Below are 144,179 nucleotides of genomic sequence, written 5' to 3'. Positions count from 1 at the left end.
GGGGATCGTTCAGACCGTCACACCGGTCATTATGTCATGTCCGTTCGAAAGCATTCAGGATTTCACACAACGCATATTGCTCGTTTACTGTTAAATCCACTTAATCGAAGCACTCACACATCAAGAAATTCTGCAATTTCCTCTTGAAAGCATTAATATATTAAGTTTTTCGAATGTCTCGTGGAATATTATTTTTTATGTTAGGTTAGGTTTGAATTTTATCCACCTACGGATAAAACCTAACCTAACCTAACCTGAATAATAGTATTGGGGTTACATCAGAAATTAGTGGTGGGGCAATAACAAGAAAGTAACGATTATTGTAATACAGTATTCCTTATCCCTGAACACGTGTTTTCTCTAAGGGGAGATATAATCCTTACAACCTAAACGTGTGTGTATAATTACCCTCGTGCGTTCGATTTTCCATGAAGAGGAAAAACAATTAAGAACAGTGAGGATATCAGGCATGCTCAATTGAAGCGTTTACCCGCTCAGACTAATAAAGAAACACGTTGGCGATCAACTTCACACTCGTTCTGCTTTTATTTGAAGCGTTCGGCTTAGTGGCAAACTTTTGTGCGAGCTCTTGTTTGTACCTTTGATTCTGCCATTCATTAGTGACCTTTGAACCTTAACCCTTTTACCCCCAGACTATTTGGAACTTTCCAACCCTTAACCCCCAGGGGGTTATTTTTTTCAAGCACATTTTTCTGTATATATTTTTTTAAATTGCTCTAACAGCCTTAATTTTCATCTTAGAGAGGTCAGGTTGGTCTCATTCTCTTGGAAAAGGCCTGAAGTTTCTCAAAAAATTATCAAAATTATGAAAAAAAAATGTAAATAGCAGTTTTTTGCAAGGACGTACCGCTACGTCCATGGGGGTAAAGGGATGAGTTTTGTGAAACGTACCAGTACGTCCTTTGGGGGTAAAAGGGTTAAACTTGAGCTTGATTCATTGGGCTGGATGATCTCTTTCTGTTTGATAATAATAATCAACTTTGCAGTGCTCTCCGTAATTACTGTTTTCCGTTCCAGGAGAAGAACAAGATCCTGAATGATTCTAGACTGGAGAAAGACCTACGCGGCAACCTGAAAGCCGACGTCTTGCGGCAGCTGAACCGGGAAACCGTCGTCATCCTCGATGCCGGAAATTACATTAAAGGCTTTAGGTAAGTCGCTTGGAAGTGTTCCTTAGTCTTAAAGCTGTTCATGTAAATACCATCGATTTTGTTATGAAAATTAATTGAAAACATTGGTCATGTGCAGACTATAGTCCATTTCTTTTATCGAGGCAGATTTGCACCGACTCGCAGCGGTGCCCTTTAGCTCAGAAAAGTATCGTGATCGCTGATTGGTTGGAATTATCTCGTCCAACCAATCAGCGATCAGGAAACTTTTCCGAGCTAAAAGGGCACCGCCGCGAGTCGGTGCAAATATGACTCGCTGAAAGAAATGGATTATAGTTATTTATGTTTGAAGTGAAAGACTGGGTAGGTCAAACTGAAGATATATTTCAAAATTGAGGTTTTGATAAATGTGGGAGAGTTGTTTTTTTTTATGAAATTTAAGAAATTAATGTACAGTATATTAAACTGTCATGATGGAAATAACACTAAGAGACAGAAAAAGAGCAACATGGATACGGAACCAAACTTAATTAGAGGATATTCTAACATGTAAAAAAAAAAAGAAAATGTCATAGGTGGGGCCTATGAGAATGACAGACAATAGATGAACATTAAGAATAACAGAATGAGTCCCTAGAAATTTCGAAAGAAGCAGGGGGAAGGAAGAGAAGACGATGGAATGACAAACTTCGAAAGTTTGTGGGAAAACAGTAGACTAGCTTAGAAGGACCATAAAGAGACAGGGGTGGAAGAACATACCTGAGGCATTTGTCCCGCAGTGGACAAGCAACGGCTGATGATGACAGTATTTTATTGTTGAGACTGAGCAGTCAGTGACTGTTATTGTTTTATTAGCTTGCTAATTTGATGTTCTTATTGTTTGTTTTATATTAGAAATTTATTTGGGTAAACCATCGTTTCCTTTGGCTAGTACAGTGGGAACGTGTTCGCCCAGCATTCACTTAGCAGCAGATTGATCCCATCCCGGGACTGTGAGTTTAAGCTGTTTACTGGAGAGGCCACTGCTGTGGTTGGGCACCACAGTGTGGGGTGTTGGGCTTGCCCAGCTGACGTTCTGGTGAGCATCCAGTTTGATGAAACTGGAATTGAAACCCGGGTCATCTTTGATAGTACCGTAGCATTAAAATAAAACGCCAAGATTTCAAGTTGTCAAGATGGTATAAGCACAGTATACAGGATGGGATTTTGAGTCCAGACTCTGAGAATATGGCTAATAGAAATGAAGTGAGGTCAGTTGGCAGTAATGGTGGCAACTACACTTTATGCTTTATGACTAATTTAAGACCACCAATTAGACGCCGAAAGGTGTTCTTGTTCAGAGCACGTCGCTATTCCATCACGGCGTTGGTTTTCCTTCTGTTAATGTGTTTGACAGCCAAATCTTATGTGCTGTAGTTTTTCGATTGTGTCAGTTTTCGTGAAGCCGAGACCTTACTTGTAGCTCAGATTTTCTTAGTGTTTGTTGTTGGGACATCGCCGTTAATTTTTTGTACGGCAATGGTATGCACGTCGTCTTTAGGTCCTATCGAAGAACCACCTTGAGTTGCCATGGTTGTGTCAGCCCGAGAAAACCATCCATACTCACGCTACAACTATCGCTTTTCTCGGCCTTAAAGTCCATGAATATGAAAGCAAAAGCAATATCAGTTTTATAGATCACTCCTGGTTAGACCGCTAGTCTGGGCCACTCTCATATTTTGCAGTATCTCAGAATCTGGCAGATTCTAAGACACGAAAACACAAGCAAGCAGTCTAGGAGGTTAATGACTTTTTTCCAGGATGCTACAGCAACCATTTTCCTGGTACGGAAGCTTTCCAGGGGCTGGAGACCTGTCATCGACCTGTCCCATCTGAATGACTTTGTTCTGCAGATGAAATTCAAGATGGAGACCCCGTGCACGGTCCTAAAAGACGCATACTTCCAACAGAATTTCAGGAATTCTCTTCAATTTGTTTTGGAAACAAGGAATTTTCAGTTTCCGGTTCTCTGCCTTGGACTTTTCACAGCACCTCACTCAGATGGTCACGTTCGCATTGGTCTTCAACTCACATGATGGGGGATAAGTCTTCACAGATACCACGACGGTTGCCTGTTGTTGACGGAGTTGAAGTCTCGGCTTCTTCTCCACAGTGACCTCCTCAAGTTTTGTCGGGATATGGGATCCAGATAAATCTTGCGAAGTCTTTCCTCATCCCAAGTCAGAACCACCCATCTGGGAATGTGACCAAGGCCCTTCTATCCCTCCAAAAGACTCTTGATGAACTCCTAAAAAGATCTGCTGACAGGGATCTCACTCTTAGCTTTAGCTTCAACCAGAAGAGTGGGAGAGCTGTATTCCTTACGGTGGAGACCGATTTCGTTCCCATTTGTTCTCAAATTTGTGGCAAAACACAAGACTCATTTGTTCCGTAACCGAAATACAAACCACGCTATTTACATAGGGTTTACTTTCGGCGTAGCTGAAAGGACGAGCCATTAGAATTTAACGAGGGTGTATTACCTCCGCGCTAGATAGCAGGGGGTAGGGGAGTGGTAGCTAGCTACCCCTCCCCCCTCACACACCGGTGAACTGCTTCACTTCACTTTTGGCTTGGACAATGAACAGACGTCTCTGTCCCGTCCTCGCATGGCAGCCATTATTGCTTTGTCTTACTAATTACTTACTTTTCTTATACTTAATATATATGTAAACATTCTTATGTTTATGTATATTTTTGAGTATAGAAATACAGTAAGTTTCCTTTTCAGTGTTTGTGCTGTGTGTGTGTGTAGGTAGGAAGTCCACTCATTGTACGACAACTTCTCCGTGTGGTCTCAGGCCACTACGGTGACTTTTCATGGGTCGCGATCTCTCCCTTGGTCCTTCGGTCTCCCTTCGGCGGGCGCCGTGGGGAATCGTCATCGCTGGACTTTACTTACTAATATGTTTCTCCACTGTTCCTCCTTCCCTACGGGGAACTGGTCTATCAGCGTGGGGAACTTGGGAGTTTTGTTTGACTATGGTCTCTCTCTCTCTCCTTGAGTTCGTTCACCCTTTTATTACTACTACGTATTACGGTAGCTTCCTTCCCGTTGCGGGTTGAGTTGCTTCTCCGTTTATTTTGTCTCAGTTATTTTGTATTTAAATTTAATTGTATTTGTTAACTTTTCAGCCTCTGTGTAGAATGCTTCCCTTCGGGGTTCATTTGTTCTTACTATTAGTAACATTCTTAGTTGAATTACATATTTATAATTCTGTTTTGTTACAGTTCTCCGCCTTCCCCCCCCCTTCCCGTGAGTGTCAGTGGGGGAGGAGGGCGCATTCCTGTGTGTAATTCTTATGTTCTTTTCCCTCAAAGGTTCCTCTTCGGAGTTCCCCCGGGGGAATTAATGTTAACTAATTGTTTTATTTTCACTGTTAACTATCTGGTTTTTCGTTTGCCTAATGTGCCTACGAAGCAGAGCTGTCCTGTTGGGGCCTGGGGAGTCTGCCGTTGCCACCTCCTCTACGACTTTGTCATGGGCGTGTCCCTTCTCCTAGAAGTTCTCCCGCGACAACTGTCAGCTCCCTAGTTCATATAGAATGCTCAGGAGGTTCGCCTCCTTGGGTGGGTGGTTCCCTTCCCAGGTATGAGTTTTTTCCCCTTCAGGGGGGTGTTCTTCTCTTACCTTAATTTTTTTCTGGTCCTCAGGCAGTTATGCTCTTGGTGCTGAGCGACCGCTTTTGTAACCGTGCTCTAGGGGCTGAGCGGTTGCAAGGCCGGACCATGGAGTTCGTGCGATTATGCTCTTGGTGCTGAGCGGTTGCACTTGCAGCTACGCTCAAGGGGCTGAGCGGTTGCAAGGCCGGACCATGAAGTTCGTGCGATTATGCTCTTGGTGCTGAGCGGTCGCACTTGCAGCTACGCTCAAGGGGCTGAGCAACTGCAGGAGTTCCTCTTCGGAGGGTTGCTCTTTATGGTCAGCTTGCTGATCCAACGGCCCTAACCGCCTTCATCAGTTCTTCCTGTCTCTTCTACGAAGTGTTCATCTCTCTCGTTCGCGAGAGAGGACACTCATAGACTCCTCTTCGGAGGACTCCCCTGCTGTTGTTGCTGAAGGCTCAGTTCCCCCCTCCAAACATCTTCGAGGGGGCAGCTGAGTCCAACGGTCTCTCCTGCGAGTGTCTCTCCCCCTCGGGGGAGTTCACTAACAGAGACTCCTCTTCGGAGGACTGATGGTGGTGCTCCTGTCCGTGTCATCTACATCTTCAGCCGCAGAGGATCTTCCTCGACGAGAACAGACAGTTGCAGCTGCTTCTTTAGACCTGTCAGCAGTTCATTTGCAATCTTCGACACCTGCCAGATCTTCTTGTCTTCCTTCTCCGTTCATGGACGCAGTAGCGCTGTGGGCGCCTCCACCCCGTTTTCCAAACGGGCACCGGTCCCTTCGGGGCTAAGGGCTTATCTCACATGTGAGTAAGCCCTTTGGTGCCAGGTTTTTTTTACCTGTGCAACCTCGTTCTACTGGTTCGCAAATGATCTCCTGCTACGCCCACGATCGCCTGCTCGCCGGCGCACATCTGATCACCCTTTCCTGATATGCGCAATGCGCGCCAACGTTCGCCCTTGCGCCCATGATCTCCGGATCTGGGCGCAAGCAGGGAGGTTTTTCTTCACTGAACTCCACGTGCACCTGCTTGCCAGCGCGCATCTGCGCCCCCTTCCTGATGTGCGCATACGCGCCATCGTTCGCCCACGCGCCATCGTTCGCCCACGCGCCCATGATCTTCGGATCTGGGCGCAGGCAACGAGTTATTCCTCGTCGCGCAGTTCAAGAAGTTCCTACGCTAGCGCACAGGCGCTCACAGGTTCTTCTGGACTCGCAGCGCCTCCACTTCACTGCGCCGCCCAGGAGATACCTAAGTTAGCGCACAGGCGCTCACAGGCACCCCTGGGCTCTTCTTACGCGCCAGCGATCTCCTACGCGCCCGCGCGATTCGTCGCCTGCGCGCAAGCGTTTTAAACGCCAACGCTTCAATCGTCGTAGGTTTCCTACGCGCCCACGCGTTAACTCTCCTGTACGCGAGCGGTCGCTATGCGCCAACGTGCCATCGCTTACCCCGCGCCATCGCTTGCCCCCGCTCCATCGCTTGCCAACGCACCTTCGCCCGCCTACGAGCCATCGCTCGCTTACGCGCCATCGGTCTCCCGGCCGCCTGCACTTGCCCTTACGTCCACGCGCGAACCAGCAATTTTCCATCGAGCGAGCGCCAGCGCGATTCCCGCCAGCGAGCCATCGCTCGCCAACGCGCCATCCCTCGTCCTTTCAACCGCGCTCGCCGTCACCTGCGCGCCCACGCGCACTTTCGCCTGCGTGCCTGCGCACGAACCAACGATTTGCCATCGCGCGAGCGCCAGGGTGATTTCGACCGCTACAGTGAACCCTCGTTTATCGCGGTAGATAGGTTCCAGACGCGGCCGCGATAGGTGAAAATCCGCGAAGTAGTGACACCATATTTACCTATTTATTCAACATGTATATTCAGACTTTCAAAACCTTCCCTTGTACGTAGTACTGTTAACAAACTACCCTTTAATGTACAGAACACTTAATGCATGTACTACAGTACCCTAAACTAAAACAGGCACAAATATTAAAGGTGATTTTATATCATGCATTTCCTAAACATGCTAAAAAGCACGATAAAAAATGGCAACCAATGTTTTGTTTACGTTTATCTCTGATCATAATGAAGAAACAAACTGGAGGTAGAGCTTTGCTTATTACCCAGACATATTTCCCATACTTTTCCCTTAGAACTACATCACATCTTCCTACTTTAGATATATATATATATATATATATATATATATATATATATATATATATATATATATATATATATATATATATATATATGTATATATATATATATATGTATATATATATATATATATATATATATATATATATATATATATATATATATATATATATATATATGTGTGTGTGTGTGTGTGTATATATATATATATATATATATATATATATATATATATATATATATATATATATATATATTTATATGTATACACATATACATACCTACATATATACATAAATACATGCATACATATATATATATATATATATATATATATATATATATATATATATATATATATGTATATATATATATATTTTTCAATATTTAACTTAGCCGGTGATTATATAAGCTGCAGCTCTGCTGCTCGTCAGAAAACTCTACGTTAAAAATCCGCCAGCGATCGCTATGCAGGTAGGGGGTGTACTTCAACAGCGCCATCTGTCGTGCAGGTACTCAGTACTCAATGTAAACAAAGAACTCAATTTTCTCTCTGTCGTGCCACCGGCAAGACCTACTAATTCGCTGTTGCTAACTGGATTGGTTTTCACAACTATTTGGTGAAGTACACGTTTCTAGTTTTGAGCTTTCGCTTTGCAGGCTTTCTCTTCAATAAATCCTTGCATTCTTTTTTTGATATCGGATTATTTGTTGATGACTTTGGATAGTTTTTGAATTCCCCTTTGACCAATTCAAAATGGCTGACCTTTCTCAAGTCCCTAAATTCAGGAAGTGTAATGCTAGGGACTGTTCAAGGCGTCTTCCGAAGGCCTCTATCGATCCTCACACCGTTTGTTCCAATTGTCTGGATAAAACCTGTCAATTGGAAGATCGATGTGAGGAATGCGTTGGGCTTTCGGAATTCGATTTTATCGAATTCCAGAAATATACACGTAGGCTAGAGAGAGATAGAGTCAGAAGTTCATCTCGCTCCGTTGATTTTTCCTCTCCTCATGCCCCACAACCTATTCCTTCCCCTGTAGTGGTTGCTCCTAATCCCCCTTCTGGCACTCAAGAACCTTCGATGGCAGATATGATACATGCCATCCAAGCTCTGGGTGAGAGAGTCGAGTCCTTGGCTAGTGACCGTACTCATGGCGGATGTCAAGGAGCTGAAGTGTAAGAGTGCAGTGGGTAGTGATAAAGTGAGTGATAGTGTTGTGGATAGTGTTGCGCTTGAGGGTTCGTCTGTTCGTGCCTGTCGTCCTCCTAGTCCGGGACCTCTTGCAAGCTCCCAAGTCCAGGGGAGAAGCAATGTCGTACGACGCATGGGTTCGAGTGGCTTTAATCAGCGAACAGAACGTTCCCTCCGTGGTTTCGGGCGTATCTACCCAAGATCGCCCCACCCACACAGAGACGAGAGAGCCCATTTATTCCTCGTCTGCGGAAGAGGTTTCTCGTAAGAAACCATGGACCAAGGTCTCGCGACCTCCTAAGCGCAAGTCGGTCCCTTCCGCGCAAGTCCAACGGCCCAGTTGTAGCCACTGGGTCAGTTCGGACTCGCTGCAGTCTTCCGACGACTGCTCACCTCCTAAGAGAGGCAAAGCGGTACCGCCTCAGGCAGTCACACCGTCTGTCGCCGCACCTGCTCCTGTAGACCCTAAGTGGTCTTTGCTGCAGACCATGCAGTATCAGTTAACGTCTCTGATGCAGGACTTTCGTGCGGAGAAGGTTGATGCTGCACCAACCTCTTGCCTACAACCAACCACGGTTGTGCGTCCTGTGGACGCTGAGGCGACCTTCTTCCGCACTCCAGCTGAGAGAGTCCCGCCACCCATGCGTTCCAGTGTACCCTGCCAGCCGCATGTTGACGTTCAGCGACGCACGGAACCTTCCGTTGACGTTCGCGAGGTACAACAACCGTCAAAGTTGTTTTGTTTTGACGCGGTGCGTCAACCTCCGCAACCCAGTGTGGTTGCCTCTGCTCGCCCACATCAGACTAGACAGTCTGGAGTAGACGCTGTGCGTCCCCGCGCTGCTATGGTTGTTGCCAGCTCACAGACTGGGCAACAGTTCCATGACGTTGCGTCCGGTTCAGTCACGCGTGCACCCGTGCGACCGGACTCAGCTGACCAGCCGATTCCTACTCCTTTGCCGCTTCCTCCTCAATTCTCGGATGATGGACTCTCTGATGATGACGATGCGGCACACGTTGATGAACCACATTCGGACCTTGACGAACCCAAGACCACGCAACCCTCTTTGGACTTTAGAAAAGTTCTTGCTCTGTTCAAAGAGATGTATCCGGACCAGTTTGTGTCTGTGGCTCCACGCTCTCCTCCGTCAGAGTTTGCTTTAGGTACGCAGTCATCCTCACCTGCCTTTACGAAACTCGTCCTCGCACGCTCGTCCAAGAGAGCTTTACGAGTTTTAGGAGATTGGATGCAGTCCAAAAAGAGTCTAGGGAAGACAGCCTTTACGTTTCCCCCTGCTAAATTCTCTTCCAGATCGAGCGTCTGGTATGCCACGGGAGAAGTTCTCGGCTTGGGAGTTCCTGCCTCTGCCCAGGGCGACTTCTCAAGTCTTGTAGACTCTCCCCGCAGGCTAGCCATGAGACGCTCTAAGATATGCTGGTCACCTTCGGACCTAGACCATCTGTTGAAAGGAGTGTTTAGAGCCTTCGAGGTCTTCAACTTTTTGGACTGGTGTCTGGGAGCTTTGAGCAGGAAGATCTCCCCTTCTGACAAGGAATCTTCCTTGCTCATAATGTCCTGCATGGACAAGGCCATACGTGACGGATCTAGTGAGCTTGCTGCTTCGTTCGTATCCGGGGTCCTCAAGAAACGTGAGAATCTTTGCTCTTTCCTGTCAGCTGGAGTGACACCGTGTCAAAGATCAGAACTTCTGTTTGCTCCTCTCTCAAAGTGCCTTTTTCCAGAGGACTTGATTAAGGAGATTGCTGCTTCTTTGATTCAGAAGGACACCCATGACCTGGTTGCATCCTCTGCCCGCAAAGCCACCCTTTTGCCTACCTTGTCAAGACCCAGGATGGACACTCCAGCGTCCAGATTTATTCCGCCCTTTCGTGGCAGAGCCTCCAGCAGAGGAGGTGCTCGTGCCGAAGGGAGACGTGGGAAGAAGAAAGGAACCAAGTCCTTTAAAGGCAGAGTCTGACTGCCACCTTCTTCAGACAGCAGTGGGAGCCAGACTCAAGAACTTCTGGCAGACCTGGGAGAAGAGAGGCGCAGATGCACAATCTGTGAAGTTGCTCAGAGAGGGGTACAAGATCCCGTTTGTACGAAAACCCCCTCTAGCAACGTCTCCCATCGATCTCTCTCCCAGGTACAGAGAGGAAGACAAGAGACGAGCATTGAAGCAGGAGGTGTCTCTCTTGCTAGAAAAGGGAGCGGTAGTCAAAGTCCTGGACCATCAATCCCCGGGCTTCTACAACCGTCTCTTCTTGGTGGTAAAGAAGACAGGAGGGTGGAGGCCGGTGCTAGACGTCAGTGCGCTGAATGTCTTTGTCACAAAGCAGACGTTCACCATGGAGACCACAAAGTCCGTTCTAGCAGCGGTCAGAAAGGAAGACTGGATGGTCTCTTTAGACCTAAGGGACGCATACTTTCACGTCCCCATCCACCCAGACTCCCAACCTTTTCTGAGATTCGTTTACGAAAAGGTTGTCTACCAGTTTCAAGCCCTGTGCTTTGGCCTAAGCACAGCTCCTCTTGTGTTTACGAGGCTGATGAGGAATATAGCCAAATTCCTTCATTTAGCGGACATCAGAGCCTCCCTCTATTTGGACGACTGGCTTCTAAGAGCTTCTTCCAGTCGTCGCTGTCTGAAGGATCTAAAGTGGACTCTAGATCTGACCAAGGAATTGGGTCTCCTGGTCAATATGGAAAAGTCTCAAGTGGTCCCATCCCAAACTATTGTGTATTTAGGGATGGAGATTCACAGTCAAGCTTTTCGGGCTTTTCCGTCGGCCCCCAGAACAAGTCAAGCCCAGTTATGCATCCAGAACATGCTGAAGAAGGAACGATGTTCAGTCAGGCAGTGGATGAGTCTGATAGGGACACTATCATCCCTGGAACAGTTCGTTTCGTTAGGAAGACTACACCTACGTCCCCTTCAATATCACCTAGCTGTTTACTGGAAAAAGGACAAGACGCTAGAAGCGGTCTCGATCCCCATTTCCGAGAAGATGAAGTCTTCCCTGACTTGGTGGAAGGACAGTATCAGCCTCAGAGAGGGTCTGCCCCTGGCTGTTCAGACTCCCAACCACGTTCTCTTCTCGGACGCATCGGACACGGGCTGGGGCGCGACATTAGACGGTCGGGAATGCTCGGGAACTTGGAACTCGAGTCAAAGAACGTTGCATATCAACTGCAAGGAGCTACTGGCAGTTCATCTGGCCTTGAAAAGCTTCAAGTCTCTCCTTCAAGGCAAAGTGGTGGAGGTGAACTCGGACAACACCACGGCTTTGGCGTACATCTCCAAGCAAGGAGGGACCCACTCTATGACGTTGTACGAGATCGCAAGGGACCTCCTCACCTGGTCAAAAGATCTAAACATTTCTCTTGTAACGAGGTTCATCCAAGGCAACTTAAATGTCATGGCAGATTGCCTCAGTCGGAAGGGACAAATCATTCCAACAGAATGGACCCTACACAAGGATGTATGCAAGAGACTGTGGGCCACATGGGGCCAACCTACCATAGATCTCTTCGCAACCTCGATGACCAAGAGGCTCCCAATATATTGCTCACCAATCCCGGACCCAGCAGCAGTTCATATAGATGCCTTTCTACTGGATTGGTCACATCTAGACCTATATGCATTCCCCCCGTTCAAGATTGTCAACAAGGTACTGCAGAAGTTCGCCTCTCACGAAGGGACAAGGTTGACGTTAGTTGCTCCCCTCTGGCCCGCGAGAGAATGGTTCACCGAGGTACTTCAATGGCTAGTGGACGTTCCCAGAACTCTTCCTCTAAGGGTGGACCTTCTACGTCAGCCACACGTAAAGAAGGTACACCAAGGCCTCCACGCTCTTCGTCTGACTGCCTTCAGACTATCGAAAGACTCTCGAGAGCTAGAGGCTTTTCGAAGGAGGCAGCCAGGGCGATTGCTAGAGCAAGGAGGACATCCACTCTTAGAGTCTACCAGTCGAAGTGGGAAGTCTTCCGAAACTGGTGCAAGTCAGTATCAGTATCCTCGACCAGTACCTCTGTAACTCAAATAGCTGACTTCCTTTTATACCTGAGGAAAGAAAGATCTCTTTCAGCTCCCACTATCAAGGGTTACAGAAGCATGTTGGCATCAGTCTTCCGTCACAGAGGCTTAGATCTTTCCAACAACAAAGATCTACAGGACCTCCTTAAGTCTTTTGAGACCACGAAGGAGCGTCGTTTGGCTACACCTGGTTGGAATTTAGACGTGGTACTAAGATTCCTTATGTCAGAAAGGTTCGAGCCACTACAATCAGCCTCCTTTAAAGATCTCACTTTAAAGACTCTCTTCCTGGTTTGCTTAGCCACAGCTAAAAGAGTCAGTGAGATTCACGCCTTCAGCAGGAACATCGGATTTTCATCTGAAACGGCTACATGTTCTTTACAGCTTGGTTTTCTAGCCAAAAACGAGCTACCTTCTCGTCCTTGGCCGAAATCGTTCGATATTCCAAGCCTATCAAATATGGTTGGAAATGAACTAGAAAGAGTCTTATGCCCTGTTAGAGCTCTTAAGTTCTATTTAAGACGAACTAAACCTTTACGAGGACAGTCAGAAGCTTTATGGTGTTCTGTTAAGAAACCACCTTTGCCTATGTCAAAGAATGCCTTATCCTATTTTATCAGACTGTTAATACGAGAAGCTCATTCCCATCTGAGTGAGGAAGACCAAGCTTTGCTGAAGGTAAGGACACATGAAGTTAGAGCTGTCGCAACTTCAGTGGCCTTTAAACAAAATAGATCTCTGCGAAGTATAATGGACGCAACCTATTGGAGAAGCAAGTCAGTGTTCGCGTCTTTTTATCTTAAAGATGTCCAGTCTCTTTACGAGAACTGCTACACCCTGGGACCATTCGTAGCAGCGAGTGCAGTAGTGGGTGAGGGCTCAACCACTACATTCCCCTAATTCCATAACCTTTTTAATCTTTCTCTTGAAATGTTTTTATTGTTGTTTTTGGGTTGTCCGGAAGGCTAAGAAGCCTTTCGCATCCTGGTTGATTTGGCGGGTGGTCAAATTCTTTTCTTGAGAAGCGCCTAGATTAGAGGTTTTGATGAGGTCCTGTAGTATGGGTTGCAACCCTTGATACTTCAGCTCCTAGGGGTCGCTCAGCATCCTAAGAGGATCGCGAGGCTCCGTAAGGAAGACGTACTTAAAAAGGCAGAGTAATTGTTCAAGTCGACTTCCTTACCAGGTACTTATTTATTTTATGTTTGTTATTTTGATAACTGCTAAAATGAAATAAAAAATCCTGGGTGTGAATCAGCTTATATAATCACCGGCTAAGTTAAATATTGAAAAATGTTATTTTTATAATAAAATAAATTTTTGAATATACTTACCCGGTGATTATATATTAAAGGACCCTCCCTTCCTCCCCAATAGAGACGCATTGGACCGAGGAGAAAATTGAGTTCTTTGTTTACATTGAGTACTGAGTACCTGCACGACAGATGGCGCTGTTGAAGTACACCCCCTACCTGCATAGCGATCGCTGGCGGATTTTTAACGTAGAGTTTTCTGTCGAGCAGCAGAGCTGCAGCTTATATAATCACCGGGTAAGTATATTCAAAAATTTATTTTATTATAAAAATAACATATTACTGTATATATATGGGTTATGGAAAAAATCCGCGAAGTGGTGAATCCGCGATGGTCGAACCGCGAAGTAGCGAGGGTTCACTGTATTCCCGTCTGCTTATCGCAATACGGGCAACCTGGCGAGTCTTCTGGGGCGCGTACTTCCAGTTCACGATCTTCTCCCCGTAAACGCAGAGCATGGCACATACAAGAGCAGGAAGAATCTTCAGAGAGGTCTGGGCAACATTCTTCTCCTTCCTTTCAGACAGGCCCCATCATCTCTACTCCTCAGGATCGTTCGATTCCCTTTCCCCTAGCGGGAGTCGCTGACACTGCGTCTGTCAGCCGTCAGCAGAGGAGGTACTTCGAGATCATGGGGGAACCTGGTTTTAGCCCTTCCTCTCCACCATTCCATGGAAGGGTGTCCCTAGGGAGTTCTTCTCTCGAGAAGTTCTCCGCCCGGCAGGTGACATTCGCATCTTCGGAGGTCTTAAGCCAGAAGAAAACTGCAGTGTGTGCCATGCGGGCCACTTCGGGGCTGTTTGTCTGGCTTGGATCTCTGGGCATCCTGTTGCGATCCGAGAATTTGTCCAAGGAAAGCTCCAGGAAGGTCATGGAAACTTTCCTCCTCTCGGGCACGAGCACCTCGTTTCCTGGCTCACCAAGTTTCGAACTTGTGGGCAAACTCGATGTTGAAGCATTGAGATGCAGTGACCGAGAGGTTCCTCTCAGAAGTCCCAACCATGGATGTCGGCACGATCACCGTGATCAGCCAAGGATATCGCGTCCCGTTCTTTACATCTCTACCTCCGCTGATAGCAAATCCAGTGTCGCCGAGCTCTTATGCCATGGGATCGGCAAAGGGGCTAGCCCTCCGGTCAGGAATCGAGACCATGCTCTAGAGGAGGCTCTCCAAAAGGTCATCGATGGCTCCCCCCCATGGCTTCTTCAGTCAACTCTTTCTTGTAAGAAAGCGTCTGAAGTCTGGAGACCTGTCTCGACCTCTCAGCCTTGATCAAGTTTGTCGAACAAACTTCGTTCAGCGTGGAACAGCAGAGCCAATCAGGCTGGAGCTGAAGGACAGATACTTCCAGATCCCAATCCATCCGTTTTCCAGGAAGTACTTGAAATTCAGCCTAGACAACAGATATACCAGTTCAAGGTACGGTGTTTCGATCTCCCCATAGCACCGCAGGTGTCCTCCAGAATGTTCACCCTGTTATCTTCATGGCCACAGAGGAGCGGCATCCGTCTCCTTCGCTTTCTGGATGACTGGCTATCCCAGGCAGTCTCAGAATCGACCCTTCCTCAACACCGAAACAAGCTTCTGGGACTTTGCCAAGATCTAGGGATCATGGTAATTCTCGGGAAGTCTTCTCTGCTCCCATCTCAACGACTGAGATATCTAGGCATGATATTAGACTCCAATCTCCAAGCCTTCCCATCAGATGGCAGGATAGCAAGGCTGAGGAGAATCGCAGAACCTTTCTTCAGACGAGGAGAGCTTCCACCCCAATCTTGGTTACGCCTCCTAGGGCACCTTTCCTCCTTGGCCAATCTAGTTCCAACGGCCGCCTCAGGATGAGATCCCTGCGTCGGCGGCCCAAGTCCCGGTGGAAATAAGACAATGATTCCCCGGACATTTTGGTCCCTTTGGGACCTGCGGAACGAATGGACCTGCAGTGATAGTTGACCTATGGAAACCTTTGCAGGGGAATGGCTCTTCTTGCCCTTTCCCCTCATTTGATGCTGTTCTCGGACTCGTCAAAACAAGGGGGGGGGGGGGTGTGTCCACGTTCTGAATCAGGCCTATGGTCAGAACCAGAAGGGTAACTCCACATCAATCTGCTAGGAATGAAGGCCGTAGTCTGGCCCCTCAACACTTCCAACAGACCCTGGCGAGTCATTCCGTGGACGACAACTCCACGGTAGTGCCTTTTGTTTCAGCAAGCAGGGAGGTACCTTTTCATATCAACTTTCTCATCTTACAGGGGAGATACTGAGATGATCCGAAGTCCACTCATACCCTATCGGCTCATTTCATTCCGGACAAGGAATGTGCTCTCCGACAGTGTGAGCAGGACTTCACAGATAGTGAGTACCGATTGTTCTTTGGCCCCCCCTTGGTAGCCAATAGGTCCTGACGTTGTGGACCTGTTTGCGACAGCCTTGAATTTCAAGCTGCCGCTGTACTACTCCCAGTTCCAGATCCCAAGGCACTCTGGCAAGATGCCTTTCTACAGGGTGGGACAACATCGACGTCTACATCTTCCCACTGTTCTGTCTGTTGAGAAGGGGGCTCAACAATACCAGACTATCGGTCAACCTGTCGATGACTCTGATAGCTCTGCTGCGGCATCATGCAGAGTGGTTCCCGGAACTTCTGCATCTCCTGACGGAACTCCTGAGAGAGCTTTCCCCACGACACGAGCTACTCAAACAACCACAGTGCGACATCTACCACAAGCCGTAGCATCGCTTCGGCTTCACGCCTGGAGACCATCCAGCATCCCCTCACAGAGAGAGGCGTTCCGCAACAAGTTGCGGAGTGGATGCCTCGACACCTGCGAAAGTCATCCGCAGGGGTCTACCAGGCGAAGTGGAGAATCTTCTGTGGTTGGTGTTGTGGGAGAGGTACCTCTCCCCTTGATGCCACTATTCCAGCAATAGCGGAGTCATTGTCTATCAGCGGGAGGAGATGCTCCTTTCGCTCTCGGCGGTGGAAGCCTATCGCTCAGCCTTTAGCCTGGCCTTCAGGCTGAAAGGAATAGACATTTCCTCCTCGCTGGATCTTTCTTCGCTCATACGTAACTACAAACTTACCTGCCCCAGTCGGAAGTGAGACCTTCTCCTGGAACATAGTTCGGGCTCTTAAGAGATCTCCTTGCGAACCATTACGCCAGGCTTCTGATCGTCACCGGTCTTGGAAGACGGTGCTCCTGCTCACTCTGGCCTCGGCCAAGCGTGTCAGCGAACTTCATGGTCTCTCGTACGGCATCGCCCACTTAAGAGGATAGGTAGAGGTAACGTTGAGGTTCGTCCCTGTGTTGGTTACTAGACTTAAAATCTGGGATTCCCGGACTTTCGGTCGACTCCTTCAGGATTTCGAGTCTCCGTTCTATAACAGATGACCCAGACCTTCTCCTACTAGGCCCAGTAAGGAGTCGGAAGGGTTATCTTAAAGAACAGCTGCAGTTTGTCCTCGCGTGCAAGCCCTGTTTGGGAGCACAGGGAGGACGGAGAGGAAGGTCATCAAGAATGCCTTTTCAGCCTGGACTCAAAGGGTCATCCATCATGCCCTGAATCCAGATCCTCCTCCGTCACGTCGCCTTAGGGCACACGATATCAGAGACATCGCAACGTCCCTGGCCTTCAAGAGAAACTACTCTGTAACGCAGGTGCTACAAGCTGGAGTCTGGAAGCGTCTAACGACCTTCACAGCCCACTACCTGCAGGACGTGACCCACTGGAGCCTCGATACGTCTATCGGCCCTGTGGTGGCTACACAACAGGTGGTCTAACCTCAGGCTCCTTATTGGACAGTTAGCAGAAGGTTGAGGGCGTTGTTATCCGGTTTTAGACTGCATGAATGAAAGAAGTATGTCTGGCCCTTACTTCTTTCTTCATCCTCCCCTCTCTTGGGGAAAGCAGCATCCTGGGTTCTCTGCATAGCTGACCTCAAACCTCTGCAGGTAAACCATGCTTCCTTTTGTTCCTAGTATTGAGTTATACTGTTGCGTCCCCCATACCTTGACGAGGTGGTATGGGGACGTCCTAGCCTGGAATTCCATATTAAGGACTTCAGGTTGACTTCCTAGGACAAGTCACACTTCTTCCCTCCACACACAAGCTTATGTAGCCCTCTCGTTTCTTGAGTAGCAATAAACTTGTGAGGTGCAGGGACTCTTTTTCTCGAGTGCTGCTCACTCGGATTCTGAGTCCCCGGGTAAGCCAAAGCCAGTAAGGCTGGGGACTTTCCACCGTGCCTAAGGGGTAAGTCACCCCATGTAAATAGCGAGATTTGTATTTCGATTACGGAACAAATGACAAATTCGAAGATAATTTGTATTTTTCCTAACCATACAAACCTTAGCTATTTACACATATTTGCCCGCCAGCCCTGTCCCCCAAGACAAGTCGTACCTCTAAGTGAAGTGAGGCAGCTCACCGGTGTGTGGAGGGGGGAGGGGTAGCTAGCTACCCCTCCCCTACCCCCGTGCTAACTAGCGGGGGGGTAGTTTAACCCTCGTTAAATTCTAATGGCTCGTCCTTTCAGCTACGCCAAAAGTAAACCCTTATGTAAATAGCTAAGGTTTGTATGGTCAGGAAAAATACAAATTATCTCCGAATTTGTCATCTTTGTATAGCTAGGCAAAAATACAAATTACTTTTAAAATTGGTGATTTTAAGAGAATTTTCAAACCCTTGTTATATTATAATGGCTTTTGTCTTTTCCATCAAGGCTTGCTATGTATGGGGTGTTATGTAAATGTGAATAGATTATCTTTGCATTTGTAAATTGGAATATTAAGTTTGTATCTGAAATATAATAGAGAAAAAAAATAGGTATTGTATAATTTTTTTGTTCTTATTTCTTACAAGGATTTAATTTGTTTTCAACAATGGTAGTGATTCGTAGATTATGAAACATTGAGGAGACATATGCACGTCTTTGTGCTAATTAAAATATATATGTAAGAGCTTTACGTACACTACTTATATCCCTTAATAAGATGAAAGCGTTTGTGTATCGCCATGATCAACAAAGTTGTATTAGTGCCACTCATACTATGTGGGTTTGCTCTGAGTGATCAGGCCACAGTCTCCCAACATCACCAATCCCCCAGTGGCCAACGTTGTGATGGAAACTGGCCAAAACCCAGACATGTCTGAGGCCTTCATCCTGGAGTGGACTAGAAAGAACCTCATTTATTGTTGTATATATATACAGTATCTAATTCAAGATTTTTGCCACGAATTTGTCGTGACATTTTGTGGCACGAACTGGAAGATCAAATAAAAAACAAAAATGACCTCAGAATCACAGCTGACCTGTCTGCATTGACATGAACTGGCACGACGAGTTCACGCATAGTTTGCGCACTTCCCGCATCGTCCCGACGAGTTCAAGAACAGTTCGCGCAATGTTCACGACCCGGTCACAAAATTTTGTCGTGAACAAAATTTTGAAAATTTCAAAATTCTCGTCACGACATGCCACGATGTCACGATGGGTTTACGAACACTTCACGCCAGTTCACAACGAGTTCACGACTCGAGTCGTGACAATGCGTGCCACAAATTCGTGCAAGTGTCAGCCTGGCTTTATTACGGTGTCGCAGCGGTTTCTCTCTATGTGATCGAGACAATTAATAAAATACGGAACCGTTGCTGTAGCTGTGTCCTTCGATGCATTGTTCTCTGTATTTCAATTTATATCACTCCAATAGCCACTGGCTCATATAGAACAGAGATTTGGAAACAGGAGGCATTGAATCTATTCAAGTATAAATTTTAATAATACAGTAATTCGTTCAAGTAATTTATAGTAACAGCGATAATATTCGTCTTTTTTTTTCCAGGTACGAATTGTATTGTGCGTCCAAACAGATAAAGACGCCGCACTGCATCCTTCACACGCTATCTCCCATCGACCAGGCTTGGGTGTGGAACCAAGAAAGGCCGGAAGATGAGCGGTACGCGAAAGAGGTGTTCGATGGCCTGGTCATGAGGTACGAGGCTCCGAACAGTAGTAACAGGTAAGCCGCAATTAGCAGGTCACTGTATCCTACACGCTTCTTTTTAGTTGGTAGGCATGTATGTAAGCCGTTCAGCCGTAGAAAAACAGTTCCACCGTGAATTTAAAGTTAAAAGAAATCAAACTGCAAGATGGATGAAAGGAAGTTAACCCTTTTACCCCCAGGCTCTTTGGAAATTTCCAACCCTTAACCCCCAAGGGGTTATTTTTTCCCCAGCACATTTTGCAGTGTATATTTTTTAAATTGCTCTAACAGCCTTAATTTTTGTCATAGAAAGGTCAGGTTGGTCTCATTCTCTTGGAAAATGCCTGAATTTTCTCAAAAAATTATTAAAAATATGAAGAAAAAAAAAATTTTATAGCATTTTTTTGCAAGGACGTACCGGTACGTCCATGGGGATAAAGGGGTGAGTTTTGTGAAACGTACCAGTACGTCCTTTGGGGGTAAAGGGATGAGTTTTGTGAAACGTACCAGTACGTCCTTTGGGGGTAAAGGGATGAGTTTTGTGAAACGTACCAGTACGTCCTTTGGGGGTAAAGGGATGAGTTTTGTGAAACGTACCAGTACATCCTTTGGGGGTAAAGGGATGAGTTTTGTGAAACGCACCAGTACGTCCTTTGGGGGTAAAAGGGTTAAAAATTAGAGTAAAGTAGATGATTGAAAAAGGAATTAAGCTAGGAGACAAATAGCTGTCTGCAGTCCACCACGTGAGACGTTATAGCGATCGGTTGTCTGACGCTCCATCACCAATACCTTCTATCAAAGGCATCCTCTTCCACGAAACCTCTTCTCTCCATATCATCCTTCACCTTATTTCACCATCTAATTCTCTGTTGCCCGCTCAATCCTAACCCCCCCCCCATTGGTTTTGATGATCTTCGTTCTCGAGTTCGTGGCAAAGACACGTAACCCAGCAATCTGTGACCTGAGGTATAGCTTTTCAGCTGGTTGTGTTCAGTCCTATAGTCCATTTCTTTTATCGAGGCAGATTTACTTACTTACTTACTTGGTATACTTGGTCGAATTTAGAGGGTCTTCCTCACAGCTGTGGTGGTCCACCGCTGACGCCAGTCCGTGAGTCCTTCTTCATGAGGGTGATCTGGTCTGGCACAGAGTTTGAGGCTGCCCTGCAGCACGCTGTGTAGCCTGGCACAGGAGGCTCATCTGGCAGCGTCTGCAGGAAGGTGTCAAGTGCTTTCTTGAATTTGGCGACCGAGCAGCCTGTGGTGTCTCTGACATTTCTCGGCAGTGTATTGAACAGTCTGGGGCCGTTGTGGGTGAGGCTGGAGGCAAGGAGGGTTTTTATCCTCCCTGGTGTCCTGGAGGAGAGGCTTTGTCTTACACATGAGCGCCCAGAACGCTCACTTTCACGTGCCCTCAGTAAGTCAGGGGTAGGGTTAGGCACCTGCCTCTCCAAGATTTTCCAGGTGTATATTATTCTATATCTCTCTCTTCTTCTCTGTTGAGAGTAGAGTCCCAGCTTTTGCAGGCGCTGCCAATAGTTGAGCTCCCTCATTCCTTTAATTGATCTTGTGAAACTCCTCTGGACTGACTCTAGCTCCTGTATGTCCCCCTGTTTATGGGGAGACCACAGCTGGCTGCAGTAGTCAAGGATTGGCTGTATGAGGGTCTTCCACAGTGTCAGCATGACCTCTAGCTCCCTTGAATGGAAGGTACGCAGAACCCAGCCAACCATGCGCCTGGCCCTAGTGGCGGTGTCCTTGATGTGCTGCTGGAAGGTGGCATCATTGTCCATGAGGACGCCAAGGCACTTGACTGCATTGCTTGGTGGGATTGGCTGCTGTGTTTTTGTAAGTAACTCGGTGGAGTGGATGAGTTCAGTATTGGGCCCCAGTCTCATTATTTCAAATTTATCCTCATTGAATTGCATGTTGTTTGTGTCAGCCCAAACAACGCGATGCAGATTTGCACAGACTCGCGGCGGTGCCCTTTTAGCTCGGAAAAGTTTCCCGATCGCTGATTGGTTAGAATTATCTCGTCCAACCAATCAGCGATCAGGAAACTTTTCCGAGCTAAAAGGGCACCGCTGCGAGTCGGTGCAAATCTGCATCGCTAAAAGAAATTGACTATAGTTCTCTTACGGGACAAGAATATTGGCCGTGAAGATTGTCTGGCCCTTTTTCCTTTCTTCTAGCAGTCACTCCATTATGGTGCTTAGTCGCATGAGCGATGCAGGCAAGCTAGTCAATAGGGCAGCTTCTCTATGCACTAGTTTGTATAAAAGTGTCCCCCTTCCTTCCTTACAAGGGGAAGAATGGATAAAATATAATGCCACTACATTCAGACACTTGATCCTATACGATTTAGAATTTAAAACTATTCACTACTTCCCTAGTGGAGGCCTATCCTACACCTACAGCATCTCTAAGCCAAGGTAGTGATGACTTTCACTCCTTTTGTGGGTACGTTGACTTTCCTCGCGTCGGTTAAACCAGCTTGATTGGTCGTACGGGGACTTCCACACCTTAGGATAAGTCTGCTATAAAGGTCAAAGGTTTTTATCAGTGTAGGAACAACTCTCAAGTTTTTTTTAATCAATGTGTAATATTCCTAACCTTACTAACCCAAGACCTGCAAGTTACACGGCCTACCTCAACCACCTTGCCAGTCCCAGGTCAAAGGACAGAGTGAAGGCAAGCATTACTCGTCGAGTGGGCGGAACTAACTTTGTTAAAAATTTATAATGTTTGCATATGTATGTATTTGTATAAATATATGCTCATGTATAATTACCTATATGAATATTTTATAAATACATACATATATATACCAAGGCACTTCCCCCAATTTTGGGGGCTAGCCAACATCAAACAAATGAAACAAAAAGGGGACGTCTCCTCTCTATGTTCCTCTCAGCCTGACAAGGGATTCAGCCGAGTTCAGCTGGTACTGCTAGGATGGCACAGCCCACACTCCCACATTATCCACCACAGATGAAGCTTCATAATGCTGAATCCCTTACTGCTGCTACTTCCGTCGTCATCCAAGGCACCGGAGGAAGCAGCAGGGCCTACCGGAACTGCGTCACAATCGCTCGCCATTCATTCCTATTTCTAGCACGCTCTCTTGCCTCTCTCCCATCTATCCTCCTATCACCCAGAGCTTCCTTCACTACATCCATCCACCCAAACCTTGGCCTTCCTCTTGCACTTCTCCCATCAACTCTTTCATTCATCACCTTCTTTACCAGACAGCCATTTTCCATTCTCTCAACATGGCCAAACCACCTCAACACTTTCATATCCACTCTAGCTGCTAACTCATTTCTTACACCCGTTCTCACCCTCACTACTTCGTTCCTAACCCTATCTACTCGAGATACACCAGCCATACTCCTTAGACACTTCATCTCAAACACATCCAATTTCTGTCTCTCCGTCACTTTTATTCCCCACAACTCTGATCCATACATCACGGTTGGTACAATCACTTTCTCATACAGAACTCTCTTTACATTCATGCCCAACCCTCTATTTTTTACTACTCTCTTAACTGCCCCCAACACTTTGCAACCTTCATTCACTCTCTGACGTACATCTGCTTCCACTCCACCATTTGCTGCAACAACAGACCCCAAGTACTTAAACTGATCCACCTCCTCAAGTAACTCTCCGTTCAACATGACATTCAACCTCGCACCACCTTCCCTTCTCGTACATCTCATAACCTTACTCTTACCCACATTAACTCTCAACTTCCTTCTCTCACACACCCTTCCAATTTCTGTCACTAATCAACCAAGCTTCTCTTCTGTGTCTGCAACCAGTACAGTATCATCCGCAAACAACAACTGATTTACCTCCCATCCGTAGTCATTCTCGTCTACCAGTTTCAATCCTCGTCCAAGCACTCGAGCATTCACCTCTCACCGCTCCATCAACATACAAGATAAACAACCACGGTGACATCACACATCCCTGTCTCAGTCCCACTTTCACCGGAAACCAATCACTCACTTCATTTCCTATTTATTTATATTTTATAATTATGCATCCCTTTGGTTTATTTATTTATACACACTTGAAAACGGCTCAGTAGGATTTTAGTGCCATCAGTGTATGTCTGGTCTAATAGCTTTCCCTTCATACTGCAAACATGGGGTATTTCCCCTGGTTGCATATGGGCCCTGAATGGCCCCCTGGCCCTGATGCCATCACTGTATCTTTCAATCCTAACCAGGTCTTGTACAGTAATGTGAAAAAAATCAGGCAATATAACTCCTATAGCTAGACTACCTTCGTTTCTGGCGAGACTGGAACCAGTTTGTGGGGATTTCTCGCCTGGGTCCAGTGTTCCTTCAGGTTCCACTGCACCGCTCGAAATTTGAGTCTCCCTTGTGGCACTAACTTTTCCAAGGACACTACAGTAGGTGGCCCAGCAACCTCTGCCAATCCTTGGCCCTCCTGTGTTGGTCCAACAGAAAGGGTTGCAGAACTCGCACTAGGTTCTCCAATCTCTCCAACGAGGGGAAGGCTCTCACTAGTCGGGTGTCCAGGACCATCCCCAAGTAGGTCATCCTGGTGGAGGGGATCAGTTGGGACTTCTCTATGTTGACCGTGATGCCCAACTCCTCGCAGAGACGAAGTAACTTCTCGCCCTGTTCCTTCAATTCTTTCCTTTGAGGCTGAAAGAAGCAACCAATCGTCCAGGTACCGGATCAGACGGATGCCCTGCTCGTGTGCCCAGCCTCAACTTGGTGCTGGTCCCAAGCCCGGGTAAATGGCTGCGGGAAAGGCATCCGGCCATGAAAAATTAGCCAAAACCAGTACGGCCAGTGAAAGTGGTGAAAATAAAATTAATGCTAGGGCGTTCCCCTTAGGCGACGCGTTGGGACCTCGCCTGATCCCTTCGAAAAATCAGTAAGGGCCACCCAGTCATGGGCAAGGTGGGTTAAAGAGGCAAGCTCAGAGGAAAATATGGAGTGTGGGACAGAGGTAGATGGAGAACGCTGGCCAGAAACATCGACCCTATATAAAGGTGGGAGAAGATGCAGACAAAGAAGAAGAGTTTTCTACCATACAGTAACTCTCCATTTAATTAATGCTGAAAAGCAACCTTCCCTTCCTGCTCCCAAGTTGAGTATTATATATATATATATATATATATATATATATATATATATATATATATATATATATATATATATATATATATATATATATGATTTATTTCTTTCCTCGATGAGCCTTGGGGCTTGTAGCATCCTGCTAATATTATAAATAATTGATTAAGCAAAGAGTCTTTTTCAAAAGTGAAACATGAAAATTGCTCATGAAGTTTTAAGTAATCATAGAAGTGCTGAATGTTATTGAATGTCTTCTTCTTATCAGCAAAATAAGGTACTTAACGCTAAACATCTTAAACTTATAAAAACTTTACTTTTATTGATTCTTAAGCCTTTACTTTGCAACTACTTTCCGTTAGTCCTCTTTTGCGGGTAAATTTCCAGTAGTCGAGTCGATTGTGGTAGCTCAGTAGTTTCTTCTAGTGTCTGCAACCTCACCACCATCCTTGTGAGCTAAGGGTTTAGTGAGATCTATAAATCTACCTGCTGAATCATCAGCAGCCATTGTCTGGCCCTCCCTGGTCTTAGCTTGGATGAGGAGGGAGGGGGCCTTGGGTGCTGATTATATGTATATATGATCAGTCTTTAGGGCATTGTCACTGTCCCTTACTTCTGCCATTCATGAGAAACCTTTAAACCTTAGAATATAACTGGTCCTTACCACACTGAAGACATTAACCCTTTTACCCCCAAAGGACGTACTGGTACGTTTCACAAAACTCATTCCTTTACCCCCGTGGACGTACCGGTACGTCCTTGCAAAAAAATGCTATTTACATTTTTTTTTTGCATATTTTTGATAATTTTTTGAGAAAATTCAGGCATTTTCCAAGAGAATGAGACCAACCTGACCTCTCTATGACGAAAATTAAGTCTGTTAGAGCAATTTAAAAAATATATTCTGCAAAATGTGTTTGAAAAAAAAAAACCCCTGGGTGTTAAGGGTTGGAAATTTCCAAATAGCCTGGGGGTAAAAGGGTTAATATATAAATTTACACAGGATTTACTTCTCATTATTAGTCCTAAACAGTTCATGAGTAGCAATTAGAGTGATTTTCATCTCTTAGGTATATATTGAATAAACTGAAAAATTAATTTTATATTTTTCCAGATGGGATTCGCCCATGTTTACGTTATTACCTGGAGACTCGCTGCCCTCGGACCCCATTTACGAAGCGCTGTTCCTGCGTAAGCCTCCGCCGCCGAACCAGTCCACGGAGACGCAGCCTCTTTCGTCCACAAATTTCCTTTACGAATTAGACCGGACTACACAGGTAATCAATGAAATATTGGCTTTTTGAATTGTAACATTTTTCAATATTAAACTTAGCCGGTGATCATATAAGCTGCAACTCTGTTGCTCGACAGAAAAACCTACGGTCAAAATACGCCAGCGATCGCTATGCAGGTGGGGGTGTACATCAACAGCGCCATCTGTCTAGCAGGTACTTAGTACTCCAAGTAAACAAAGAATCAATTTTCTCTCTGTCGGGCTACCGGCAAGACCTACTAATACTAAGACCTACTAATCTCAAAACTTGAACTCGTTTTGGATAGATTTAATTATGGTGACAAAGAGAGTATGGACTCTCTTTCACTTTTAAATGGCCGACCCTTCCCTTAGACGGAAGTGTGTTTAGGTTTTTAGTAATTTTGCTTAACACGTTATAGATCTATATATTTTATATCTCTCCGCCTTTATTAGGCCTCTTCGATTAACTTTCCATTTATTATAAACATATAAAAAATAAATTTTTATGTTTTGTTATATGCGACCTTTCCTGATAGTAGGCGGTCCTAACTTGGAACCGAAGTTAATCAACGTTGAGCCCGTTATATCGTATTTAGCCTTTAAAGAATTTAAAACTTTTTAAATTTAATGTTTTATGAAAGAATTTCTTTGATAGTCTTCGTACTGTTTTCAAAGATGAACTAACGTTTAGTTTTTTAGACTACGCAGTTGTTGACGTTCAGGACGTTCAACATGCGCTCTATCGTTACGATAGAGAGAGAGTGTATCACGGTTTCACTTTGCAGTAAGAGTAAATCGATTCTGACGCTTCGTTCATTCTTTCTTAGCTTAAATGTTTTAAATTCTAAATTAAAGGAACTTTTTATTTGGAAAACCTTTCAGTTTTTTCCTTTAGTCAAATAACATGTTTTTTTTTGACGATATATAATTGGGCTCTTCTCTTAGGTGCGAAATCAAGAGAGAAAGAGAGAGAGAGATAGAGACGGAGGGAGAGAGAGGAGAGAAAACGTTCCGTTCAAGCGGGTAACGTTTTTCTCGTGTTACTCTCCGCCCTAGTCGCTGTACGGGGAAGAAGGTAAAACGTTTCTAGGGTTTTATTCTTGTCCCCAGGCTATGTGCGGTGAGAGATTGTAAACGTAGTTTATTTGAACTAGTGTTTAGTCTCTTTCTCAGCCACTGAATTTTTTATCTTTATATATGTTTTCTGTTTTTTGCTAGTATTAATGAGCTGCATTATACGACTGATTTCGTAATTACTACCTTTTAATGAAGGGTAGAATTGCGTGTTTCATGTAGAAATCAGTAAAAGTTTCGATTTCAGTGAAATCAGTGCAAAACAGAAAATCGAAGTGATAAAGTGATATGCGCAAAGTGTTACAGTGTTGCGTCCGAGGGTTCGTCTGTTCGTGCCTGTCGTTCACCTAGTCCGGGACCTCTTGCAAGCTCCCAAGCCCAGGGGAGAAGTAATGTCGAACGACTTATGGGTTCGTCAGGCCTTGATCAACGAACAGACGTTTCCCTCCGTGGTTTCGGGCGTATCTACCCAAGATCGCCCCACCCACACAAAGACGAGAGAGCCCATTTATTTCTCGTCTGCGGAAGAGGTTTCTCGTAAGAAACCATGGCCCAAGGTCTCGCAGCTTATTAAGCGCAAGTCGGTCCCTTCCGCGCAAGTCCAACGGCCCAGTTGTAGTCACTGGGTCAGTTCGGACTCGCTGCAGTCTTCCAACGACTGCTCACCTCCTAAGAGAGGCAAAGCGGTACCGCATCAGGCAGTCACACCGTCTGTTGCCGCACCTGCTCCTGTAGACCCTAAGTGGTCTTTGCTGCAGACCATGCAGTCTCAGTTAACGTCATTGATGCGGGACTTTCGTGCGGAGAAGGTTGACACTGCACCAATCTCTAGCCTACAACCAACCACGGTTGTGCGTCCTCTGGACGCTGGGGCTACCTTCTCCCGCACTCCAACTGAGAGAGTCCCGCCACCCATGCGTTCCAGTGTACCCTGCCAGCCGCATGTTGACGTTCAGTAACGCACGGAGCCTTCCGTTGACGTTCGCGAGGTACAACAACAGTCTAAGTTGTTTTGTTTTGACGCGGTGCGCCAACCTCCGCATTCTAGAGTTGTTTTGACTGCTCAGTATAGACAGTCAAGCAGTCTCGAGTGAACACTGTATGTCCTCACGCACCTGTTGTGGTTGACAGTTCAGTTGTTGACAGTTCACAGACTGTCAAGCAGTTAAATGACGTTGCCTTCTGGTCTGCTACTAATGCACCAGTGCTGTATGTCCTCACGCACCTGTTGTGGTTGACAGTTCACAGACTGTCAAGCAGTTACATGACGTTGCCTTCTGGTCTGCTACTAATGCACCAGTGAGAGACTCACTGAGATAACCTAGCTTTTATCGGACAAGGTTCCTGTAGATGAGAAAGTGCTGTTCTCCCTCCTACTGATATTCCCTTGAGGACTCTGTCATTTGGAGAGGAGCCTTATGCTGCTTAGCCTCCTATGGACTTTAATTAAATCATGATGATTTTTTAAGGATCTTCGTCCGGATCTTGTAACTGCTGCTCCTCGTTCGCCTAAACGTCAGAACTTACACTAGGCCTAGCTACTTCGAAGCCGTTGTTTTTAAGCTAGTGCTCTCTCGCTCTCCTAGAGAGCGTTACGTTGGCTAGGCGACTGGTTTTTGCACCAGGAGGAGTTTTAGGGATACAGCCTTTGATTTCCCTTCTTTTAAACTGGCTTTTAGAGCGAGAGTCTGATAGGACTCGAGAGAAGTTCTCGGCTTGGGAGTTCATGCCTCTGCCCAGATAGACTTCTCAATTCTGGTAGACTCGCCCTGGCGCCTAGCCAGGAGACGCTCCATGTTGTTTACAGGTCAACTTCTCAACTTTTGTCGAGCCTTTGAAGTTTTGCTGTACTATTATGTCACACATAACAAGGCTTTCAGGGATGGTAAATGGTTCCGCCTCAGTCGCTAACTCTGTCTGTTGCCACACCTGCTCCCGTAGACCCTAAATGGGCTTTGCTGCAAGACATGCAGTCCAAGCTTGCGTCCTTGATAGAGGACTTAAATGCGGAGAAGAACCTTCTGGCCAACAACCTTCCAACCGGTTGGTTGTGCGCCCTGTTGACGCTGAGGTAACCTACTCGCGTCTGCCAGTTGAGGTGGTTCCTCCTTCTGGCCAACAACCTTCCAACCGGTCGGTTGTGCGCCCTGTTAACGCTGAGGTAACCTACTCGCGTCTGCCAGTTGAGGTGGTTCCTCCACCGATGCGACCCAGTGTGGGTTGCCAGTCGCACGTTGACGTTAAGCGACGCTCGGAGGTGGTTGTTGACGTTCAGGACGTTCAACAACCAGCAGAGGTGACTTGTTGTGACGCAATGCGTCAACCTCAGCAACCCGGTAGGGTGTTGACTGCACAACCCAGACAGTCTAGACAGTTTCGGGTTGACGCTGTACTTCCTCGCGCACCCATGGTTGTTGACAGTTCACAGACTGTGCAGCAGTGCCATGATATTGCGTCCGGCTCCGTCACGCATCCACCAGTGCGACCGGATTCAGCGAGTCAGACGTTGCCCACTCCGTTGCCGTTTCCTCATCAGTTTCGGATGAGGAACCCTCTGATGAGGACGTTGCTGAACAAGACGATCAGCCCCCAGCCCTGCTATCCATCCAGAAGATGCTGAAGAAGGAACGCTGCCCAGTCAGGCTGTGGATGAGTCTGGTAGGGACACTGTCATCCGTGGATCAATTTGTGTCACTAGGAAGACTACACCTCCGTCCTCTTCTATACCATCTAGCTTTTCACTGGAAAAAGGACAAGACGCTAGAAGCGGTCTCGATCCCGGTTTCCGGAAAGATAAAGTCTTGTCTGACTTGGTGAAAGGACTATATCAACCTTAGAGAGGGTCTTCCCCTGACTGTTCAGACTCCCAACCACGTTCTCTTCTCGGACGCATCGGACGTAGGCTGGGGTGCGACATTAGACGGTAGGGAATGCTCGGGATTATGGAACTCGAGTCAAAGGACAATGCATTTCAACTGCAAGGAGCTACTGGCAGTACGTCTGACCTGGAAAAGCTTCAGGTCTCTCCTTCAAGGCAAAGTGGTGGAGGTGAACTCGGACAACACCACGGCTTTGGCGTACATCTCCAAGCAAGGAGGGACCTACTCTCTGACATTGTACGAGATCGCAAGGGACCTCCTCACCTGGTCAAAAGGTCTAGACATATCACTAGTAACGAGGTTCATCCAAGGCAACTTGAATGTCATAGCAGATTGTCTCAGTCGGAAGGGACAAATAATTCCAACAGAATGGACCCTCCACAAGGATGTATGCAAGAGACTTTGGGCCACCTGGGGCCAGCCAACCATAGATCTCTTCGCAACCTCGATGACCAAGAGGCTCCCAATATTTTGCTCACCAATCCCGGACCCAGCAGCAGTTCATATAGATGCCTTTCTACTAGATTGGTCACATCTAGATCTATATGCATTCCCTCCGTTCAAGATTGTCAACAAGGTACTGCAGAAGTTCGCCTCTCACGAAGGGACAAGGTTGACGCTAGTTGCTTCCCTCTGGCCCGCGAGAGAATGGCTCACCGAGGTACTTCGATGGCTAGTAGACGTTCCCAGAACACTTCCCCCAAGGGTGGACCTTCTACGTCAGCCACGCGTAAAGAAGGTACACCAAGGCCTCCACGCTCTTCGTCTGACTGCCTTCAGACTATCGAAAGACTCTCGAGAGCTAGAGGCTTTTCGAAGGAGGCAGCCAGAGCGATTGCTAGAGCAAGGAGAACATCCACCCTTAGAGTCTACCAATCGAAGTGGGAAATCTTCCGAAACTGGTGCAAGTCAGTATCCGTTTCCTCGACCAGTACCTCTGTAACTCAAATAGCTGACTTCCTCGTATATCTGAGGAAAGAACGATCTCTTTCAGCTCCCACTATCAAGGGTTACAGAAGCATGTTGGCATCAGTCTTCCGTCACAGAGGCTTAGATCTTTCCAACAATAAAGATCTACAGGACCTCCTTAAGTCTTTTGAGACCACGAAGGAGCGTCGTTTGGTTACACCTGGTTGGAATTTAGACGTGGTACTAAGATTCCTTATGTCAGACAGGTTCGAACCGCTACAATCAGCCTCCCTGAAAGATCTCACCTTAAAGACTCTTTTCCTGGTATGCTTAGCCACAGCTAAAAGAGTCAGTGAGATTCATGCCTTCAGCAAGAACATCGGATTCTCATCCGAAACGGCTACATGTTCTTTACAGCTTGGTTTTCTAGCCAAAAACGAGCTGCCTTCTCGGCCTTGGCCAATATCGTTCGATATTCCAAACTTATCGTATGGTTGGAAATGAACTAGAAAGAGTCTTATGTCCTGTAAGAGCTCTTAAGTTCTATTTAAAACGAACTAAACCTTTACGAGGCCCGTCTGAAGCTTTATGGTGTTCAGTTAAGAAACCATCTTTGCCTATGTCAAAGAATGCTTTATCCTATTTTATCAGACTGTTAATACGAGAAGCTCATTCCCATCTGAATGAGGAAGACCAAGCTTTGCTGAAGGTAAGGACACACGAAGTTAGAGCTGTCGCAACTTCCGTGGCCTTTAAACAAAATAGATCTCTGCAAAGTATAATCGACGCAACCTATTGGAAAAGCAAGTCAGTGTTCGCGTCTTTTTTATCTTAAGAATGTCCAGTCTCTTTACGAGAACTGCTACACTCTGGGACCATTCGTAGCAACGAGTGCAGTAGTGGGTGAGGGCTCAACCACTACAATTCCCTAACTCCATAACCTTTTTAATCTTTCTCTTGAAATGTTTTATTATTGTTTTTGGGTTGTCCGGAAGGCTAAGAAGCCTTTCGCATCCTACTTGATTTGGCGGGTGGTCAAAGTCATTTCTTGAGAAGCGCCTAGATTAGAGGTTTTGATGAGGTCCTGTTGTATGGGTTGCAACCCTTGATACTTCAGCTCCTAGGGGTCGCTCAGCATCCTAAGAGGATCGCGAGGCTCCGTAAGGAAGACGTACTTAAAAAGGCAGAGTAATTGTTTAAGTCGACTTCCTTACCAGGTACTTATTTATTTTATGTTTGTTTTTTTGAATAACTGCTAAAATGAAATAAAAAATCCTTAGCTCATAATAATGTAAACAATTATTGCTGGTCTCTACCCACCCCCCTGGGTGTGATTCAGCTTATATAATCACCGGCTAAGTTAAATATTGAAAAATGTTATTTTTATAATAAAATAAATTTTTGAATATACTTACCCGGTGATTATATATTAAAGGACCCTCCCTTCCTCCCCAATAGAGACCCAGTGGACCGAGGAGAAAATTGAGTTCTGTGTTTACATTGAGTACTGAGTACCTGCACGACAGATGGCGCTGTTGAAGTACACCCCCTACCTGCATAGCGATCGCTGGCGGATTTTTTACGTAGAGTTTTCTGTCGAGCAACAGAGTTGCAGCTTATATAATCACCGGGTAAGTATATTCAAAAATTTATTTTATTATAAAAATAACATTTTTCACATTTTCTAAATTTCTTCTACTTCTTCATCACTTTCTTTTTTTCTGTTTCTTTTCTTTACTTTCACCTTCTACTTCTTCATCACTTCCTCTTTTCTGTTTCTTTTCTTCACTTTCACCTTCTTCTTGGCCTACTAAAACTGCTGGCCTCTTTAATAAGAAACTATCCATGGAAGCTTGTTTCTGCCTACTTTTCAACACATTTCTAAAATGCGTTAAGCAAACGTCATTGCAGTGTTGAAGCGCACGGTTGATATAAACTTTTTCTGGATGTTCCTTTTCAATGTAGTCTGCCATTTTATGGAAACAGGCGAGAATTTCCTTAATGTCTGACGTTTTCAAAGGTGTAACATCCTCCACATCACCACTAGAGAACTGCTCTTGAACAACACTCATTTGCATCGTCTCCAACTCCTTCAGGTCGTCCGTCGTCAACTCCTCGTGGTGCTCCTCGATAAGTTCATCTATATCCTCGGCGCTAACTTCCAGCCCCATGGACGTACCAAGATGTACGATGTCAGCCACCTCAGACTGCTGAATGGGTTCAGGATTGTCAACGATCTCGGCTTCGCCTCCAGGCTTCCCGAACCCCTCGAAGTCTCGTGCAGAGACAACATCAGGCCACAGCTTCCTCCAAGATGAGTTCAGGGTACACCTCGAAACTTCCTGCCAAGCGAGATCGATGAGTCTGAGGCATATCACAATATTGAAATGATCTTTCCAGAATTCACGCAGAGTGAGGTTTGTACTTTCTGTCAATTGGAAACATCTCTGGAAGAGATGCTTCGTGTACAATTTTTTGAAATTAGAAATAACTTGCTGGTCCATGGGCTGGAGGAGAGGGGTGTGTTAGGCGGTAGATACAGGACCTTTATGAAGGAATACTCGGCCAGAAGATATTCGTCGAGGCCAGGAGGGTGAGCTGGAGCATTGTCCAACACCAGCAGACATTTCATAGGGAGGCGCTTTTCTTCCAAATATTTTCGGACAGTCGGACCGAAGCAGACATTCACCCAATCAATAAAAAGTTGCCTCGTTACCCAGGCTTTAGCATTCGCCTTCCACATCACGGGAAGGTTCTCCTTGATGACTTTGTGGGCTTTGAAGGCTCGGGATTTTCAGAATGGTACACCAGCAGGGGCTTTATCTTGCAGTCCCCACTGGCATTTGCGCAAAAAGCAATGGTAAGCCTGTCCTTCATAGGCTTATGTCCGGGTAGCCTCTTCTCCTCCGCCGTGATGAACGTCCGACGAGGCATTTTCTTCCAGAAAAGCCCAGTTTCGTTGCAATTGAAAACTTGCTGCGAACTGTAGCCTTCCTGCAGTCAACTCGTCAAACATTTTAACAAAGGCTTCGGCGGCCTTCGTGTCCGAGCTGGCTGCCTCCCCATGCCGTACCACTGAATGAATACCAGTCCTTCTCTTGAATTTCTCGAACCACCCCCAAGAAACCTTGAACTCTGGGGGTTCCTGCTGGGATGTTCCTTCTCCTGCCACTTCTTCGGCCTGAGAACGCACGAGATCACCGAAAATGGCGGAGGCCCTCTGGCAAATTGTAGTCTCAGTGATGGTGTCTCCTTAGATCTCTTTGTCTTTGATCCACACAAGAAGCAGCCTCTCCATCTCGTCATGCACGTGGGTTCTCTTGTTGGAGAAAATAGTGACGCCCTTAGAAGGTGTCGCTGCTTTGATGGCCGCCTTCAGCTTCAGGATGGTGCCTATCGTAGACGGATTCCGGCCATACTCCTTGGCGATCGCACTTAAACGCATGCTAAACTCGTACTTTTTCACGATTTCGAGTTTCGTCTCCACCGAGAGCATCGTCTTCTTCTTCTTTCCTTCGGCAACATTCTTGGGACCCATGGCTACAGTATTAAGCTCAGTAATACACTACGTACGTTATATACTATGTAGTAAACACTAATACAGTACAGTACACAGTAAAGAATGTTTAATAACGATAACACGTGGCGTACGAATGTACTGTATTTAACACTACGTCAAGCAAGCGAAAGCACACAAAGTCAATGTTAACGATACCGCAGTCGGAACGAAAAGAGAGAGAGAGAGATGAACGCCCATGCGTAAGCAAGGTGGGATAGTTGCCGACCAATAGGAAAGCAGGATCTTATGGCGTCAGCTAGCATCTGAGTAGGGAGATAACCAATGGGTGAGCGGGAGGCTGTGAGTGAGTTTACCCAAGTTCAAAGTCTGGCGGCACGCGCTTTTTAAAATAACTCCCAGCGACGAGTTGGGATCTCGTAAGCTTTTCGTATCCTGAAAATTTTTTCGTATACTGGGGAATAAAAATCTTTGTATCGCTTTTCGTACCTTGAATTTTTCGTAAGCAGAAACTTCCGTATCCAGAGGTATCACTGTATATAGAAACAATTAACGAGAAAGTCAAAAGGCCAGTAAAGAGTTGGGAGAAGAGAGAGAGAGACGTCACGTCTGTTCTCACTGAGCCAAAAGAAAAAAAGTGATCAGATTATATAAGTGTGTGTGTGAGAGATGGACGGGTACCTCGACCCCCCCTTCCCTACCTCTAATCAGCAGTAGATCCACCTTGCTAAAAAGTCTTATGGCTACGTTCAGCTTCGCCAAAATGAAAAAATACAAATTCTAAATTTGTCATATCGTCACCCTCATAAACTAATTGCCTAAGTCATTTTCTCAACTTGTTGGGAACTCAAAAAAAAACCTTTTCATTTCCTAATTCTTTATATCATTGTCTTGAGGTTTAATTCACAAATTCTTAGCAGAAGAATTTGTGAATTAGAATTTGTTAATTGAAGCTCAACACAATGATATAAAGATTTAGGAAATGAGAAGGTTTTTTTTTTTATTTCCCAACAAGTGGAGAAAATGACTTAGGCAGTTAGTTTATGAGGGTGACGATATTTAAACTTCAGCCATTCACTTCAACTCGAAAGAAAATCTTCGATGCAACGTTATTGATGTAGGATTTCTTTTGCAGGAGGTCACAACCGTAATAATGAATTCCCAAAAGATCTTAGTGGAGGGAGACGACATTAAGATCCCCGGCTCTACGGAACCCGTCTGTTTAGGTCGTAAGGTATGTGGAACTATTCCGCCAACATTTTCATTCGTTTTAGAATCTTAACTATGTCTTTTGGATCATTGTTATCTTTTTCAAATATTCGAATGCTGTGGTATGTACGCATGTTTTTCAATATTAAACTTACCCGATAATCATGTAGCTGTCAACTCCGTTGCCCGACAGAATTCTATGGAGGGATACGCCAGCTATCACAATACTAGAAGGGGGTGTATTTACCAGCGCCACCTGTGGCCAGGTACTCAAGTACTTCTTGTTGACACCTCCTCAATTATTCCTCTGTCGTGCTTCCGGCAAGACGTTCTGGGATACGCTTATGTTCTTGGAGTATTTTCACGACTTTGGTGAAGTATTTCTCTTTGATTTCGGCTGTTGCTTTACTGGAAAACTTCTATATTAGCTTAGTTAGCTTTTGGAATTAATTTGATTAATTTTGGTGACGAGAGAGTATGAACTCTCGTTCACCTTTCAATGGCCGACCCTTCCCTTAGACGGAAGTGTTGGTGTCTAAGAGAGTATAGACTCTCTTTCTTAATTCAGCAAAGTTATAGATTTATTTTATATCTCTCCGCCTCTTATAGGCCTCTTCGATTAACTTCCTTTTATTATAAACTCATTAAAATTAATTTTTATATTTGTTTATATTCGACCTTCCTAATAGTAGGCGGTCTTTTACCGAAGTTAATAAACTTTGAGCCCGTCATTTCGGTTTTACCTGTTAACATATTATGCTATTTCCGCCACAGAGTTTGAAAGATTTTCTTTGACAGTCTCGTACTGTTTTCAAAGCTGAACTAACGTTTTGTTTTGTCTCTGCAGTTGTTGACGTTCAGAACGTTCAACTTGCACTCTATCGTTACGATAGAGAAAGAATGTTCACGGTTTCACGTTGCAGTAAGAGTAACCGTGTCTAGCGTTTTGTTCATTCTTTCTTAACTTAATGGTTTTGATCCTAATAAAGGAACTTTTCAGTTTTTTCCTTTAACAATAATATGTTTTTTACGATATATATGATTGGGCTCTTCTCTCAGGTTCTAAGTCAAGAGAGAGAGAGAGAGAGAGAGATAGAGACGGAGGGAGAAAGAGGATAAACGTTTCATTCAAGCCTGCCAGGCGTACGAGTAACGTCATTATCGATTTTTGCTCTTCTCCCTAGTCTCTTTAGGGGAAGAAACTAAACGTTTCTAGAGTGATCTAGTGTTTAGTCTCTTTCCTACCACTGATTTATCTTTCATTAGATTTTTCTGTTACATTGTAATTCTGTTTTCGCAATTACTAACTTTGAGAAAGGATAGAATTGCGTATTTCAGGTACAAACCACTTAAGTTTCGAGTTCAGTGAAATAAGTGCAAACAGAAATCAAAGTGATAAGTGATTAGTGCGTGAGGGTACTTTTGTGCGCGCCAGTCGTCCTCCCAGTCCGGGACCTCTTGCAAGCTCCCAAGCCCAGGGGAGAAGCAATGTCGAAGGGCATAAGGGTTCAGCAGGCCTTGATCGGCGCACAGAAGTATTCTCGGTGGTTGTGGGCGTGTCTTACCGAGACCGTCACTCCCACCCGCAGACGATTGAGCCCTTATTTTGCTCGTCTGCAGAAGAGATTAGGGGAGAAAATAAAGGCAGAGTAACGCTGGTCTCAGGTCTCAAGACTTCTTAAACGTTAAGTCCAGACCTATGCCAGACGTACGAAGTTAAAGTTCACAACCCGAATGCAGTCGTTGGGTTAGCTCTGACTCTCCTAAGTCATCAGTTGATTACACTCCGACTTAGAGGAGTAAGGTTCTGCCACAACAGATCTCTGCTGTTAAGGCTTTACCTCAGCAGAACTTAGTGTCTGCCGACCCCAAGTTAACTCTACTGCAGTCCATACAGTCACAACTTTCGGTCTTGATGCATGAGTGTCGGGCTGAGAGTGTTGCACCGCCTGCACTCCCTCCACCTGTTCTCGCTGCACCTGTGCTCGCCCAGCCTGCACCTGCTCCGCCTGGTCGCAGCACCATCTGCCAGGCGTACGATGTTGTGAACTCTACTACAGTCCATGCAAGCACAGTTTTCGGACTTGATGAGTGAGTGTCGGGCTGAGAGTGTTGCTCCACCGCCTCCGCCTACACTCCCTCCTCCTACACTCGCTCCGCCTGATCACAGTACCATCTGCCAGGCGTATGATGTTGTGGACTCTACTACAGTCCATGCAAGCACAGCTTTCGGACTTGATGCGTGAGTGTCGTGCTGAGAGTGTTGCACCTCCTGCACCTGTGGTGCACCAACCTCCTGCACCCGTTCAGCCTGTGCTGCACCCGCCTGCACCGGTGGTGCACCAACCTCCTGCACCCGTTCAGCCTGTGCTGCACCCGCCTGCACCGGTGGTGCACCAACCTCCTGCACCCGTTCAGCCTATGCTGCACCCGCCTGCACCGGTGGTGCACCAACCTCCTGCACCCGTTCAGCCTGTGCTGCACCCGCCTGCACCCGCTGCACCCAGTCGCAGCTCCATCTGCCAGGCGTACGATGTTGAACCACTTTCGGAGTTTGCTGTTCACAGTGTTGTTCAGCCTCAGCCTTCTTTAAGGCAACCCTTGCTTTGGGATCAGGAGAGTTACACTCTTCCTCCTCCTCCCCTTGCTGCTCCTCCAGTGGTGCAACTCTCGGTTGGGGTACAACAACCTCTCCCCTCCGTGAGTCTGTCTGCTCAACCAGCGCTGCACCGAGTTCAACCCTCATCTAGGCAAGCTCATCTACACCATGCACTTGCGCCTCAGGAGCCTCAGCTTGCTAGAACTTTACCTTGTTCTGCGCAGCCTCAACCTTCTCATGCTCCACTCATCTCTCAGGAACAGGAACGGACTACTCCGCCTCCGTCCTCCGCTCAGCTGGTACAATCCTTGGGTGCAACTCTTGCTAGGAGTCAACCTCCTTCACCCTTGCACCTGCCTTCTGCTCCGTCTGTTGTTCAGCCTATGCAGTATGAACCTCAGGTTTTCCCTCAAGTTGAGGAAACCTCTGTTGTTGTTCCAGCTCGTTCTGACTCTGCTGTTCAGCATACCATGGTTTAAACCCCATGCAAGCATGCATTAAGCACTCTAGCACTGGTCATGGAATTTCTGAGAAATGTTAAACGCCATGCACACGCTCTGCTTTCCTTTCAGCAGGCTCTGCTTACAGCAGGCTCTACTTCCTACATGCTCAGCATTCAGCATGCTCTGCATTCAGCATGCTCTGCATACAACATGCTCTGCATACAGCATGCTCTGCATTCAGCATGCTCTGCATACAGCATACTCTGCATACATCATGCTCTGCATACCTTACCGCATGCTTCTCAACACATCTTGGGTTGTTGCCAACTCACTAGACTGTCAAGCAGTTTCATAACGTTGCCTTCTAGTCTGCTGCTTTGCACCAGTGAACCCTCACTCAGAGAACTTAGCTTTTCTAGGATAAGGTCCCTGTAGATGAGAAAGTTCTTTTCTCCCTCCTTCTGATATTCCCTTGAGGACTCTGTCATTTGGAGGGAGCCTTTAGCTGCATAACCTCTTATGGACTTTTATTTAAGCATAACATGCTTACAGGGAAGGTAATGGTTACACTTCAGCCGCTAATCCCGTCTGTTACCACACCTGCTCCCATAGACCTTGAGCTGTGTTGCATGACATGCAGTCCAAGCTTAGTCCTTGTTAGAGGATTTTTTGTTTACGGAGTCAATGTGTCACGGGGAAGACGTTCAACAACCAACAGAAGGGACTTGTTGTGACGCAGTGGGCAACCTCAGCAACCCGTTAAGGAGTTGTCTGTACGACCCAGACAGTCTAGACAGAATCGGGTTGTCACTGTACTTCCTCGCTTGCCCATGATTGACAGTTTACAGACTGTGCAGCAGTATCATGATCTTGTGTCCGGCTCCGTCAGACGACTGGCTTTTAAGAGCTCCCTCAAGTCGTCGCTGTCTGGAGATTTTCAAATGGACTATGGATCTGACCAAGGAACTGGGCCTCCTGGTCAATTTTGAGGAGTCTCAGCTCGTTCCATCCCAGACCATTGTCTCCTTGGGTATGGATCTTCAGAGTCGAGCTTTTCGGACTTGTCCGTCGGCCCCAAGGATCTTCCAAGCCCTAGAATGCATCCAGAGCATGCTGAGAAGGAACCGATGCTTAGTCAGGCAGTGGATGAGTCTAACAGGGACACTTTCATCGCTGGCCCTGTTCATCGAGTTAGGGAGACTCCACCTCCGCCCCCTTCAGTATCATCTAGCTGCTCACTGGATAAAGGACATGACGCTAGAGACGGGCTCAGTTCCTGTTTCCGAAGAGATGAGGTCTACTCTAACGTGGTGGAAGAACAGCATTCTTCTCAAGGAAGGTCTACCATTGGCTGTTCAGTCCTCCGACCACCGTCTCTTCTCGGACGCATCGGACACGGGCTGGGGTGCGACACTGGACGGACAGGAATGCTCGGGAACATGGAATCAGGAGCAAAGGACACTTCACATCTATTGCAAGGAGTTGTTGGCAGTTCATTTGGCCTTGATAAACTTCAAGTCCCTCCAGCTTAACAAGGTGGTGGAGGTGAACTCCGACTACACCACAGCCTTGGCTTACATCTCCAAGCAGGGAGGGACTCATTCGAGGAAGTTGTTCGAGATCGCAAGGGACCTCCTCATCTGGTCAAAAGATCGAAAGCTCACGCTGGTAACGAGGCTCATTCAGGGCGATATGAATGTCATGGCAGATCGCCTCAGCCGGAAGGGTCAGGTCTTCCCCACAGAGTGGACCCTTCACAAGAATGTTTGCAGCAGACTTTGGGCCCTGTGGGATCAGCCAACCATAGATCTATTCGCTACCTCGATGACCAAGAGGCTCCTCTTGTATTGTTCTCCGATTCCAGACCCAGCAGCAGTTCGCGTGGATGCCTTTCTGCTGGATTGGTCCCATCTCAACCTGTATGCATTCCCGCCGTTCAAGATTGTCAACAGGGTACTTCAGAAGTTCGCCTCTCACAAAGGGACACGGCGGACGTTGGTTGCTCCCCTCTGGCCCGCGAGAGAATGTTTCACTGAGGTACTGCAATGGCTGGTCGACGTTCCCAGGACTCTTCCTCCTAGAGTGGACCTTCTGCGTCAACCTCACGTAAAGAAGGTACTCCCAACCTCCACGCTCTTCGTCTGACTGCCTTCAGACTATCGAAAGACTCTCAAGAGCTAGAGGCTTTTCGAAGGAGGCAGCCAGAGCGATTGCCAGAGCAAGGACGACATCCACTCTCAGAGTCTATCAGTCTTTATGGGAAGTCTTCCGAAGCTGGTGCAAGGCCAATGCAGGTTTCCTCAACCAGTACCAATGTAACCCAGATTGCTGACTTCCTGTTACATCTAAGGAACGTAAGCTCCCTATCAGCTCCTGCGATCAAGGGTTACAGAAGTTTGTTGGCAGCGGTTTTCCGCCACAGAGGCTTGGATCTTTCCTCCAACAAAGATCTACAGGACCTCCTTAGGTCTTTTGAGACCTCAAAGGAACGTCGGTTGTCCACTCCAGGCTGGAATCTAGACGTGGTCCTAAGGTTCCTAATGTCATCAGGATTTGAACCGCTCCAATCAGCCTCTTTTAAGGACCTCACATTAAAAAACTCTTTTCCTCGTGTGCTTAGCAACAGGTAAAAGAGTAATTGAGATCCACGCCTTCAGCAGGAACATAGGTTTCACATCTGAAACGGCTACATGTTCCTTACAGCTCGGTTTTTTGGCTAAAAACGAGCTTCCTTCCCGTCCTTGGCCTAAGTCGTTCGAGATCCCAAGCCTTTCCAACATGGTGGGGAACGAACTGGAGAGAGTACTTTGCCCAGTTAGAGCTCTTAAGTACTATCTAAAGGTCAAAACCATTACGAGGACAATCAGAAGCCTTATGGTGTGCTATCAAGAAGCCTTCTCTACCAATGTCTAAGAACTCAGTTTCTTACTACATCAGGCTTCTGATTAGAGAAGCAAATTCTCATCTGAAGGAAGAAGACCTTGCTTTGCTGAAGGTAAGGACACATGAAGTGAGAGCTGTGGCTACTTCAGTGGCCTTCAAACAGAACCGTTCTCTGCAGAGTGTTATGGATGCAACCTATTGGAGAAACAAGTCAGTGTTCGCATCATTCTATCTCAAAGATGTCCAGTCTCTTTACGAGTACTGCTACACCCTGGGTCTATTCGTAGCAACGAATGCAGTAGTAGGCGAGGGCTCAGCCACTACATTCCCATAATCCCATAACTTTTTAACCTTTCTCTTGAATACTTTTTATGGGTTGTACGGTCGGCTAAGAAGCCTTCCACATCCTTGTTGATTTGGCGGGTGGTCAATTCTTTCTTGAGAAGCGCCAAGGTTAAAGGTTGTGATGAGGTCCTTTAGTATGGGTTGCAGCCCTGTATACTTTAGCACCTTTGAGTTGATTCAGCCTCCCAAGAGGAACGCTGCGCTCAGTAAGGAAGACGATCTTATTAAAGGCAGAGTAACGGTTCAAGTCGACTTCCTTACCAGGTACTTATTATTTCATTGTTATTGTGGATAACTGATTATATGAAATATGGGATACTTAGCTATCCTTTAATCTTGTACACTGGTTTTCACCCACCCCCCTGGGTGTGAATCAGCTACATGATTATCGGGTAAGTTTAATATTGAAAAATGTTATTTTTATTAATAAAATAAATTTTTGAATATACTTACCCGATAATCATGATTTAATCGACCCTCCCTTCCTCCCCATAGAGAACCAGTGGACCGAGGAATAATTGAGGAGGTGTCAACAAGAAGTACTTGAGTACCTGGCCACAGGTGGCGCTGGTAAATACACCCCCTTCTAGTATTGTGATAGCTGGCGTATCCCTCCATAGAATTCTGTCGGGCAACGGAGTTGACAGCTACATGATTATCGGGTAAGTATATTCAAAAATTTATTTTATTAATAAAAATAACATTTTTCCCCTTGTGTGCAGAACTTTATTATAAGAGTACATACAAAGTTTTCCCGGTGAAGTTTTGGCACATTTAACGCACATACTGACTTTCCACTACATCTCTCTCTTTCTTTTCTATGGTAGTCTCTCTCTCTCTCTACGATATCAACTAATTTCAACTGTCTTTCTTATCTTTTAACGAACAAAATTTATAAAATAGTTAATCACATACATTTATTTATTAACCCTTTTACCCTTGGGCTATTTGGAAATTTCTAACCCTTAACCCCCAAGGGTTTTTTTTTTCAAGCACATTTTGCAGTATATATTTTTCAAATTGCTCTAACAGCCTTAATTTTTGTCATAGAGAGGTCAGGTTGGTCTCGTTCTCTTGGAAAATGCCTGAAGTTTCTCAAAAAATTATTAAAAATATAAAAAAGAAAATGTAAATAGCATTTTTTTGCAAGGACGTACCGGTACGTCCATGGGGGTAAAGGGATGAGTTTTGTGAAACGTACCAGTACGTCCTTTTGGGGGTAAAAGGGATAAGACTCTATACACTCAAAGAAATACTATACTCAAATAGTTAGGTGTCCAATACCTATATCCTTGCAGTGATTCTTATATACACGAGTTTACTTTCAAGTACTCCTTAATAGATTACATTGCAGGAATGTCATAATTTGAGTATTTTTTTTTTTTAATATGTCGTAACTTTTAAATCGTTGAAATTGTGTATAGAATTGTCGTGCGTATGTCTTTTCACATTAATGGACAGGGCCACAGCTTAAAAAATTATACAACAGAGTCAGGTGTTATTATGAATAAAGAAAAGAGAAATTTATCAAACCCTAAGAAAAGTGAATAAAAATACAAATGATTTAATACGCAGCAATGGTTTAAAGGTCGAGTTAATTAGTAGTGACTATCTGTATATGAATATTTATAATGGTTAAGCAAGTGTGGAAACCTGTACACAGACAATCGATTGTCGAAAGTCGGTAGATGCCAAGAAGAGAGAGCGATTACAAGGAAATGAACATGAGGTAGCGGTAGCTGTCATTATACATACATACATATACCAAGGCACTTCCCCCAATTTTGGGGGTAGCCGACATCAACAAATGAAAATGAAACAAAACAAAAAAGGGGACCTCTGCTCTCTACGTTCCTCCAGCCTAACAAGGGACTCAACCGAGTTCAGCTGGTACTGTTAGGGTGCCACAGCCCACCCTCCCCCGTTACTCACCACAGATGAAGCTGCATAACGCTGAAACCCCCTACTGCTGCTACCTCCGCGGTCATCTAAGGCATCGGAGGAAGCAGCGGGGGCATAAAAACAATTAGAATAGCGCCAACGTTATCCCTGCGTGTTGAAAGAGGCGACTAAAAGGGACGGGACAAGGGGGCTGGGAACCCCCTCTCCTGTATTTACATCCTGTGAGACATCGACTGTCATTATAGAGTTTGTAAATAACCTGATATATTAATAGTAATAAAAACTGTGGACGATTTAAGGCACTAAAAATTATGACTCTACTTCTTGATAAAACTGAAATAGACAAGAGCATTGACATCATTCTTTGCAAAGTTCAGGACGAAGAAAATGATAGAACAAGAAAGGTAGACTTAAAATTTCCTCTTACACTGCCTTGGGTTAGAGTTCTCTTGCTTGAGGGTACACTCGGGCACACTTTTCTATCTAGTTTCTCTTCCTCTTGTTCTGTTAAAGTTTTTTATAGTCTAAATAGGAAATATTTATTTTAATACTGTATTGTTACTCTTCCTAAAATATTTTATTTTTCCTTATTTCCTTTCCTCACTGGGCTATTTTCCCTGTTGGGTCCCCTGGGCTTATAGCATCTTGCTTTTCCAACTAGGGTTGTAGCTTAGCATTTAATAATAATAATAATAATAATAATAAAAAGTGCTTGTGAACTTTGTCTCTCCTTACTTGAATATAATTTTTCCAAGATTTTTCCAAGATTCAGCTGTTGTTCCTGTCCTATTAATGATTTAGGAAAATATTAAAACATACTTGATGAATCCATATAGATATTGATGTTATTTTGAAAACATTAAGTGTTAGCTTGAGTTTTGAAGTTTTGGAAGAATCCATTTTACAGGACCACCGTCTTTTTGTTAAGTCATCCGTGCATCTTTATACTCCTAATTTCACAATCATATTTAATCCTCTTAGGGTCATCCATTCTCGTAGTTATATAGATCATTCATTCACTTGTTTAATGCCATTTTCAGTTTTTTTCTATCTCTGTTCGTTTGTTTGTTACGATACAAAACGTCAACTTTAACTAGTTTGACGCGTGGCGTCGTAACTCCCAGGCGAGTTTGTCACCAAAAGGTAAAGTACAGAAGCTCCTCAACTTGCAAACAATCAGATATAAAAGCACGAATCCAACTTAAAATAACAAAGAGAAAGAAATACTGTCATAAAAAAATACTATACCATTTAATACAGTAAGAAAAATGACATTTGTAATAACTTGATTATTTGTTGACATTTCTAGCTAGAAATCATAGACATGGGGGGATTCAGGTGAGGCCTGCAATATGCCAAAATTCATCAGAAAAAGGAACCAATTAAGTTCATAAGTTGAGGAACTTCTGTAATGCAGTACACATCATAATTCGAAATGAATGTAAAAGAGCCACAAGTTTCACTAAGACTCGGAAGTCGTGAATGTCGATTTACCATTGAAAAGAAAAGATATGTCTTTAAATTGGTGTTGGATATATACTCTTTAAGTAAATACACTGGCTGTTTCATCAATGACTAATATTGAATAGGATCAAATGTTTACATGATACTTCTTTTTGATTTGCGTACGGTTGGACGCTGGAGTTTCTGGTAGACCTCGTTCAGAAGTGCATGCACCTTGTCAGGCCCTCACTTCACAGCTATAAATCAAACAGTGTAGGGATAGGTGGCAGAGATTGTGGGTGAGGCTAAACAAAAGAACTCGCCTCACAGTAACGATGTGGCTGGGCGTACCAGGAATTCCCGTGCCAACTATACATATAATGGTCCACATAACATGACGGATAAATGTACGAGATTTTGTTAACTTTTTTTTTTTTTTTTCTCCCTCAGGTGACGCTAGGCGAATTGACGAGAGCCAGGCGGCAGTTCATCTCGTACACAAAGCTGCACCCGGTGGAAGATACGGGGAAGCTGACGTCCCTTTTCGTTCAGTACCTGAACAAAACTCTGGGATGACGCCAACTTACGTCTTACGCTGTTAATCGTGTTTTTAAAATTGTTTTTATTTAAAATTGTTTTTATACACTGCCTGTTTGTTTCCTTCATCACAGATTATGGTTGCATCGAAGTATTCTTAGTATAAGTGGAAAGCACTCTTTGCTTCGCTCTTTAACTGGAAGGAAAGACCCAGATTGTCTGGTAGGAGGAAGATGTATTTGGAAAATTCTCAGAAATGTATTAGAGTGTATGGTATTGGCGGCTGTTTTCTGTTAGATTTATACAAATTTCTGCTATTTACTTTGTCCTACACACATTTTCTATCAGTTTAATTGTGTTCCTACAAGTATATAAACCGTCTTTCAATACTGTCGGTAGTTACTTACATGAAACGCTTACCGAGTACCCACCTTGACTCAGCAGCGAGTTGTACAGCCGTATTCTTGGTGCAACGAAACTTGGCTTTTCTATTTTCTTTTCAGTTTGCTTTTCCGGGCTGTACAATCCAAATATTTATGAGCAGGACCTCAATGGACCCCTTCAATAAACCCTTCTTGCACAGGCCAACAGAATAAGGTTGGGATATCGTCCTGTTTGGCAGGTTGGACAGACACTAGATATACCACACTACACCTCATGTAAACTGTGTAACCTTGCTAATGCCAATAACCTTGAACACTACTGCCTTCATTGCCCCACGGTCAGGAATCTATTACCTCAAGAACAAAATTTACTTCAAACCTGCCAATATTTACTCAAAGATGACCCCCTAGATGTAATTTTGACTCGTCATCCACACTTTGGTGGCTGCTAAACTGTGAAGGATGATGCTTCAAGGACTCTGTGGCCTTCCTTGTGGTTAGATAGCATCGTGTTATCGAAGAAACTTGCAAAAGCCTTAGAAACCTCTGCTTGACACTTGCTCTCATGTGTACAAAAGCGCCATTGTCGTATGCATCTCCCAGTGAGAGTGCTTTCATCTAAACTTCAACATCCTCCTTTTCATGAGGGTAAGTGTGCTCTCCAAGGATCTTGACCCCCTCACCTCAGGAGTAGCAGGACCCTTCCCGCCTCCTCCTATTTGTACACCGCTGACATCTGCTACAAAATGCTGGACTTCTCAGAGTGAGTTCTCTTGTGCAGAAAAACTGTCTTGACAAAGGTAACAGGGATGGACACAATCTCCGTAAAAAGAAACTGAACAAATATACAAATGCGTAAAAATTAAAAGGGCGCCAACTTGTATTGCGGATCTAGCTGGACCTTTAATATCACAAATTTTAAGTAATTTGTATTTTTCCTAACAGTACTTACCTCGAACTACTTTCTTAGGAGTATCTGGGATCTCCTCCCAACTGACTAGAGTTTTGTGTAGTTTACCCTAGTCCCGTTTTCTATGAGGGGTAACAGTTATAAAGTATAGTTGTTCCGTAACCGAAATACAAACCACGCTATTTACAAAGGGTTTACTTTTAGCGCAGCTGAAATGACGAGCCAATAGTTTTTAACGAGGGTTAATTACCCCCGCGCTAGTTAGCGGGGGGTGGGGAAGGGTAGCTTGCTACCCCTCCCCCCTCCACACCACACACCGGTGACTTGCTTCACTTCACTTTTGGCTCGGCGGTGATCAGACGTGTCTGCTCATCGCCTTCGTGACAGCCTTTAATTTTCTGCTTTTTCTTTTCAGCGTGTGTGTTGGTTGGAAGTTGACCTTCAGTTATTTTCTTTACTATGCGTACATGCCCCGGAGTTGCCGGCCGTCCTTGTGGGACTTTCATGTCGGACGTTAATACGGATCCACACACCCTCTGCCCTCAATGTCGGGGCCGACGGTGTGACCAGGAGAACATGTGCCGTGAGTGCAGGGAGTGGTCTGCCTCCCAGTGGGAGAGGTTTGGCCGTCGGCGTAAGAAGAAGTCCAAGAGAGACCGTTCTCCTCCGGGGTTAGCCTTGAAGGAGGAAGGTTCTCGGGACTCTTCTTCCGCCGCCCAAACCTCCTCCGAAGCTCCCCCTCGGCCGCCTCCTAAGGAGAGTCGTCCGAGTGGGAGCGCAGGCCCTTGTTCTGTTTCCCTACCTTCGGTGGGGGGAGAGGGCGTCGCCTCCCATAGCGAGGCGGTTCCCCCTCCTCCTCCGGGAGGGGTTATTGATAATGCCTTATCCAGTGATGATCTTTTACAGATTTGGTCGTCCCTGGGGCTTAAGGGCTTGCCCTCCAGGGTCGCTCTTATTGACCTTGTCTCGTTGGGGGCCGCTGTTAAGCAGTCGCCGGTGGTAGCAGAGGTAGACCCTCTGTCTATTGTCGACGTCGTGGTGACAGAGGCCTCCGACGTGGCTGGGCCTTCCGCCGCAGGTGCTGTTGCTGGTGATGGTGCTCAAGGCTCTCCTCCTCCTTCCGTACATCCTTTGAAGGGGGAAGTGAGTGTTCGGTCTTGACTGCTGCTCAGCTTCCTTCTGAGGGAAGTGTTTTGACGGAGACTCCCCTTCGGAAGACCGATGGTCCCGACGGTCTCCCCCGAGGCCGCCTCCGCCGTAAGGCTCACCGCCCTCTACGCCACAAGGGCCTCCCTTCCCCTTACAGGGGGACTAAGAGGCGCCTTTTTGGGTCTTCGTCCTCCGGGGGGGACTCTCCTCGTCAGCCTCAACCTACTGCTCCGCCCTCCTTGAACCTCTCTGCAGACCACTCACCATCTCCTGCCGGATCTTCGCCTTCTGGAGAACTCTTCACCCGACGGGCAACGGTCCCTTCGGGGCCAAGGGATTCTTCCCTTACGCGAGCAGTGCTAGCGCACAAGCGCTCTCCTGCTCGCCAGCGATCTCCTGCTCGCCAGCGCTCTCCTGCTCGTCGACGATCTCCTGCTCGCCAAGACTCTCCTGCTTGCCGACGCTCACCTGCTCGTCGGCTCTCTCCTGATGTTCGCCCCCCTCGCCAGCGCTCTCCTGCTCGTCAGCTCTCTTCCGAGCGTCAGCGCTCATTTGAGGACCATCACCCTGCGGTCTCTGACCACCCTTTAGTTCCTGCTGAACTCCCTGCTCACCATCTGCCTGGTCCTGTGGCTACGCAACATCGTGCTGCGCGTGTGTCAGAAACACATGTTCGCCAACGCGCCAGCGATCTTCCCGTTCCTGCTCGTGAACGCGCCGCGCCACCTGTCCTCTCACAGGACACGCGTCGACCTTCTGCTCGCCAGCGATCACCAGCTCGCCAGCGATCACCTACGCGCCAGCGATTACCTCCTCGCCAGCGTTCACCTGCTTGCCAGCGCGCACAGGCGATCTTAGTATCACCTATTCAACAGCGACAACTAGCGCGCCGACGTTCGCCAACGCTCCTGAAGGAACATGGTTCGCCAGCTTCTAGCTCGCCATCGCGCGATCGCCCGCCTGCACATGCCGCTCGCCATTGCACGATCGCCCTCCTGCGCATGCTGCTCGCCATCGCACGACCCTGCTCGATCGCCCGCTTACGCATGCTGCTCCTCATTGCACAACCCTGAACGATCGCCCTCCTGATCACCATCGCACCCCATCACGCAATCATTCACCTGCGCATGCTGCTCGCCATCGCTTGCCCCTGCACGATCGCCCGCTTACGCATGCTGCTCCTCATCGCACAACCCTGAACGATCGCCCTCCTGCGGATGCTGATCACCATTGCACCCTATCACGCGATCATTCACCTGCGCATGCTGCTCGCCATCGCTTACCATTACGCGGTCATTCACCTGCGCATGCTGCTCACCATCGCACACCAGTTCGTCGACATACCACATCGCTCCATCGCCAACTTGAGCGACTGCACTCACCAGCTCGTCATCGATCGCCTGTGGATCTACATCGCCAGCGATCTTCCTCACCTACGCGGCGGCACGATCCCTCGCCGTCGCGCCAACGCTTGCGTTCGTCGCCTCGGACACGTGTTCATTTACCTGCTCACCCTCGCGCCCACTCGCCTGCGCGACCGCTCGCCTGCGCGACCATCATTCGCGGCAAATTCCACAGCCGGTGGTAGCAGCAGGGACGCGTGCTCCTAGACGGCACTCGGGATCACCTCCATCCAAGCACAGGTTGGTAGTGCAGGACGAAGACAGGTCAGTACAGCATTCTTCCCCACCTTCTTTTCAGGCAGGTACCGTCGTGTCCACTCCAAAGGATCGCCTGATCCCTTTCTCTTTAGCGAGGATTTCGGACTCTGTGTCCTTGGAGCAGCAGACTTGGTTTGGTCCGCTGGCACGGGCGTTAGTGAGGGTTATGAAACCAGCACTCGCCGGCCAGGGTAACAAACCAGCAGCTGTCTCTCCTACGCTGAAGAGAAAGAGAGGAGTGGACTTCGTGGTGACTTCCCCCAGGGCGAAGTTGGTTCCCAAGAGGTCGGTCTCGAAGGTCCCTTCTCCTGCACGAGTACTCTCTCCTTCTCCCGTGGACGAGACCTTTCCGTCCTCAGGTGAGTCCAGTGGGGCGGTAGTCTTCCCCTCGGCACCAGGGGGGGAGACTTCGCTTCAGGCAGGAGAATCGTCTCGTGAGGAAGGGGCCCCTCGAACCTCGTTGTTGGGATCCTGTATCCCTCCCAGGAGGGAACCCAAGGATTCCAAGACCGTCCCTAAATCCTCTGCAAGGATTCGTCAGGAACCCACGACTACCTAGGGGAATGTCCACGTTTCACCCCAGTAAGAGATTCCTGGGGCAGGAGACTTAGCTGCCAGCCCGCAGGGAGGAGAACAGCAAGAGTCCGAACATGCCTTCTGGCAGGTCCTAAGCCTGATAAGGACACTTAACAGACTTACGGATCCAGTCATCGCCCCCCGTGAAGGCAAAGACACGATTCTGGATGAAGTGTTTGACGTTCGGAAGGCCCCTAAGACCAGTGCAGCTCTGCCCTGGTCTCGGGGGCTGAAGAGTGCCAGAGCTAGGGCCAACGCTCAGCTCGCACTTCTTGCCTCCTCCAGTCGTTCCACTGCCGGGAACAAGCTTATCCCTCCTCCTCGCCTTCAGCAGAGGAGGTATTTAGAGATCATGGGTGAGCACAACCTCGCTCTTCCTCTCCATCACTCTGTGGAGGAGCTGGCGAAGGGAGTTCCCCTGGAGAAACTCTCTGCCCGGCAGGTGTCGTTCTCGGCGGCAGAGATCCTTAACCACGAGAAGGTCGCTAAGTGTGCCATGCAGGCCACTTCGTGGCTGGACTTCTGGCTAGGATCTCTGGGCATCCTATTGCGATCGGAGGACTTGTCCAAGGAGACCAATAGGAAGGCCCTAGAGACCTTCTTGCTCTCGGGCACCCGCTCCATCGAGTTTTTGGCGCACCAGGTTACCACCCTGTGGGCCAACTCGGTGTTGAAGCGTCGCGATGCTGTGTCCGAGAGATTCCATCCGAAGGTCCCCGCCGTAGATGTGTGTAGGCTCCGACATGCTTCCCTTCTGGGGGAGAGCCTGTTTGAGCCTCAAGACTTGGAGCGAACGGCTGAGAGGTTGAGGAAATCCAGCAGATGCCACTATTCCAGCAATAGCGGACTTCCTCGTGTATCTGCGAGAAGAAATGCGCCTTTCTGTCTCGGCAGTGAAAGGCTATCGCTCAGCCTTAAGCTTGGCCTTCAGATTGAAGGGCGTGGATATTTCTTCATCGCTAGAACTCTCTTTACTCATACGTAGCTATGAGCTTACCTGCCCCCAGTCGGAAGTGAGACTCCCTCCTTGGAACGTGGTTCGAGTCCTCAGGTCTCTCAAGAGACCTCCCTTCGAGCCATTACGCCAGGCCTCCGATCGCCACCTGTCTTGGAAGACGGCTTTCCTACTCGCATTGGCCTCGGCCAAGCGAGTTAGTGAACTTCATGGTCTCTCGTACGACATCGCCCATTCAAGGGGATGGGGGGAGGTAACGTTCAGGTTCGTCCCTGAGTTTGTGGCCAAGACTCAGAATCCTGGAGTGCCGGATCCTCGGTTCGACTCTTTCAGGATCACGAGTCTCCGTTCTGTAACAAACGACCCAGACCAGCTGCTACTATGCCCAGTGAGGTGTCTGAGGTACTACTTGAAGAGAACGGCTGCAGTCCGTCCTCATGTGCGAGCTTTGTTTGTGAGCACAGGCAGGACAAAGAGGAGGGTCACCAGGAACACCATCTCAGCTTGGATTCGAAGGGTTATCCACCATGCCCTGAATCCTGACCCTCCTCCGTCACGTCGCCCTCGGGCCCACGATGTCAGGGGTATTGCTACATCCCTGGCCTTCAAGAGAAACTTCTCTGTGACGCAGGTACTTCAAGCTGGGGTCTGGAAGCGTCAAACGACCTTCACAGCCCACTACCTGCAAGACGTGACCCACAGGAGCCTCGATACGTTCTCTATCGGCCCTGTGGTGGCTGCACAACAGCTGGTCTAACCTCAGGCTCCTTTTTGGACAAGTAGCAGTAGGTTGAGGGCGTTGTTACCCGGTCTTAGTCTGCGTGAATGAAAGAGTATGTCTGACCCTTCTTTCTTCATTCTCCCCTCTCTTGGGGAAGCAGCATCCTGGTCCTCGCATAGCTGACCTCGACCTCTGCAGGTAACCCATGCTTCTTTGTGCTCCTAGTATTAAGCTTAATACTGTTGCGTCTCCCATACCCTGACGAGGTGGTATGGGGAACGTCCTATCCTAGAATTCCTATCTGAAGGTCTCAAGGTCAACTTCATAGGACGAGTCACACTCTCCTCCTCACATTGCTTATGTAGGCCACTCGTTCCTAGCGATGCTAGGAACCTGTGAGGTACAGGGCCTCCCTCTCTCTAGTGCTGCTCACTGAGGGATCGAGCCCCCGGGCAAGCCGAAGTCAGTAAGGCTGGGGACTTTCCACCCTTCCTAAGGGGTAAGTCACCCTTTGTAAATAGCGTGGTTTGTATTTCGGTTACGGAACAAATGACAAATTCGAAGATAATTTGTATTTTTCCTAACCATACAAACCTTAGCTATTTACACATATGTGCCCGCCATCCCTGACCCCCAAGTCAAGTCCTACCTCTAAGTGAAGTGAAGCAAGTCACCGGTGTGTGGAGGGGGGAGGGGTAGCAAGCTACCCTTCCCCACCCCCCGCTAACTAGCGCGGGGGTAATTAACCCTCGTTAAAAACTATTGGCTCGTCATTTCAGCTGCGCTAAAAGTAAACCCTTTGTAAATAGCTAAGGTTTGTATGGTTAGGAAAAATACATATTATCTTCAAATTTGTCATTTCATCACTTATTAAGTTTATATCCAGGTCACTAAGAATCTAGTGTATTATAAACCACAATTTTATTCAATATTCAGAGCTTATTTGATTAAACATTAAAAATATACAAGAATAGGCTGGCTACGGCTGACCCCCACAATATAGTTCCTAAAGATAAATACGTTAAGTGTGGAAATACCGTCAATATTTGATAAAATTTGACAAAAATAAAACGCAATCTCTAAAGATTGCAGCAGGTACATATGCACATTCACTCGCAAGATTTAAAAAACCTTGACCAATCTTAGATTCTTTTAGCATGTGAATTTTGTTCAGAATACTACTGTCTACTGAAATTAAAACTGCATTTTCCATAAATAATTAATTTGAAATTGAAATAAAGCATTAGTAGATAGCTGGAAAGGGTTTGTAATAGTTAATGACGATCGACTTCTTCGCCTGTGACGGAAACGAGAGATGCCTTTGAGTTACGCAATCCTGAGATTTTGTTCGTTTGAAATATTGAGAGAGGTAAGAATAGCTTTATATGATAGAACTTGACTCTGAACAATTTTTTTCAGCAAAAGAATTCCTAAAAAGATCTATTTTCTAGAGTTTTTCAGTAAACTCTACCTTAAAATGCCCTATGTTTCAGTAAACTATTCTTGAAAAATGCCATGTTTTTCAGTAAATCTTTCCCTAAAATGTCCTGTTTTTTTTCAGTAAAATATTCCCTAATAAGCTGTATTTTTCAGTAGACTATTCTCTAAAAAGCTGTATTTTTTAGTAAATGATTCCCTAATAGACCGTATTTAGTTTGCACAGGCTTAAATTCTTAACGGCATTAATAATGATGACAGCGAGAGACAGACACAAGTTTTTCAGAGTCGAGCTTAATCAATTAAGACTAGTCTTAAGTCTCTCTCACAATGTTAGAAATGAGCAAAATGTCTTATTGGGGAAATACCCTCCAAGACTGATCCTAATTATGACAAGCAAATATCTTGTACTATATACTATTAATAAACCCTTTCACATCTCTTTCTAAATAAAATTCTTCTCCCAAGGGAATGTTAAAAAGACGTTTTTTTCTGCAAGCAGGCCGACTCCGCATGAAGGGTTTCCTGCCCGATGCTAAAAACAAGTGTGGTGAACCATGCTAAAACCACAAGATCAGAAGTAGGCCCTGACGCATTTGCCGATCCCCGTGAAACCGTCGGCCTCCAGTTTTGTGACGACTTCTGTTCTAAGGTCTTCCACCTGAAAAGCAAATTGGGGAATAAACTTTGTGAGGCAAATAAGAGAACAAAGACAATACTGTCCTTTAAAATAGTGTTGTATCTTTTAAGTTTAAAACTTTAGCATATTTTCTTCAACGTACTACCATAAAATTTGTCATGTTATAATAATCATTTTGTTCAGAAAAACAGGCATAAAAATATTTCAATGTTCAAGGTTTCAAGACAAATTCTGTGAGATTTAAACTTCTTGTGATTACATAGAGATTTATTATTGTTGTTACTTGCTAAGCTACAACCCTAGTTGGAAAAGCAGGATGCTATAAGCCCTTGGGCTCCAACAGGGAAAATAGCCCAGTGAGCAAGGGAAATATGGAGATAAATAAACTACTAGAGGGGTAATTAACAAAAAAACATTAACATAAAAATAGATTTTTCGTATATATATATATATACTATAAAAACTTAAGACTAACAAAATAAGAGGGAGAGAAATAAGATAGTGTGCCCGAGTGTACCCTCAAGCAAGAAAACTCAAACCCAAGACAGTGGAAGACCATGGTACAGAGGCTACGGCACTACCCTAGACTAGAGAACAATGGTTTGATATCTGAGTGTCCTAGAAAAGCTGCTTACCATAAAGTCTCTTCTACCTTATCCAAGAGGAAAGTAGGCAAAGAACAATTACAGTTAACCCTTTAAGTGAAGAAGAATTGTTTGGGAATCTCAGTGTTGTCAGGTGTATGAGGACAGAGAAGAATGTGTAGAGAATAGGCCAGACTACTCGGTGTATGTGTAGGCAAAAGAAAAAATTAACCGTAACCAGAGAGAGGGATCCAATGTAATACTGCCTCGCCAAAGGACCCTATAACACTCTAGTAGTAGTATCTCAACAGATAGCTGGTGTCTGGCCAACCTACTACCTTGAATAAACCATTAACCCTTTTACCCCCTGGCTATTTGGAACTTTCCAACCCTTAACCCCCAGGGGGTTATTTTTTTCAAGCACATTTTGCAGTATATATTTTTTAATTACTCTAACAGCCTTAATTTTTGTCATAGAGAGGTCAGGATGGTCTCATTCTCTTGGAAAATGCCTGAATTTTCTCAAAAAAATTATCAAAAATATGAAAAAAGAAATTTATAGCATTTTTTTGCAAGGACGTACCGGTACGTCCATGGGGGTAAAGGGATGAGTTTTGTGAAACGTACCAGTACGTTCTTTGGGGGTAAAAGGGTTAAATAGTTACAATTTTAGGAGATGTCCAACATCAAATAATAAGAACAAAAGAGGACTCCTCTTCTCTTCGCTCCTCCCAGCCTGACGAGGGGGGTGTCCAGCCACAGCCCCACCCTTCCCCCGTTATCCACCAAAAATGAAGCTTCATAACGCTGAATCCGCTACTGCTGCTACCTCAGCGGTCAGCAAGGTGACCGGAGGGAGCAGCAGGGCCTACCAGAACTGCGTCGCAATTATTATTACTAGATTAAAATTTCTTCATTGAACAACAAACTATACTCACCTCGTCCTTGGTCAGCTCCCTGTCTCCCACTTCGATCAATCTCTCCGCGTACAGTGGAAGATACGGTAGTGCGTGGGTGACGTGAGCGAATTTCCTAGCCGATGGCGAGGACAGCATTTTCGTGAGGAAATTGAACGAGTAAAACGGGTCTAGTTCTTTCTCGAAGTATCTATCGAATGCCTGGAAATAGGAGAGATATATTACGCTGATTCGTCATAATTTAAAGTGACACGTGAAAGCTAAAATATGCGCTTAACATTTAAAAAAAAGTTAATAACTTCCATCTCAGGTTTGGACATTCAACAAGTTTTCCGTCTTACACTAGAGATATTAGAATCGATGCAACGGTAATGCCAACAATGCTTACAGTTCCTATGAAGACACCCCTGAGGAAGAATTGAATAGACACGTTGAATGACTCGCACATGCTGAGGCACTCGACCTGGGTGTCGTTCTCCGATCCGTACGTCTTCATCCTCTTGACTCTCTCCACTGACGCCGGTGTACTGAAAAGGCGAAAGAACAACACACGTAGGAATAAGGGTTACGTTGCACTGACGGGCTATTGAGCAATGGTACATTATATCTAGCCACTAGCCATTAATACTACACTAACTACCCAGACACCTACTCCTGCACCTACACGTACAATTACATGCACATGTAATTGTACCGTGAGAATTCACACTCGACAAGCAATTGAATATAAGGTCCTCACCTTACAAGCATTCGGGCATACGAATACAAATCCGATTGAAAGCAAGACGACATTGGGAAGTGGAACTATTTGTCGACTTTTGCAACTGAAAATTGTAAGCGTGAGAGTAAAGCCAGGCTGACACTTGCACGAATCTGTGGCACGCATGGGCACGACTCGGGACGTGCCAATGCGCAGACTAGTCGTAATCTGGCGTGAAGTGTGCGTAAACCCGTCGTGACTGCGTGCCATTTCGGGACAAGAATTTTGAAATGTTTAAAATTTTGGTCACGACAAAAGTTCAGTGTCCACATTGACACGAACTGGCACAACTAGTTCACGAATTTTTTGCGCATAGCTCACGACCCAGTCGCGAAATTTTGTCGTGACCAAAATTTCTTACATTTCTCGTCCCGACACGGCACGCAGTCACGTCGGGTTTACGCACACTTCACGCCAGTTTACGACTAGTTATGCGCACTGGCACGACTCGAATGCGTGCCAATGCATGCCACAGAATCGTGCAAGTGTCAGCCTAGCTTTAGGTGAGGCCTACCCTAGGACAAAATTTTACAAAATTAGACTTACAAACAGCTTCTTGGAGACTTCCACTTGAAAATTAAAAAACGCAAGTAATTTTATCCGTAACAATGGCAGTACTTAAGACAATGAACTGCATCTGTAAAAGCTAACAGAGCCACATCCCATATTTTATAAACTTCTACAGCTGGAAAAGTAAAAAGTACAAGATTACACTAAAAGAAAAACATATCACACTGCAGTATGTATAGACGACTTTGGTTCTCTATAAAGAGGTATACTATTCAAAATTAAATTAGAAAATAGAGAGAAATCCTTGATAAGAATCTTTTTATCATGATAAGGATGATATAAATTCCAATTTTTTTTTAGCCTTCCTCTTTATACTGTGCATCACTGCCAAGGTGTCATTGGGAAGTATGGCGTACCAGGTGAAAATGAGAGTGGTGAGAGACTGGTAGATATGTGTGTTGAACAAGAGATGGTAATAAGTGCTAGCTTTTTTAAAAAGAAAGATAAAAATAAGTATACATGGGTAAGAGTGGCAAATGGAAGAGTAGTAGAAAGGGCATTAATGGATTATGTGTTGATAACTAAAAGAATGTTTGGAAGATTGAAAGACGTGCACGTGTTTAGGGGTATGGCTAACGGTATGTCTGATCATTTTTTGGTGGAAGGAAAATTAGTTGTAGCAAAAGAGTGGGGGAATAGAGTAGGTGGATGTAAAAGGGAGCTAGTGAGGGTTGAAGAGCTAATAAAACCGGGGGTAAAAAGTAAATATCAGGAAAGGTTGAAAATGGCATATGACGAGGTGAGCGTAAGAGAAACTGGTAATTTAGAGGAGGAGTGGAAGTTAGCAAAAGAAAATTTTGTTGGGATGGCAAGAAGGTTGTTGGAGGCAGCATGAGGAAGGGCAGGGAATGAAGGAGTGAAGGTAAAAGTGGAAGAGAAAAAGAGGGCTTTTGAAGAATGGCTGCAGAGTAATAGTATAGAGAAGTATGAAAAATATAGAGAGAAAAAGGTGGAAGTAAAGCGCAAGGTACGTGAGGCAAAGAGGGCAGCTGACCTGAGGTGGGGTCAGGGATTGGGTCAGTCATATGAAGAGAATAAGAAGAAGTTTTGGAAAGAAGTGAATAGAGTAAGGAAGGCCGGCGCAAGAATTGAAGAGACAGTGAAAGATGGAAATGGAAGGTTGTTAAAAGGAGAGGAGGCAAGGAAAAGATGGGCGGAATATTTTGAAAGTTTGCTGAATGTTGAGGATGATAGGGAGGCAGATATAATTGCTGTTGCAGGTGTTGAGGTGCCAGTGATGGGAGATGAGAATGAGAGAGAGATTACAATAGAGGAAGTGAGGAGAGCACTAGATGAAACGAGAGTAGGAAAAGCATCTGGTATGGATGGTGTGAAAGCTGAGATGTTGAAGGAAGGGGGTGTGACTGTACTTGAATGGTTGGTGAGATTGTTTAATGTGTGTTTTGTGTTGTCAATAGTACCAGTAGATTGGGTCTGTGCATGTATTGTACCACTATATAAGGGTAAGGGAGATGTGCATGAGTGTTGTAATTCAAGAGGTATTAGTTTGTTGAGTGTAGTTGGAAAAGTGTATGGTAGAGTACTGATTAATAGTTTTCAATATTAAACTTACCCGATAATCATGTAGCTGTCAACTCCGTTGCCCGACAGAATTCTACGGGAGGGATACGCCAGCTATCACTATACTAGAAGGGGGTGTACTCACAAGCGCCACCTGTGGCCAGGTACTACAGTACTTGTTGTTGACGCCACCTCACTTTTTCCTCTGTCGTGCTTCCGGCAAGACGTTCTTGGATACGCTTATGATTTTGGAGTATTGTTCACGGTTTGGTGAAGTATTTCTCTAAATTTGCAGCTATTCGCTATACTGGAAACTTCTATATTAGCTTAGTTAGCTTTTGGAATTATTTTGATTATTTATGGTGACGAAGAGAGTATGAACTCTTTTTCACCTTTAAATGGCCGACCCTTCCCTTAGACGGAAGTGTTGGTGTCTAAGAGAGTATAGACTCTCTTTCTTAATTTTGCTTAACAAAAGTTATAGATTATTTTATATCTCTCCGCCTCTTATAGGCCTCTTCGATTAACTTCCTTTTATTATAAACTTATTAAAATTAATTTTTATATTTGTTTATATTCGACCTTCCTAATAGTAGGCGGTCTTTTCTTGGTACCGAAGTTAATTAACTTGAGCCCGTCATTTCGGTTTTACCTGTTAACATATTATGCTATTTTAATGTCTTTGAAAGAATTTCTTTGATAGTCTCGTACTGTTTTCAAAGTTGAACTAACGTTTTGTTTTGTCTCTGCAGTTGTTGACGTTCAGAACGTTCAACTTGCGCTCTATCGTTACGATAGAGAAAGAATTTTCACGGTTTCACGTTGCAGTAAGAGTAACCGTGTCTAGCGTTTTGTTCATTCTTTCTTAACTTAATGGTTTTAATCCTAATAAAGGAACTTTTCATTTTGGGAAATATTTCAGTTTTTTCCTTTAACAATAATATGTTTTAACGATATATATGATTGGGCTCTTCTCTCAGGTTCTAAGTCAAGAGAGAGAGAGAGAGAGAGAGATAGAGACGGAGGGAGAAAGAGGAGGATAAACGTTTCATTCAAGCGAGTAACGTTGTTATCGTTTTACTCTTCTCCCTAGTCTCTTTAGGGGAAGAAGGTAAACGTTTCTAGAGTGATCTAGTGTTTAGTCTCTTTCCAGCCACTGAATTATTTATCTTTCATTAGATTTTTCTGTTACATTGTAATTCTGTTTTCGCAATTACTAACTTTTGAGAAAGGATAGAATTGCGTGTTTCAGATACAAACCACTTAAAGTTTCGAGTTCAGTGAAATAAGTGCAAACAGAAAATCAAAGTGATAAGTGATTAGCGCAAAGTGTGTCAGTGTTGTGCGTGAGGGTACTTCTGTGCGGGCCAGTCGTCCTCCCAGTCCGGGACCTCTTGCAAGCTCCCAAGCCCAGGGGAGAAGCAATGTCGAAGGGCAAAAGGGTTCAGCAGGCCTTGATCGGCGCACAGAAGTATCCTCGGTGGTTGCGGGCGTGTCTTACCGAGACCGTCACTCCCACCCGCAGACGATTGAGCCCTTATTTTGCTCGTCTGCAGAAGAAATTTAGGGGAGCAAACGCTGGTCTCAGGTCTCAAGACCTCTTAAACGTAAAAGTCCAGACCTATGCCAGACGTACGAAGTTAGAGTTCAACAACCCGGATGCAGTCATTGGGTTAGCTCTGACTCGCCGCAGTCATCAGTTGAATGCACTCCGCCTAAGAGGAGTAAGGTTCTGCCGCAACAGATCTCTGCTGTTAAGGCTTTACCTCAGCAGACCTTAGTGTCTGCCGACCCCAAGTTGACTCTACTGCAGTCCATGCAGTCACAACTTTCGGTCTTGATGCGTGAGTGTCGGGCTGAGAAGGTTGCGCCTCCGCCTGCGCTCGCTCCGCCTGCGCTCGCTCCGCCTGCGCTCGCTCCGCCTGCGCTCGCTCCGCCTGCGCTCCCTCCGCCTGCGCTCGCTCCGCCTGCGCTCGCTCCGCCTGCGCTCGCTCCGCCTGACCGCAGTACCGCCTGCCAGGCGTACGATGTTGAGCCACGTTATGAGTTTACTGATCCCAGTGGTGTGCAGCTCCCTCCGCCTTCCTTAAGGCAACCTCAGCAATGGGAACAGGAGGCTTATACCTCTCTTCCTCCGCTTCCACTTGCTGTTCCACCAGTGAGGCAACACTCGCTTGAGGTACAACAACCTCTCCCATCCATGAGTCTGTCTCCTCAGCTCTCGCTGCAGCGAGCTCAACCCTCCTCAGGGCAAGCACCTCAACACCTTAGCCTTGCGCCTCAGGAGCCTCAACTTGCGAGACTTTTACTGCGTTCTGCGCAGCCACTGCATTTTCGCTCTCAGCTCACACCGCAGGAACCTCAACTCGTTCCTCAGGATCTTGCTACTGCGCATCCGCCAACCACTCAGCAAGCGCAACCCTTGAGTTCAGCCACTCATGCCAGGAGTCAGCCTCCTCCACCCATGCGCCTACCTTCTGCTACTTCTTTTGATCAGCCTTGGCAGACTGAGCCTCAGGTGTTCCCTCAACAGAGTCTTGAAGAGGAAACCACAACTATTGTTGTTCCAGCTCGTTCTGACTCTGCTGTTCAGCATACCTTACCTCCATTTTCAAACATTATGATAATGGAGGTTATTTGTATTTCTTATAAAAATATATTTGTATTCCTTGCAATATATTTTTAACAATATCGCAAAATATGGCAAAAATATGAATCATGAGTTATGAATGTAAGGTAAATATTATGTGGATATTAAAACCCCATGCAAGCATGCATAAAGCACTCTAGCACTGGTCATGGAATTTCTGAGAAATGTTAAATGCCATGCACACGCTCTGCTTACCTTACAACATGCTCTACATACAGCATGCTCTGCTTACAGCATGCTCTGCATACAACATGCTCTGCATACAGCATGCTCTGCATTCAGCATGCTCTGCATACATGCTCTACATACAGCATGCTCTGCATACAGCATGCTCTGCATACAACATGCTCTGCATACAGCATGCTCTGCATTCAGCATGCTCTGCATACATGCTCTGCATACAGCATGCTCTGCATTCAGCATGCTCTGCATACAACATGCTCTACATACAGCATGCTCTGCATACAGCATACTCTGCATACAACATGCTCTGCATACCTTACCGCATGCTTCTCAGTCACACATCTTTGGTTGTTGCCAACTCACTAGACTGGCAAGCAGTTTCATAACGTTGCCTTCTAGTCTGCTGCTTTTGCACCAGTGAAACCCTCACTGAGAGAACTTAGCTTTTCTAGGATATGGTCCCTGTAGATGAGAAAGTTCTTTTCTCCCTCCTTCTGAAATTCCCTTGAGGACTCTGTCATTTGGAGGGAGCCTTTAGCTGCGTAGCCTCCTATGGACTTTTATTTAAGCATAACATGCTTCCAGGGAAGGTAATGGTTCCACTTCAGTCGCTAATCCCGTCTGTTACCACACCTGCTCCCATAGACCTTGGGCTGTGTTGCAAGACATGCAGTCCAAGCTTAGTCCTTGTTAGAGGATTTTTTGTTTACGGAGTCAATGTGTCACGGGGAAGACGTTCAACAACCAGCAGAAGTGACTTGTTGTGACGCAGTGCGGCAACCTCAGCAACCCGATAAGGAGTTGTCTGTACGACCCAGACAGTCTAGACAGATTTGGGTTGTCACTGCACTTCCTCTCTTGCCCATGGTTGACAGTTCACAGACTGTGCAGCAGTACCATGATCTTGTGTCCGGCTCCGTCAGACGGCTGGCTTTTAAGAGCTCCCACAAGTCGTCGCTGTCTGGAGATTTTCAAATGGACTATGGATCTGACCAAGGAACTGGGCCTCCTGGTCAATTTTGAGGAGTCTCAGCTCGTCCCATCCCAGACCATTGTCTCCTTGGGTATGGATCTTCAGAGTCGAGCTTTTCGGGCTTCTCCGTCGGCCCCAAGGATCTTCCAAGCCCTAGAATGCATCCAGAGCATGCTGAGAAGGAACCGATGCTCAGTCAGGTAGTGGATGAGTCTAACAGGGACACTTTCATCGCTGGCCCTGTTCATCGTGTTAGGGAGACTCCACCTCCCCCCCCTTCAGTATCATCTAGCTGCTCACTGGATAAAGGACATGACGCTAGAGACGGTCTCAGTTCCTGTTTCCGAAGAAAGGAGGTCTTCTCTCGCGTGGTGTAAGAACAGCTTTCTTCTCAAGGAAGTCTACCTTTGGCTGTTCAGAAACACGACCGCCGTCTCCTCTCGGACGCATCAGACACGGGCTGGGGTGCGACTTTGGACGGACAAGAATGCTCGGGAACATGGAATCAGGAGCAAAGGACACTTCACATCAATTGCAAGGAGTTGTTGGCGGTTATTCTGGCATTGATAAACTTCAAGTCCCTCCAGCTTAACAAAGTGGTGGAGGTGGACTCTGACAACACCACAGCCCTGGCTTACATCTTCAAGTAGGGAGGGACTCTTTCGTGGAAGTTGTTCTAGATCGCAAGGGACCTACTCATCTGGTCTAAAGATCGAAAGCTAACTGGTAACGAGGTTCATTCAGGGCGGTATGAATGTCATGGCAGATCACCTCAGCCGGAAGGGTCAGGTCATCCCCACAGAGTGGACCCTTCTCAAGAATGTTTGCAGCAGACTTTGGGCCCTGTGGGGTCAGCCAACCATAGATCTGTTCGCTACCTCGATAACCTAGAGACTCTCTGTTGTATTGTTCTCCGATTCCAGACCCAGCAGCAGTTCACGTGGATGCTTTTCTGCTGGATTGGTTCCATCTCGACCTGTATGCATTCCCGCCGTTCAAGATTGTCAACAGGGTACTTCAGAAGTTCTCCTCTCACAAAGGGACACGGCTGACGTTGGTTGGCTCCGCTCTGGCCCGCGAGAGAATGGTTCTTAGAGGTACTGCAATGGCTGGTCGACATTCCCAGGACTCTTCCTCTAGGAGTGAACCTTCTAAGTCTACCTCACGTAAAGAAGGTACACCCAATCCTCCACGCTCTTCGTCTGACTGCCTTCAGACTTTCGAAAGACTCTCAAGAGCTAGGGGCTTTTCGAAGGAGGCAGCCAGAGCGATTGCCAAAGCAAGGAGAACATCCACTCTCAGAATCTATCAGTCTCAAGGGGAAGTCTTCCGTAGCTGGTACAAGACCAATGCAGTTTCCTCAACCAGTACCACTGTAACCCAGATTGCTGACTTCCTGTTATATCTAAGGAAAGTAAGATCCCTTTCAGCTCCTACGATCAAGGGTTACAGAAGTATGTTGGCAGCGGTTTTCCGCCACAGAGGCTTGGATCTTTCCACCAACAAAGATCTACAGGACCTCCCTAGGTCTTTTGAGACCTCAAAGGAACGTCGGTTGTCCACTCCAGGCTGGAATCTAGACGTGGTCCTAAGGTTCCTTATGTCATCAAGATTTGAACCTCTCCAATCAGCCTCTTTTTAGGACCTCACATTAAAAACTCTTTTCCTCGTGTGCTTGACAACAGCTAAAAGAGTAAGTGAGATCCACGCCTTCAGCAGGATCATTGTTTTCACATCTGAAACGGCTACATGTTCCTTGCAGCTCGGTTTTTGCTAAACGAGCTTCCTTCACGTCCTTGGCCTAAGTCGTTCGAGATCCCAAGCCTGTCCAACTTGGTGGGGAATAAACTGAAGAGAGTACTTTGCCCAGTTAGAGCTCTTAGGTACTATCTAAAAAGGTCTTAACCTTTACAAGGACAATCAGAAGCCTTATAGTGTGCTATCAAGAAACCTTCTTTTCCAAGTTCTAAGAACTCAGTTTCTTACTATTCAGGCTTCTGATTAGAGAAACACATTCTCATCTGAAGGAAGAAGACCTTGCTTTGCTGAAGGTAAGGACACATGAAGTGGGAGCTGTGGCTACTTCAGTGGCCTTCAAACAGAGCCATTCTCTGCAGTGTTATGGATGCAACCTATTGGAGAAGCAAGTCAGTGTTCGCATCATTCTATCTCAAAGATGTCCAGTCTCTTTACGAGTACTGCTACACCCTGGGACCATTCGTAGCAACAAATGCAGTAGTAGGCGAGGGCTCAGCCACTACATTCCCATAATCCCATAACCTTTTAACCTTTCTCTTGAATACTTTTTATGGGTTGTACGGTCGGCTAAGAAGCCTTCCACATCCTTGTTGATTTGGCGGGTGGTCAATTCTTTCTTGAGAAGCGCCGAGGTTAAAGGTTGTGATGAGGTCCTTTAGTATGGGTTGCAGCCCTGTATACTTTAGCACCTTTGAGTTGATTCAGCCTTCCAAGAGGAACGCTGCGCTCAGTAAGGAAGACGATCTTATTAAAGGCAGAGTAACGGTTCAAGTCGACTTCCTTACCAGGTACTTATTATTTCATTGTTATTGTGGATAACTGATTATATGAAATACGGGATACTTAGCTATCCTTTAGTCTTGTACACTGGTTTTTCACCCACCCCCCTGGGTGTGAATCAGCTACATGATTATCGGGTAAGTTTAATATTGAAAAATGTTATTTTCATTAGTAAAATAAATTTTTGAATATACTTACCCGATAATCATGATTTAATTGACCCACCCTTCCTCCCCATAGAGAACCAGTGGACCGAGGAAAAAGTGAGGTGGCGTCAACAACAAGTACTGTAGTACCTGGCCACAGGTGGCGCTTGTGAGTACACCCCCTTCTAGTATAGTGATAGCTGGCGTATCCCTCCCGTAGAATTCTGTCGGGCAACGGAGTTGACAGCTACATGATTATCGGGTAAGTATATTCAAAAATTTATTTTACTAATGAAAATAACATGATTAAGGATAAAACAGAGAATGCAATCTTAGAAGTACAGGGTGGTTTTAGAAGAGGTAGGGGTTGTATGAAGCAGATTTTTACAGTTAGGCAGATATGCGAGAAATATTTAGCAAAAGGTAAGGAGGTGTATGTTGCGTTTATGGATCTGGAGAAAGCATATGATAGAGTTGATAGGGAAGCAATGTGGAATGTGATGAGGTTATATGGAGTTGGTGGAAGGTTGTTGCAAGCAGTGAAAAGTTTCTACAAAGGTAATAAAGCATGTGTTAGGATAGGAAATGAAGTGAGCGATTGGTTTCCGGTGAGAGTGGGGCTGAGACAGGGATGTGTGATGTCGCCGTGGTTGTTTAACTTGTATGTTGATGGAGTGGTGAGAGAGGTGAATGCTCGAGTGCTTGGACGAGGATTAAAACTAGTAGGCGAGAATGATCATGAATGGGAGGTAAATCAGTTGTTGTTTGCGGATGATACTGTACTGGTAGCAGACACAGAAGAGAAGCTTGACCGACTAGTGACAGAATTTGGAAGGGTGTGTGAGAGAAGGAAGTTGAGAGTTAATGTGGGTAAGAGTAAGGTTATGAGATGTACGAGAAGGGAAGGTGGTGCAAGGTTGAATGTCATGTTGAATGGAGAGTTACTTGAGGAGGTGGATCAGTTTAAGTACTTGGGGTCTGTTGTTGCAGCAAATGGTGGAGTGGAAGCAGATGTACGTCAGAGAGTGAATGAAGGTTGCAAAGTGTTGGGGGCAGTTAAGGGAGTAGTAAAAATAGAGGGTTGGGCATGAATGTAAAGAGAGTTCTATATGAGAAAGTGATTGTACCAACTGTGATGTATGGATCGGAGTTGTGGGGAATGAAAGTGATGGAGAGACAGAAATTGAATGTGTTTGAGATGAAGTGTCTGAGGAGTATGGCTGGTGTATCTCGAGTTGATAGGGTTAGGAACGAAGTGGTGAGGGTGAGAACGGGTGTAAGAAATGAGTTAGCGGCTAGAGTGGATATGAATGTGTTGAGGTGGTTTGGCCATGTTGAGAGAATGGAAAATGGCTGTCTGCTAAAGAAGGTGATGAATGCAAGAGTTGATGGGAGAAGTACAAGAGGAAGGCCAAGGTTTGGGTGGATGGATGGTGTGAAGAAAGCTCTGGGTGATAGGAGGATAGATGTGAGAGAGGCAAGAGAGCGTGCTAGAAATAGGAATGAATGGCGAGCGATTGTGACGCAGTTCCGGTAGGCCCTGCTGCTTCCTCCGATGCCTTAGATGACCACGGAGGTAGCAGCAGTAGGGGACTCAGCAGTATGAAGCTTCATCTGTGGTGGAAATGTGGGAGGTTGGGCTGTGGCACCCTAGCAGTACTAGCTGAACTCGGCTGAGTCCCTGGTTAGGCTGGAGGAACGTAGAGAGTAGAGGTCCCCTTTTTTTGTTTTGTTTCTTGTTGATGTCGGCTACCCCCCAAAATTGGGGGAAGTGCCTTTGGTATATGTATGTATGTATCACTGCCAATAAATTATGAAAGGCTATTAAGACTATCTACTTCAGTTTTGAATGCACTATAGAGAAATTGAAATCACAGCATCTGTATACTGTACAGTACACAAAACCTTTGTTAATTTATCTTTGGGACATTTTAAAATACAGATTATATAAAATAATGTATAACACATACATTTCTAGAATTACTTAAGGGCCACTCACGTATATTTTTTTTTTTTTAAACTTGAATCTAGAACATGTTTCGAGTTGCAATAGTAATTCCGTGTGTTTTAATTGTACGTAATCATCGTCTTCAATCTTAACAACTTTCATAATTGACTTGAATATACTATGAATATCATTATTATTTTAAAGTTTTTCAGGCAATCTGCATTTCTCTACTACATCACATACAACAAAATTAATCAACCTAACAAAAAGAAAACTAACTATTTCTATCTGGCTATTTCACGCTAAATACAGTATTACCTTCTGCCGTATTTCTTTGGATAGAAAGACTGAACGACTGTTAGTTCACTATCTACTTACCTCGCCATGAGCTTCCCCAATCGATGAACGCAAGCCAGATCGCTGTGTGTTATGACGGCCAAGGTGAACGGCGCTGGGGGCAAAAACACCACCGGTAGATTCAGCACTTCTGCATGCATGTTCACCTGTAGGAACGAGAGGTCTTCGTGAGCGGTGAAATCTTCGAGTCAACCTTGCGAGGATTTATCGAAATCAGCAGCAAAGTCAGTTCGGAGAGACCTTTGCTACTGGGTTTCTAGTCACAAGTCATACTATATTAGTTTTAGAAATTTTAATAATTAATAATGATTATGTAGCTACATTGTTAATGCCTTCAGCATAGAATTATTAAATAGGGTTCAAAAAAGTGATGCTGTACTGTATGGTTGAAGGTGTTTTCTCCCTTATCTATCTACCGCGGAGGTAGCAGCAGTAGGGGATTCAGCATTATGAAGCTTCATCTGTGGTGGATAATGTGGGAGGGTGGGCTGTGCCACCCTAGCAGTACCAGCTGAACTCGGTTGAGTCCCTTGTTAGGCTGGAGGAACGTAGAGAGTAGAGGTCCCCTTTTTGTTTTTGTTTCATTTGTTGATGTCGGCTACCCAGCCCCAAAATTAGGGGAAGTGCCTTGGTATATGTATGATGTATGATCTATCTACCAGGCCCCTTCCCTCAATTTTGGGAGGTACATACATACATACATTTACCAAGGGACTTCCCCCAATTTTGGGGGGTAGCCGACATCAACAAATGAAACAAAAACAAAAAAGGGGACCTCTACTCTCTATGTTCCTCCAGCCTAACAAGGGACTCAACCGAGTTCAGCTGGTACTGCTAGGGTGCCACAGCCCACCCTCCCACATTATCCACCACAGATGAAGCTTCATAATGCTGAATCCCCTACTACTGCTACCTCCGCGGTCATCTAAGGCATCGGAGGAAGCAGCAGGGCCTACCGGAACTGCGTCACAATCGCTCGCCATTCATTCCTATTCCTAGCACGTTCTCTTGCCTCTCTCACATCTATCCTCCTACCAGTTATATTTCAATTAAATTCACTTACGGGCTGCCAACGGTAGAGCCCGTGTCTTTGCGTAAGGCAAGACAATCTTAAATGAATGAATAAATGATATATTTTCTAGAAAATGTGCAAAAAAAAAACCAGAACCTGAAAAACCTAATTCTTCAGTAACCGTTTATGGACTTCAAATGTCCCAGACACAACAGATGGAGAACAACAATATAGCTACATTCCAAAGGTCCACGGCAGATCGGGGGACCTCTACTCTCTACGTTCCTCTCAGCCTAACAAGGGACTCAACCGAGTTCAGCTGGCACTGCTAGGGTGCCACAGCCCACCCTCCCACATTATCCACCACAGATGAAGCTTCATAATGCTGAATCCCCTACTACTGCTACCTCCGCGGTCATCTAAGGCATCGGAGGAAGCAGCAGGGCCTACCGGAACTGCGTCACAATCGCTCGCCATTCATTCCTATTCCTAGCACGCTCTCTTGCCTCTCTCACATCTATCCTCCTACCAGTTATATTTCAATTAAATTCACTTACGGGCTGCCAACGGTAGAGCCCGTGTCTTTGCGTAAGGCAAGACAATCTTAAATGAATGAATAAATGATATATTTTCTAGAAAATGTGCAAAAGAAAAAAAACCAGAACCTGAAAAACCTAATTCTTCAGTAACCGTTTATGGACTTCAAATGTCCCAGACACAACAGATGGAGAACAACAATATAGCTACATTCCAAAGGTCCACGGCAGATCGGGGGACCTCTACTCTCTACGTTCCTCTCAGCCTAACAAGGGACTCAACCGAGTTCAGCTGGCACTGCTAGGGTGCCACAGCCCACCCTCCCACATTAGCCACCACAAATGAAGCTTCGTGTGCTAACTCGACTACTGCCGCTACCTCGACGATCACCCGAAGAAATCAGCAGGGCCTGTCGGAACTGCGTCACAATCGCTCGCCATTCGTTCCTATCTCTAGCACGCTCTCTTGCCTCTCTCACACCTATCCTCCTATCACCCAGAACTTTCTTCACTCCATCCATCCACCTAAAACTTGCCCTCCCACTTGTACTACTCCCATCAACTCCTGCATTCATCACCTTCTTCAGCAAGGATACAAAAAACAATACTGTATGGGTCAAGGTGACATCTACAATGCAGCCCTACACAGGTAAAAAAATATTCCTATAATAATGTGGAGAGTTACATGAAGAAAAAAAAAAGGGGGATTTTGACGAAGGAAAAATCTATTTCTGGGCGAGGGACCTGTGTCGCTCCGTGAAATGCTCCTTAAAGCACCATTTCAAAGGTATAAATACTGCTAACCCTTTTACCCCCAAAGGACGTACTGGTACGTTTCACAAAACTCATCCCTTTACCCCCATGGACGTACCGGTACGTCCTTGCAAAAAAATGCTATAATTTTTTTTTTTTTTTTTTTTCATATTTTTGATAATTTTTTGAAAAAATTCAGGCATTTTCCAAGAGAATGAGACCAACCTGACCTCTTTATGACAAAAATTAAGGCTGTTAGAGCAATTTAAAAATATACTGCAAAATGTGTTGGGGAAAAAAATAACCCCTTGGGGGTTAAGGGTTGGAAATTTCCAAAGAGCCTGGGGGTAAAAGGGTTAAATATACCAGAGAAAAAAGTTGCATGGAATGCCAGGAATATATCCAGCTCGCTCACCCCTAAAGGATGTCGGTATTAAAACTGGGGGGGGGGGGGAGTGATACCATTGACTTCTCCCTGCAATCAAAATGTGCTTCTAACAGATCTAAATACTTTAGAATGGTCACCTTTGTTTTGCAAACACAATCTTTACTTAGGTAAGTTATTTCTTACACAAGACAGTACAAATGGGAAAATAATCTCTCAACTTATATTTTTCTGCCTCATCTCAAATGGATCATCTCTACAGAGTTTTTGATTATGAAAATAAAAAAATATTACCAAATAATTATCCCTAGCAAACCAAGATTACGGCTGTGAAAAGATTTTTCACGAGGAGGAATCATTCGCGCAGAATAAGTCCCGCGTGACTTTTCAGACGAGGAATGAAATCACGAATCGTAAAACTAATGAAAGAATTCTTATAGAAATAAACATTTCCTTGATGGTAAATATGTGGACTATCTGGGAGGTAATTTGAAAGTCTGGACTTCTTTGGGAACAAATGCTTTGAAAACAGGAAGGAAGTAACGTCCACATAGGCATTAGGAAGGTACGCACAGTACAGTACTACAGTGAACCCTCGTTTATCACGGTAGATAGGTTCCAGTCGCGGCCGCGATAGGTGAAAATCCGCGAAGTAGTGACACCATATTTACCTATTTATTCAACATGTATATTCAAACTTTTAAAACCTTCCCTTGTACGTAGTACTGTTAACAAACTACCCTTTAATGTACAGAACACTTAATGCATGTACTACAGTACCCTAAACTAAAACAGGCACAAATATTAAAGGTGATTTTATATCATGCATTTCCTAAACATGCTAAAAAGCACGATAAAAAATGGCAACCAATGTTTTGTTTACATTTATCTCTGATCATAATGTAGAAACAAACTGGAGGTAGAGCTTTGCTTATTACCCAGACATATTTCCCATACTTTTCCCTTAGAACTACATCACATCTTCCTACTTTAGATATATATATATATATATATATATATATATATATATATATATATATATATATATATATATATATATACAGTAGGGTCCCGAATTATGCGAGAATTTGGTCGATGAAAGGCCTCGTGTAATTGGAAATTCGTATATTTCGAAACACATCATGGCGGCAAACAGCAACCTACCCGTCAATTTTTTTTTCACTCCATTTCTAGCTTTCTAGCTATATATATACTGTATATACACTGTGTGTGTGTATGTATGTGTGTATGTATATATATATATATATATATATATATATATATATATATATATATATATATATATATATATATACTGTAGCTTTTATCTTAACAATACTGTAAGAAATCCTTCTTATAGATTTTTTTTATAAAATACTGTACAAAATTTCTTTTATGGATAAATAAAACAATAAAAAGTTGTTAAAGTTTTGATAATTTTCTATGACTGTAGTATTTACTACTGTACTATGCATAGCTTACTGTTTTCAGTATTTTCCGAATGATGTAGAATTATTTCCTATAGATACAAAAAACAAAAAAGGGTTTTCAAGGTTTGATACAGTACGTATCTAGCAATAGTTAAAAATTACAGTATAGTACTGTATATCCATGATGACACTCCCACACGTAAACACGGCCACTAGGCGCAAGTGTGCAATAGGCTGCTGTACGATAATCACGCTTTTTTTGCCCTGAGCGGTCATTTCACTAATGATAATTTTTCAAAGTTAATATAATTTCTTTATGCTTATAATTCGTAATTATAGTTAAAAGTAGGGATATTAATTAAATGGTTGAGTAAAAAAAACAACTAATACTATTATTTAATTTCAAATGGCTACATAATACTGAATATTCTAATGGGTTCTTTTTATCTTCAATCGTAAATCTTACGCCTGGATAAGCAACAAAAGGAAAGGGATAGGTCTCTCTCTCTCTCTCTCTCTCTCTCTCTCTCTCTCTCTCTCTCTCTCTCTCTCTCTCTCTTCATATCGTTTCCTGTATAGTTTTCAAATATGTTCGTCATACATTTGTACATTATTTATCCACTTTATTCTCTCTCTCTCTCTCTCTCTCTCTCTCTCTCTCTCTCTCTCTCTCTCGGCGTTTCCTTTCCCTTTATAGTTTTGTGAAATTTCGTTGTCCAGTCATTCGGTAATGAGAAGTCATTTTCGCTTTCGACATCGAAAGAAAACTTTGTTTCTTCAATATACTCATCACTGGAGGATTCAGAACTAGTGCTCTCATTATCAAACAGGTTATCATTATCAAATTCCACAACAAGAATATCATTTATTTCATCTAAAGAAATAACCTTCCTCTTTAGACCTTTCATTACAAAAGGAACAACAAATAACCACTTATGCATGAACGCCCGAGCGCACTGATAGGAAACCAGTTCAAACCAGAGTTTTGTAACATCAAGCTACCTTCAGAAAAATAGTTGCCAGACATCATATAAGTTTCTATTCACAGTCCCCATATGCTGAGAGTGTTGCCAAGTGGTGATCCTATACTTACTATACGAGTAAAGTAACATCACGAGACTGACGGCTTGTAAAAGGCAATTAAAGTCATGAACGGAATATACAGTTGAAGGCGGTACCGAGTAGATCGTGGTGAACGGTTTATCACGTGGGTGACGCTTAACAGGTTATAAAAACATTTTATATAGTTCGGTATTTTCTCTATCCATCCTCTCCCAGAAAACCTTCAAATGTGAATTATCGGAATGTGTGCAGATCTTGGCAGTGCGATAACTAGTTAGCGACTGAGAATAAAAAAAATAAAAAGCCCGATTGACGAATGACGATGCTGATGAAGAGGATATCGAATACCGATTTTTCCCTAATTGATTTTTTCTACGTTCTGTCTAATCCAATGTACAGTACATTCTTATGTAAAGGGCGAACCCCAACATTTCTTGATGCTGCTACACTTTATAGATATTTTACCACCTATTTATAATCTTTATTTATAATAACATCTTTAGTAAAAGCTCTTCAATATCACTTTCAGGAGTAAATGCGTTTATGATCGACGATGAAACGTAAAAAAAAAAGTTTTCCTTTTAAGAAGGCGTTTTTTTAGGAAAAAAAAAAACAACACGAAACAAAATTGCTCATATTTCATATATTTTGATTTTCTAAGGATAAATAAAACATTAATTATAACATTATTATTACATAGTACCTGGTAAGATATCTTTTGCCGCAAAAGTTAACCTATAGACAGATGTTAAAATTGGTTAGCGAGTTCGTTATGATCGGCGATGGAACGTACTAAACAAAGTAATGGGTTTGGTTGTGGTGACATGTTTGGCAGTAGCATGATATAAAATAGTCTTTATTTTGATGGTTTTTAATTTAAAGTTTAATGAATAAGGATTTTTCACCATAATCACAACGTAAGTATAAAAATTAATTAGTACAAATATGGAATATTATACATATAGGTGTTGGACAGTTAGGCTAGGCCTAGCGACAAGTTCACACAACAGATGGGCAAACCTTAACATTTTTCATCCAAAACTAGTCTTAAAATGTTTGAACAGAAATCTTTCTCTCACATTCTCCCCCCCCCCTTCTCAGACATCGAGGAACCATCACCCCCCCCCCAATACAATTAAGAAAACAATAGATTTCCTATGCTTCGCGGTGCTTGACTCGCGGATTTAGAATGCTCCTCGCAAATACAGGAAAAATGTTATTTTTATTAATAAAATAAATTTTTGAATATACTTACCCGATAATCATGTAGCTGTCAACTCCGTTGCCCGACAGAATTCTATGGAGGGATACGCCAGCTATCACAATACTAGAAGGGGGTGTATTTACCAGCGCCACCTGTGGCCAGGTACTCAAGTACTTCTTGTTGACACCTCCTCAATTATTCCTCGGTCCACTGGTTCTCTATGGGGAGGAAGGGAGGGTCGATTAAATCATGATTATCGGGTAAGTATATTCAAAAATTTATTTTATTAATAAAAATAACATTTTTCAATATTAAACTTACCCGATAATCATGTAGCTGATTCACACCCAGGGGGGGTGGGTGAAAAACCAGTGTACAAGACTAAAGGATAGCTAAGTATCCCGTATTTCATATAATCAGTTATCCACAATAACAATGAAATAATAAGTACCTGGTAAGGAAGTCGACTTGAACCGTTACTCTGCCTTTAATAAGATCGTCTTCCTTACTGAGCGCAGCGTTCCTCTTGGGAGGCTGAATCAACTCAAAGGTGCTAAAGTATACAGGGCTGCAACCCATACTAAAGGACCTCATCACAACCTTTAACCTCGGCGCTTCTCAAGAAAGAATTGACCACCCGCCAAATCAACAAGGATGTGGAAGGCTTCTTAGCCGACCGTACAACCCATAAAAAGTATTCAAGAGAAAGGTTAAAAAGTTATGGGATTATGGGAATGTAGTGGCTGAGCCCTCGCCTACTACTGCATTCGTTGCTACGAATGGTCCCAGGGTGTAGCAGTACTCGTAAAGAGACTGGACATCTTTGAGATAGAATGATGCGAACACTGACTTGCTTCTCCAATAGGTTGCATCCATAACACTCTGCAGAGAACGGTTCTGTTTGAAGGCCACTGAAGTAGCCACAGCTCTCACTTCATGTGTCCTTACCTTCAGCAAAGTAAGGTCTACTTCCTTCAGATGAGAATTTGCTTCTCTAATCAGAAGCCTGATGTAGTAAGAAACTGCGTTCTTAGACATTGGTAGAGAAGGCTTCTTGATAGCACACCATAAGGCTTCTGATTGTCCTCGTAATGGTTTTGACCTTCTTAGATAGTACTTAAGAGCTCTAACTGGGCAAAGTACTCTCTTCAGTTCGTTCCCCACCATGTTGGACAGGCTTGGGATCTCGAACGACTTAGGCCAAGGACGGGAAGGAAGCTCGTTTTTAGCCAAAAAACCGAGCTGCAAGGAACATGTAGCCGTTTCAGATGTGAAACCTATGTTCCTGCTGAAGGCGTGGATCTCACTTACTCTTTTACCTGTTGCTAAGCACACGAGGAAAAGAGTTTTTAATGTGAGGTCCTTAAAAGAGGCTGATTGGAGCGGTTCAAATCCTGATGACATTAGGAACCTTAGGACCACGTCTAGATTCCAGCCTGGAGTGGACAACCGACGTTCCTTTGAGGTCTCAAAAGACCTAAGGAGGTCCTGTAGATCTTTGTTGGAGGAAAGATCCAAGCCTCTGTGGCGGAAAACCGCTGCCAACATACTTCTGTAACCCTTGATCGTAGGAGCTGATAGGGATCTTACGTTCCTTAGATGTAACAGGAAGTCAGCAATCTGGGTTACAGTGGTACTGGTTGAGGAAACTGCATTGGCCTTGCACCAGCTTCGGAAGACTTCCCATTTAGACTGATAGACTCTGAGAGTGGATGTCGTCCTTGCTCTGGCAATCGCTCTGGCTGCCTCCTTCGAAAAGCCTCTAGCTCTTGAGAGTCTTTCGATAGTCTGAAGGCAGTCAGACGAAGAGCGAGGAGGTTTGGGTGTACCTTCTTTACGTGAGGTTGACGCAGAAGGTCCACTCTTAGAGGAAGAGTCCTGGGAACGTCGACCAGCCATTGCAGTACCTCGGTGAACCATTCTCTCGCGGGCCAGAGGGGAGCAACCAACGTCAGCCGTGTCCCTTTGTGAGAGGCGAACTTCTGAAGTACCCTGTTGACAATCTTGAACGGCGGGAATGCATACAGGTCGAGATGGGACCAATCCAGCAGAAAGGCATCCACGCGAACTGCTGCTGGGTCTGGAATCGGAGAACAATACAAGAGGAGCCTCTTGGTCATCGAGGTAGCGAATAGATCTATGGTTGGCTGACCCCACAGGGCCCAAAGTCTGCTGCAAACATTCTTGTGAAGGGTCCACTCTGTGGGGAAGACCTGACCCTTCCGGCTGAGGCGATCTGCCATGACATTCATATCGCCCTGAATGAGCCTCGTTACCAGCGTGAGCTTTCGATCTTTTGACCAAATGAGGAGGTCCCTTGCGATCTCGAACAACTTCCTCGAATGAGTCCCTCCCTGCTTGGAGATGTAAGCCAAGGCTGTGGTGTTGTCGGAGTTCACCTCCACCACCTTGTTTAGCTGGAGGGACTTGAAGTTTATCAAGGCCAGATGAACTGCCAACAACTCCTTGCAATAGATGTGAAGTGTCCTTTGCTCCTGATTCCATGTTCCCGAGCATTCCTGTCCGTCCAGTGTCGCACCCCAGCCCGTGTCCGATGCGTCCAAGAAGAGACGGTGGTCGGGGGTCTGAACAGCCAATGGTAGACCTTCCTTGAGAAGAATGCTGTTCTTCCACCACGTTAGAGTAGACCTCATCTCTTCGGAAACAGGAACTGAGACCGTCTCTAGCGTCATGTCCTTTATCCAGTGAGCAGCTAGATGATACTGAAGGGGGCGGAGGTGGAGTCTCCCTAACTCGATGAACAGGGCCAGCGATGAAAGTGTCCCTGTTAGACTCATCCACTGCCTGACTAAGCATCGGTTCCTTCTCAGCATGCTCTGGATGCATTCTAGGGCTTGGAAGATCCTTGGGGCCGACGGACAAGTCCGAAAAGCTCGACTCTGAAGATCCATACCCAAGGAGACAATGGACTGAGATGGAACGAGCTGAGACTCCTCAAAATTGACCAGGAGGCCCAGTTCCTTGGTCAGATCCATAGTCCATTTGAAAATCTCCAGACAGCGACGACTTGTGGGAGCTCTTAAAAGCCAGTCGTCTGACGGAGCCGGACACAAGATCATGATACTGCTGCACAGTCTGTAAACTGTCAATCATGGGCAAGCGAGGAAGTACAGTGACAACCCGAATCTGTCTAGACTGTCTGGGTCGTACAGACAACTCCTTAACGGGTTGCTGAGGTTGCCGCACTGCGTCACAACAAGTCACTTCTGTTGGTTGTTGAACGTCTTCCCCGTGACACATTGACTCCGTAAACAAAAAATCCTCTAACAAGGACTAAGCTTGGACTGCATGTCATGCAACACAGCTCAAGGTCTATGGGAGCAGGTGTGGTAACAGACGGGATTAGCGACTGAAGTGGAACCATTACCTTCCCTGTAAGCATGTTATGCTTAAATAAAAGTCCATAAGAGGTTATGCAGCTAAAGGCTCCCTCCAAATGACAGAGTCCTCAAGGGAATATCAGAAGGAGGGAGAAAAGAACTTTCTCATCTACAGGGACCTTATCCTAGAAAAGCTAAGTTCTCTGAGTGAGGGTTCACTGGTGCAAAAGCAGCAGACTAGAAGGCAACGTTATGAAACTGCTTGACAGTCTAGTGAGTTGGCAACAACCCAAGATGTGTTGAGAAGCATGCGGTAAGGTATGCAGAGCATGATGTATGCAGAGTATGCTGTATGCAGAGCATGCTGTATGTAGAGCATGTTGTATGCAGAGCATGCTGAATGCAGAGCATGCTGTATGCAGAGCATGTTGTATGCAGAGCATGCTGAATGCAGAGCATGCTGTATGCTGAGCATGTAGTAAGCAGAGCCTGCTGTAAGGAAAGCAGAGCGTGTGCATGGCGTTTAACATTTCTCAGAAATTCCATGACCAGTGCTAGAGTGCTTTATGCATGCTTGCATGGGTGCTGAACAGCAGAGTCAGAACGAGCTGGAACAACAATAGTTGTGGTTTTCTCTTCAAGACTCCGTTGAGGGAACACCTGAGGCTCAGTCTGCAAAGGCTGAATAAAAGACAAGCAGAAGGAAGGCACATGGGTGGAGGAGGCTGACTCCTAGCATGAGTGGTTGAACCCAAGGGTTGCGCTTGCTGAGCGGTTGGCGGAAGCGGAGTAGCAAGTTCCAGTTCCTGTGGTGTGAGCGGAGCGCGATGAGGAAGAGGCTGCGCAGAACAAGGTAAATGTCTCGCAAGCTGAGGCTCCTGAGGCGCAAGGCTAAGGTGTTGTGGTGCTTGCCTTGTGGAGGGTTGAGCTCGCTGCAGCGAGAGCTGAGGAGACTGACTCATGGACGGGAGAGGTTGTTGTACCTCAACCGAGTGTTGCATCACTGGTGGAGCAGCAAGTGGAGGCGGAGGAAGAGAGGTATAATCCTCCTGATCCCATTGTAAAGGTTGCCTTAAGGAAGGCGGAGGCAGAACACCACAGGGAACAGCAAACTCAGCACGTGGCTCAACATCGTACGCCTGGCAGGTGGTACTGCGATCAGGCGGAGCGAGCGTAGGCGGAGGGAGTGTAGGCGGAGGCGGAGGAGTAACACTCTCAGCCCGACACTCACGCATTAAGTCCGAAAGCTGTGCTTGCATGGACTGTAGTAGAGTCCACAACATCGTACGCCTGGCAGGTGGTACTGCGATCAGGCGGAGCGAGTGTAGGTGGAGGGAGTGTAGGCGGAGGCGGAGGAGCAACACTCTCAGCCCGACACTCACGCATCAAGTCCGAAAGCTGTGCTTGCATGGACTGTAGAAGAGTCCACAACATCGTACGCCTGGCAGATGGTACTGCGATCAGGCGGAGCGAGTGTAGGTGGAGGGAGTGTAGGCGGAGGCGGAGGAGCAACACTCTCAGCCCGACACTCACGCATCAAGTCCGAAAGCTGTGCTTGCATGGACTGTAGTAGAGTTCACAACATCGTACGCCTGGCAGGTGGTACTGCGATCAGGCGGAGCGATCATAGGCGGGGGGGAGTGTAGGCGGAGGCGGAGGCGCAACACTCTCAGCCCGACACTCACGCATCAAGACCGAAAGTTGTGACTGTATGGACTGCAGTAGAGTCAACTTGGGGTCGGCAGACACTAAGGTCTGCTGAGGTAAAGCCTTAACAGCAGAGATCTGTTGCGGCAGAACCTTACTCCTCTTAGGCGGAGTGTAATCAACTGATGACTGAGGAGAGTCAGAGCTAACCCAATGACTGCATTCGGGTTGTGAACTTTAACTTCGTACGTCTGGCATAGGTCTGGACTTAACGTTTAAGAGGTCTTGAGACCTGAGACCAGCGTTACTCTGCCTTTATTTTCTCCCCTAATCTCTTCTGCAGACGAGCAAAATAAGGGCTCAATCGTCTGCGGGTGGGAGTGACGGTCTCGGTAAGACACGCCCACAACCACCGAGGATACTTCTGTGCGCCGATCAAGGCCTGCTGAACCCTTATGCCCTTCGACATTGCTTCTCCCCTGGGCTTGGGAGCTTGCAAGAGGTCCCGGACTGGGAGGACGACTGGCGCGCACAAAAGTACCCTCACGCACTAATCACTTATCACTTTGATTTCTGTTTGCACTTATTTCACTGAACTCGAAACTTTAAGTGGTTTGTACCTGAAATACGCAATTCTATCCTTTCTCAAAGTTAGTAATTGCGAAAACAGAATTACAATGTAACAGAAAAATCTAATGAAAGATAATTCAGTGGCTGGAAAGAGACTAAACACTAGATCACTCTAGAAACGTTTAGTTTCTTCCCCTAAAGAGACTAGGGAGAAGAGCAAAAACGATAACGACGTTACTCGTACGCCTGGCAGGCTTGAATGCTTTTTCTCCCTCCGTCTCTATCTCTCTCTCTCTCTCTCTCTCTTGACTTAGAACCTGAGAGAAGAGCCCAATCATATATATCGTAAAAACATATTATTGTTAAAGGAAAAAACTGAAAAGTTCCTTTATTAGGATCAAAACCATTAAGTTAAGAAAGAATGAACAAAACGCTAGACACGGTTACTCTTACTGCAACGTGAAACCGTGAACATTCTTTCTCTATCGTAACGATAGAGTGCAAGTTGAACGTTCTGAACGTCAACAACTGCAGAGACAAAACAAAACGTTAGTTCAACTTTGAAAACAGTACGAGACTATCAAAGAAATTCTTTCAAACTCTGTGGCGGAAATAGCATAATATGTTAACAGGTAAAACCGAAATGACGGGCTCAAAGTTTATTAACTTCGGTAAAAGACCGCCTACTATTAGGAAGGTCGAATATAAACAAATATAAAAATTAATTTTAATGAGTTTATAATAAAAGGAAGTTAATCGAAGAGGCCTAAAAGAGGCGGAGAGATATAAAATAAATCTATAACTTTTGTTAAGCAAAATTAAGAAAGAGAGTCTATACTCTCTTAGACACCAACACTTCCGTCTAAGGGAAGGGTCGGCCATTGAAAGGTGAACGAGAGTTCATACTCTCTCGTCACCATAATTAATCAAATTAATTCCAAAAGCTAACTAAGCTAATATAGAAGTTTCCAGTAAGCGACAGCCGAAATCAAAGAGAAATACTTCACCAAAGTCGTGAAAATACTCCAAGAACATAAGCGTATCCCAGAACGTCTTGCCGGAAGCACGACAGAGGAATAATTGAGGAGGTGTCAACAAGAAGTACTTGAGTACCTGGCCACAGGTGGCGCTGGTAAATACACCCCCTTCTAGTATTGTGATAGCTGGCGTATCCCTCCATAGAATTCTGTCGGGCAACGGAGTTGACAGCTACATGATTATCGGGTAAGTTTAATATTGAAAATTAATTTTTAAAAACTATCGATCGCGTAATTGAGGAATCGCGTAATTAGAACACGTGTAATTCGGGACCCTACTGTATATATATGTATGTATATATATATATATATATATATATATATATATATATATATATATATATATATATATATATATACATATATATATATATATATATATATATATATATATATATATCTATATATATATATGTGTGTGTATATATATATATATATATATATATATATATTTATATGTATACACATATACATACCTACATATATACATAAATACATGCATACATATATATATATATATATATATATATATATATATATATATATATATATATATATATATATATATATATATTACTGTATATTTATGGGTTATGGAAAAAATCCGCGAAGTGGTGAATCCGCGATGGTCGAACCGCGAAGTAGCGAGGGTTCACTGTATACACGTTTACAAATATAGCTACTGTACTGTACTTCCTTTCTTGTTTCTGTTCCATACTGTAAATTGTCTTCAACTGTTTAATCTTTTTAGTTTTTGTCACACACAGTACACGTTTACAAATGTATATTAACCCTTTTACCCCAGGCTATTTGGAAATTTCCAACCCTTAACCCCCAGGGGGTTATTTTTTTCCCAGCACATTTTGCAGTATATTTTTTTTAAATTGCTCTAACAGCCTTAAGTTTATCAAGGCCAGATGAACTGCCAACAACTCCTTGCAATAGATGTGAAGTGTCCTTTGCTCCTGATTCCATGTTCCCGAGCATTCCTGTCCGTCCAGTGTCGCACCCCAGCCCGTGTCCGATGCGTCCAAGAAGAGACGGTGGTCGGGGGTCTGAACAGCCAATGGTAGACCTTCCTTGAGAAGAATGCTGTTCTTCCACCACGTTAGAGTAGACCTCATCTCTTCGGAAACAGGAACTGAGACCGTCTCTAGCGTCATGTCCTTTATCCAGTGAGCAGCTAGATGATACTGAAGGGGGCGGAGGTGGAGTCTCCCTAACTCGATGAACAGGGCCAGCGATGAAAGTGTCCCTGTTAGACTCATCCACTGCCTGACTAAGCATCGGTTCCTTCTCAGCATGCTCTGGATGCATTCTAGGGCTTGGAAGATCCTTGGGGCCGACGGACAAGTCCGAAAAGCTCGACTCTGAAGATCCATACCCAAGGAGACAATGGACTGGGATGGAACGAGCTGAGACTCCTCAAAATTGACCAGGAGGCCCAGTTCCTTGGTCAGATCCATAGTCCATTTGAAAATCTCCAGACAGCGACGACTTGTGGGAGCTCTTAAAAGCCAGTCGTCTGACGGAGCCGGACACAAGATCATGATACTGCTGCACAGTCTGTAAACTGTCAATCATGGGCAAGCGAGGAAGTACAGTGACAACCCGAATCTGTCTAGACTGTCTGGGTCGTACAGACAACTCCTTAACGGGTTGCTGAGGTTGCCGCACTGCGTCACAACAAGTCACTTCTGTTGGTTGTTGAACGTCTTCCCCGTGACACATTGACTCCGTAAACAAAAAATCCTCTAACAAGGACTAAGCTTGGACTGCATGTCATGCAACACAGCTCAAGGTCTATGGGAGCAGGTGTGGTAACAGACGGGATTAGCGACTGAAGTGGAACCATTACCTTCCCTGTAAGCATGTTATGCTTAAATAAAAGTCCATAAGAGGTTATGCAGCTAAAGGCTCCCTCCAAATGACAGAGTCCTCAAGGGAATATCAGAAGGAGGGAGAAAAGAACTTTCTCATCTACAGGGACCTTATCCTAGAAAAGCTAAGTTCTCTGAGTGAGGGTTCACTGGTGCAAAAGCAGCAGACTAGAAGGCAACGTTATGAAACTGCTTGACAGTCTAGTGAGTTGGCAACAACCCAAGATGTGTTGAGAAGCATGCGGTAAGGTATGCAGAGCATGATGTATGCAGAGTATGCTGTATGCAGAGCATGCTGTATGTAGAGCATGTTGTATGCAGAGCATGCTGAATGCAGAGCATGCTGTATGCAGAGCATGTTGTATGCAGAGCATGCTGAATGCAGAGCATGCTGTATGCTGAGCATGTAGTAAGCAGAGCCTGCTGTAAGCAGAGCCTGCTGTAAGGAAAGCAGAGCGTGTGCATGGCGTTTAACATTTCTCAGAAATTCCATGACCAGTGCTAGAGTGCTTTATGCATGCTTGCATGGGTGCTGAACAGCAGAGTCAGAACGAGCTGGAACAACAATAGTTGTGGTTTTCTCTTCAAGACTCCGTTGAGGGAACACCTGAGGCTCAGTCTGCAAAGGCTGAATAAAAGACAAGCAGAAGGAAGGCGCATGGGTGGAGGAGGCTGACTCCTAGCATGAGTGGTTGAACCCAAGGGTTGCGCTTGCTGAGCGGTTGGCGGAAGCGGAGTAGCAAGTTCCAGTTCCTGTGGTGTGAGCGGAGCGCGATGAGGAAGAGGCTGCGCAGAACAAGGTAAATGTCTCGCAAGCTGAGGCTCCTGAGGCGCAAGGCTAAGGTGTTGTGGTGCTTGCCTTGTGGAGGGTTGAGCTCGCTGCAGCGAGAGCTGAGGAGACTGACTCATGGACGGGAGAGGTTGTTGTACCTCAACCGAGTGTTGCATCACTGGTGGAGCAGCAAGTGGAGGCGGAGGAAGAGAGGTATAATCCTCCTGATCCCATTGTAAAGGTTGCCTTAAGGAAGGCGGAGGCAGAACACCACAGGGAACAGCAAACTCAGCACGTGGCTCAACATCGTACGCCTGGCAGGTGGTACTGCGATCAGGCGGAGCGAGCGTAGGCGGAGGGAGTGTAGGCGGAGGCGGAGGAGTAACACTCTCAGCCCGACACTCACGCATTAAGTCCGAAAGCTGTGCTTGCATGGACTGTAGTAGAGTCCACAACATCGTACGCCTGGCAGGTGGTACTGCGATCAGGCGGAGCGAGTGTAGGTGGAGGGAGTGTAGGCGGAGGCGGAGGAGCAACACTCTCAGCCCGACACTCACGCATCAAGTCCGAAAGCTGTGCTTGCATGGACTGTAGAAGAGTCCACAACATCGTACGCCTGGCAGATGGTACTGCGATCAGGCGGAGCGAGTGTAGGTGGAGGGAGTGTAGGCGGAGGCGGAGGAGCAACACTCTCAGCCCGACACTCACGCATCAAGTCCGAAAGCTGTGCTTGCATGGACTGTAGTAGAGTTCACAACATCGTACGCCTGGCAGGTGGTACTGCGATCAGGCGGAGCGATCATAGGCGGGGGGGAGTGTAGGCGGAGGCGGAGGCGCAACACTCTCAGCCCGACACTCACGCATCAAGACCGAAAGTTGTGACTGTATGGACTGCAGTAGAGTCAACTTGGGGTCGGCAGACACTAAGGTCTGCTGAGGTAAAGCCTTAACAGCAGAGATCTGTTGCGGCAGAACCTTACTCCTCTTAGGCGGAGTGTAATCAACTGATGACTGAGGAGAGTCAGAGCTAACCCAATGACTGCATTCGGGTTGTGAACTTTAACTTCGTACGTCTGGCATAGGTCTGGACTTAACGTTTAAGAGGTCTTGAGACCTGAGACCAGCGTTACTCTGCCTTTATTTTCTCCCCTAATCTCTTCTGCAGACGAGCAAAATAAGGGCTCAATCGTCTGCGGGTGGGAGTGACGGTCTCGGTAAGACACGCCCACAACCACCGAGGATACTTCTGTGCGCCGATCAAGGCCTGCTGAACCCTTATGCCCTTCGACATTGCTTCTCCCCTGGGCTTGGGAGCTTGCAAGAGGTCCCGGACTGGGAGGACGACTGGCGCGCACAAAAGTACCCTCACGCACTAATCACTTATCACTTTGATTTCTGTTTGCACTTATTTCACTGAACTCGAAACTTTAAGTGGTTTGTACCTGAAATACGCAATTCTATCCTTTCTCAAAGTTAGTAATTGCGAAAACAGAATTACAATGTAACAGAAAAATCTAATGAAAGATAATTCAGTGGCTGGAAAGAGACTAAACACTAGATCACTCTAGAAACGTTTAGTTTCTTCCCCTAAAGAGACTAGGGAGAAGAGCAAAAACGATAACGACGTTACTCGTACGCCTGGCAGGCTTGAATGCTTTTTCTCCCTCCGTCTCTATCTCTCTCTCTCTCTCTCTCTCTTGACTTAGAACCTGAGAGAAGAGCCCAATCATATATATCGTAAAAACATATTATTGTTAAAGGAAAAAACTGAAAAGTTCCTTTATTAGGATCAAAACCATTAAGTTAAGAAAGAATGAACAAAACGCTAGACACGGTTACTCTTACTGCAACGTGAAACCGTGAACATTCTTTCTCTATCGTAACGATAGAGTGCAAGTTGAACGTTCTGAACGTCAACAACTGCAGAGACAAAACAAAACGTTAGTTCAACTTTGAAAACAGTACGAGACTATCAAAGAAATTCTTTCAAACTCTGTGGCGGAAATAGCATAATATGTTAACAGGTAAAACCGAAATGACGGGCTCAAAGTTTATTAACTTCGGTAAAAGACCGCCTACTATTAGGAAGGTCGAATATAAACAAATATAAAAATTAATTTTAATGAGTTTATAATAAAAGGAAGTTAATCGAAGAGGCCTAAAAGAGGCGGAGAGATATAAAATAAATCTATAACTTTTGTTAAGCAAAATTAAGAAAGAGAGTCTATACTCTCTTAGACACCAACACTTCCGTCTAAGGGAAGGGTCGGCCATTGAAAGGTGAACGAGAGTTCATACTCTCTCGTCACCATAATTAATCAAATTAATTCCAAAAGCTAACTAAGCTAATATAGAAGTTTCCAGTAAGCAACAGCCGAAATCAAAGAGAAATACTTCACCAAAGTCGTGAAAATACTCCAAGAACATAAGCGTATCCCAGAACGTCTTGCCGGAAGCACGACAGAGGAATAATTGAGGAGGTGTCAACAAGAAGTACTTGAGTACCTGGCCACAGGTGGCGCTGGTAAATACACCCCCTTCTAGTATTGTGATAGCTGGCGTATCCCTCCATAGAATTCTGTCGGGCAACGGAGTTGACAGCTACATGATTATCGGGTAAGTTTAATATTGAAAATTAATTTTTAAAAACTATCGATCGCGTAATTGAGGAATCGCGTAATTAGAACACGTGTAATTCGGGACCCTACTGTATATATATGTGTATATATATATATATATATATATATATATATATATATATATATATATATATATATATATATATATACATATATATATATATATATATATATATATATATATATATATATATATCTATATATATATATGTGTGTGTATATATATATATATATATATATATATTTATATGTATACACATATACATACCTACATATATACATAAATACATGCATACATATATATATATATATATATATATATATATATATATTACTGTATATTTATGGGTTATGGAAAAAATCCGCGAAGTGGTGAATCCGCGATGGTCGAACCGCGAAGTAGCGAGGGTTCACTGTATACACGTTTACAAATATAGCTACTGTACTGTACTTCCTTTCTTGTTTCTGTTCCATACTGTAAATTGTCTTCAACTGTATAATCTTTTTAGTTTTTGTCACACACAGTACACGTTTACAAATGTATATTAACCCTTTTACCCCAGGCTATTTGGAAATTTCCAACCCTTAACCCCCAGGGGGTTATTTTTTTCCCAGCACATTTTGCAGTATATTTTTTTTAAATTGCTCTAACAGCCTTAATTTTTGTCATAGAGAGGTCAGGTTGGTCTCATTCTCTTGGAAAATGCCTGAATTTTCTCGAAAAATTATCAAAAATATGAAAAAAAAATTTAAATAGCATTTTTTTGACGTACTGGTACGTCCATGGGGGTAAAGGGATGGCTTTTGTAAAACGTACCAGTACGTCCTTTGGGGGTAAAAGGGTTAAACCTCTAGTGATCCCGGCAAAAATTTCTACAGGACAAAACCAAAGTTTGGAATAACGGAAAGTAAGAACTTGGGAGTCCGCCATGCAGCGTAGCGGTCCACGAACCTTCACAAAGAAGTCGATGATTTGATGCATGATCAACGGATGGTAGTTATACTCTATAAGCGCCGCGTAGAAGAATCTCTCCATTGTGGTCATGAGATACCACAGGCCTACGACGGAGCTGTCCGAAAAGCTGTCGCTTGTGCTGGGCCATTCCATGTACTCTGTGGAGAAGGAAAGAGAGAGAGAGAGATGAAGAACACATCATGTACTGATCCAACTGGAAAAGCCGGATAATCGACTGAAAAGAAAAAAAGTAAAGATTAAACGGTGCTACTATGTCGTGGTTCCTACCCTCATTTTCTGTTTCGACCTCATTATGGGGATTTGAATCTACTATAGGGTGATTCTTACCAAAGCAAACAACCAAATAATGTAATATTCCCCTTCCAACTAAACAAAGATTCAGTGTAAACAAAGCATTTTATGGATACATTGAAATAGTGTCAAGAAGTATGTTCTATCTATCCTCCGAAAAATCGGGTAGGAATCACAATATAGTAGCACCAATTAAACAATTGAAAAGAAAAATTAATAAACAGTATCAATAAAAAAAATTATTATCAGATTAACCCTGTTACCCCCAAAGGACGTACTGGTACGTTTCACAAAACTCATCCCTTTACCCCCATGGACATACCGGTACGTCCTTGCAAAAAAAATGCTATTTTTTTGTATATTTTTGATACTTTTTTTGAAAAACTTCAGGCATTTTCCAAGAGAATGAGACCAACCTGACCTCTCTCTGATGAAAATTAAGGCTGTTAGAGCAATTTTAAAAAAAAATATACTGCAAAATGTGCTTGAAAAAAAATAACCCCTGGGGTTAAGGGTTGGAAAGTTCAAAACAGCCTGGGGGTAAAAGGGTTAAAACAGTAGGAAGCTTTGAAAATCAGCTAGAGGAATATGAAAACATCTTAACATTTGTCTCAAATCTTAAAAGACAAAGAACAGAAAAATAAAAACAGCAGAAGGCAGAGTGGCACTTCAACGGAGAGAGCAGAGGTCACCTTGCGTTCCCGAGTGTTCTTCCCAGGCTCTCACGGCCCAGACGCAGGCCATGTTCTTGATAGACTCGACCACCTTACACCACTTGACCATTGAGGCATTGTCCAGGAGTTCCACGACCAGTTTCAAGTACGTGAGGGAGAAGAACTCGGCGGACGTGTACGAGACGTGTTCCATCAACGACAGAATCTGAAACGGAATTTAACATTGATTAGATCTTTTTCAAATGGCAAATTCTACCCTAAGTCATAATGAAAAGAGATTACAGAATAGATGCTTTTTTAATAATTAGAATGTATGATAGATGTGAGAGAGGCGAGAGAGCGTGCTAGAAATAGGAATGAATGCTGAGTGACTGTGACGCAGTTCCGGTAGGCCCTGCTGCTTCCTCCGGTGCCTTGGATGACTGCGGAGGTAGCAGTAGTAGGGGATTCAGCATTATGAAGCTTCATCTGTGGTGGATAATGTGGGAGGGTGGGCTGTGCCACCCTAGCAATACCAGCCGAACTTGGTTGAGTCCCTTGTCAGGCTGGGAGGAACGTATAGAGGAGACGTCCCCTTTTTTGTTGCATTTATTTGATGTCGGCTACCCCTTAAAATTGGGGGAAGTGCCTTGGTATATGTATGTATGTATGTATTCTCTTTTTCAAATGGCAAATTCTACTCCAAGTCATAATGAAAAGAGGTTATAAGACAGACAACTCCATTAATAATTAGAGTGCATTTGCTATTTTAAAAGGCAGATACTACTCGAATTCCAAAAGTGGTCGTACATGTGTCGGAGTCAAAGGGGAACGAGGTAGACATTCTCCTTTCTCTTCAATTGTTCTTAAATTTCTTCCACTGCATGTATCAAGCAAGGAGATACTCAAAGGTAATCAAACAGAAGGGCTTAGTGTATAAGCAATTGCCCGTTGATAAGGTGATGTAACTATGATGAGCAGAAAGGAAAAAAAAAATATGCATTTATGTATTTACATTAGAGAGGAATGAAAGGAAAAGCATAAAGCATAGAAATGGCAATAAATAAAGGAAAAAAGAAAAGGAGAGAATAAATCGGTACTAAATCTATGTAGATGATCCAACGTATCCCGTCAGGTATCACATTCACATATAAAAGTCATAATAATACAATAAAGTATGAACGTACTTCTAAAATTCAAAGTTGGAGCAAATGTTTTTATGTTGACCAGGCTGATATGAGTCTTTTTACAGTTTATATATGACATATCTGTTTTTGACATTGTTAATAGTTTATATAGGACATATCTGTTTTGACGCAGTTACTGTTTTTAGAATGATATATTGTAAATTTATTCTCATCATTTATTTATCCTTTCCTCACTGGGCTATATTTCCCTGTTGGAGCCCTTGGGCTTATAGCATCTTGCTTTTCCAACTAGGGTTGTAGCTTGGCTAGTAATAATAATAATACATACATACATATACCAAGGTACTTCCCCCAATTTTGGGGGGTAGCCGACATCAACAAATGAAACAAACAAAAAAGGGGACCTCTACTCTCTACGTTCCTCCAGCCTAACAAGGCTGTTCTAAGGACCTGGAAGCTTTTTCTGTGCATTCCAGCTGTTTTTAAAAGAGCAAACTAGCTATCAAGACAATAGGAGATATAAGATAACAGAGCATCATTTCAAACTGCCTTGGTTCTCAGATGAAAAAAACGAGGTATGTGTGGGGAAAAGGAATGTACAATCCACATCGTGCTATTTAGACTGTCGTCTCCGGCTTTTTTTTTTTTAAAAAAAGATACATACATACATACATATACCAAGGCACTTCCCCAAATTTTAGGGGGTAACCGACATCAACAAATGAAACAAAACAAAAAAGGGGACCTCTACTCTCTACGTTCCTCCAGCCTAACAAGGGACTCAACCAAGTTCAGCTGGTATTGCTAGGGTGCCACAGCCCACCCTCCCACATTATCCACCACAGATGAAGCTTCATAATGCTGAATCCCCTACTGCTGCTACCTCCGCGGTCATCTAAGGCACCGGAGGAAGCAGCAGGGCCTACCGGAACTGCGTCACAATCGCTTGCCATTCATTCCTATTTCTAGCACGCTCTCTTGCCTCGCTCACATCTATCCTCCTATCACAGGTGAAAATGTATTTGCAAGACTAACATAGTTAAGTCTTGCACAGTCTTCATATCGTTAGCGGAAGAGTTCTTTAATTGCAAAAGAAATTGAGCAAAAAGTTGACACTTGGTAAGGGTACAAGACTCTCTAGCTATGGTAAACAGCTCTTCTAAGAGAAGGACACTCCAAAATTAAACCATTGTTCTCTAGTCTTAAGTGGTGCCATAGCCTTTGTACCATGGTCTTCCACTGACTTTGGGTTAAGAGTTCTCTTGCTTGAGGGTACACTCACGCTATTCTATCTGTTTCCTTATTTCATTTCCTCACTGGGCTATCTTCCTTGTTGGAGTCCTTATAGGGCTTATATCATCCTTTTTCTCCAACTAGGGTTGTAGCTTAGCTAGTAATAATAACATCCAAAGGTATTTCAAGAACCAAGTGAAAATAAAAACTGGTTCTTAACCCTTTTACCCCCAAAGGACGTACTGGTACGTTTCACAAAACACATCCCTTTACCCCCATGGACGTACTGGTACGTCCCTGCAAAAAAATGCTATTTACAATTTTTTTTTTTTTTTATCATTTTTTGAAAAAATTCAGGCATTTTCCAAGAGAATGAGACCAACCTGACCTCTCTATGACAAAAATTAAGGCTGTTAGGGCAATTTGAAAAATATATACTGCAAAATGTGCTTGAATAAAAAATAACCCTTGGGGGTTAAGGGTTGGAAATTTCCAAATAGCCTGGGGTAAAAGGGTTAACTCTGAGGATTTGACGATGCACTTTTAACCCTTGCAAAAAAGTGTACGTGTAAGACCAAAATAAATCTCTAAGTTTCTAAGACTTCTCAAATATTAAAGAAATGTACTTGAAGCAGCTGCGATGAATGGTTGAAGAGTTCTGGCATGATAAGAAACATTTAAAAAACATTTATTATACAGTAAACAAAACAGATTGTATACATTGTATTGAGGTAGTACGTCAAACATGCCATAAAAATGTGATAATTCCGTCCTGTATGTTGTTTGGATGTTGAGAATGTATAAATGATCTTACTCTTAAGCTATTCAACTTAACTGGAATCCACAGTGAAGTTTGATAACCTTTTAGGCGAATAAATGTCACGGAAATCTGACTTCGTGTTCCTCAACGGAAAGTTTGAACGAGAGAAACTGTATTTCTCTCGAGTGAAGCAGAACTTGTGAGCCAAATTAAACCACTTTGACTAGATTATTGTAGTATCTGTAACCTCACCATCCTTGTGAGCTAAGGATGATGAGGGGTTTGGAGGAGACTATACATCTACCGGCTGAGTCATCAGCAGCCACTGCCCGGCCCTTGCTTGGGTGGAGAAGGGGCTTGGAGGCTGATCCTATGTATGTATGCACAGTCTCTAGGGCACTGTCCTCCTAACCAGGGCCTTGTCGGTCTCCCTTACCTCGGCCATCCATGAGCGGCCTCCTAACCTTTAAACCTACCACGTCACGATACTTACCAGGGAGAAGTTCGATTTCTGATCCCAAACGCCGATAAAGTCAAAGAGGAAGTTGTTCACGATGGGAATCTGGGATCCGGTCTCCTTAACCAGGGAGAGGACGGCCTTCAGCAAACGCTCGCACCTCTCTTTGCTCGGGTTACCGAGACCTTCGATCAGCTCTGGAAAAGAGAGAGAGAAGAAAGAGTATGGTAAGTTAAGATGTAAATTATGAAAATTGGAAGCTACTGAATATATTGAAAAGTATTTATAACTAACCAACCAAAGTAAAGAGAGCGTTACTACCTGCGTAGTCTATCTATCCAATTGGGTATCGTTTGAACCATTTAAAAAAAAGTATTTACTGTGGTCTAATACTGCGCTGGCTGGTAACGGTGAAAATCAAAAACTATTTGAGAGAAAACCAGTTATATTTCGATTAAATTCACTTGCGGGCTGCCAACGGTAGAGCCCATGTTTTGCATAAGGCCAGACAATCTCAAATGAATGAATAAATGATATATTTTCTAGAAAATGTGCAAAAAAAACCACAACCTGAAAAAACTAATTCTTCAGTAACCGTTTATGGTCTTCAAATGTCCCAGACACAACAGATGGAGAACAACAATATAGCTACATTCCAAAGGTCCACGGCAGATCACTTCCTCCCATTTCAAGCGTTACGGTACGTGGGTCACTTTACCAGAGGTGAGCACGACAAACCTGTCATCACTTACATATATCTACCAATCTATGATGTTTTGATCTATTTAACAGCTCAGAATTGGCTAATGTGACACTCCAAAATCAACCTATTGGTAAGCAGCTCTTCTAGGAGAAGAACACTCCGATTCAAACCATTGTTCTCTGGTCTTGGGTAGTGCCACAGCCTCTGTCCCATGGTCTTGCACTGTCTCTAGTTAGAGTTCCCTTGCTTGAGGGTACACTCAGGCACCCCATTTCTTTTTGTTTCCCTATCTCCTTTCCTCACTGGGCTATATTCCCTACTGGAACCCTTGGGCTTACAGCATCCTGCTTTTCCAACTAGGATTGTAGCTTAGCTAGTCATAATGACAAGTGCTCAACGGGATGGGGGAATCGTATAGAATTGGAGATTCTCTCAAAAGTGGTCAGTTCAAGGAAGAATAATAAACAATGAAGCTGTGATATGGACGTACGAAGTTAAGGACTTTGACTAACTATAAAACACTACCACCAGAGAAAATGTATAAATGGAAGAACTGGTGGGAAACGTAACAGGGAAAACAAGATACGAAAATGAAGGATAGTACTGTACTGCATTCTGGTAGGGTTCAATACCGCTCCAGCTCGTTAGTTCCTTTAGTGTCTGCAACCTCACCATTCTTGTGATGGGGGATTTGGGAGAACCTATAGATCTTTTATTATTATTGTTATTATTATCATTATTTTATTATTATTTTACTACAGTAGTAGTAGTAGTAGTAGTAGTAGTAGTAGTAGTAGTAGTAGTAGTAGTAGTAGCAGCTAAGCTACAGCCCTAGTTGGAAAAGCAGGATGCTATAAACATAAGGGCTCCAACAGGGAAAAATAGCCCAGTGAGGAAAGGAAATAAGGAAATAAAATATAAGAGAAGTAATGAACAATATAAAAATGTCTTAAGAACAGTAATACCATTAAAATAGATCTTTCATATATAACTATAAAAACTTTAACATAACAAGAGGAAGATAAATATGATAGAATAGTGTGCCCGAGTGTACCCTCAAGCAAGAGAACTCTAACCCAAGACAATGGAAGACCATGACCAATTTAAGCAGATCATTCTCATTCAATCATGGTCTTCTTCCATTGTCTTGGGTTAGAGTTCTCTTGCTTGAGGGTACAATCAGGCACACTATTCTGTCTTATTTCTTTTCCTCTTGGTTTTTTATAATTTATATATGAATTATCTACTTTAATGATGTTACTGTTCTTAAAATATTTCATTTTGATTTTGTTCATTACTTCTCTTATAGTTTATTTATATCCTTGTTTCCTTTCCTCACTGGGCTATTTTTCCCTATTGAAGCCCTTAGAATAATAGCATCTTGCTTTTTCAAATAGGGTTATAGCTTAGCTAGTAATAATAATAATACATACAAACATATATATACCAAGGCACTTCCCCCAATTTTGGAGGGTAGCAGACATCAACAAATGAAACAAAACAAAAAAAGGGGACCTCTACTCTCTACGTTCCTCCCAGCGTGACAAGGGACTCAACCGAGTTCAGCTGGTACTGCTAGGGTGCCACAGCTCACCCTCCCCTGTTATCCACCACAGATGAAGCTTCATAATGCTGAGTCCCCTACTACTGCTACCTCCGCGGTCATCTAAGGCAGCAGCAGGGCCTACCGGAACTGCGTCACAATCGCTCGCCATTCATTCCTATTTCTAGCACGCTCTCTTGCCTCTCTCACATCTATCCTCCTATCACCCAGAGCTTCCTTCACTCCATTTAATAATAATAATAATAATAACTAGAGGTGCACTCAGTAGAGCGAAGACCTTTGCCTTCCAAAATGTAATCATTTCCAGTTTTTTACATAATAGTTAATCCCTGCAAGTTTCATTACTCTACGATTAAAATTGTGGCCAGGAAGCTGTTCACAAAACATAACTTCCTTCTAACTTCGTTGGCAGAGGTAATAATACTAATAACAACAATTCTTTCTTGAACTTCAAATTTCTCGAACCCATGGACAAAACAACTAAGTTTGGGTACCTGTTCTCAAAGCGACCTGCAGCCAGTTCGTCAGGGTGATCAAAACGGTCAGGTCGTCGGGTCTGAAGAGCGGGATGATGATGGGAGAGGCGAGATGCGTCGACGGGTTGTTGGGCCATTTCCAAGACTTCCACTGGTGGATACCGTTAGCGAGATCCTCGAACCTAGAACAGAAATTCGGATGGTCACTTTACCGTCGAGGAACCTGCTGGAGGAGATATAGCATTTGGCGGGAGGAAAATTCCTTGTATATTGGAACAGGAGAAAAGATTTGTAAAAAGTTTCCGGAACTAAAGAAAAGATTTGCAAAAGGTTTCTGGGACTGAATAAAAGATTTGCAAAAAGTTTCTGGGACTGGAGAAAAGATTCGTAAAAAGTTTCCAGAACTCAAGAAAAGATTCATAAAAAGTTTCTAGTACTGAAGAAAAGATTCGCAAAAAGTTTCATGTGGAGTGTAGCATTGCACAGTTCTGAAACATGGACTATAAAACAGACCTACCAATACTCCCGCATCTTGAGAGGGTCTCCCTCATTTTGAAACTCCCACATTTCGCAATATCACTCCATTCTCTGGCAGTTAGATAAAATCACCCACACTTTATTTGTTTAAGTTCATAATTATCGCTAATGTTAATTTTTCAATAAAAATGTTCAACGCAATCGTACTATCAACAACGAAGGGGTTGTGTATATGGTTTGGGAAGGGGGGAAGGTCGGAAAGGGGCGATCTAGTGTGACAACAGTGTCTGTTTTGAGAACTCACTCCTTCGAGGCACACATACGGATTACATTACGAGTGGCGGAGAAAAGAAAAAAAACCTAAGCTGAAATGAAGTTAACCCTTTTACCCCCAAAGGACGTACTGGTACGTTTCACAAAAGCCATCCCTTTACCCCCATGGACGTACCGGTACGTCCTTGCAAAAAAATGCTATAAAATTTTTGTTTTCATATTTTTGATAATCTTTTGAGAAAATTCAGGCATTTTCCAAGAGAATGAGACTAACCTGACCTCTCTATGACAAAAATTAAGGCTGTTAGAGCAATTCAAAAAAAATATACAGCAAAATGTGCTGGGAAAAAAATAACCCCTTGGGGTTAAGGGTTGGAAAGTTCTAAATAGCCTGGGGGTAAAAGGGTTAAAAAAAAAATGAAAGTCAATGATATATAAAACCACTAAAATGGAATGGAAGCAAGAAAAAGCAGGGAATGAAAGACAGACGTACAATTTAATGGTATACATAATATTTAGTCTTTTCCTTTGCAGTTTTGTAGGCTGACGAAAAGTGTCGCGAGAAAGGTCGTATTAAAATGGAAATGGAAAAAGATGAAAGTGCAATTCCTACTTTTCTAATCTACTTGCTAAGCTACAACCCTAGTTGGAAAAGCAGGAGGCTATAAGCCCAGGGGGGCCCCAACAGGAAAAATAGCTGTGAGGAAAGGAAAAAAAAAAAAGGAAAAATAAAATATTTTAAGAATAGCAACAACATTAAAATAAATATTTCCTATATAAACTATAAAAATTATAACAAAACAAGAAAGAGAGAAATTAGATTGCAATGAGTATAAACCGAAACAGTGAATTACTTGAAAAAGCTGAGTCAGCATCACATGCGTATAGCCAAGCACATTTTAATGTTTAAATATATCGCTCGTCCTATTACGTCATAAAATACAATGTGATTATACAAATGACACGTTATAAACACATCCATTTTGTTATACACATATAAATATTCCCTAATTTTAGTCGGAGAGCGAAAATATGCGAAGACCACATATATACCCATAAAACGACTCTATGCTGCAGTCTAACACAAAATCTGACAACGAAAATTTTTGGACATTTTCTCTGACCCCGGCCCTTACTAGATTCGGTCCTTAATTTTGGTTTTTATTCATGGTTAGTAGATATATAAAATGCAATATATTGTGAAGTATTGAATGAATTCTATCAAAATATGAGATTCCACCTTGAGTTCATGAATTTCCCACATTTTTTTTTTCTTTTTATAACTCTCCAACAGACAAGAAACATCTGGAAACGTTTGAAAAGTGGATACGGAGGAGGAGAGATTGAAAGACGAATAAAGAAGTACTGAGAATAGTTGGAGAAGAGAGAACGCTAATTACAACAATAAAGAGAAGACAGAAAAACTGGAAAGGACACATTTTAAGAAAGGGAAACGACCCAGAGGACAGAAATGAAGTCAATGCCAGATTATTATTATTATTATTATTATTACTATTATTATTATTATTATTATTATTATCATTACAACCTAAGCTACAATCCTAGTTGGAAAAAAGCAGGATGCTATAAAGCCCAAGGGCTCCAACAAGGAAAAATAGCCCAGTGAGGAAAGGAAACGAGTAAATGATTAAACTACAAGAGAAGTAATGTACAATTAAAATATCTTAAGAACAACATTAAAATAAATCTTTCATATATGAAATATAAGACCAATAAAAAAGGGGAAGAGAAATTATACAGAAAAGTGTGCCCTACACTCAATTTTTTTTAACGAGGCGCATTTGCACTGACTCGCAGCGGTGCTCTCTTAGCTCGTTAAAGTGTCCTGCTATCTGATTGGTTAGAATGATCTCGTCCAACCAATCAGCGATCAGGAAACTTTTCCAAGCTAAAAGGGCACCATCCTTACCTTCTGTACTGAGACACAAAGACCTTATCGTCGGTCTTCTCTTCCATCGTTCCCGGATAGTACGTGTTGTCCGGCCTCGGGACGGCTGTTTGACGCTGGTGCGGGTTAGGCTGCATGGAACAAAAATGCACGAAGGTTTAAGATACCAAAAGACATCAAGATAACTCACAAAGTCTGAAATCTGGCACATGCAACAATTCCTAAAAATATAATAAGGTGGTTTGGCCGTGTTGAAAGAATGGAAAATGGCTGTCTGCTAAAAAAAGGTGATGAATGCAAGTGTTGATGGGAGAAGTACAAGAGGAAGGTCAAGGGTGGTTTGGCTGTGTTGAGAGAATGGAAAATGGCTGTCTGCAAAAAAAGGTGATGAATGCAAGAGTTGATGGGAGAAGTACAAGAGGAAGGCCAAGGTTTGGGTGGATGGATGGAGTGAAGAAAGCTCTGGGTGATAGGAGGATAAATGTGAGAGAGGCAAGAGAGCGTGCTAGAAATAGGAATGAGTGGGAAGCGATTGTGACGCAGTTCCGGTAGGCCCTGCTGCTTCCTCCGAAAGCGACCGCGGAGGTAGTTGCAGTAGGGGATTCAGCGTTAAGAAGCTTCATTCGTGGTGGATAACGGGGGAGGGTGGGCTGTGGCACCCTAGCAGTACCAGCCGAACTCGGTTGAGTCCCTCGTCAGGCTGGGAGGAACGTAGAGAGGAAAGGTCCCCTTTTTTTTCTCATTTGTTTGATGTCAGCTACCCCCCCAAAATTGGGGGAAGTGCCTTGGTATATGTATGTATGATAACAAGGTATCTAAATATTTGAGAATCAAACAAATTATTCCTGTATGACCAAGGTGAATCTTTTAGTTTCAAAAACCAGAAACCAGACCATGAGCTTCTGCAGACCGGTCTAAACACCAGAGTTAAAGTCGTTCCTTGACATGAAGTGGAGCTGTGCTCGTGAGATGAAAATCTCAAGAAAGAAAATAACTATTGAAATAAACTCCAAGGTAAAGATAGATCGGTCGAGATGATACCTTACGCGTGACGGTTGCAAACAAGTTATGTAAATATTTTGAGTAGAAGGTTGAGTCCCTTGTTAGGCTGGAAGGAACGTAGAGAGTAGAGGTCCCCTTTTTGTTTTGTTTCATTTGTTGATGTCGGCTACCCCCCAAAATTGGGGGAAGTACCTTGGTATATGTATGATGTATGTAGAAGGTTCAAGAATACAAAAATTAATTATCAAGTTGGGCTTACAATTTTTGCTGTATGTTTGAGATATCTAATATACCTTCTTCCATTATACATACCCTAAACATTACAATTTTAGAAGAAATTTACGACCTCTTCATTCGTACAAAGTGCATAGGAATTCAATAGGCTTGCCAAGGAGTATACAAAGAGTTTTTCATAGTATTCCCACTAGAAATAGGAAATCTTGAATACCACAGACCTCATTTACCACTACTTCTAGTGTTACTAGGTCCTTTGACTGCCCAGATAGTATTACATTGGATCCCTCTCAGATTACAGATGATTTTTCCTTTGCCTATGCAAACACTTAACCCTTTTACCCCCAGGCTATTTGGAAATTTCCAACCCTTAACCCCCAGGGGGTTATTTTTTCCCCAGCAAATTTTGCAGTGTATTTTTCTTAAATTGCTCTAACAGCCTTAATTTTCATCATAGAGAGGTCAGGTTGGTCTCATTCTCTTGGAAAATGCCTGAAGTTTCTCAAAAAATCATCAAAAATATGAAAAAAAAAAATTTTATAGCATTTTTTTGCAAGGACGTACCGGTACGTCCATGGGGGTAAAGGGATGAGTTTTGTGAAACGTACCAGTACGTCCTTTGGGGGAAAAAGGGTTAAGTCTGCTTTATTCTTTACACATTTATCTCTTTCCTCATATACCAGATAACACTGAGATAAAGGAAAAATTCTTCTTCACTCAAGGGGTTAACTACTGCACTGTAATTGTTCAGTGGCTACTTTCCTCTTGGTAAGGGTAGAAGAGACTTTTTAGCTATGGTAAGCAGCTCTTCTAGGAGAAGGACACTCTAAAATCAATCCATTGTTCTCTAGTCTTGGGCAGTGCCATAGCCTCTGTACCATGGTCTTCCACTGTCTTGGGTTAGAGTTCTCTTGCTTGAGATTACACTCAGGCATGCTATTTTGCCCGTTTCCTTATTTCCTTTCCTCTCTGGGCTATTTTCTCTGTTTGAGCCCTTGGGCTTATAGCATCCTGATATAGCCCACCCTCCCCCGTTATCCACCACAAATGGATCCCCCGATGCCACTATCTCAGCAGTCACCAAGGCGACCAGAGGAAGCAGCAGGGCCTACCGGAACTGCACAGTATCTTACAAATCTAACAACCATAATGTACCTAAGATTCAAAAGAGAACATCGAACTACCAACCCTTTCAACTTTATTTATGCCACCCCAGATGTCCCCATCGGAGGATGCCGTCCCTTGCAGCAACTCGCTGTCCTCCAGTCTCGCCCTCAAGGCCAGCATGCCTCGCTTGAGGACCCTGGGGGAAGTCCGAGTGAAATTCTTGTAGGAGAGCTTTCCGTAAACCAAGTCGGGTCTGAATAACTGGTAAACCCTGAAGGAGAGAAATGGAGACATTATTCTAAATATAGGTGTAATGTTTTAACCCTTTAACCCCCAGGCTCTTTGGAAATTTCCAACCCTTAACCCCCAGGGGGTTATTTTTTTCCCAGCACATTTTGCAGTATATTTTTTTTTAAATTGCTCTAACAGCCTTATTTTTTGTCATAGAGAGGTGAGGTTGGTCTCATTCTCTTGGAAAATGCCTGAATTTTTTCAAAAAATTATCAAAATTATGAAAAAAATAATTTTTATAGCCTTTTTTTGCAAGGACGTACCAATACATCCATGGGGGTAAAGGGATGGGTTTTGTGAAACGTACCAGTACGTCCTTTGGGGGTAAAAGGGTTAAATGATGGTTGTATAATCTACTATATACAGTATAGTTATTCACATGACTTGACTTTTTAAAATCATTAATAATCTTTTTACAGTCTAACTCTTATAACCAATTGCAGATTTCTAAAAAAAAAAAAAAAAAAAAAGGACTAACACCTGAATCTGTATTTATGTATTTACTTGAACAGTATTAATATTATTATTATTACTAGCTAACCTACAACCATAGATGGAAAAGTAGGATGCTATAAGCCCAAGAGCTTCAACAGGAAATGTAGCCCACTGAGGAAATGAAATAAAGAAATAAATAAATTACACGAGAAGTAATAAACAATTAAAATAAAATATTCTAAGAACAATAACATTAAAATAGATCTTTCATATATAAACTACAAAGACAGACTTATGTTGGCCTGTTCAACATAAAAACAGATGGTGCATGCATACATATGTGCATATAAAATGTAGGCATGTTCATGCATTAAAAAAAAAAACACGAAGTACCCAGCCACGAATGACGTGTTAAAAGTGGCAGCGAGTCTCGTAAAATACGAACTCGCTGTCCGAGAGAAAAAGTGCGGCCGGGAAATACCTCAACAGCTGCGACACTTTGTCAAAGAATCCAGGCTTTTCCTTCAGATGCATTAGGATGTTCGCCCGCCACGCTGTCACGTCCTCCAGCCTCGTCATGTACCCGAGAATCTTGCACGACAGGAGAGTCTGCGGAGAGGAGATTCGTGGTGAGTTAGGTTAATACAGTACTGGAATTGGAATGTTTTCTTTCATTGGATATTATTTTCTATTAAATGGTGCGTTTCACGTACAGTATGTGTAATTTTTGTATCGTATAGTACGGGACTGCTTTCAACTTAGCATTGTAGCATCGAATATAACAACAACAGAAACAATATTAGTAATAAGAAAAAAAATTGAGAAAATCTTTTAAAACATACAAGATCTTTAAAACCAAATACATTACTGTATACAGTAGCCTAAATAAAGATGGAGAGCTTCTGGTAAACAAAATGAGATTATGAAAAGTAAAATGACACTTTCTGTAAAAGAAATGTATTTAATCAGATGGTCCTTCTCCTCGTATTAACTTATGCATCAGAATCTTGGAGCCTAAAAAAGACTTAGAACATGAGCTTGTTACAACTCAAAGAGCTATGGAAAGAATAATGATGGGAATGAAACTAAGAGACAGAATAGAGCAACATGAATACTAAGAGAGGGTAGAGGATATTCTAACATTTAGGATAAAGAACTGGACATGGTCAGGACATGTAATGAGAATGAGATAATAGATGGACATTAAGAATAACAGAATGGGCCCCTAGTGATTGGAAAAGAAGCGCGGGGAAGGAAGAGAAGACGTCGGATTAGCTAAGAAAATTTGCGGGTACAGACAGGCATGGAATGACCATAAACGCACCACGTGTGAAAGAACATCCCTGATGCCTTTATCCTGCAGTGGACTAGAAATGGCTGATGATAATATAATGATATAAGGTTGATTTTTGCAGCTGAAAATCGTAGGCATGTTCCAAACAGCTTCTTGGAACCCCTTAAGTTTGTAAGTTCAGGACATTCTGTATGGAATGTGTGAAAATTTCGGACTGGTTTATAAAAAAAATGACTAGAACTATGGTATTTTCGGATTACAAAACACTTCTTCATTCCCGATTAACTGGTTTTAGACGGTTTCCATATGATGAGGAAATTAGTAATTCATTATACTTTTGGCACCAGTCCTTCCTTTAATTAATATTTACACTTTAAACTAGAGGGGTACTCAGTAGAGCGCAGACCTCCGCCACGGCAGCTTATATTTCGACCTTAACCTTTGACCTTAACCCTTTTACCCCCAGGCTATTTGGAAATTTCCAACCCTTAACCCCCAGGGGTTATTTTTTTTCCAGCACATTTTGCAGTATATTTTTTTCAAATTGCTCTAATAGCCTTAATTTTTGTCATAGAGAGGTCAGGTTGGTCTCATTCTCTTGGAAGATGTATGAATTTTCACAAAAAATTATCAAAAATATGCAAAAAAAATTTTAAATAGCATTCTTTTGCAAGGACATACCGGTACGTCCATGGGGGTAAAGGGATGAGTTTTGTGAAACGTACCAGTACGTCCTTTTGGGGGTAAAAGGGATAACATGTATTAACTGAAGTGAATTTTCATACACTTGAATATGAACCAAGTTTGAAGTCTCAGTGACAATGATGTCCAAACTTATGGCTGATTACGTGAATTAGACATTTTGCTTGACCGTGACTTTGACCTTACAAAATTTATTCATTTCCCACTTTTTACATAAAAGTTAACCCTGCAACTTTCATTACTCTACGATTAAAATTGCGGCCAGGAAGTTGTTCACTAACAAACACACAAACAGGGCAAAAACATAACCTCCTACCAAGCAGAAGACCGCTAGTACTTTCATTCTTCATCTTCTTTCGATCTTATCAACCCCACTGTATTCCAGGATCGGACAATCGAGTCGACTCTTTCCGTCTATTTCAATTCCTTGCGTCTTCTTCTCCCAAGTCCCACCTCACTCTTATCTCCCTTGATTGTTTCCACTTCCTTCCTTATTACTTGGCCATAGTACCTCATTCGAGCTTCCCTAGCCTTCTCTACATTACATATACGGTATCACGCACTCGTCTTAAGACGAAAAGCTTGAAAAACTGGGTAATGATGAAATAAGAAGAATGGCAGGTGTAATAAACATTACAGAGGTGATAAGTGTCACAACTGAGACGGTGTGGACACGTGGTGAGGATGGATGGTGGGGCTTGGGTAGGAAAAAACGAAAGGGAGGCAGAGAATTAGGTGACTAGATAAGGTGAAGGATGATATGGAGAGAAGAGGTTTGGTGGAAGAGGATGCATCAGGCATCCGACCCCTTAATGTAGGGATGACGGTGGGAAAGAAGAGGACACACTCTTCTTATATCTTGACTCCCGCTTCTACTTAGTAGCAGACGACTTCTGGCATTGTATTACATCCAAATTCATAACCCAGACAATAACGGTAGCTTAAGAAATCAGCCAACTCGAAGTCAGAACTTTCTTACAACAACCAATAAACTACATAAACTATACTAAATTTTTTTTAACGAGGCACATTTGCACTGACTCGCGGAGGTGCCCTTTTAGCTCGGAAAAGTTTCCCGCTCTCTGATTGGTTAGAATGATCTTGTCCAACCAATCGGCGATCAGGAAACTTTTCAGAGCTAAAAGGGCAACCCCTGCGAGTCGGTGCAAATCTGCCTCACTAAAAAGAATTGACTATAGAACGGGCATTTTGTAGAGTGCATACCTTCATGTCACTATATACTGTACTCTTGTATATCACAAGCTAGGCAATTGAATAATGTACATTTTGGCACTAGTTTCATGCAAATCAGATAAACATTGACAATGCTATAGCAAATAGAACTTTTTAACCATTTCGTTACCTTGACCTTTACCCCAATCACTCTCAAAATCTAATCAAATTAGTCTACGCTCATGGGCAATCATCCCACCAAATTTCAAGAGATTTGGTCAAATAGTTTTGGGGTTAAGCGAATCACAATCAAACAAACATACAAACATAAATACATGCCTATCGAAACATAAACTTTGCAACAAAGTTGGCGAAGGTTATAAAAGTATTCCGTCACTTACCAACGAGAGACTCGAGGTGAAATTGAAGATGGAAGTGTAGCATATGTGGACAAACTTGTTGTAGGCGTCGATCACTCCGTGTTCCAGCAACGAGCACAGCCAGTTGAGGACCGAGCTTTGCCAAGTCGGGTTCGAGGGCTGCAATAAAAGTTCTCTGCTTAATGGGATGGGATATTTTAAGTTAAAGTAGTTATTTAGTTTTTTAATATCTTTTGGCAAAACATCTACAGTATTCATCGTTTCTTTAATATGACAAATTCGGAGATAATTTGTATTTTTCCTAACCATACAAACCTTAGCTATTTACATAGGGTTTACTTTCGGCGTAGCTGAAAATGACGAGCCATTAGATTTTAACGGGGGTTAACTACCCCCCGCGCTAGTTAGCAAGGGGGGTAGGGGAAGGGGTAGCTTGCTACCCCTCCCCCCACACACCGGTGAATTGTCTCACTTCACTTAGAGGTAGGACTTGCCTTGGGGGACAGGGCTGGCGGGCAAATATGCGTAAATAGCTAAGGTTTGTATGGTTAGGAAAAATACAAATTATCTCCGAATTTGTCATTTGTTCCGTAACCGAAATACAAACCACGCTATTTACATAGGGTGACTTACCCCTTAGGAAGGGTGGAAAGTCCCCAGCCTTACTGGCTTTGGCTTTACCCAGGGAGTCAGAATCCGAGTGAGTAGCACTCGAGAAAAAAAAAAGTCCCTGCACCTCACAAGTTCCTTGCTCTGCAAGGAACGTGCGGCCTACATAAGCTTGTGTGTGGAGGAATAGAGTGTGACTCGTCCTAGGAAGTTGACCTGGAGTCCTTTAGATGGAATTCTAGGCTAGGACGTTCCCAATACCACCTCGTCAGGGTATGGAGGACGCGACAGTATCAACTTAATACTAGGAACACAAGGGAGCATGGTTTACCTGCAGAGGTTGAGGTCAGCTATGCAGAGACCAGGATGCTGCTTTCCCCAAGAGAGGGGAGGATGAAGAAAGAAGTAGGGGCCAGACATACTCTTTCATTCACGCAGACTGAGACCAGGTAACAATGCCCTCAACCTTCTGCTACCTGTCCAATAAGGAGCCTGAGGTTAGACCAGCTGTTGTGCAGCCACCACAGGGCCGATAGAAAAAGTATCGAGGCTCCTGTGGGTCACGTCCTGCAGGTAGTGGGCTGTGAAGGTCGTTTGACGCTTCCAGACCCCAGCTTGTAGCACCTGCGTCACAGAGAAGTTTCTCTTAAAGGCCAGGGACGTAGCGATGCCCCTGACGTCGTGACGGAGGAGGGTCAGGATTCAAGGCGTGATGGATAACCTTTCGAATCCAAGCCGAGATGGTGTTCTTGGTGACCCTCCTCTTAGTCCTTCCCGTGCTTACGAACAACGCCTGCACGCGGGGACGAACTGCAGCTGTTCTCTTCTAGTAACACCTCAGACTCCTCACTGGGCATAATAGCAGATGGTCTGGGTCACTTGTTACGGAACGGAGACTCGTGACCCTGAAGGAGTTGAACCGTGGGTCCGGCACTCCAGGGTTCTGAGTCTTGGCAACAAACTCAGGGACGAACCTGAACGTTACCTCCCCCCATCCCCTTGAATGGGAGATGTCGTATGAGGGACCATGAAGTTCACTAACTCGTTTGGCAGAGGCCAACGCGAGTAGGAAAGCCGTCTTCCAAGTCAGGTGGCGATCAGAGGCCTGGCGTAATGGTTCGAAGGGAGGACTCTTCAGAGCCCTGAGAACCTGAACCACGTTCCATGGAGGAGGTCTCACTTCCGACTGAGGGCAGGTAAGCTCATAGCTACGTATGAGTAAAGAGAGTTCCAGCGAGGAAGAAATGTCCACTCCTTTCAGCCTAAAAGGCAAGCTTAAGGCTGAGCGATAGCCTTTCACCGCCGAGACCGAAAGGCGCATTTCCTCCCGCAAATACACGAAGAACTCCGCTATTGCTGGAATAGTGGCATCGAGTGGAGAGATACCCCTCCCACGACACCAACCACAGAAGACTCTCCACTTCGCCTGGTAGACTCCCGTGGAGGACTTCCGCAGGTGTCGAGACATTCTTTCCGCAACCTGCTGCAAAAAGCCTCTCTCTGTGAGGAGACGCTGGATAGTCTCAAGGCGTGAAGCCGAAGCGAGGCTATGGCTTTTTGGGGAAGATGTTGCAACGTGGTTGTCTGAGTAGCTCGTGTCGTGGGGGAAGTTTTCTCGGAGGTTCCGTTAGGAGTTGCAGAAGGTCCGGGAACCATTCCGCGTGATGCCATAGCGGAGCTATTAAGGTCATAGACAGGTTGACCAATAGTCTGGTCTTGTTGAGCACCCTTCTCATCAGACAAAACGGTGGGAAGGCGTACACGTCGATGTTGTCCCACCGTTGTTGGAAAGCATCTTGCCAGAGAGCCCTTGGGGTCCGGGACTGGGGAGCAGTACAGAGGCAGCTTGAAATTCAAGGCCGTCGCGAACAGGTCCACCGTCGGGGAACCCCACAAAGTCAGGACTTCGTTGGCTATCTGAGGATCCAAAGACCACTCGGTACTCACTATCTGCAAAGCTCTGCTCAGACTGTCGGCGAGCACATTCCTCTTTCCAGGAATGAATCGAGCTGATAGTGTTATCAAGTGGCCTTCGGACCACCTCAGAATCTCTACTGCAAGATGGGATAGCTGTTGTGAAAAGGTACCTCCCTGCTTGTTGATATAAGCCACTACCGTGGTGTTGTCGCTCATCACCACCACGGAGTGGCCCGCCAGGGTCCGTTGGAACTGTTGAAGGGCCAGATACACGGCCTTCATCTCTAGCAGGTTAATGTGTAGGTACTTTTCTGATTCTGACCAAAGACCTGAGACCCTCTGGTTCAGAATGTGGGGCTCCCACCCTTCTTTTGACGCGTCCGAGAACAGTGTCAAATCCGGGGGAAGGACGAGAAGATCCGCTCCCTTTCGTAGGTTTTCGTCGATCAGCCACCACCGCAGGTCCGCCTGTTCCGTGGGTCCTACAGGGACCAGAGAGTCCGGGGAATCAGTGCCCTGATTCCACCGGGACTTGAGCCGCCATTGCAGGGATCTCATCCTGAGACGGCCGTTCGGGGCCAGGGAGGCTAGGTGACCTAAAAGACGTAACCATGATTGGGCTGGAAGCTCTTCCCGCCTGAGGAAGGGCTCTTCCACCCTCCTCAGCCTTGCTATCCTGTCGTCTGATAGAAAGGCTTTGTGGAGATTGGTGTCTAATAACATGCCTAGATATACCAGTCATTGGGTCGGCTGCAGAGAGGACTTCTCGAGATTTACCATGACCCCCAGATCTTGGCAAAGTCCCAGAAGCCTGTCTCGGTGTCGAAGAAGGGTCGACTCCGAGTCTGCCAGGATCAGCCAGTCGTCCAGATATCCGAGGAGACGGATACCGTTCCTGTGCGCCCACGACGAAATCAGGGTGAACACTCTGGTGAACACCTGAGGTGCTGTGGAGAGACCGAAGCACAGTACTGTACCTTGAACTGGTAGGTCTTGCTGTCAAGGCTGAATCTCAAGTACTTCCTGGAAGACGGATGGATTGGGATCTGGAAGTACAGTGAACCCTCGCTACTTCGCGGTTCGACCATCGCGGATTCACCACTTCGCGGATTTTTTTTCATAACCCATATATATATACAGTAATATATATATATATATATATATATATATATATATATATATATATATATATATATATATATATATATGTATGCATGTATTTATGTATATATGTAGGTATGTATATGTGTATACATATAAATATATATATATACACACACACATATATATATATATATATATATATATATATATATATATATATATATATACATATATATATATATATATATATATATATATATATATATATATATATATATATCTAAAGTAGGAAGATGTGATGTAGTTCTAAGGGAAAAGTATGGGAAATATGTCTGGGTAATAAGCAAAGCTCTACCTCCAGTTTGTTTCTTCATTATGATCAGAAATAAATGTAAACAAAACATTGGTTGCCATTTTTTATCGTGCTTTTTAGTGTGTTTAGGAAATGCATGATATAAAATCACCTTTAATATTTGTGCCTGTTTTAGTTTAGGGTACTGTAGTACATGCATTAAGTGTTCTGTACATTAAAGGGTAGTTTGTTAACAGTACTACGTACAAGGGAAGGTTTTAAAAGTCTGAATATACATGTTGAATAAATAGGTAAATATGGTGTCACTACTTCGCGGATTTTCACCTATCGCGGCCGCGACTGGAACCTATCTACCGCGATAAACGAGGGTTCACTGTATGCGTCCTTCAGATCCAGTGTGCACATGAAGTCTTGTGGTCTCACTGCAAGTCTGACCGTGTCCGCTGTCTCCATGCTGAGCGAAGTTTGTTTGACAAACTTGTTCAGAGCTGAGAGATCGATGACGGGTCTCCAGCCTCCAGACGCCTTCTTTACAAGAAAGAGTCGACTGAAGAAGCCTGGGGAGCCGTCGACGACCTCTTGGAGAGCATCCTTCTTGAGCATGGTCTCGACTTCTGCCCGAAGGGCTAGCTTCTTTGCCGATCCCATGGCATAGGAGCTCAACGACACTGGATTCGCTGTCAGGGGAGGTTGAGATGTTGTGAATGGGATGCGATATCCTTGGCCGATCACAGAGACCGTCCAGGAATCGGCCCCATGTTGCTGCCACCTGAGCACGCAACTTTGAAGGCATCCCCCCACAGGTGGACACGCAGGGGGACTGGCAATCCTAGCGTTTACGGCCACGGCCGCTCCCTCTAGGATTTCTGCCTCCCCTGGAGGACTTACCACCCCTCTTGTCCTTGACAGGAAAGGGCTGTGGCTTAGACACCTTCGTCTTAGCTGCCGGAGCCTGCTTCGGTGTCCTGCGAGGCTGCTGTTGATGCTGTTGTGGAGCTGGAGGCTAGTAGGGCCGAGATGTGAGGGCCCTTTGGAGGAGCGAATCCTGATTCGACTTCCTCCACCTCTCAGCTGTGCGTTCTATATCCTTGGGCTCAAACAAGCTTCCTCCAAGGATGGAGGAGTGTCTGAGCCTGCAGACATCCACGGCGGGGACCTTCGGATGGAACTTCTCAGTCACCGCATCGTGTCGCTTTAAGATCGAGTTGGCCCACAGGTTGGTAACCTGGTGGGCCAGGAACTCGATGGAGCGAGTGCCCGAGAGGAGAAAGGTCTGCAGGGCCTTCCAATTGCTCTCCTTAGACAGGTTCTCGGAGCGCAATAAGATGCCCAGAGAACCCAGCCAGACGTCCAGCCACGAAGTGGCCTGCATGGCACACTTCACGACCTTCTCCTGGCTAAGGATCTCCAAAGCCGAGAATATCACCTGCCGGGAGGAGAGCTTCTCAAGAGGAGTTCCCCTTGTGAGCTCTTCCACCGAGTTGTGGAGGGGCGGAGCTACACTGGACTCCCCCATGATCTCAAAATACCTCCTCTGCTGTAAACGAGGAGGTGGGAGGAGTTTGCTCCCGGCAGAGGAATGGCTGGAGGAGGCGAGTTCCGAGAGCTGAGCTTCGACCTTGTCTCTGGCGCTCTTCACCCCCTGGGACCAAGGCAAAGCTGCACTGGCCCTTGGGGGTTTCTGGGTACCATAGACTTGGTTTAGGACCGTATCCTTGCCTTCGCAAGGGGCGATCTCCGGGTCCTTGAACCTGTTGAGTTGCCTCATCAAGTTCAAGACCTGCCAGAAGGCATGCTCAGACTCATGCTGCTCTCCTCCCTGTGGACTGGCAGCTAAGTCTCCCGTCCCCAGAGGCTCTTCTTGGGGAGACATGTGGCCGTTCTCCCAGGGTCTGGTTGGCTCTGGACGGATCCGTGAAGACAACTTAGGAATCGTCTTTGAGTCCTTGGGTTCCCTCCTGGGCGGGATACAGGACTCCAGCAAAGAGGTCTGGAAGGTACCTTCCAAGCGAGACGTTTCTCTTCCTGGAGGTGAGGTTCCCCCCATTGGTGCCGTGGGAGAGGCCCTCACCTCGTTGGACTCTCCTGAGGATGGAAAGACTTCGTCCACAGGAGAAGGAGAAAACGACCGCGAAAGGGATGGAGTCTTCCTGACGGACCTCCTAGGAGCCAACTTCTCCCTGGGAGAAGTCACCACGAAGTCCACTCCTCCCCTTCTCTTCAGCGGGGGCGAGTCTGTCTTTGGTCTGAGTCCCAGATCAGCGAGGGCTGGCTTCACAGCCTGCACCACCGCTTTCATCAGGTGACCAAACCAAGACTGACGGGTGACGGACGCAGTGTCAGTAATCCCCGCTGGAGGGAAGGGGATCTCCTGATCCTTTGGAGTGGACGCGACGGGGCCTACCTAAAAAGAAGAAAGGGAAGAATGTTGCCTGGACCTCTCCGGAGACTCTTCCTGGTCCTGGGTGAGAGCCCTGCGCTTGCGCAGTGGCGATCCTGATGGCGATCTGTAAGTATGCGTCCCTGTCGTGCGCACGAGCTGCGGGACCCGGCGAGAGCGGGGGTCGCACTGGCGCTCGCGCGATGGAGCATTCAGAGGGTCGCGAGCGGGCGGCTGCTGGAGCGCGGACGCGTTCGCGCGCAGGCGAGTGGGCGCGTTGGCGCGCAGGTGAAGGTGTGCGCCCGCGCGCAAGGGTAGAGGCGATCGCTGTCGGTCGGGAGAACGATGAAGCGCAGGAGATCAACGGCGCACTGGAGATCTATGGCGCGTGGGCGAGCGATGGCGTGTAGTACGTGCAGGTGATCAACCGCGCGCAGGAGATTTAGCGCGCGTGCGCGTCGGAGACCTGTGACGATCCAAGTCATGGGCGCGCTGGCAAGCGCTTGCACACAGGCGAAGGATCGCGTGGGCGCTCAGGAGATTGTTGGTGTGCAGGAGGGTGTCGACGCGCAGTCAGCTGGGGCGCAGGATCAGATGGCGAGGAAACGCGCAAGGGCGAACGCTCGCGGTCGGACTCAGGAGAAGACGACTCGTGGGCGCGCAGGAACTCTTGAAGTGCGCACCGGGAAGCGTGCGCGCTGTTGCGCAGGCGAAAATGGGCGCACAGGAGCGCGAGGGCGAGGCGAAGATGGGCGCACAGGAGCGCGAGGGCGAGGCGAAGGAGTAAGGTCCTTGCCTGCGTCCAGATCCGAAGATTTAGGGTGCGTGGGAGAGCGTTGGCGCGCATCAGGAACAAAGTGCGCAGGTGCGCGCTGACGAGCAGGAGATCGTGTGCGCTCAGGAGACCGATGACGCGCCTGGCGCGCAGCAGGAACAGAAGGGCGCTGACGGCTAGCAGGGGAGCGCTGGCGAGCAGGAGAGCGCTGGCGAGGCGAGTCTGAAGGCTGCAGCTCAGGAGAGCGCATGTGCGCTACTGCGCGCAAACGCGCAGCTGAGCGCGCAGGGGAAACCCTGACGCGCAAGGGATTTACCCACACCGTGGGAGACATCCCTTTGCCCTGAAGGGACCGGTGCCCGTCAGGTGACGGGGTGAGAAGGCGCCTGCTGCGCATCTGCATCCAGGGGCGAAGGTAGGCCGGAAGGACTGGAAGGTCTGGCAGGCGTAGGAGATTGCGAGCGATTTGCGGAGAGGTCCAAAGACGTGGCTGCTACGGTCTGCTCCTGACGAGAAGAATCCTCTGCAGGGGAAGGCGGCGGTGAAGACGACCCGAAGAGGCGCCTCTTAACTCCCTTGTAGGGAGAAGGAAGGCCCCTACGGTGAAGGCGGCCTCGAGGAAGGGCATCCACATCGTCGGTTCTCCGAAGAGGAGTCTCTGTCAGTGCGCTCCCCCGAGGAGGAGACGCACCCGCAGGAGAGACCATGGGACTCAACTTCCTCCTCGAAGGATGATCGGAAGGGGAGGCTGAGCCTTCAGCAACGTCCGCAACAGCAGCAGCAGCAGAGGTTTGACCAGACCCATCGGAAGCCTCTGCCACAACCACGTCGACAATAGACAGAGGGTCTACCTTTGCTATTACCGGCGATTGCTTGACAGCAGCCCCCAATTGGATCAGGTCAAACAGGGCTTCCTTGGAGGGCAAGCCCTTAAACCCCAAGGAAGCCCAAAGCTGAAAGAGATCATCATTAGACACAGCATGGTCATCATTGTAATGAGAATCAAAATCCTCCCCCGGAGGAGGAGGGGGAGCTGCCCCGCTATAGGAAGCAACGCCCTCTCCCGCACCCCGAGGTCGGGAAACAGAACAATGGCCTACGCTACCACTCGACGGCCTCTCAGGAGAGGCCGACCGAGTGGGAGCTTCGGAGGAGGTTCGGGCGGCGGAAGAAGAGTCCTTGGAGCCTTCCTTCTTCAAGGCAGCCCTTGAAGGAGAAAGGTCTCTCTTGGACTTCTTCTTACGCCGCCGGGCAAACCTCTCCCACTGGGAGGTAGGCCACTCCCTGCACTCACTACAAGTTAAGTCTCTAGCACACCGTTGACCTCGACACTGCGGGCAAAGGGTGTGAGGATCCGTCTCGACCGCTAACATGAAGGTTCCACAGGGGCAGCCGGAGAGTCCAGGGCACTTGCGCATAATTGCGATGAAGGTAGAGGCCAACTTCCAAACACACAAAGCTGAAGAAAAAGAAAAAAACAGATTAAGGCTGTCAAAAGCGAGGACGACAGACACGTCTGCTCATCGTCCGAGCCAAAAGTGAAGTGAGACAATTCACCGGTGTGTGGGGGGAGGGGTAGCAAGCTACCCCTTCCCCTACCCCCCTTGCTAACTAGCGCGGGGGGTAGTTAACCCTCGTTAAAATCTAATGGCTCGTCATTTTCAGCTACGCCGAAAGTAAACCCTATGTAAATAGCGTGGTTTGTATTTCGGTTACGGAACAATTGTAGTTTGGCTTTCGCAAAGGCCTTGAAGCATGTAATGCCCTTCGTACAATTTCCAATTCCTAACAGAAATCCCTTGATTGTGGTCAGGAAGTTCGTATGATTGGGCTTGATTTTAGTGCTGCCTTTGACCGTGTTAATCATGAAGCCCTTGTTTTCAAACTCAAACAGTTGTGAGTGGGTGGGTCGTTTCTTAGCATCATTATTGAATTTTTAAGTAATAGATCGCAAAGAGTTGTTGTTGATGGGCACCATAGTGAGTATAGGAAATGTGATATCTGGTGTTCCTAAGGGTAGTGTTCTTGGCCCGTTACTTCTCATACTATATACACATGATATGTGGTTTGGTCTAGAAAACAAGCTCCTTGCAAATGCAGATGATGCTACTCACTTTGCTTCAATTCCATCTCCTGAATGTAGTTCTGGGATTGCTGAATCCCTTAATAAAGATCTAGCTAAAATCAGTGCATGGTGCAAATTATGGGGCATGAAGCTGAATCATAACAAATCTCAAAGTATGATTGTAAGTAGGTCAAGGACAGTGGCTTCTAAACATCCGGATCTCAGTATTGATAATGTTTCTCTAACTCTGTATGACTCTTTAGGTGTGATTCTTGATTGCATATTTACTTTTGTGAAACACATTAGGTCTGTGTCTTCTTCAATTGCACAAAAAATTGACTTATTGAGAAATCTTTTAAGATTTTTGGCGATCAATCTATTCTGAAGAAGTGTTTTAATTCTTTCATTCTACCTTCTTTTGAGTATTGTTCTCCTGTCTGATCTTCAGCTGCTGATTCTCATCTTAATTTTTTGGGCAGGAACTTAATAAGGTCAATTAAATTTCTTATTCCTGATGTAGATAATAATCTCTGGCACTGTCGTTCAAGACTGTACCATCCTGTACTAGGTATACAGTTAGTTGTGACAAACTTGTCTTCTCCATCAAGCGGCTCAATACTGTACTAAACAGTATTCTAGAAGCTTTAGTCCAGCTGTGATCAGATTGTGGAATGATCATAATTAGGCAGTTGAATCAGTAGAACTTCAAAAGTTCATACTTTTTGTAAATGCTTTTCTGTTGAGCACGTTGACAGAGGTGTCATTTTATGGGTTGTATAAGACGGATCTTTTTTTCATTGATTGCTTATACACTGTATACAGGTAGTTTCTCTGTTGCCATTTGTATTTCCATGACCCCCTTGAATTTACCTTTCTCTCATTTTCTAAGATGCAGACTTACTGTCCGATGAAAAAGGGTGCTGAACCGACACTCTTAATCTAACGACAACTTCTCGCTCTCAGACCATTTAGCAAAACTCCTTTGCCGCAGTCACGACCAGAGGGACTCGTCCTTAACGCGGAGAGAGTAGTTTCAATGGCACATACACCAAGTAGGTCTGGCTTTCATTCTTTGCGTCTCAGACTTTGTCCCTTTCCATACGGGGATTTCTGTCTCCTAAAATTGGCCCTTTTATATACACGAACTTTGAGAGTTAATAACATTCATAGAAACTTCTGAGAGGGAGTGACTTATCCTCGTTAACTATCGCCAATGCTCGACAGTCACCTGGGGCATCGATCTTATCGTTACGACAGGTAAAATAAGGCATTTGTAGGTACACTGTTTTTTACCGTATTATGAATGCGATCTAATATATAACAACACTTTTAAAAGCTTGTATTAAACTCAAATCTTTCATTGATATACGAGATAGTATTACAAGAAAGGGCAGTATTTATATTATAAAAAAAAAATTAAATTTAAAATAGAATTTGAAAACCAGAATTGATAAACATGAAATTCCTGAAAGGCAAATGTCTTAAATATCAAATTAATGCTTTTAATTTTTGCACAGTAAATCCTTAAAATGTAATTCAGGCTAAATTCATTAAGAGAAAGCTCCAAATACTTTTATAGATTCAAATACTCTACTGCTCGAATCACCCGACGGAGAAACCTTTCAAGAAATATCTAAAAGAATGCCTGAATAAACTAGAACTAGAAATGTTATTTTCCTTAGTAAAATAAATTTTTGAATATACTTACCCGATGATCATATAGCTGCATCCCTGCTGCCCGACAGAAAAAATCTACGGGCGGAATACGCCAGCGATCGCTATACAGGTGGGGGTGTACATCAACAGCGCCATCTGTCAAGTAGGTACTCAAGTACTCGATGTCAACAAAGAACCAATTTTCTCCTCTGTCCCACTGGTTCTCTATTGGGGAGGAAGGGTGGGTCCTTTAATTTATGATCATCGGGTAAGTATATTCAAAAATTTATTTTACTAAGGAAAATAACATTTTTCAATATCAAACTTACCCGATGATCATATAGCTGATTCACACTCAGGGGGGTGGGTAGAGACCAGCATTACAAGTTGACATTATGAGCTAAGTATTCCGTATTTCATTTTAGCAGTTATTCAAAATAACAAGCATAAAATAAATAAGTACCTGGTAAGGAAGACGACTTGAACAATTACTCTATCTTTTTAAGTACGTCTTCCTTACTGAGCCTCGCGATCCTCATAGGATGTTGAGCGACTCCTAGGAGCTGAAGTATGAAGGGTTGCAACCCATACTAAAGGTCCTCATCAAAACCTCTAATCTAGGCGCTTCTCAAGAAATGATTTTGACCACCCGCCAAATCAAGTAGGATGCGAAAGGTTTCTTAGCCTTCCGGACAACCCAAAAATATTTCAAGAGAAAGATTAAAAAGGTTCTGGAATTAGGGAATTGTAGTGGTGGAGCCCCCACCACTACTGCACTCGTTGCTACGAATGGTCCCAGAGTGTAGCAGTTCTCGTAAAGAGACTGGACATTCTTAAGATAAAAGACGCGAACACTGATTTGCTTTTCCAATAGGTTGCGTCGAATATATTTTGCAGAGATCTATTTTGTTTAAAGGCCACGGAAATTGTGACAGCTCTAACTTCGTGTGTCCTTACCTTCAGCCAAGCTTGGTCTTCCTCATTCAGAAGGGAATGAGCTTCTCGTATTAACAGTCTGATAAAATATGATAAAGAATTCTCTGACATAGGCAAAGATGGATTCTTAACTGAACACCATAAAGCTTCAGACGGGCCTCGTAAAGGTTTTAAAATAGAACTTAAGAGCTCTTACAGGACATAATACTCTTTCTAGTTCATTTCCAACCATACGATAAGTTTGGAATATCGAACGATATTGGTCAAGGCCGAGAAGGCAGCTCGTGTTTGGCTAGAAAACCAAGATGTAGAACATGTAGCCGTTTCGGATGAGAATCCGATGTTCTTGCTGAAGGCATGAATCTCACTGACTCTTTTAGCTGTGGTTAAGCATATCAGGAAAAGAGTCTTAAAGGTGAGATCTTTCAGGGAGGCTGATTGAAGTGGTTCGAACCTGTCTGACATAAGGAATCTTAGAACCACGTCTAAATTCCAACCAGGTGTAACCAAACGACGCTCCTTCGTGGTCTCAAAAGACTTAAGGAGGTCCTGTAGATCTTTATTGTTGGAAAGATCTAAGCCTCTGTGACGGAAGACTGATGCCAACATGCTTCTGTAACCCTTGATAGTGGGAGCTGAAAGAGATCGCTCTTTCCTCAGATATAAGAGGAAGTCAGCTATTTGAGTTACAGAGGTACTGGTCGAGGATACGGATACTGACTTGCACCAGTTTCGGAAGATTTCCCACTTCGATTGGTAGACTCTAAGGGTAGATGTTCTCCTTGCTCTAGCAATCGCTCTGGTTGCCTCCTTCGAAAAACCTCTAGTTCTCGAGAGTCTTTCGATATTCTGAAGGCAGTCAGACGAAGAGCGTGGAGGCCTTGGAGTACCTTCTTTACGCGTGGCAGACGTAGCAGGTCCACCCTTAGGGGAAGTGTTCTGGGAACGTCTACTAGCCATCGAAGTACCTCGGTAAGTTATTCTCTCGCGGGCCAGAGGGAAGCAACTAGCGTCAACTTTGTCCCTTCGTGAGAGGCGAACTTCTGCAGTACCTTGTGACAATCTAGAATGGAGGGAATGCATATAGATCTAGATGAGACCAATCTAGTAGAAAGGCATCTATAAGAACTACTGCTGGGTCCGGGATAGGTGAGCAAAGTATTGAGAGCCTCTTGGACATCGAGGTTGCGAAGAGATCTATGGTTGGCTGGCCCCAGGTGACCCAAAGTCTCTTGCATACATCCTTGTGGAGGGTCCAATATGTTGGAATTATTGTCCCTTCCTACTGAGACAATCTGCTAAGACATTCAAGTTGCCTTGGATGAAACTCGTTACTAGTGAAAAGTCTAGACCTGTTGAACAGGAGAGGAGGTCACTTGCGAACTCGTACCATGTCAGAGAGTAGGTCCCTCCTTGCTAGGAGATGTACATCAAAGCAGGGAGTTGACCGTGTTCACCTCCACCACTTTGCCTTGAAGGAGAGACCTGAAGCTTTTCCAGGTCAGACGTACTGCCAGAAGGTTCTTGCAGTTGAAGTGCATTGTCCTTTGACTCGAGTTCCATAATCCCGAGCATTCCCTACCGCCTAAGGTCGCACCCCAGCCTACGTCCGATGCGTCTGAGAAGAGAACGTGGTTGGGAGTCTGAACAGTCAGGGGAAGACCCTTTCAAAGGTTGATAAAGTCTTTTCATCAAGTCAGACCAGACTTATCTTTCCGGAAACCGGGATCGAGACCGCTTCTAGCGTCTTGTCCTTTTCCAGTGAAGAGCTAGATGATACCGAAGAGGACGGAGGTGTAGTCTTCCAAGTGACACCAATTGAACCACGGATGACAGTGTCCTAACCAGACTCATCCACAGCCTGACAGGGCCGTGTTCCTTCTTCAGCATCTTCTGGATGGATAGCAGGGCTGGGGGTTGATCGTCTTGTTCAGCCATGTCCCCATCAGAGGGTTCTTCATCCGAAACTGATGAGGAAACGGCAACGGAGTGGGCAACGTCTGACTCGCTGAATCCGGTCGCACTGGTGGATGCGTGACGGAGCCGGACACAAGATCATGGTACTGCTGCACAGTCTGTGAACTGTCAACCATGGGGACGCGAGGAAGTACAGCGACAACCCGAAACTGTCTAGACTGTCTGGGTTGTGCAGACAACCCCCTACCGGGTTGCTGAGGGTGCCGCACTGCGTCACAACAAGTCACCTCTGCTGGTTGTTGAACGTCTTCCTAGTGACACACTGAACGTCCACAACCACCTCCGAGAGTCGCTTAACGTCAACGTGCGACTGGCAACCCACACTGGGTCGCACCGGTGGAGGAGCCATCTCAACTGGCGGACGTGAGTATGGGAAAGCCTCAACTCCTGACTGACTAGTCTGCTGCGGGCGAGTGGCGGTAACCACAGTGGGTTGCGGAGGCTGACACACCGTGTCAAAACACGGCAGCTTGTGGTAGCTCACGCACGGCAACGGAGTGCTCCGTGTGTCTGTGGGAGTCAGCATGCGTCTGGCAGGGTCGACTGCGCATGGGTGGAGGAGCTCTCACAACAAGAGTGTGGGAGCAGGCAGCCATGCTGGGCGCACAACCGTGGCAAGCTGTAGGCCAACGGGTGCATCGTCAACCTTCTCCGCAGTCGGAGTGTGGGAGCAGGCAACAACCAAAGCGGAGTGGTGGTGCGTGGTGGGGACTGCCGTGGGTTGCGGAAACTAACGCATCGCGTCAAAACACGGCAGCTTGACTCCACCTTCCCACTGCTGATGCGGTAGCTCACGCATGTTAACGGAGGGAGCCGCACGTCGGCTAACGTTAACATGCGTCTGGCAGGGTCGATCGCGCATCGGAGGTGGAGCTCTCCGCAGCCGGAGTGTGGGAGCAGGCAGCCTCAGCGTGAGCTGGGCGCACAACCGTGGCAGGTTGTAGGCTAACGAGAGCAGTGTAAACCTTCTCCGCACGAAACTCCTGCATAACCGCAGCTAACTGAGTCTGCATAGACTGCAGTGAAGACCACTAGGGTCTACAAAATACGGCAACAAACGGAGCTACTGTCCGTTGTGACTGAGGATCTAAAACAGCTGGTGCGGCAACAGACGGAGTTACTGCCTGTTGCGGTACCACCTTGCCTCTCTTGGGAGGTGTGCAGTCGTCGGATGACTGCAGCGAGTCCGAACTGACCCAGTGGCTACACCTAGGCCGTTGGACTTGCGCGGAAGGGACCGACTTGCACTTAAAAAGCTGCAAGATCTGGTCCATGGTTTCTACGAGAAACCTCTTCCGCAGACGAGGAATAAATGGGCTCTCTCGTCTTTGTGTGGGTGGGGCGATCACGTCGGCAACGTGTGTAGATACACCCGAAACCACGGAGGGAAACGTCTGTTCGTCGATCAAGGCCTGTGGAACCCATAAGTCGTTCGACATTACTTCTCCCCTGGGCTTGGGAGCTTGTAAGAGGTCCCGGACTAGGTGAACAACTGGCACGAACAGACGAACCCTCGAACGCAACACTGTAACACTTTGCGCATATCACTTTATCACTTTTGATTTTCTGTTTGCACTTATTTCACTGAAATCGAAACTTTAACTGATTTCTACCTGAAACACGCAATCCTATCCTCATTAAAAGGTAGTAATTGCGAAAACAGTTTTACAATGCAACAGAAAAACATAATTAAAGATAAAGAATTCAGTGGCTGGAAAAGAGACTAAACACTAGATCAAATAAACTACGTTTAAAATCTCTCACCGCATAAAGCCTGGGAACAAGAATAAAACTCTAGAAACGTTTTACCTTCTTCCCCTACAGCGACTAGGGAGAAGAGTAAAAAACGAGAACAACGTTACCCGCTTGAACGAAACGTTTATTCTCCTCTCTCTCCCTCCGTCTCTATCTCTCTCTCTCTTCTCTCTTGAATTAGAACCTGAGAGAAGAGCCCAATTATATATCGTTAAAACATATTATTTGCTAAAGGAAAAAACTGAAAGGTTTCCCAAATAAAAAGTTCCTTTATTTAGAATTTAAACCATTTAAGCTAAGAAAGAATGAACGAAACGCTAGAATCGGTTTACTCTTACTGCAACGTGAAACCGTGAAATACTCTCTCTCTATCGTAACGATAGAGCGCAAGTTGAACGTTCTGAACGTCAACAACTGCGGAGACTAAACTAAACGTTAGTTCATCTTTGAAAACAGTACGAGACTATAAAAGAAATTCTTTCATAAAACATTAAAATTAAAAAAGTATTAAATTCTTAAAAGGTAAATACGATATGACGGGCTCAATGTTAATTAACTTCGGTTCCAAGTAAGGACCGCCTACTATTAGGAAAGGTCGCATATAAACAAACATAAAAATTAATTTTTATAAGTTTATAATAAATGGAAAGTTAATCGAAGAGGCCTATAAAGGCGGAGAGATATAAAATAAATAGATCTATAACTTGTTTAGCAAAATTACCAAAAACCTAAACACACTTCCGTCTAAGGGAAGGGTCGGCCATTTAAAAGTGAAAGAGAGTCCATACTCTCTTCGTCACCAACACTTCCGTCTAAGGGAAGGGTCGGCCATTTAAAAGTGAAAGAGAGTCCATACTCTCTTCGTCACCATAATTAAATTTAACCAAAACGAGTTCAAGTTTTGAAATGAAGATAAAACCCCTGCATAGCGAAAGCTCAAAACTGGAATAGTGTACTTCACCAAATCGTTGTGAAAACAAATCCAGTTAGGGACGGCGTATTTAGTAGGTCTTGCCTGTGGCACGACAGAGGGAAAATTGGTTCTTTGTTGACATCGAGTACTTGAGTACCTACTTGACAGATGGCGCTGTTGATGTACACCCCCACCTGTATAGCGATCGCTGGCGTATTCCGCCCGTAGATTTTTTCTGTCGGGCAGCAGGGATGCAGCTATATGATCATCGGGTAAGTTTGATATTGAAAAACAAATGTTAACACAAGACACATGAGTGACAAACATAGGCTATCTGAACCAAGAACAAATAGTAAATTTGGTGAAAGGGCTTTTAGCTACTGTGCGCCTAGACATTATAATAAACTGCCAACTGAAATGAAGGACCTAAAGGGAGCAATTGAATTTAAGAAGAAACTAAAGACATTACTTTTCACAAGATCATATGATTTGGAAGATGCTACAATCAAAGAATTGTATAAGTTATAATGAAAATGTTTCATTAGATGATTAATATGGACCCGCCCGAGAAGTAGTTCACTCGACTTCAGTGGAGGGTTGGATTTAAACCCAAAACAAGTAAACAAGTAAGAAATATACTTACGACTAAGGAGCAGTGAGAGATGGCCAGCGGGATTATCCCGTACGGGAACTCCGAATCGACGGGCACCATGCAGTAGAGGATCTTGCGGCGCGTCATCAAGTCTGTCGAGGCAAAATTCAAATGTGATTTTCTGGAATGCGAACGGCATTGAGATGGCAAAACTGAACTGGATAGGCGCTCAGTAGAGGGCAGACCTTCGCCGCGGAAGCTTACTTCTGGACCTTTAGCATAACTTTTGACCTTGACCTTCCAAAATTTGATTATTTTTTACCTTGACCTTCCAAAATTTGATTATTTTTTACCTTGACCTTCCAAAATTTGATTATTTTTTACCTTGACCTTCCAAAATTTCATTATTTTTTACCTTGACCTTCCAAAATTTCATTATTTTTTACCTTGACCTTCCAAAATTTCATTATTTTTTACCTTGACCTTCCAAAATTTCATTATTTTTGACCTTGACCTTCCAAAATTTCATTATTTACAGCTTTTCACATAGCAGTTAATCCCTGCAAGTTTCATTACTCTACGATTAAAACTGTGGCTAGGAAGCTGTTCATAATCAAACACGCACACACACATACAAACGGGGTCAAACATAACTTCCTTCTAACTTTGTTGGCGAAGGTAACGAGGAAAAGGAGAGGGAGGTATGAGGCTCTAGTCACGAAAGACAAGGGGAGACTGAGTAAGACTTTACGGCCTCTTACAGAACAGACAGTAAGGTTCTCGAGGAAAAAACGTACACAGATGAAGGCAACGATTAAAAAAGCGATGCTGTAATTAAGATGTTCTCAGTCTCACCTCGACAGCCGAAGAGTCCAAATGAGATAATCTTTGATAATAATAAGTGTAGAATAAGATGAGAGAGAGGTCGAGTTAGCTGTTAATTCTAAAGTAGAGAGGTGTATAGGACACTGTATTTAAAGTCTTTATAAAACTTCAGGTAAAATTCAAAATTGGGGCAATAAATAAATTCTTTCCCTTCCCCAGGGTTAGTTTAAAAACTACTAGTTTAAAAACTACAAGGCCAAACCTTGGCTGGTATCTGTCAAGGCATCTACCTTCATTGGTCACTGTGATACGTAGAGATGCCTTACTTCTGCTAGGATGAGACTGGATTATGAAAAGGATCAGGGAGAATTAAATAACAGGGAAAGAAAATCGTTAGGCTCACTGATAGGGCCATCCAACCTGCATCGCATATTACATTCTATAAAACTACGAGTTCCAAACTAGAACGGCATTCGTTCCTGGGAAGTGGTGCCTACCAAGGAGTCGTTAAGTTACAGGACAAGTCCCTTAACCCTTTTACCCCCAAAGGACATACTGGTACATTTCACAAAACCCATCCCTTTACCCCCATGGACGTACCGGTATGTCCTTGCAAAAAAACTGCTATTTATATTTTTTTTTGGCATATTTTTGATAATTTTTTCAGAAACTTCAGGCATTTTCCAAGAGAATGAGACCAACCTGACCTCTCTATGATGAAAACTAAGGCTGTTAGAGCAATTTAAATAAATTATCCCTTTTACCCCCAGGCTATTTGGAAATTTTCAACCCTTAACCCCCAGGGGTTATTTTTTTTTTTTCAAGCACATTTTGCAGTATATGTTTTTTAAATTGCTCTAACAGCCTTAATTTTCATCATAGAGAGGTCAGGTTGCTCTCATTCTCTTGGAAAATGCCTAAATTTTCTCAAAAAATTATCAAAAATATGAAAAAAAAAAAAAAAATTTATAGCATTTTTTTGCAAGGACGTACCAGTACGTCCATGGGGGTAAAGGGATGAGTTTTGTGAAACATGATATTTTAATTAGCGTCTCTATTGGGGAGGAAGGGAGGGTCTTTAATTTATATATTCACCGGGTGAGTATATTCAAAAATTTATTTTATAATTAAAATATCATTTTTAAATATTTAACTTAGCCGGTGAATATATAATAGCTGATTCACACCCAAGGCGGTGGGTAGAGACCAGAGTTAATTAAGTTTACAGCGTATAAGCTAAGAGTTTTTTCATTTTGACAGTTATCAATATAACAAAACCAAAATATATAGGTACCTGGTAAGGAAGTTGACTTAGACGATTACTCTGCCTTGTAAGTCTGTCTTCCTCACGGAGCCCAGCGATCCTCTTAGGATGCTGAAAGACTCCCAGGAGCTGAAGTAACAAGGGCTGCAACCCATACAACAGGACCTCATCAAACCCCTAATCTGGGCGCTCTCAAGAAATGACTTTGACCACCCGCCAAATCAACCAGGATGTGAAAGGCTTCTTAGCCTTCCGAACAACCCATAAAACAATATTAAAAACATTTCAAGAGACAGATTAAAAGGATATTGGAATTAGGGAAGTGTAGTGGTAGAACCCTCACCCACTACTGCACTCGCTGCTACGAATGGACCCAGTGTGTAGCAGTCCTCGTAAAGAGTCTGGACATCTTTCAAGTAAAATGACGCGAACACTGACTTGCTTCTCCAAAAGGTCGCGTCCATGATACTTTGCAGAGATCTATTTTGCTTGAAGGCCACGGAGGTTGCTATAGCTCTAATCTCGTGCGTCTTAACCTTAAGCAAAGATCGGTCTTCCTCACTCAAGTGGGAATGGGCTTCTCGTATTAAAAATCTGATAAAATATGACAAAGCATTCTTTGACATAGGTAAGGATGGTTTCTTAACCGAACACCATAACGCTTCAGATTTACCTCGTAAAGGCTTAGTACGAGCTAAATAGAACTTAAGAGCTCTAACGGGACATAATACTCTCTCTAGTTCGTTGCCTACGATCTCTGATAAGCTAGGAATATCAAAAGATTTAGGCCAAGGATGAGAAGGCAGTTCATTCTTGGCCAGGAAACCAAGTTGAAGAGAACAAGTGGCTTTTTCTGTCGAAAAACCGATGTTCTTGCTGAAGGCATGAAGCTCACTGACTCTTTTAGCTGAGGCCAAGCACACCAGGAAAAGAGTCTTAAGAGTGAGATCCTTCAGGGAGGCTGAATGTAAAGGCTCAAACCTGTCTGACATGAGGAACCTTAGGACCACGTCTAAGTTCCATCCAGTAGCAACCAAACGACGTTCCTTAGAGGTTTCAAAAGACTTAAGGAGATCTTGTAGATCTTTATTGTTGGAAAGATCTAAGCCTCTATGCCGGAAGACCGAAGCCAACATGTTCCTGTAGCCTTTGATTGTGGGAGCTGAAAGGGAGCGAACCCTTCTCAGGTATAAGAGAAAATCAGCGATTTGGGCTACAGAGATACTGGACGAGGATACAGATACTGACTTGCACCAGTCTCGGAAGATTTCCCACTTCGATTGGTAAACTCTAATGGTAGAAGCTCTCCTCGCTCTTGCAATCGCACTGGCTGCCTCCTTCGAAAAGCCTCTAGCTCTAGAGAGTCTTTCGATAGTCTGAAGGCAGTCAGATGAAGAGCGTGGAGGCCTTGGTGTACCTTCTTTACGTGGGGCTGACGTAACAGGTCTACTCTTAGAGGAAGACTTCTTGGAAAGTCTACCAGCCATCGAAGTACCTCGGTGAACCATTCTCTCGCGGGCCAGAGGGGAGCAACTAACGTCAACCTTGTCCCTTCGTGAGAGGCGAATTTCTGCAGTACCTTGTTGACAATCTTGAATGGTGGGAATGCATATAGGTCTAGGTGAGACCAATCTAGGAGAAAAGCATCTATATGTATTGCTGCTGGGTCTGGGACTGGAGAGCAATAGATTGGAAGCCTCTTGGTCATCGAGGTTGCAAAGAGGTCTATGGTGGGTTGACCCCAAGTCGCCCAAAGCCTCTTGCACACGTCCTTGTGGAGGGTCCATTCTGTAGGAATTACCTGACCCCTCCGACTGAGGCAATCTGCTAAGACGTTCAAGTCGCCCTGGATAAACCTCGTTACTAGGGAGATGCCTCGATCTCTTGACCAAATGAGCAGGTCCCTTACGATCTCGTACAGTGTCAGGGAGTGGGTGCCTCCTTGCTTGGAAATGTAAGCCAAGGCTGTGGTATTGTCCGAGTTGATCTCCACCACTTTGTTTCGAAGGAGACTCTCGAAGCTCATCAAGGCCAGGTGGACTGCTAAAAGCTCCTTGCCGTTGATGTGCATGCTCCTCTGACTTGAGGTCCACAGACCTGAGCATTCCCGACCGTCCAGTGTCGCACCCCAACCCAAATCTGATGCGTCTGAGAATAGAACGTGGTTTGGTTTCTGAACTGCCAGGGGAAGTCCCTCTCTTAGACTGATATTGTCTTTCCACCAATTCAGGCATGCCTTTACTGTTTCGGAAATCGGGATTGAGACCGCCTCTAGCGTCTTGTCCTTTTTCCAGTGAAAAGCTAGATGGAACTGGAGAGGTCGGAGGTGTAGCCTTCCTAGCGAGACAAACTGCTCCAGGGATGATAGAGTTCCTACTAGACTCATCCAATTCCTGACTGAGCACCGTTCTCTCTTCAACATCCTTTGGATTACGAGCAGGGCTTGATCTATTCGGGGGGCAGACGGAACAGCCCGAAAAACTGGACTGCGAATCTCCATCCCTAAATACAGTATAGTTTGGGATGGAATCAGCTGTGACTTTTCCATGTTGACTAAAAGTCCCAATTCCTTGGTCAGATCCAATGTCCAATTGAGATCCTTCAGACAGCGATGACTGGACGAGGCTCTGAGAAGCCAGTCGTCCAAGTAAAGGGAGGCTCGGATTCCCGATAAATGGAGGAATTTTGCCACATTCCTCATAAGCCTCGTAAACACGAGAGGAGCAGGACTTAGGCCAAAGCACAGGGCCCGAAACTGGTACACCACATTGTCGAAAACAAACCTCAGAAAAGGTTGGGAATCTGAGTGAATGGGGATGTGGAAGTATGCGTCTCTTAGGTCGAGAGAGACCATCCAGTCTCCCTTTCTGACCGCTGCTAAGACTGATTTCGTGGTCTCCATGGTGAACTTTGTCTTCGTGACAAAGACGTTCAGAGCACTGACGTCTAGCACCGGTCTCCAACCTCCTGTCTTCTTCGGTACTAGGAAGAGACAGTTGTAAAACCCCGGTGATTGAAGGTCCGAGACTTTGACCACCGCTCCCTTCTCTAGCAAAAGAGACACTTCTAGTTTCAGGGCTTGTCTCTTTGCTTCCTCTCGGTAATTGGGAGAGAGATCGATGGGGGAAGTCGCTAGAGGAGGTTTGTGTACAAATGGAATTTTGTACCCCTCTCTGAGCAACCTCACAGACTGTTGGTCTGCGCCTCTCTTCTCCCAGGCTCGCCAGAAGTTCTTGAGTCTGGCACCTACTGCTGTCTGAAGCTGCGGTCAGTCAGACTCTGCCACGTGAGGACTTGGCTCCTTTCCTCTTTCCTCTCTTTCCTTCGGCACGAGTACTTCCCCTGCTGGGGGCTCTGCCACGAAAGGGCGGAATAAACCTGGACGCTGCAGTGTCTATCCTTGGTCTAGCAGAAAAGGAAGTCGAAGGAGTCCCTTTGCGAGCAGAGGACGCTACCAAGTCATGGGTGTCCTTCTGCACGAGTGACAAAGCTATGTCCTTAACCAAAAGTTCAGGGAACAAAAACTTCGATAAGGGGGCAAATAGTAGCTCAGATCGTTGACAGGGAGTAACTCCTGCCGACAGAAAAGAGCAAAGAGACTCTCGCTTCTTAAGGACTCCTGAAGTAAACGAGGAGGAGAGCTCATTGGATCCATCGCGGATGGCTTTATCCATGCAGGACATAATGAGTAAGGAGACATCTCTATCAGCTGATGAGATTTTCCTACTCAAGGCTCCCAAACACCAGTCAAGGAAGTTGAAAACTTCAAAAGCTCTAAAAATGCCTTTCAGTAGATGGTCAAGGTCCGAGGATGACCAACTAATCTTCGAGCGGCTCATGGCTAGGCGGCGGGGAGAGTCTACAAGGCTTGAGAAGTCGCCCTGGGCAGAGGCAGGGACTCCCAAGCCGAGAACTTCTCCCGTGGCATACCAGACGCTCGATCTAGACGAGAGTTTAGATGGAGGGAAGGCAAAGGCCGTCTTCCCTAAACTCCTCTTGGTTTCCAACCAATCGCCTAAAAGCCGTAAAGCTCTCTTGGACGAGCGAGAGAGTACAAGTTTTGTAAAGGCTGGCATGTCAGCAGGTACGCCTAAAACAAACTCAGACGGCGGCGAACGAGGAGCCACAGAGACAAAGTGTTCGGGAAACAACTCTTTAAAAATGAGCATGACTTTCTTAAAGTCCATAGATGGCGGAACTGCTCTTGGTTCATCAATATCTGAAGGATGATCCTCAGGCTGAGGGTCAGCAACGTCCTCATCCAAAAGTTCCTCATCTGACAACTGATGAGAAACAAGCAAAGGGGTTGGCAATGCTTGACACGCAGCGTCCACCCGCACTGGTGCATAAGTGGCGGACCAGGACGCAGCGTCCTGTAACTGCTTGACAGTCTGGGAACTGTCAACAACAACAGGTGCGTGAGGACGCACAGCGTCCACCCGAGACTGCTTAGACCGCCTAGTCTGAGCAGTCAAAACAACTCTAGGTTGCGGAAGTTGACGCTCAGCGTCAAAACAAGTCAACTCCGATGGTTGGCGAACGTCCTGAACGTCACCAGGCGCATCAGCAAGTTGCCTAACGTCCAAATGCGGCTGAAAATCCACACGAGATCGCATCGAGTGTGGTTCTAACCCAACTGCTTGACGTGACTTGGCTACACCAGCGTCAACAGGACGCACAAAAGAACGTTTGGGTGGCTGAAGGCCAGGATCTCGATGAGATAAACGGCTAGGCTCAACGGAAACCTTATCGGCATTGTAGTCTTCCATAAGGGACGCAAGCTTAGACTGCATGTCCTGCAGTATAACCCATTTTGGGTCCACGGGAATGGGTGCGGTAACCGACGGGGTTAGCGTCTGAGACGGCACAACTTTGCCTTGCTTAGGCGGCGAGCAGTCATCCGATGACTGCAACGGGTCCGAACTGTCCCAATGACTACATCCAGGACGTTGGACCTGTCCTGAAGGGACCGACTTCCGTTTAAGAGGCCTAGAAACCTTGCTCCACGGTTTCTTGCGTGAAAAGCCTTCGGAAGACGAGGAAAAAATGGGCTCTCTCGTCTTATGGTAGGGGCGATCTTGGTGAGATACGCCTGATACCATAGAGGGAACGTCTGTTCGCTGATCAAGGCCTCTCGAACCCATAAGTCGTACGACATTACTTCTCCCCTGGGCTTGGGAGCTTGCAAGAGGTCCCGGACTAGGTGAACGACAGGCACGAACAGACGAACCCTCGGTCGCAACACTGTTCACAACACTTTGCGCACTAATCACTTTCCCACTTTCCGCCGTGGCACTATGACACTTAAGTTCCTTCACGTCAGCCATGAGTTGATTACGATCAGTTGCTAACGCTTCAACTCTTTCCCCCAAGGCATGAATAGCACGTAACATGTCTTGCATAGACGGTTCCTGAGTGCTAGAAGGGGGGTTAGGAACAACCACTACAGGGGAAGGATTAGGTTCAGGGGCATGTGGAGAGGAAAAATCTACAGACCTAGATGAACTCCTCCTTACCCTATCTCTCTCTAGTCTACGTGCATATTTATCGTATTCGAGCCAATCGAATTCCGAAAGGCCCACGCATTCCTCACACCGATCTCCCAATTGACAGGTTTTACCCCGACAATCGGAACAAACAGTATGTGGGTCGAGAGAAGCCTTTGGAAGACGCCTATTACAGTCCCTAGCATTACACTTTCGAAATCTAGGTACTTGAGAAGGGTCAGCCATTTTGAATTAGTCAAAGAAAATTCCAAAAACAATCCAAGTCATCAACAAATAATCTGATTCAATAAAGAGTTCAAGAGTTTATGTTGAGGAAAAACACCTGCGAAAGCTCAAACCAAAATACAGTAAAGTACTTCACCAAATATGATGAGAAAACTCCAGGTTCTACAGCGAGTATGAATACGTCTTGTCGTCAACGTCGACAGAGAAGAATTGAAGGGTTTGTTTATATGCAAGAGTGGTATCTGGCCGACAGTTGGCGCTGGTGGGCACACCCGCAACCTTCATAGCGATCGCTCGCGAGTTTTTTGAGTGTGTTTTCTGTCAAGCCGCAGAGTTGCAGCTATTATATATTCACCGGCTAAGTTAAATACAGTATTTAAAAGTACCAGTACGTTCTGTGGGGGTAAAAAAGTTAAGAAAGAGATGAGTTAGCCCATTTGGGGATCAGATATGGAGCAACCTTAGCGCTCTCTCATTCTACAGGGTCATTTGAAAGTGCATCTCCAGACTCAAAAGGTTCCTGTTGTGCCGAGCCTCGCAAGACATACATACATATACCAAGGCACTTCCCCCAATTTTGGGGGGTAGCTGACATCAACAATGAAACAAAAACAAAAAGGGGACCTCTACTCTCTACGTTCCTCCCAGCCTAACAAGGGACTCAACCGAGTTCAGCCGGTACTGCTAGGGTGCCACAGCCCACCCTCCCCCGTTATCCACCACAGATGAAGCTTCATAATGCTGAATCCCCTACTGCTGCTACCTCCGCGGTCATCTAAGGCATCGGAGGCACCAGCATGGCCTACCGGAACTGCGTCACAATCGCTCGCCATTCATTCCTATTTCTAGCACGCTCTCTTGCCTCTCTCACATCTAGCCTCGCAAGAGACTACTTAAAATAGTCCTTGGAAGTCTTACCACATTTAAAAAAAAAAAAGTAGAGCTATTAATAAATTCTGTAAACAGGCATTAATGAGGGCAAGACCCAGTCAACAAGACAAAGGTTACACAGAATAAAAGAGAAGACTTTTAGCAATGTCACTCAACAGCAATGAATACTCACAGAGTGCAAGATAAATAAAAAGTTGAAATTTACTCTTAACTCAGGAATTCCAATGGAAAAAATCTAAAATCTATATATTGTATTCTTTTTCATTAACCCTTTTACCCCCAAATGACGTACTGGTACGCTTCACAAAAGCCGTCCCTTTACCCCCATGGACGTACCGGTACGTCCTTGCAAAAAAAATGCTATAAACATTTTTTTTTCATATTTTTTATATTTTTTTGAGAAAATTCAGGCATTTTCCAAGAGAATGAGACCAACCTGACCTTTCTATGACAAAAATTAAGGCTGTTAGAGCAATTTAAAAAAAATATACAGCAAAATATGCTGGGGGAAAAAATAACCCCTTGGGGGTTAAGGGTTGGAAATTTCCAAATAGCCTGGGGGTAAAAGGGTTAATGGCTTACACGGCAACAAATTTAAGCAATATCACAAAAGTCCGATAAAGTTTTTGTTCCCTCAAAATGCCCGGTGGGATTCCACAACATGCAGCAGTGTTCGACGTACCGTACGCATCGGTGAAGACCACGTGGTGCGCGAGGGCGTTCAGATCCGTATAGCTGAGGCCTTTCTCCACGTTCTTCTCCAGTTCTTCCATATTTTTTTTCATTTCATCTCTATCAATTTCTTTCCTGTGTAACGTAATATCTGTGTCGGTGAGAAAAAAATGTTATCAAAATAGAATACTGTACATATTTCTCTGGTATCACTGAAGCAGAAAAGATATATTACAACTATCTATGACTTCAACAGTCTTGTAGGCAGCTACTAATTAAAAAAATAATACTTGACAGTTTCATTTTTTTTTAAAGTATCAACAAAACCACTGTTACATAAATATGTTATTTTTATTAGTAAAATAAATTTTTGAATATACTTACCCGATAATCATGTAGCTGTCAACTCCGTTGCCCGACAGAATTCTACGGGAGGGATACGCCAGCTATCACAATACTAGAAGGGGGTGTACTCACCAGCGCCACCTGTGGCCAGGTACTACAGTACTTCTTGTTGACACCTCCTCAATTTTTCCTCGGTCCACTGGTTCTCTATGGGGAGGAAGGGAGGGTCAATTAAATCATGATTATCGGGTAAGTATATTCAAAAATTTATTTTACTAATAAAAATAACATTTTTCAATATTAAACTTACCCGATAATCATGTAGCTGATTCACACCCAGGGGGGTGGGTGAAAACCAGTGTACAAGATTAAAGGATAGCTAAGTATCCCGTATTTCATATAATCAGTTATCGCAAAATAACAATGAAATAATAAGTACCTGGTAAGGAAGTCGACTTGAACCGTTACTCTGCCTTTTTTTAAGTTCGTCTTCCTTACTGAGCGCAGCGTTCCTCTTAGGAGGCTGAATCAACTCAAAGGTGCTAAAGTATATAGGGCTGCAACCCCTACTAAAGGACCTCTACACAACCTCTAACCCAGGCGCTTCTCAAGAATGAATTGACCACCCGCCAAATCAAAAGGATGCGGAAGGCTTCTTAGCCTACCGTAACAACCATAAAAACAACAATAAAAGCATTCAAGAGAAAGGTTAAAAAAGGTTATGGGATTAAGGGAATGTAGTGGCTGAGCCCTCACCTACTACTGCACTCGCTGCTACGAATGGTCCCAGGGTGTAGCAGTTCTCGTAAAGAGACTGGACATCTTTAAGATAAAATGATGCAAACACTGACTTGCTCCTCCAATAGGTTGCATCCATTATGCTCTGCAGAGAACGGTTTTTATTAAAGGCCATCGAAGTAGCTACGGCTCTCACTTCGTGGGTCCTTACCTTCAGCAAAGCAAGGTCTTCCTCCTTTAAGTGAGAATGGGCTTCTCTAATCAGAAGCCTTATATAATACGAAACCCCATTCTTGGACATGGGCCTCGAAGGGTTCTTGATTGCACACCATAAGGCTTCTGATTGTCCTCGAATAGGTTTTGACCTATTAAGATAAAATTTCAGAGCTCTGACAGGGCAAAGAACTCTTTCTAGCTCGTTACCTACCATGTTGGAGAGGCTAGGTATCTCAAACGATCTAGGCCAAGGACGTGAAGGAAGTTCATTCTTAGCTAAGAATCCAAGCTGTAAAGAACATGTTGCAGATTCGGATGTGAACCCAATGTTCTTGCTGAAGGCATGAACCTCACTGACTCTCTTAGCTGTTGCAAGGCAGACGAGAAAAAGAGTCTTGAGGGTAAGGTCCTTGAAGGAAGCTGACTGGAGAGGTTCGAACCTAGGTGACATAAGGAACCTTAAGACTACGTCTAGATTCCAGCCTGGAGTGGGTAGACGACGTTCTTTAGTAGTCTCAAAAGACTTAAGGATGTCTTGAAGGTCCTTGTTGGAAGAAAGGTCCAAACCTCTGTGGCGGAGAACTGAAGCCAACATACTCCTGTACCCTTTAATCGTAGGAGCTGAAAGGGATCTCTCATTCCTAAGATGTAATAGGAAGTCAGCTATTTGGGTCACAGAGGTATTGGTAGAGGAAACTGCATTGGCTCTACACCAGCTCCGGAAGACTTCCCACTTGGATTGGTAGACTCTACGAGTGGATACCCTCCTTGCTCTGGCAATCGCACTGGCTGCCTCCTTCGAAAAGCCTCTAGCTCTAGCGAATCTTTCGACAGTCTGAAGGCAGTCAGCCGAAGAGCGTGGAGGTTTGGGTGCAACCTGTCTACGTGAGGTTGACGTAGAAGGTCCACTCTTAGAGGGAGAGTCCTGGGGACGTCGACCAGCCATTGTAGTACCTCTGTGAACCATTCTCTTGCAGGCCAAAGGGGAGCAACCAGCGTCAGCCGTGTCCCTTCGTGCGAGATGAACTTCTGAAGGACTTTGTTTATGATCTTGAACGGTGGGAATGCGTAAAGGTCGAGATGGGACCAGTTCAGCAGAAAAGCATCCACATGAACTGCTGCTGGGTCTGGAACTGGGGAACAGTACAAAGGAAGTCTCTTGGTCATGGAGGTGGCAAACAGATCTATTGTCGGCTGACCCCACAAGGTCCAAAGTCTGTTGCACACGCTCTTGTGGAGGGTCCATTCCGTGGGGATGACCTGATCCCTTCTGCTTAGGCGATCTGCTGAGACGTTCATGTTGCCCTGAATGAACCTCGTAACTAGGGTGATGTTTAGACCTCTTGACCAAATGAGGAGGTCCCTTGCTATCTCGTATAGGCTCCTCGAATGGGTCCCTCCTTGCTTGGAGATGTAAGCCAAGGCTGTGGTGTTGTCGGAGTTCACCTCCACCACCTTGCCTAGCAGGAGGGACTTGAAGTTCAATAGGGCTAAATGAACTGCTAGTAGCTCCTTGCAGTTGATGTGGAGCGTTTCCTGTTCCTCGTTCCACGTTCCCGAGCACTCCCGTCCGTTCAAGGTCGCGCCCCAGCCCGAGTCCGATGCATCCGAGAAGAGATGAAGATTGGGGGTCTGAATCGCCAACGATAGGCCCTCCCTGAGAAGGAGATTGGTCTTCCACCACAAGAGAGTGGTCTTCATCTCTTCGGTGACTGGGATAGAGACTGCTTCGAGAGTCAAACCCTTGTCCCAATGAGCTGCAAGATGGAATTGAAGGGGGCGGAGGTGGAGTCTCCCTAGCTCGACGAACAGGGCCAACGATGAAAGGGTCCCTGTGAGACTCATCCACTGTCTCACCGAGCAACTGCTCCTCTTCAGCATGCTCATGATGCCATCTAGGGCTTGGCTTATCCTTGGGGCCGATGGAAAAGCCCGAAAATCCTGACTCCGAATCTCCATTCCCAGGTACACAATGGATTGGGAGGGAATGAGTTGGGACTTTTCTAGATTGACTAACAGACCCAGTTCTTTGGTCAAGTCTAAAGTCCAGTTGAGACTCTCCAGACAGCGACGACTCGTGGAGGCTCTCAACAGCCAGTCGTCTAAGTAAAGGGAGGCTCTGATGTCCGATAAGTGGAGGAATTTTGCTATATTCCTCATCAGATGCGTAAACACCATAGGAGCTGTGCTTAGGCCAAAACACAGGGCTTGGAATTGGTAGACAACCTTTCCAAAAACGAATCTCAGGAAAGGTTGGGAGTCTGGATGAATAGGAACGTGAAAGTAAGCATCTTTCAGGTCCAACGAGACCATCCAGTCCTCCTGCCTGACCGCTGCTAGGACCGACTTCGTCGTCTCCATCGTGAACGTCTGCTTGGAGACATAAGCATTGAGCGCGCTGACGTCCAGCACCGGTCTCCAACCTCCTGTCTTCTTGGCCACCAGAAAGAGACGGTTGTAGAAGCCCGGGGATTGATGGTCCCGGACTATAACCACTGCCTTCTTCTGTAACAGGAGCGACACCTCCTGGTGCAACGCTAGCCTCTTGTCCTTTTCTTTGTAGTTGGGAGAGAGGTTGATGGGAGATGTGGTTAGAGGGGGTTTGCGGCAGAATGGTATCCTGTAACCCTCCCTCAGCCAACTGACAGACTGTGCGTCTGCACCTCTCTTTTCCCAGGCTTGCCAGAAGATCTTGAGTCTGGCGCCTACTGCTGTCTGGAGAGGAGGAGAGTCAGTTTTTGCCTTTAGAAGCCTTGGAACCTTTCCTAGACTTGCTCCTGGAAGAGTCTGGACGGGAGCTTCCACGGCTGGGGGCTCTACCACGAAAGGGCGGAATAAACCTCGTAGCAGGAGTATCAGCCACTGGGGTGCGATAAGTCCTGGGGACTGAGGTAGCAACCTTAGTCTTACGAGCCGATGAGGCCACAAGATCATGGGTGTCCTTTTGTATCAGGGCCGCAGACAAGTCCTTAACAAGCTCTTCAGGAAACAGGAACTTAGAGAGCGGAGCGAAAAGGAGTTGAGACCTTTGACAAGGTGTGATGCTGGAGGAAAGGAATGAACAAAGCTGCTCCCTTTTCTTAAGCACTCCTGACACAAACATCGAAGCAAGCTCGCCAGATCCATCCCTAATAGCCTTATCCATGCAGGACATTAAGAGCATGGCTGAGTCCTTGTCCGCAGGGGAGGTCTTCTTGCTAAGGGCCCCCAGGCACCAGTCTAGGAAATTGAACATCTCAAATGCTCTAAATACACCCTTTAGGAAGTGATCAAGATCGGAGAAGGTCCAGCAAACCTTAGAGCGCCTCATTGCTGTTCTACGAGGAGAGTCTACCAAGCTTGAGAAGTCGGCCTGGGCAGAGGCAGGTACTCCCAAGCCTGGTTCCTCTCCTGTGGCATACCAAACGCCCGCTTTGGAAGTGAGCTTAGTCGGAGGAAACATAAAGGAAGTCTTTCCTAGTTGTTGCTTAGACTGCAACCACTCCCCTAAAATTCTTAACGCTCTCTTAGAGGACCTTGCAAAGACGAGCTTAGTATAAGATGACTTGGCTGGCTGCATGCCCAGCGAAAACTCAGATGGCGGAGAGCGGGGGGTAGCAGAGACAAAATGGTCTGGGTATACCTCTCTGAAAAGAGCCAAGACCTTGCGAAAGTCAATAGGAGGCGGAGAAGACTTGGATTCATCCACGTCTGATGAGGGGTCCAGGTGTGCAGCCTCATCATCAGAAACCTCATCACCAGAGTGTAGCGAAGTGAGAGGTAAGGTATGCTGAACAGCAGAATCTGCACGAGCTGGAGCAAAAACGCTTGTGGTTTCCTCCTCAAGTCTCTGTTGAGGGAACACCTGAGGCTCAGGTTGCAAAGGCTGGTCAAAAGCAGTAGCAGAAGGTAGGCGCATGGGTGGAGGAGGCTGAGTCCTGGCATGAGTGTCTTGCCTCAAGGGTTGCGCTTGCTGTAAGGTGAGCGGATGCGCAGTAGCAAGTTCCTGAGGAACGAGTTGAGGTTCCTGAGGTGTGAGCTGCGAGAGTTGGGGTAGAGGCTGCGCAGAACGCATAACTTGTCTCGCGAGTTGAGGTTCCTGAGGCGCAAGGCTAAGGTGTTGAGGCTCTCGCCTTGAGGAGGGTTGAGGTCGCTGCAGCGAGAGCTGAGGTGTCTGCCTCATGGATGGGAGAGGTTGTTGTACCTCAAGAGAGTGTTGCCTCACTGGTGGAACCGCAAGTGGAAGCGGAGGAAGTAAGGTATAAGCTTCCTGTTCCCATTGCTGAGGTTGCCTTAAGGAAGGCGGAGGTAGCTGCACACCACCGGAAACTGGAAACTCAGAACGTGGTAAGGTATCCTGAGGAGCCTCAACATCGTACGCCTGGCAGGCAGGACTGCGGTTAGGCGGAGCGATCGCAGGAGGAGGTGTAACCTTCTCAGCCTGACACTCACGCATCAAGACCGCAAGTTGTGACTGCATGGACTGCAGAAGAGTCAACTTGGGGTCGGCAGACACTAAGGTCTGCTGAGGCAAAGCCTTAACAGAAGAGATCTGTTGCGGCAGCACCTTACTCCTCTTAGGAGGAGTGCCTTCAACTGATGACTGCGGCGAGTCAGAGCTGATCCAATGACTGCAGCCAGGTTGTAGAGCTCTTGAGGTTTGGACTCTGCATTTGAGAGGTCTTGAGACCTGAGTCCAACGTTTCCTCCCTGACAATTCTTCAGCAGACGAGTAAAAGACGGGCTCAATCGTCTGCGGGTGGGAGTGACGGTCTCTGGAAGACACGCCCGCAACCACCGAGGATACTTCTGTGCGCCGATCAAGGCCTGCCGAACCCTTTTGCCCTTCGACATTGCTTCTCCCCTGGGCTTGGGAGCTTGCAAGAGGTCCCGGACTGGGAGGACGACTGGCACGCACAGAAGTACCCTCACGCACCATACTGACACTGACACTAGCACTTGGCACTGCACTGACACTAGCACTCGTCACAGCACTGGCACTATCACCACCCACTGCACTCTTGACCTTAAGTTCCTTGACTTCGGCCATAAGAGACTTATGATCACTAACCACCGACTCCACTTTGTCACCTAAAGCCTGAATGGCACGCAAAACAACAGACATATCAGGTTGAGGGCAAATAGTAGGTTCGGGGGTAGCCACTACAGGGGGAGGAAAAGGTAGGGGATCATGAGGTGAGGAAAAAAGTGAAGAGCGAGAAGAACTTCTCCTAACTCTCTCTCTCTCTAACTTGGTTGAATACTTAAGAAATCGGACAAAATCAAGTTCCGAAAGTCCGGCGCATTCCTCACATCGATCTTCCAACTGACAGGGTCTTTCCCTACAGTCAGAACAAGCGGTGTGAGGATCTACCGAGGCCTTCGGAATACGCCTATTACAAGACCTACATCGTCTATGGGGTGGGGCTTGTGAAATGTCAGACATCTTGAATCAAAGAGTTAGCCAAGTGGGGATTCCAAATCAAGCAAAAAGATCGTTAACCATTAATCAGAACTAAATAATAGCTATCTAAGCTAATATAGAAGTTTTCCAGTAAAGCGACAGCCGAAATCTGAGAGAAATACTTCACCAAAAGCCATGAAAATACTCCAAGATCATAAGCGTATCCCAGAACGTCTTGCCGGAAGCACGACAGAGGAAAAATTGAGGAGGTGTCAACAAGAAGTACTGTAGTACCTGGCCACAGGTGGCGCTGGTGAGTACACCCCCTTCTAGTATTGTGATAGCTTGCGTATCCCTCCCGTAGAATTCTGTCGGGCAACGGAGTTGACAGCTACATGATTATCGGGTAAGTTTAATATTGAAAACTTCCTGATTCAAATTCCATTGAAGGAAATACGAGGAAAAATGGGTAAAAAAAAAAAAATGAATAATTCTGGAATATGATACAAAGTCAACGCAAGGATGAAACACATCTTGAAAGTCAAGTCCAGAAGATGGGACACTAAGATGTTCAAAAGATGGGGATATTAAACCTACTTAATAAATTAATTTTAATAAGGCTAGACACACATAAGGGAAACTATATACAGTACTGCACTAATGTGGATAAAAATAACTTTTAATAAAAAATTACTTCAACACTAATCAACTGTCAGCTATACTTCGCAACAGGAGTAATGCTCGCATGAATGTATTTGGACAACTAAAAAAATAGTAATAAATATCACAAATTTTTAAGTAATTTGTATTTTTCCTAACATACTTACCTAGAACTACCTTCTTAGGAGTTACTGGTAACTCTACCCTAACCGACCAGCTTTTTGTGTAGTTTACCCTATTCCCGTTTTCTAAGTGGCTAACCTCAGGCGGAGTGAAACGCGCCCTGAGGCGACCCGGGGTCGGAGAGCGTGCAAGCTCAGGTCGTCTCTTCAGTAAGTTTCTGGTCGCGACGTGATCATCATCTCGCCTCGCTCTCGCTTACCCTGTGCGACCCTTTGTGTCCCCCGACCCTTTGTGTCTACCACGCGCTACCCACGTGTTCATTTCCTTTGTATCCCTGTGTCTCTTGGTGACTTAGTGTTGTGTTATGGAGCAGCCTCGTCGTTGCCCTGGGCCTGTGGCCGGGGAATCTTGTGGGGCTTTCCTTTTCTAAGCCTGAAGTGGATCCCCACTCTTTGTGTTCGACGTGTAGGGCAAAGTGTGTTCCCCTACCTCCACGTGTCCGGAGTGCGAGTCCTGGATACTTTGCTCATCAAATTACCATTACGTGTGAGGCTATAGCTTTGGTTCAGATGGCCGTTTAAGGTTGTAATTACTGTAGGCTAGCTGCCTTTCCAATGAACACGTCTCTAAAGGCCGGTTTACGCGGGGATATTTCACTGACGCTGGCAAACGCTTACTATCCCTGAAAGTTTACTTGCCGCTCGTTACTGGCACCAGTGAACTATCCCTTTGTAAACCGGCCTTAACCCTTTTACCCCCAAAGGACGTACTGGTACGTTTCACAAAAGCCATCCCTTTACCCCCGTGGACGTACCGGTACGTCCTTGCAAAAAAATGCTATAAAAATTTTTTTTTTCATATTTTTCATAATTTTCTGAGAAAATTCAGGCATTTTCCAAGAGAATGAGACCAACCTGACCTCTCTATGACGAAAATTAAGGCTGTTAGAGCAATTTAAAAAAAATATACTGCAAAATGTGCTGGGGAAAAAATAACCCCTTGGGGGTTAATGGTTGGAAATTTCCAAAGAGCCTGGGGGTAAAAGGGTTAAGTAATAAGAAACGCGATGTCAAGGAGTGAATCAAGTACTTACAGCAATACCTGGCCAGGTACGTGCATATCAATAGCCAACCCTATAGAGTATTACTGTAAGATTTTATATCCCGGCCAGCAAAGTTGCTTCGCATGTTAGCGAACGGCCCCGCAGATCTGAGAATTGTCCGTTGACCACCCTGAATTACAGTATTAGCTGACCTTTCCAAACAATAAAGTAATTTATAAGATTTTTTCTAACGTTGGCTTAGGGTAAGAAAGAACACAGCAATGTGGGTTAATTCCAGTTAGCGCATATCCCCATTCATTATCTTGCAGCTTGAATGTATCGGTAATCCCGGACACCATACATTTTTCCATATTCTTAAATGCATGTTCTTACTGTTCTTATAATGTTCGATATATATGTTGTGAAATATTTATAAGACATATTTTCCTGTGTTTCTTCCATTTTAAAGACTTTTCCTTTTTTCTACCTTAAATTTTCAAGTTTTGGATAACGGGAAAAAAAAAAACACTCGCTCAAATAAATAACTTTGGGTGTATGTATGGCAATGGCCATGCTTTATAAATCCCTCATGTTCAACACTAATGTTAAGAATAGGGCAGTCTGAGGGGGGGGTCTCAGGGGGGAATTAGACTCCCATTAGGGAGGCTTGTAGCTTAGGTTAAGTGGGGCGTTTTAGGTTTGGGAGGTCCTGTCTGTCGTTACACAAAGGCTCCAATAATTCACCATAGTTTTAGGCTGAGGTTAAACTAAATATTTAGGTAAAATTATAGTTATGAACAGAACAACATTTTGAGATAGTTTTTCCTGTAGTAAATAATGTACTTTTAATGAATTTGACCTTTATTTCAACAGCAAATAAACCAAAAACCTGTTAGACCTTCTAAGAACGGGAACATTTTTTAGAAATCTATTGGATTTTGCTCCGCTGTGCGCTCGCTTCGTTCACGGAAAATAGATTATTATTTCTTAGATAATTGAGTTTTTATTTTTAATGAAAATCAGCGTCATTTTCAAAGTAAACGGATGTTTTTCTATAGGAAGCACCTGTTTCTTAATAAAAAAAAAATATTTTCAGTCCATAACTATAATAAAACCAACATTGACCCGTTTTAACCAAAAGTTAAGCTGTAAATATTTACCTTGAGAATAAACCAAAAATATTAATAGTTGTACAAATATAAGAATCAATTGGCCTAGTTTAACCCTTTTACCCCCAAAGGACGTACTGGTACGTTTCACAAAACCCATCCCTTTACCCCCATGGACGTACCGGTATGTCCTTGCAAAAAAATGCTATAAAATTTTTTTCTTTCATATTTTTGATAATTTTTTGAAAAAAATTCAGGCATTTTCCAAGAGAATGAGACCAACCTGACCTCTCTATGACAAAAATTAAGGCTGTTAGAGCAATTTAAAAAACATATACTGCAAAATGTGCTGGGAAAAAATAACCCCTTGGGGGTTTAGGGTTGGAAATTTCCAAAGAGCCTGGGGGTAATAGGGTTAACTGAATTACATTTTAACATAACCTAACCAGAGTTGAGTAAGCGACTTAGAATTGCTAATTAACACACAAATATCTCTAACTTAGGAATATTAGCCTACAAGACAGTTTTAGACTCAACTGCCTATCTATCGTAACCTAAGCTGTATGCAGTAGCACATCGTATTATTATTATTATTACTTGCTAAGCTACAACCCTAGTTGGAAAAGCAGGATGCTATAAGCCCAGGGGCTCCAACAGGGAAAATAGCCTAATGAGGAAGGGAAAAAAGGAAAAAATAAAATATTTTAGGAAGAGTAACATCATCAAAATAAATATCGCCTATATAAACTATATAAACTTTAACAAAACAAGAGGAAGAGAAATTAAGTAGAATAGTGTGCCCGAGTGTACCCTCAAGCAAGAGAATTCTAATCCAAGACAGTGTAAGACCATGGTACAGAGGCTATAACACTACCCAAGACTAGTGAACAATGGTTAGATTTTGGAGTATCTTTCTCCTAGAAGAGCTGCTTACCATAGCTAAAGTGTCTCCTCTACCCTTACCCTTAAGAGGAAATTAGCCACTGAACAATTACAGTGCAGTAGTTAACCCCTTGGGTGAAGAAGAATTGTTTGGTAATCTCAATGTTGTCAGGTGTATGAGGACAGACGAGAATCTGGAAAAAATAGGCCAGACTATTCGGTGTATGTGTAGGCAAAGGGAAAATGAACCGTAACCAGAGAGAAGGATCCAATGTCGTACAGTCTGGCCAGTCAAAAGACGCATAACTCTCTAGTGGTAGTATCTCAATGGGTGGCTGGTGAGTTGGCCAACCTACTACCAAGCTAACCTAATCCTAGCCTAAGCTAAGTGCTGCATACGTAACCTAATCCTAGCCTAAGCTACGTGCTGCATACGTAACCTAATCCTAGCCTAAGCTACATACGGCACGTAAAATAATCCTAGCCTGAGCTACATACTGCACGAAACCTACTTCTAGCCTAAGCTACGTGCTGCACGAAACTTACTCCTAGCCTAAGCTACGTGCTGCACGAAACCTACTCCTAGCCTAGGCTACATACTGCACGTAACATAACCCTAGTCTAAGCTACGTACTGCACGTAACCTAATCGCAGACTAAGCTACGTACTGCACGTAAAGTAAGCTATCGTAACCCTTCACACTCCTACGCCACACACCTCTAGTTTTTCTTATTTTAAACCCAAAATACGTAATAAGAATAGCTTATTTCACTCCCTACTTACTCTTGAGGAAATATTCGACACAATCCAAACTAGTATGGCCATTTTCCATCTTATTAACACTTAAAAATAACTAAAACTTAGGGAGAATTTCAAAAAATCTGTTCAGGTTCAGGTTCAGGTTCTGGGGTGAGGCATAGCCTTTACAACGGCGCCTCTGTGTCTTTTAGTTTTGTGTGTTCCTTATTTTCACTAGTTTTTCTCTTTTCATCCACATTTGTTGTAGTATACTTTTCTTTTTTTCAATATTCTCTTCACAAAAAAGGAATTTTCCAACTGTTTGTGCACTATCTTCTTTGTATGGTTGTTGAAGCTCAATTGTTTTTATTCTTATATCACTAAACTGTGGACAATATAATATAAAGTGGTTAGCATTTTCTTCTACATCACAGAATACACAGTTTATATTTCCATCTTGGTGTCTGTTTCTTATATTCAAGCCCAATGAGTTTGTCCTTGCTCTAAATAATAAAATTGACGAAAATGTATTGTCATACACTTCCTCCTCCTTGATTTCACTTTTCCAGTTTTTATACAAAATTAAACTCTCCTTACACTCCATTTCACTCTTCCATTTGCTTGTGTCCCATTCTCTTGTTCTCTTCTTTATGTCCTCTTTCGTACATCTCTTGACTTCTCTCATCGCCATCCCACATTCTTCAGCATACTTCTTCACATGCATCCACCACTTCCTCTCTTTTTCTTCCATATCATTGACTATTGCTGTAAGTAGGTCCTTTTCTCCCTTAAAAATGCTATTAAGGTACCTCAGCTTACCATCCATTACCCTTGTTTTCATAGCTGATGCTCCTACATCCCCTCTCAAGGCTACAATTGCTGTATTCCTTACACCCCCTAACATCCTTCTATACACTCCATTCTCTATTCTCTGCAACTTTTCTATTTCCGTTTCTGTTAAGTTAATCACATTTGTTCCATATAATATAGAGGGTAGTGCTACACTTTTCCAGTATGTTTTTCCTATCAGTATCTTATTACAGCTTTTTTCTATGATCGAATAAGTAAGATTGGCTAGCTTTTGCGCCTTAACTATCATTTCACTTTTCTGTGTTTTGAACATATTCCTACCATCATCTACCTTGATACCTAGGTATTTAATATTGCTTACTACTCTTATTCCCTCTATATTATCTGGTTTCTCCTTCATATTATATATAAGTACGCTACTTTTGTCTCTATTTATGTCTAAACCACACTGCTTTCCTATATCTATCACTTTCCTTATGTTTAATTCAGCATCCTCTATATTCTCAGCAAGCACTAGGACATCATCAGCAAAAAATAATACTACTAGCTTTATAATATCATTTTTAAAACCATTACCTTCCCTTTCTACTTGTTTTATAATCTGATAAGTAATTAATTTGAATAATGTTGTAGAGGCAGTACAGCCTTGCTTTATTCCACTACTTACGCTCAATTTTTGTTCTACTCTTTCCCCTATGTCTAATGTAGTCGAGTCTCCCACATACACTTCAGCTATAGAGTTAATTATACTAGTATGTACTTTGTATTGCTTTAATGTTTCTATCAGTGCTTCCCTTTTTATGGAATCGAAAGCTTTTTTGAAATCTAAAGAGGCCACTATGAGTTTTTTCTTATTTTTGAAAGTTTCTTCGACCATGTATTGTAAGATGAATATATTATCCTCAATCCTTCCTCCTTCTGTAAATCCCGCTTGACTATCCTCTATGGCATTATTACTTTTTAAATGCCTTTCTATTTCATCCTTGATAAAAGCCATGTATATTTTATATGATACATTTGTGAGAGCTATAGGTCTCAATTCCTTTGCTGTTGGCTTGTTTTTCTTTTTTAACATTTTTGTTCTGGATTCTTTCCAGCTTTTGGGTTTTTCTTTGCTGGCTAGTTCCTCTTTGTAGCAGTTCACTAGTGTATTCTTGCATATATCACTCATCATCATTGCTTTGTAGTAGTCTGGCTTTAGTCCATCTGGCCCTGCTGCTTTACCTTTCTTTAGACGTTTTAAGCATTTTTCTAATTTACCTTTACTCATTTCAGCGGCGGGCATGGGTTTAATTATTCCTTCGACATTAAGTACAGCATCGTAATGCTCCCTTAGATGTTCAGGTATACTATATTCATTTACAGTTATAATGTCGTTTTCTCTTCTCAAATTATCCAGGTATTCACTCTCCTCCTCCTCATTCCAGATCTCAGTTATTCTATTTTCATGTGTGTTGTATACTGTTTTCCAAAATTTTACTAATTCTTCTTTAGCCTCTTCATCTGATAATTTATTTCCTCTCTCTCCATATAATTGTATTGCCTCGCTTTTTATTTCTTTGCTATTTCTTAATTTGTTTATGTTTTCCCATAGTTTATTGTTTTTATCATCTCTTATCTCCCTGGTCTTCTTTTTCTCATATAACGTTATGCTCTCTTTCACCAGTATTTGTACTTCTTTCTTCTTATGATTGTATTTTTCTTCTAATTCTCTTTTTATCCTAATATCTTTTTCATTTCTCTTTTTTCTATTAAGTTCCTTTCTTTCCTTAATCTTTCTTCTTATTTCCTCGGTTACCCAAGGTTGTTCTTTGTTCTTCCCTTCATTTGTTACCCTTCTCCTATATGTTTTAGCCAAATGCTCTTGTTTCATTTCTGCCATTATTATGTTTAGCTCATCAATATTTTTTACATCCTTGCTGACAAGTTTTCTCTCTATAGATTTCACATATTCGTCTATATCTTTTGCGTCACTGCTATAATATGTAATTTCTTCCCACTTCCCTTTATTGTAATTATTTTCTGTTTTCAAAATTCGAACTTTGTTTTGATGACAGTAGTAGTAATAGGGAGAGCTGGAAATGGGCAGCTCTTCTCTGTAACGGCTCCTCTTTTTTGTCATGATTTTGTGGTTCTTTTTTTTATTTTCATCAATTATTAATAAGTTTTTATTAATTTTATTGGTATTGAGTAATTCTCCATTATTCATTATTAATTTTCATATTATTTTTTTATATTCATAAATACTTAATATGTTTATTTCATCTCTGTAGAATGTTGGTAGGCCTAATAATTTCAGAATGCGTAATTTCGTAGGCCTATGATTTGAAAGGATCTGAACGCAGAGGATTACGAGTATCCTAAAGATATTTATACCAAATTTATGCATATATAAATACATATTTGAGCTATAGTATAATTTATTATGGTCTTTCAACCTACTGATCTAATATCTCTGCTATTGCAACTAAAGTAGGCCTAATAGCTTTCAATAATGATAATGATAATCTCAACAAATAAAGTAGAATTGTTTCTATGTTCTCATAGAGTTGATATTTATTCAACAACAACAACAACAACATTACATTGTTGACAGGATATGACGTCATAAGTCCTTGATATTATTCTTCTATTAAAACTTTGAATGTCAACAGGACAACATTGCAATAACACATCGCAATATCAGTTTAAACTCCTCGGCATTTTATATATATTTTTAGAGAGAGAGAGAGAGAGAGAGAGAGAGAGAGAGAGAGAGAGAGAGAGAGAGAGAGAGAGAGAGAGAGAGAGAGAG

The 144,179-nt window shown here is 44.6% G+C and overlaps 2 protein-coding genes across 2 annotated transcripts in view; one reads left to right on the top strand and one right to left on the bottom strand.

Moving 5' to 3' along the window:
• LOC137618793 (protein KTI12 homolog) overlaps positions 1–45,689 on the top strand; it is a 46,501-nt gene extending 812 nt beyond the window's left edge. Inside the window, exons 2-6 of the mRNA XM_068348989.1 lie at positions 1,039–1,172; positions 19,324–19,500; positions 25,698–25,860; positions 35,353–35,451; positions 45,492–45,689. Of these exons, the coding sequence (XP_068205090.1) occupies positions 1,039–1,172; positions 19,324–19,500; positions 25,698–25,860; positions 35,353–35,451; positions 45,492–45,617 (699 nt within the window). The 3' untranslated portion in view covers positions 45,618–45,689. The remainder of the gene's footprint in view (positions 1–1,038; positions 1,173–19,323; positions 19,501–25,697; positions 25,861–35,352; positions 35,452–45,491) is intronic.
• A 7,148-nt stretch (positions 45,690–52,837) lies between these two features.
• On the bottom strand, positions 52,838–140,723 carry LOC137618792 (centromere protein I-like). The gene is made up of 15 exons (XM_068348988.1): positions 140,621–140,723; positions 129,350–129,490; positions 120,007–120,107; positions 102,985–103,122; positions 99,896–100,023; positions 98,770–98,959; positions 96,367–96,476; positions 93,705–93,868; positions 90,980–91,140; positions 87,385–87,571; positions 86,378–86,538; positions 67,179–67,303; positions 55,900–56,038; positions 55,533–55,712; positions 52,838–54,031 (listed from the first exon to the last, which is right to left on the bottom strand). The coding sequence occupies exons 1-15, from the start codon at positions 140,667–140,669 to the stop codon at positions 53,945–53,947; spliced, it is 2,061 nt and encodes a 686-aa protein (XP_068205089.1). The 5' UTR covers positions 140,670–140,723; the 3' UTR covers positions 52,838–53,944.
• Between the last annotated feature and the right edge of the window lie 3,456 nt (positions 140,724–144,179).

This window comes from Palaemon carinicauda, chromosome 25 (assembly GCF_036898095.1).
Source record: "Palaemon carinicauda isolate YSFRI2023 chromosome 25, ASM3689809v2, whole genome shotgun sequence".
NCBI classification, from domain to species: Eukaryota; Metazoa; Arthropoda; class Malacostraca; order Decapoda; family Palaemonidae; genus Palaemon; species Palaemon carinicauda.
This window is presented reverse-complemented; position numbering and strand designations above follow the sequence as displayed.

Bases quoted from the DNA above. Each gene is read 5' to 3' on its own strand.
- LOC137618792 (XM_068348988.1), bottom strand. From the start codon at position 140,669: ATGGAAAATGGCCATACTAGTTTGGATTGTGTCGAATATTTCCTCAAG. The intron at 96,477-98,769 runs GTTGGTAGTTCG...TGTTCCATGCAG, and splicing joins GCATAAATAAAGTTGAAAGG to CCTAACCCGCACCAGCGTCA. The intron at 91,141-93,704 runs GTACCCAAACTT...TCTCTTTTCCAG, and splicing joins GCAGGTCGCTTTGAGAACAG to AGCTGATCGAAGGTCTCGGT.